The sequence below is a fragment of the Cryptomeria japonica genome, chromosome 11, assembly GCF_030272615.1.
Source record: "Cryptomeria japonica chromosome 11, Sugi_1.0, whole genome shotgun sequence".
In the NCBI taxonomy this organism is placed as follows: Eukaryota; Viridiplantae; Streptophyta; class Pinopsida; order Cupressales; family Cupressaceae; genus Cryptomeria; species Cryptomeria japonica.
The window spans coordinates 373,155,031-373,299,209 of NC_081415.1; positions in this window are offsets into that span (position 1 = coordinate 373,155,031).

The window sequence follows — 144,179 nt, forward strand, 5'->3', positions numbered from 1 at the left end:
GACAACATTTCGCACTCGTTATGGTCACTATGAGTTCACAGTAGTACCATTTGGGTTGACGAATGTGCCTTCAATTTTCATGAGCCTCATGAATGGGGTTTTTCGCACCTACCTTGATCATTTTGTCCTTGTGTTCTTAGATGACATATTAATTTATTCTAGAACTATGGAAGAACATGAAGGTCACTTACGACAGGTAATGCAGTGCTTGAGGGAAAACCAACTTTATGCTAATTTGGCAAAGTGTGATTTTTTTCAATCAGAGGTAAACTACCTTGGTCATATAGTTTCAGGGGAAGGTGTATTCGTGGATCCTTCAAAGATCCAAGCCATTGTTGATTGGCCAGTGCCAACCAGCGTTTCTAAAGTTTGGAGTTTTATGGGTTTGGTCGGATACTACCATCGATTTGTTCAAGGTTTTTCCTGGATAGGTCACCTGATTACTTCTCTACAATGGAAAGGGAAGAAGTTTGTTTGTTCAGAACAATGTGAGTCAACTTTTCATACCTTGAAGGAACTCCTTGTCAGTGCTCCAATTTTGGCAGTTCCTGATCCATCTAGAGATTTTATAGTATGCACAGATGCCTCTTTGGAAGGTATAGGTGCAGTGCTTATGCAAGATGGACGAGTGGTTGCTTATGAGTCTCGCAAACTCAAGAACCACGAGTTGAACTATCCAGTTCACTATTTGGAGTTGGCAGCTGTAGTTCATGCTTTGGTTAGATGGCGTCATTTTCTGTTAGGGCATCGTTTTGAATTGCATAGTGATCACCGTAGTCTACAGTATATTTTCACACAACCAAATTTGAATGCTCGACAACGGAGATGGATGGAATTTCTCTGCGAGTATGATTTTGATGTTCGATACATTTAGGAGAAAGAGAACGTGGTGGCAGATGCTTTGAGTCGTAGGTGGCATGAAGTTTCGGTATTGTCCCTTGGAATTGACTTGAGAGAAAGGATTCTCAGAGTTCTCCCTCAGGATACTTGGTATCAAGATGTTAGAACCATGATAGAGTCCGGAAGGCCTTTAGAGGGAAGATATTCTGGATATAATCTTGAGGCAGATGGACTTCTTCGTCACCATGGGCAGATCTATGTACCTTCTTTAGAGGGTCTTCGCGTCTTGATTATGACTGAGGCCCATCATGCACCTTATTCGGCACATCCAAGTGTCAAGAAGATGCACGCAGATCTTAGACAAATTTATCATTGGGAAGGTATGAAATGTGACATTGCTGATTTCGTGTCAAAGTGTTTAGAATGTCAGCGGGTGAAGGCAGAGCATCAACACTTGGTAGGGCTTCTTCAACCTAATTTGATACCGGATTGGAAATGGGATATCATTTCCATGGATTTCATTGTTGGATTGCCTATCTCTTCACGTCGACATGATGCCATCATGGTCATAGTTGATAGGTTGACTAAGATTGCTCATTTTGTTCCTATTCGAGCTTCCTATACAGCAGCGGTGGTGGCACGAGTCTTCTTGGAAGAAGTAGTGAAACTGCATGGGATTCCGAGGCAGATCATCTCTGATAGAGATCTTGTCTTTACTTCAGCTTTATGGACCTCACTTCAGCATGCTTTGGGGACTCAGTTGAACTTTAGTTCAGCCTATCACCCTGAGATGGATGGTCAGACAGAGAGAGTGAATCAGGTTTTGGAGGACATGCTTCGCATGTATGTTATGGACCAGCAGTCGCATTGGGAGGATTATATCTACCTTGTAGAGTTTGCGTATAACAATGGATATCATAACTCCATAGGTATGTCCCCCTTTCAGGAATTATATGGTCGTCCTTTCCGTACTCCTTTGAGTTGGGATTGGTTAGAGGATAGGGTGCTTATAGGTCCGGATATCCTTTAGGAGATGGAGCAACAAGTTGAGCGGATTCGAGAGCATTTGGTAGCTGCACAGGATAGGCAGAAGAAGTATGCAGATGCTCATAGGATAGGTCATCAATTTTCTGTTGGCGACCGTGTGTTTCTGAGAGTGCATCCACGGAAGAGTCCGATCCGTTATGGGAAGGGTTCTAAGTTGGCGCCTCGGTTTGTAGGCCCTTTTGAGATTCTTGAGAGGATAGGTCCTATTGCTTATCGCCTTGCCTTGCCACCGAGTCTATCCTGCATCCATGATGTTTTTCATGTTTCAGTTCTTCGACCTTATCACCCTGATGTGACACATATTCTTGATTGGAACTCTTTGCAAGTCGAGGACAGGCAGCTTTCCATGGAACCCGTGCACATTCTTCAGCGTCGGGATTTGATCCTCAGGGGTCGCACCATCGACCAGGTAAGGGTCCTATGGGACCCAAATGATGAGACCTCGGCAACTTGGGAAGATGCAGTGAAGATGAGAGAGTTACATTCATATTTGTTTTAGGCTTCCAGGAGTAAGCCTAGTCTTGGGGGGGAGAATGTAGTACCCTTACTCGTTTGAACTGATATTTTATTCTTATTATTCTCAGTGGATACATTATCATTGGTTATTTAGAATTGTATAACATTGTTCCATGTTTTATCTAATCATGAGACATATGATTTATTTGCAGTAATTATGTACTTATGTTTTATGGCATTATGTGGTTCATTGCTATGTACTGATGCTTTACTTCATCTATGCACTGTGTGTTGTGTATCTGCAAGTGTATGGGATGCATGGGGATGATTTTGCTTCACTCATCTCGGTGAGACAGGGAACGTCATGAAGCTCCTTCATTGGTGTGTATGTTGAAATTTCTATATATGTATATATGCATGTGTGGTCGGTGATGCAGGATGTTGCAGGTACAAGTACCGGGTAGGTACGGGGTATCGTCTCCACCTCGCTACACAGGTCTGAGCGTGCCTTATATTTTCCAATGGAAGTGAAGGAGATAGTAGTTGACCCTATTTTTAGTCAGTTACACTCGGGTGAGTGCCTTCAGTTAGTCGTTCTGTCAATTGGTTTGGTCTTCATATTTTATTGTTTGATCTTTATAAAAGTCGCATGATGCTTGCTCAGTTTGCGTCTCCAGTGTTCCCAATTTTTGTATGTCATTGGTAAATGTTACGTTTATTACGTCCATAAGAGTAGTTTTGATAATTGGAGGAAAAAGAATCAAGTGATCTAGTGACTTAATATTGTTTATAAAGGACGAGTTAATATCTTGGTATGAGTTGATATGAATTTTATCAGCTTGTTAGCTCGATAGTTGCAATTCGATCATTTGAATATATTTAAGGACATCATATACTCGGAAGGCAATAGTCACTTATAAGTAGTTATTGGAGTTAAGATAAGGTGATTGTATTATCCGTAGTTGATATCACCCATCGGGTTATTATGTTTTTGGTTTATGCATGTATAAGTTAGAATTACAGATATGTTATATTTAATGAGCTTTTCGAATGAGTTATATATATATATATATATAATTCGATTGTTTGAATATAAATTTACAAGCATTTGAAAACAAAGTATATATTTATACATTTAAACGTAAAATTTCTAGGAAGATTAATGTTTAAAATATTAAATGAAAGTTATAAATTAATTATTAAAGTATAATAATGAAATTATACTAAAGCAAATAAAATAGAATTCGACCTTATTAAAGGTGGCGGGGGTTAAAGTTGCAATTTGGTCAATGGTGGTCGATGGTAATATCGACCACCCCCCTTAATATAGGGAGGGATTGGTATTACCACCGACTACCCTCCTCCTTCATATACCATGTACTCCATCTACACTATAGTCAGCGATAAGATGTTTCCTCCCTTAAACTTTGCAGTCAGCGATGACATCTCTCGCTTCTCTCTCTGTTCAAAATGATAAACTATCACTTCTCCACATCCAAACTCTTCTACGAGCTGCGGTTCATTACATTTAACTGTAGATTGGCCGATTGAGGAGGGAAACAGACTGGCATGTAAGGTGGAGACTGAAACATAAACATTAGCGGACTCAAGACCTGGTAGATTGAACGCACAAGTCGCTGTTTGCAAACACATCAATGATTGAAGTAATGAATCGATCTCTCCACCCAGCCGATAGTTGTCATAGCCACAATCAAGGAGCGCAAAAGACTATAGTTAACCGAAGATGGACTCTTCACGTGGAGGAAGAAGAAGAATGAGAGGTAAAAGAGTTTTAGTTGATAACTATTACTAAGCCCCAGATTTAGGAGAGCGATGGATGACTTTTTTAGTATAAATAGGGGTGTGAGTAGAGAGGATAGGGAGAGAAGTCTTTTGTGACATCCAAGGAAGGATGAAGGATTGTAGAGAGAAGAATAGAGTTAGAGAGGATAGTGTTTTTTTAGTATCAAGAGAGAGTTGTTTAGAAAGGATAGTGTTTTTATAGTATCAAGTGAGAAATGTTTAGAAAGGATAGTGGTTGATAGTATCAAGAGAGTTGTTTGCCTATTTCTTGATAGAGCTAGAAGTATTGGTGGAAAGGATCGCAAGCAAGGCGCATTTATCGGCAAGAGGGCGTTAAGGTCTTGCTTATTGATCAACACTTCAAATAGGTCAGGAATTTCTTAGTTTACGTTCATTATTATTTACAATCTCTGTTATATGTCATGTTATTGTCTTGCTTACGAAATAGTTATGGTTATGTTTTATTTATCGTTAGGGATTGTTAAATAAAATCATATAATAGAAGTTGTGAATACGTGATGACTATAGAAGTGGAATAGTGTTTAAGTTCAAATTTCACACTTGTTATTATATGGAAGAAATGTATGGTTGCGTTCAAAACCTAGTTATTAAGATTTATTAGATGTTGCTCTAGGAGAGTCTGGGAAGTAATAGTTTACTATTGATACGTTACAGAGATGGTGTGAGTCAAACAAACAACTCACAAATCCATAGCAGGTTATGCTCACTACTTAAAAGTCAAGAAAGATTCGTTGACACCTGTCAAGCCTATTGTGGAGGACAACCCAGCTCCTGAAGAGAACCCAGCTCCAGAAGAGAGCAAAGAAATAGAAAAAGGTCCTATTCAGAGTTCATCTAAAGAAGTTACCATTGAGAAAGGAAAAGAACCCAAGCCAGAGTGCTCGCCTGAAAAGCCAATAGTTATAAGTTCTGACTTGTCGGAGGGGTATACCCCCTTAATTGATAATGAGTCTGTGGGGTACTTTCCCCGGAGTGAAAGCAAATCTGAAGGATATACTCCTTTAGATCATGTAGAGTCTGATGAGTGCACTTCTCCATATTTTCCGGAAGAATGATGTAACACTCTAGTGTAAAAATAAATAAATAAAAATAAAGACATTATTCTATGAAGAAATGTATTATGTCTTGTTGTAAGACTTCCTTGATGAAATAAATATATCTATTTTAATCTTTGTCTATTGTATAAATGGAAATTATTAAGGTGGCGTACATATAGTAGTTAACAAGAGTAATTGAAACTCTTAGACTTGTCAATAAGTGTAAAATTCTGTGTTATATCGACCATATTGTTCTTCAACATATATTCGTATTTCAAGTTAATTTTGTGATAGGTGTTGGTACGTAAGATTACCTTGTTTTATATGGTGGTCGCAACTAAGTACATTAAGTCATGTTGTCAGTATGTCTTGTGTGCTGTGTCTTGGCCAGTTATTTAGATGTTTAAACTTAAGGAAATGAGCCACTGTGAGTTGTTCGTAATGGTCAACCTTAGGTTAGTTAATTATGTATCTTTCATTCGAGGTAGGTCAAGATTGGGAATGGCTGTCTGTGTCGCCATAGAGTTTTGTAGATAGAACTAACCCGTAGTATCCTAAGAGAGAGAGTGGTTTTCGAGTGGGGGCCGTGCCCAAAGTGGTGACAGTATAACCCGTTGGAAGCTGGTTAAGAAAGTGAAAATCTAATAAATGACTAGGGAAGGGTAGAATAAAAGTTAAATAAAACAATGTGCCTTGCACATAGGTGAGTGCTAGTACAGGACTCATAATGTAGCGAGAAGGCCTGGAATGGAAAACTTACCACCTTGTCTTCGTGAGAGGATTGGTAAGGTCCGCATGAGTCTTATTTGGAATCGGAGGTTCGGGAGAGGTTACCAGGATAACCCAGGATGGGGGCTGGGACCTATGGAGGTTGTACCATGGTATCCACTGTAAGACATGCGATGACACTTTCTCCTTAGAGTCACTAGTATTTTGTGAGTTAGGTCACATGATTGTAAGTGGAGTCTTGTAGTCCTTTCGTTCTTGTTTCATTTTGCTTGCTTGAGGGTTATCTACTATCTCCAGCACGGTGGGGTGGTTCCCTTTTGGAATCAGATGGTCAGGTGGTAGTGTCACTTCCCATCGGATGTTCTGGAACGTATCTTCAGGCGAGGAAGGACTTCACTGATGTTCTTGGATCGTGATTCATGTACTGACTCTTGTTCCTATCCATCTTTCAGTTAAATACTAGAGGTTTTGAAAAGAAACTATATGTAACTTTCATTTTGTAACATTTTAGCTCATGATGTAATTTCTTTTTGAAAACATGTATTTTTGAATATTGAAAGCAAAGAAATATTGTAATATATGCTACTTCAATTACTTATTTCTGTTGTATTTAATATATGATTGCTTGAAGTATTTTAGATTCTTCCATTTTGGTAATTTTATCTTAATCTTTAATTTACGAAGTAATATTCGTTGGTAACCCTTAGGAAATTCAGATGTTAGACTTCCGCTATGTTATTAGATGTGCTAAGGTTTAAATTCATGCATTTAATTAAAAAATAAATAAAATTATTTCACCCTTAGTTGCATAGATTATGATGTTTTCCTTTAGGGTTCCTGACGGGGCATTACAGTTGTAGTTTATCAAATTTGTTTTGTGGTTAGGTTAGTAGATCCGATGAAAACTGATTCACCCCCCCCTCCTCTCTTGGTAAACCCGTTTTGACTAGTGTAATATTTATGAAAAAGTAAGCATCACATTTCAGAAGAAAGAATGCTAAGATTGATCTTCTGTAGGGTACTTCAAGCTATTTAGATTCTATTTTTTCAGTAGCAAGAATTCCATTTGTTTTTTCACCATTAGGCATTTTTCAGAAATTCATGAGACATTAGAAGGTTCATTTTTATGGGGTCTTTCTTTTCTAGGAAACATTGGTGGTTTTGTCACACACTAAAGATTACTTGCTATTATTTTTTTAATTTCCAATATTATAAATAAAGATTAAACAAAAAAAATTATTATGGTAAGAGACATTCGAGAAATGTGTTATTATATTAATAGGTGTTCTATAATGATAGCATTAGTGTGTTTTGGAGAAATATGTAAATAATTACATTTTTTAATAAATTTTAGAGTGTAAATTTTATGACTATTTTTTCATTTTAAATTTTAGAATGCATTTCTTATTGCAAATTAAATGGTTTTTTTAATTTAAATTTTATAATCTATTTTTATAATTAAATTTTCAATAATATTTGTAATTTTATCTTTATAAAAGTTTGGATAAATATGTAAATAATTATTTATTGTAAATTTTAGATTTCATTTGTTAATGTAAATTTTTAAATATAAATTTTAGGGTCTTTTTTTACTGTAAATTTTTTAATATCATTTTTTTTTTATTATGTGGAATAACACATTTTAAATATTTAAAAATTTACAATAAAAATGGACCCTAAAATTTATATTTAAATATTTATTATTAAAGTTTGAACAAAAATTGATATTATGTTACACTACAGTGGAATCATTGCACATTTTCTATCCGTAAATAAAAAATAAAACATAGTTGACACACACATAATTACATGTCTTTATTGTAAATTTAACACTTCATTTTTTATTGTAAATTTCTATCATTAATTTTAAGGTCCACTTTAATTGTAATTTTTTTTTATATTATTTTTAATTTTTATTAGTTTAAAAGTTTGGGCAAAAGTAATCTTAAGAATCATTACATGTTTTCTATCCATAAATAAAATAAAATAGTTTTTAAATAATTTCATCTTAAGGATAAATAAATGAAATGATTAAATAAAATTAAATGTGACATAACGTACACCTATTTATAAACATAGTAGTCCTGTAAGAATGTTGACTAAGGGGAGTTCTTCTAAGATTGGATCTTTCTCTTAAAGGTTGTTTGGGTTTGCTCCAGAAGTAATAAACGGCTACAAAGGGATTGAAGACCCTTAATGATAGTTAATTGTTAGTTGGTTCTTTGTTGATTTTTTGCTTTTTTCTTTTAAGTTGTAAGGACTTCTCATGTTTTCCTCATGATAATCATATAATCAAAATATTTCCTTTAAGATTTGTACCTTCAATATATCATTCAAAGTACATTTTACCATCGGTGTGACCATTGCAATTCCTTTTGGTGCAAGTGCTAGTGAAACAAAAATTGAAATAAAAATAGTACCAATTTCATACTAGAAAATAACATAAATTCATTTTCCTTCATTACATAGTACTATATTGTATTATTTTATGTGCATAGTTGGTCTTTAAATAGACATGTGAATTTCCTAGGTCATTTCACATTTCCAATAACATAATGGAATAGCACAAACAAGCCCTTTTCTTGGACATATTGGTAATTTTATAAGATACATTAGGTACTATTCTAACCACATTAGTATTCTATTACATGGCATTGAGGTGACATGGTAAGTTGAAAGGGTAAATAGAATTCTCTCACTTGAGTTTAAAAGAGGAAAAATTTGAGAAATGAATTTTTTGGAAAATTAAAAATTTGGAATATGGCAAACAATAGATATGAATTCTTTAATTTTGACAATTTCGATATCTTCAAGATAAATATAACTTTTAATTTAAGTATTGTTTGAAGATATTTAATATTTTTTGTTATGACGTATATATATGTGAGGAAAGGGTTTATCTTGTCTTTGATCAGGGTGTACCAAAATTATTATAAAATTTGAAAATGATATTAATCTATGACAACATAAAAACTAGTATATCATCATTTCAACTCTTTCTTAAGAGCTCACAAAAATGATTATAACGACTAGAATGAAATAAAATCAAGGAGAAGCTTCTCCACCAGCACTAGTAAAATTGCTACTTCAATTTTCATCCTTATTTCTTCCCTTATCACTATAAATATTACCCATTGGTCTCTTTCATTCATCAATTCCATCTTTACAAGCTATGACCAGTCATCGTTATATCAACCTCTTCCCATGTACACATTTTCCTTTACAAAATAACACGATTCATTTGACCAAGTTGTTCACCAAAATTTAAAATTATTTCAAAATATATTTTTTGTAGTGTGAGCTACAATTTCATGAAAGTAATTGGAAAAAGAAAGTAGTTTGGATGAAAAGTGAGATTTTTTGTTTTCATAATTCATTCTCCAATACTCAATTTGATTATTTTTTTATTTTTTTTATAAAAGTGGATATACCACTGAATTATATTAATATTTTTCTTTTTTTTACAGGGTGTCTGGTTCAATGAGCACTGAAGGGAAAGAACTAGTAAGAAAACCCTTTAGTATTGCTCAAAATTCATAAGCCTACCTACCCATTACAAAGGCCCCCTGGGAACATTCCACCAAAACCCTCCTCATATTACATAATCTTTTTATTAGATACAAAAGAAGCTGCCATAAGAGGCATACAAGCATAAACTTCCATTCAAATCATCACGAAGAACAACATCCACCAAAAAGCTGAAGATCAGCCAAAAAGTCAACCACGAACCACCCCTACCTATAAAGAACAATTCTCCAACCCAATGATTAATATGAGACCAAGAACAAGAAGAGAAACCACTACAAGTGAACCTGCCAAGACAAACATCGTAAGAAAACACAGAATAATCCAAATAAGAAGGAGGGGATGTTGTAGACCCGAAGAAAACAAAATGATGACAATCCAAAGAATAGCCCATAGAAGAATCCAAGATAGCAACAGAAAGATGAGAAACCATTACATATACCAGACCATCTGCAAATTCCAAGGCCCCAAAGACAACCACCATCTTCCAAGCCTTAGCAATAACTTTCAAATGAAACGGATCATCTTATCTTATGAGAAGAACTGCCAGAATAAAGAGAGAAAAAAATGGAAAGAGAAAGACCAGAACCCGTATATAAGCCAAACCAAGTGAGATATCATAATGAATGCAACAATGGCAAAGCACGATACCACACAGAAAGTGCAGGAACCAACATACCAAAACATAATAACCAAACCCACTTGCCAAGGGAGTGAATGAAGCACAACCAAACATCATTATTCAATCAAGCAAGCAGACGACAAGTTGCAATAAAGTTAGCTACCCAAAAATGATTAACCAAAACCACCTTACTCAAGCTCATCACAACATGATTACCAAATCAAAACAACCAATCTGTAAATCAAGCTAATGAAATTCCAGCTCATAACAGTGAACGAGCAAGGAAACAATGATTGACCCGATAAATCTCGAGCATCAAAACTATGATTAGCCAAATAACCTCAATCTGCCAGATATATATCATCACACAAATGAAGCTCAGGCACCCAACACATTCGAAAAAGAAGAAAACCAACCTAACAGACATGATACAAACCAAACGGATGCAGCTCCAAGACACTCCTTACTCATTGAGGAAAGGCTAGACAACAACCTCCCTAATGTAATACACCAAAGAAAATCCACAACCAACAAGGAGTGTGATGAAAGCCACAATCTGCAAATAATCAAACTTAATAAAAGACACTAATGCAAGAAGAGGGAATATCCTGAGGGGAGACTTCCAGATACTCAATACTTTCAACTACAACCTTGTTAGCAAGATAATCAGCAATACAATTTATTTCCCTATAACAGTGAGATATATTAAAGATAGTAAAACACTTCAATTGAGCAAGAATTCAATCTAACAAGTACTGTAAATGCCAGGAAACACATTTCTTATTAGAGACCGATTGAAAGACCAACATTGAATCCCCTTCAATGATAATATCCTTAATGCCCAAAGAGATGGCTAAATATAGTGATAGTTCTGATACTTAATGTTAAGTACAGATGCCAAGCTAATAAGATGAGGGGGGGGGGGTGAATCATACAAACTTAATCTTCCACAAAAACATCAGATTCAACCTCAATAATATATACTTTAGTATTATAACCAAAACTGCTAAACATGCAAACTCAAAAGCATATAAACATCATAACACTCATAACACCAGATTTAATGTGGAAACCCAAATAGGGAAAAACCACTGTGGGATTTCAGACCCACTAAGAAATATACTCTTCTAAAGTATTCTCGGTTAAAAGCAAATCCTATTAAAGATTACAAACACATTGCTAGATGTGACCCAGTTAAGGGATTTCCCTCAGATCTGTTAGGATCTTCACTTTGTTAGAAGTGACCTTGTTAAAGGATTTCAAACACTCAATCATAATGTCACCTTGCTAGAGGGTTTTACAAATAAGACTGTTAAGTCCACTCGGTTAAGAGATTTTCTATCACTTCACAAAATAATAGTAATAAAAATCTATCTGCAACTTCACATCTAAAATGCTAAAGCAGATTCTTATTTGCTCAATACAATATAGGACTTATCTTGTCCATCTGCTGGGCTCTATACTCTATTATTCAAATAGGTCTTCAAGCTTCTGTGCTCAGTAATCACTATGTAGCATCCCTGTGCATACACTTGCCCGCATACATTGTTTATCAATAGTTCCTTATTTATAAACAATTCACCAACTGCTTAATCTCCTTGATCACATTTCTCATGATCAATCATAGCCATCAAATCTTCAAACTTGACTAGGTTCAATGTATCCTTCGATCTGAAAATGTTTTACCCCACCTTGGAACTTGCATACATTTCTTGGAACTTGTTCTAGGGTATTGCAGTTCAATCTGTGCTGTAGATCTTCCTGCCAATTTTCCTTTGCCATAGATTCTTTAATTAACTTCATGCATGGCATACCAATCATTATATCAGTTCCAGCTCATCAGCTTCCTTCATTAAATAATTCTTATAATCATTTAATGCATTTTATTATTACCCGGTTACAACTCGGTAAATACTAAAATTCACTCAGTAGACATTCCGCCTTCATTAACCGATAGCGATAACCTTAGGGTTTACCGACTAGGTTCCTTAGGGTTTACCAACTAGGTTCTTTGCTCGGTAACATAGTATAGTATTAACCTTAAAATCAATAACATATGCATGACATCAAAACAATCTAAACATCATGATCTCATCATTGTCTAACTCGGTAATAGTTGCCCATTGAATAACTTTTTCCTCCCCTTATTCATCACATTCTTTCTATATCTTTTACTGACAACTTTATAGTCATCAAATCATACTTCTTAAGATATGGCAACATCATACTGAATTAGAAAATCAATTACTTGACATCAATGACAAAATAATAATGTTAAGATAGTAAACATCCTTAATCAATTATATCCATAATCATCAACAACCTTCTCAATATCCTTATTGAAATGCCAACAATCTCCCTTTGTCTGTTATAATGCCAACATATAGACCAAAAGATAATGCATGAAATTCAGCAGAATTGTTAGAACTGACACCAATAAATTTACACACAGATTTAACAATCTTAGAATTATGATCAAAGAGGACAACTCCAATCCCTGACTTTCTCAAATTGCCCTTAGCATCCCCATCAAAATTTAATTTAAATGAGAATTGCGGGGGAGGAGACCATTTAGCAAGCCTACGTTTGGTAAGAGAGGATAAGCCTGATGTTATAGCCCCATGGGATGCCATGACTCGAAGTGATTTCCATTTCCATGTTACCCAATTATCCCAATGAGAAAAGGAACACAAATGATCCAAGATTTTATAAATGTAAGAAAACACCACCTCAGAAATGGAGGATTGAATCATATCAAGAACATCCCATAATGGAGCTGATTTATGCTTAAAAATCCTAGAGTTCCTCTCAAGCCAGATGTTCCAAATGACAATAGAAGGAGCCACAACCCAAAGAGAAGAATAAAATGAAGATGAATACAACAAAGGCCAAATAAGAAATGAGACAGTAAATTAGGACCAATGACAGAAGACCATCCAAGCATACCAAACAAATATTACCAATAGTCCAAAGCAAATGGGCAATGCAGAAACACATGATCCATGGATTCCATAAAGAAACCACAAAACACACAAGGAAATACCGCAGTAATCCCAAGCCTATCTAATCTCATCCCAGTGAGAACTCTATCTTGAACTGCAAGCCAAGAAAAAGAACCAACTTTAGGAAGACAAGTCGAGTGCCAAAAGAGATGAGAAGACAAAGGGGAGGAAGAAGAGGACTGAGATAAGGTCTTATACCCCTCCTTTACAAATTAAGATCTTGAAGCACTTTTAGTCCAAACCAAAACACCATCCCAATCTTGAAACACAAGAAATATTTTATCAAGCTCCAATTCAAAAGAAACTCTGAGGTCTTTACTAATGGGCAGAAAATTAATAGATTTCCATCGAAACATAGGATAAAGACCCGAGGTATCAATGTCACAATAGTCAACAGCAAAAACACCCCAGAGACCAGAAAGGATATCAGACAAAGGATACCAATCCCGAATGGAAGATAAGGCAGCATGACCATTCCAAACTTCATCCCAAAACCGAGCCTTCTTCCTATTATGGACTACCCAAGAGAAATGAGGGAGGATAATCAATCTACAACTAACAATAAAATTCCAAAAAGTTGATCCTTTCATGAGAGATGAGGCTGTGAAAATTCGTTCTCTAGAAGCCCCCCTCAAATACTTAGCAAGCATAATGGAAGACCATTAACTAGAAGGATCCATTTATAGTCTAGACAAGTTTAGCCCCCAAGGCTTTATTCTAGGAAACTAAGTCTCTGATACCCAAACCTCCCAATTCCTTAGGAAGGTACACCCTATCCGAAGCTAAGAGAGGAAGCTTCTTTTTACCCCAATGTTATCATTCCAAAGAAAGGATCTTAAAGAAACCTTGAGATCATGAAAAACCTTGGGGGGAGTTTTCAAAATAGACATCAAATAAATAGGAATGGCATTAAGTACTGACTTAATCAAAAGAATCTTACCAACTAAAGTGAGCCATTTATGATTCCAAGAAGAGATTCTGGAAGATATCGCATGGACCAATTTATCCCAAAATATTGCCTTATCCAAACCAATGAAAAAAAGGAATGCCTAAGTACTTACAAGGGAAGGAACCCACTTGAAAACCCCAAAAATGAGTCAGTCATTTCTTAACCAGAGGGGAAACATTTAGAAAAAACACCTTTGATTTTAGACTATTAACTTTCTGCCCAGAAAAGGAAGAGTAGTCATAAATGATCTTTTTGATAACTCTGGCCTCTGCCAGAGAGGCTGAACCAAATAAAAGAGTATCATCCGCAAAAAATACAATGGGATTGCAAAGAAGGATACCCATCAATTTTAATACCATTCCCTGAAGATCTAGCATTAGAAATGACCCTACTTAAAGCATCAGCCAGAAGTATAAACAAAAAGGTGGAAAGAGGATCCCCTTGCCTAACCCCTCGAGAGGAAGAAAAAAAACTAGCAGGAGAACCATTAAGCAAAACTAAAAAATGAGCAAAAGAAATGCAGGAAAGGACCCATTTAACCCAACTATGAGCAAACCCAAAGTGATTCAAAATAAAGACTAAGGAATGCTAGTCAACCTAATCATACGCTTTAAGAATATCAAGTTTAAGAATCATATTCAGAATCTTCTAAAGTGAAATGGAATGGAGAATCTCATGTGCAACAATTGTACCCTCCGAAGTTTCCCTTCCAAGAATAAAACCACCCTTATCAATAGACACAATCCGAGAAATGAGCTTAGCCAACCTAACCAAAATTGCCTTAGTAATGATTTTATACAAAGTATTGCAAAGAGAAATAGGACAAAAATCAGAAAAAGAGATAGGATTATCCACCTTAGGAATAATGGCAATAAGAGTAGTGTTTAGTTCTTTCAAAATAGGTCTATTCCGTCTAGACTCTTCCAAGGCTAGTAAAACATCATTCCCCACAAAGTCCCAACATTTTTGAAAAAATAAAGTCGTAAACCCATCTGGACCCAGAGCCTTCTCCGGATGCATGGAAAAGACCACCTCTCTTAATTCATCAATAGTAAAAGGAGCCATAAGCATCATATTATCATCCTTATTAACAAGTGAAGGAACGAAATTAACAAAAGTATTATCTAAAGAGACTGACTCGGCTGATAGAAAAGACTTAAAAAATTTAACAGCCTCTAAAGCAATTTCACCATAATTAGATAGACAATTCCCATTGGAATAATGAATACAAGATATTCTATTACGCTGCCTCTTAAGTTTAGTTGAAGAGTGAAAAAACTTGGTATTCCTATCACCCTCTAATAACTAAAGATCTCTATATTTCTGCCTCCAATAAGACTCTTCAAGAGCCATAACTTCCTCAAATTGGGCTTCCAAGCATTTAAGCCCTTCATAGGATGAAGGATCCATACCTGAAACTAAAATAACCTCATTAATCTGCTCAATTTCTTCCTCAATCCTAGTGTTTTCCCCAAAAATATTCTTAAAATGTAAAGTATTCTAGTCTCTAATCTTACCTTTAAGAAAAGCCAATTTCTTAACTGTCTGAAACATCCTAGATCCATTGACATGTGGAGTAGACAACCACCACATTTTCAACAAAGGCAAAAAAGATTGGTCCCTAAACCACATCAATTCGAATTTGAAAGGAAGCTTCCTAGGAGCCCTATCCTCAAGAATAGAAAATAAGATAGGGAAATGATCCGAGCCAGTAAAAGACAGGATTGAGGAAAAAAAATCCTGACCAGAATTATACCAATTTTCAGACACCAAAAAATGGTCCAACCTTTCAACAATTTGACAAAACTCCTTTCTCATATTAGTCTAGGTGGAGGGGCCATTTTGAGTTTTGCAATAAACTAAGTTCAATTTTTTGATAAAGTGACAAAAATCATCAATGATATCCTTATTTGGAATGATACCCCCAACTTTCTCTTTAAGACATGAAATTGCATTGAAGTCACCCCCAAGAACCAAAAAATCACCCAACAAAGGAGAAGCAATCAAAACTAAATTCTCCCAAAGTTTCCTTTTCTCAGAAATGCTAATAGGACCGTAAATATTAAAAAGCCAGAATTTAGTATTATAAAGTCTACTATTTACTATCCCAAGCATCCAATTAGATGAAGAGGAAACCACAAAGAGATCCACACTAGAATCCTTCCAAAGAAAAGAAAGCCCTCCCAAAGCCCCTAGAGAGGAAGAAATGCAAAATTTCTAGAGCTTCCAAGAGGAAAACAACAACTCTGCAGAAGACAAATTTAACTTGGTTTCTCACACCATCACAATATCACACTTTATTAAGTCCAATTGGGACTTAATCAAGCATCTTTTGTTAGGGGCATTTACTCCCCAAGAATTCCAAGATAAGATCTTCATTGGCCTAGAGGAGAGGCAGCGGCTCCCCTCTTTTCACAATGAGAAATCTGAGAGACATTTCCCTAAGAAAAATCCTTCTAGAGACTCCTTTTAGAAGCTAAGGCTCTTGTAACCGGTAGACTAAAAGGCTTCTTTGTCCTTTTCTTCTTGGAAGAATCCAAAGGAGAAAGAAGAGTTGATTGGATACCTGCATCAATTTCCAACTGTGTCTTAACATGTTTAGGTTTATGACCCCTCTTTGCAGGAGTATTAAAAGGAGATACAGGAGAGAGTGGGGATAGGATCAAAGGCAATCCACCATTAGAACTTAAAAGTGTAGTTCCATCAGGGACCCTATCCTTATCTTGATCCAGAACCTCAAAACCATTAGAACCCAAAGGAACATCAGGAACCAAAGGATTCATATCCTTCTCCAGATTAAGCAATTCAAATGGATTATTTGTAGGAAAAGAAGATACATCTTTATCTAGCTTACCTAAATCAAATGCAATCGAGCTAATCACTTTGTCTTTCAACTCAAAATTAAGAGCAATGTTATTTATGTTAACAATGTTTTGCACTTGGGTAATGAGATGGTCATCTAGGGCAATAAGAGGACTGTCAAAACCTTGAAAAAGACTCTAATCTACCTTTCTCAAAAGATGGATTAACCAGATTAGCAGATTTAACAACTGTAGGAGGCAATGAATTAACCTTATGAATTGGTTTAACCTTGTCAAGACCCACAGATTTCGAAGATGGATTAACAACACCATTAGGCAATGAATTAACATTATCTGCACAAATTCCCTTATCAAGACCCAAGGACTTTATAGGAACAGAAAAATTGGTTATATCTGAAATGGTATCAACCCCAACCTAGACATTCTTATCCAAATGAGGAATAAAAGATGGGATATTAGAATCCTTCAACACAGACTGTATTTTATCCTAAGAAAGAGATTCAAGGTCTCCCTCAACAGAAGAATCAAGCATTCTAGAGGCAACTTTAATTTTTTTCATATAAAAAAATTAAATTGAGTCCATAGCTACCAAGGAGCAAGCAAAATCATCAAAATCCCTAACAATGTTTTCACACCAAATACCAGCGGAAGACCTAATGTTGCAGGTTCGAGGAGGGGAAACATTCAAAGCAACTAACACACAAATTTTAACGAAAAAAAAAACCATCCTCAAATACTGAATGAGAAAGTAAGAACTTGCCAAAAGAATCCCCAATTTTTTTTAAGATATCAGAATCAACAAATTCAGAAGGCAACTAAGGAAGTCTAAACCAGATAGGAGCCTATTTGGAGGAGACCCAAGAAGGCTCGAAGAGAGGTTTCCAAATCTCTACAAAATTCAAATTCTTTCCCAACTATAAAAATGGAACCTATAAAGCCTTATCCCTAGCTTAAGATGAATCAAACACAACAATGAAAGACCTTGCAGACAAAAAATGAAAATACAAGGTGCCATACCAGTGCAAATGAATCTTGCATTGTAACTTTGAAAGAGGAATAACATCACCTCAAACCTGGATGATAATTGCAAGCGCCTGGAGATCACAAGCTTTCTTTCCTACAGAATTAATAGAGACATCAATCGAGGGCACCGGAAGCCAAACAGACTGTGACTTTGAAGTATCCACCTCAAGATTAGCCAAAGGACAACCATTACCAACAGAACCAACTGATATTTCCTTTGGTGAAGAAGTATTAGGGCTTACCCTTGAGTGAACCTCGACCAGAGCCTGCTTCACGGAGGAAACCCTAGCCCCCTCATTTGACACACCATTTAAAATAGGCCTCACCTCAATGGTACCTTTGGAAGCCCTAAAATTTACAACACCTAAACCATACCGTTGAATACTCGGAGCCTTATTCCCAACCTTTTGACCATGCCCTCCCTTTTGCCAGAAAAAACTATGGAAATAACCAGAAACAGGGTGATAACAAAAAATCTATATGTTGATCAACCACCCGATGCAAACACTCACTACCATGTCGAGCACTAGAATGAAACCCATGTTGAATGGTCATGTCAACTCACTATCCTCCTTGGAAAACCCACTGAGGCACGTGGCCCATTTTCTACCCAAAAGGATCAGCAGGTGGCAGAGGATCTGCAATCGCCTCGTCCCCCCAGCCAAATTTCGGGATGCCCCCCTGCATAATTATAAACTATGATTTATTTATTTTATTGATGAAGAGAATTATTGTCATGAAAAATTCATATTCAATTTGATTATTATTAATATACTATATTATGATTGTATGTTGGAAATGTGGTCTTCCACCTACAAGAGCAAAAACACTTCAAACACAACAATGAAGCATTGCATTAGATGTTAAAAATCAAAACACATGAATAGTTTAAAAACTCTAAAATTGCCTCATTGTCCTCTATCTCTAAATATCTCCAAGATTCAAGGTGGTCCTCACTTGGAAGAGCACTTGATCCTCAAGATGACAACCTAGAGAACGAGTTATATGGAAAGTGCTACTAGAATCGAAATGGATGCAACTAGGATTCTAGTGAGTGCTAAGAGATGAAGATGAAGAGGAAGGATGCAAGCTAGGTGATTAGGAGGTAAAGTATATTCCAAATTGAAAGCTAAGTATGCTATGTGAGTTAACTAAACTAAGATGAGAATGCAAAACTTATAAAAGAAGTGAAATTAAGCTAGGGTGGAAGATTAAAATGCAACTAAATGAAGCTAAACTATGTGCTATGGATGCTTGAGGATGATGTTGATGCTTGGTGATGACAAAGAGAGCTCCTTAACCTACAATGTGACTATAATTTTGATGCACAAAAGACTTGATCAAGTGAATAAGGAATGGGCTCTATATATAGGGAAAATAGAGAAATGGATGATTGAGATTGAGTAATCTCAACAAGGGCTAGGATTGAAAGTTATCAATCCATGGGATAGATTCAATCCAATCCCAAGTTGACAAATGTCACCTTGAGAGGGTTTGAGGAGATGCTAAACAAGCATTAGATGTTAAGCAAGCAATCAGGGATAACCTCAAGGAGTGACATCATGGATAATGTCATTAACCAGGGAGGCATGTTATTACCCAAGAGGTAAACTATTGTGCAACATGGGAAAATGGTTGAAGAGACAACCAGCATGGCTAAGGGGTGTGGGTTTGTAAGAGGCATTAGATGCCTTAGAATTATTTTGGGGCTAATTTGTAAGTCTCTTACAAATTTGGGGAACTCAACAAGTTATCTTGTTGAATAAGGTAGAGTCTTCAACACATTTTGAAGACTTTCCCCAAATTTGGAGAAGTGACTCCCCCAATTTTAGGGATGGGACACAATTAGGAGAATAGGACATGATTAGGATAGGATTAGAAGGCTTCTAGAAGAATTATTAAGGGAATGTAGGATTTTGCAAGTGGGTGAGGGAAAATAGGTAATTTTGGTAAATTAAAATGATTTAATTTAGCCAAAATGGGGATGCAATTTGCATTTGTAGAATTTGCAAGTGGGGGGATTTTTAAATAAATTTTGATTTATTTAAATCCAAAAGGGATTTTAATTAAATGTGAATTTAATCAAAAAGGGGAAAAGGGGATTTTAATTAAATAAATAAGATTTATTAAATTAAATGACTAAGGGTACTTAATCAAACCTTAGTTTAATTACTGGATTAGGCTTTAGAAGAAAGGGGTTTAATCAAATTTTTAATTTGATTAATAGGCTAATTATAATAATAGGGATATAAATTAAATCTTAATTTAATTAATTGGGAGAATGAAGAATAATTAAATGAATAAAATTCACTTAATTCATTGTGCGACTTTTAGGTGTCTACAATGATTAATATGCATAATAAAAAGTGATTAACTAATTTTTTTTTTATAAATTGAAATAGAAACATTTTTTTTTAATATTAGTGTAGACACCTAAAAATGGTCAATGCTTGCGGAGTCATACTTTAACATTGGTGCATTGCCTTATTTTAGGTTTTTGCGTCGCATTAAAATTTGTTCTATGTTGCGTACTTGGTCTTTATCATTTGCGAGCATCGAGTCCTTCTTCTGCATTCCTCATTTTTATCGCTTTTCAATTAGGGTTTTGTCCTCTTATCAATCTTGTCATTTTGTGATTGATTTGTCATCGATCCTCATCCTTGTCAATCTCGTCAATTTTGCGATCGATTTGTCATCGATCCTTGTCCTCTTCAATCATGTCAATTGGCGCATATCAATTTGGTCTCTTTATCAATATTGGTCAATTTGTCAACCAATTTCAATTGTTTATCAATCAAATCATTTATCAAGTCAGAATCATGATTAAATTGACCCTACATCAATTATCTTTTGTCAGGACCTAATTGTCATTCTTGCATTTCTAATTCATCTTCTAGGGTTTTATGATTTATTCATTTAATCTTGTTTGTCATTTTCCCTCTAGGTTAAATAATTGATTTATTTATCCTAAGTCTTCTTGTCACAATTAAATATTTATTTAATTGGCTAATTAATTCCCTCTCTTTTTGTGAATTAATTAATGAATGAAAAATTGTTAATTAATTCACTTATTTTCCTAATTTCCCCATCATTTCTAATTTTCTAATTTCCTAATTTTCTAATTTTCCTAATTCCTAATTTCCACCTCATTTTCTAATTTGTCAAATTCAATTTCCACCTAATTAATTTCTCTCTAGTCTCTCCCTATTTTTGTGCTTCGGTGGAAGCATGAATTTCTCATGCATCATACTATTGGCATAGTAAGATGTCATAAGCTTTTAGTCCTCTAACCTTTGCATTGGGAATATGTCATAAATGACATAGAAGGTGTCATAACCCTCTTCTTTCCACTCAATTGTGCCAATTTTGAAATCAATTGCCTCTCAATATCAAAGTCATGCTAATCTTGTCTTTTCTCCAATTTATCTATAAATTGGATGAATTTCTTCAATCAAAGATCCCCAATTGATCACATTTTCGAACCCCCTGATCCCTGATCCCTAGTTGAATCAATCACGCTTCTAGTATTCTTGCGCTATTGTCTTGTCTACTTGCTTTCACATCATGCTCATGCACTAGTAGGTGAGATCCACAAACAAAGCTATTTGAAGGAGAAAGAAGGACAATGGAGCCACATGAAGGAGACATTCAAGTTTGCAATGGTTTGCGTTTGAATTGATGTCTTGTTTTCATGTCTTTATTGAGTGTAATTAGGATTGTTATTGTAGCGTCGTTAATTGTACGCACTTGCTAAAGCAGTACAATTTCACACCTAGTTTAGCACCCGCCTTGGTGCATTTTGCATTTTGCATTGCATTTCTCCTTTAACAGTTAATTAATCAAATTAATTAGGTCTAAGGTCCTATTTCATCATCCTCCACATCATAAAGTTGGGCCCTTTCATTAAAGTGTTCCCCTTTCATTTTATTCCTCCAATACATCATTTAATCAAAAACCCTAATTAGGCCCTATTCTGAGCTTGGGGGCTTGATTTTGGGGGTCAAAACATCTCAAAATCACCTATAACTTTGGGATTCGCTCTAAAATCATCATATCCGATGGCCCTGAAAATTTGGTGAAAAGTTGTTGGGACCGTGGTGCCCGGAGTGCACACGGTCCCGGACATTTTTCCCAAAATTTTGATCCAATCATAAAATAAAGCTGAACCCCAAGAAATTGGCAGGATATTCAATCTCTAGGTCGGCCAAAAGTTGGAATTAAGACCTAGGGTTTCATACATAAGAGCTCTCTTTCTTCATTTGAAAGGATCCGAATTTTGTTTCCAGGAACCTTATATGTAGCGAAAGAGAAGATCTTGGAAGACTTCAACAACATTCAACATCCATCCATCAAGCATCCATCAATTTCATTCATCCATTTAGGGCTTTGAAGGCATTGAAGAGCAATAAGGGATCACCGACTGAAGATTGGCTTGTACCCCCCCCCCCCCCTTGGGGTTGGGTATAATTTCATGTTGTTTTCATGTCTTTGCATAAGCTTCCTTACATCATTTGTATTCATGCTTTAGATCACTCTACATCTTGATTTGGAGCATTTACATTGTCATTTACAAGCAATTAGGGTTTACTTTCTAGGTTGCTCTAGTTTGCTTACTTGCATTTTAGATCTTGCACACACATAAGGTCTGCACACACACTACTTTTACAATACAACTTGGCTATTCATGGAGGTGGAAATCACCGAAGTGGGGGTTTGACTAAGGCAAAACCCTATATAGCCGCCCAAACACCTTTTCAAATATAAGTGCAGATTTTGGGATTCAGACGACGCCGCGAGTTGTAGATCCGAAAGAAGCAGACGGAGATTGAACCGTACACCAAGTTTCAGAGTAGAAGACCAGGATAGGGGCATGGGGCACCCTGGTCTTGCCAGGATAGGGGCGCTAGGCGCCCTGGTCCCTGGGACAGGGGCACTGGGAGCCCTGGTCCTCCTGACAGATAGCAATTTTTAGCATTTCCGACAGTTTTCCAGGTTGCAAAGTGGCAGTTTCAGGTGCAGTTTCAGGAACAGAATCAGGACAGTGGCACCCGCACCCCCGTCCCGAACATTTTCACTTAGATTTTGACTCCGGGTATGCATCTGCATTCTTGTCTTGTCCTTGTGTTTGCAGCTTTCCATTGTTTAACTTCAATTCTGCAATCTTATTAGTTCATACTTGCATTTTGGGGTTAGGTATTGAACTTGCATAATTTTACCTTTCAATTACAACAAAGGAATAGAAACCCTAATAGGTAGCCCGTGGCTCTCTCTTTCACCAAAAAGAAGTAGCCAATTGTGTGATACCTCTAGGCTCTTTCGTATTCCGTAATGTGTGTCAAAAGGTAGGATTAGGACATGTTAGCCTAGTCTCGCTTTTTCCCCTACACATTTTGGTGAACCCGACGTGAATCAAATCATTTCTTTCTCTCGCATTGCATTTATTAGATCTAGATCTAGATTTAGTGTGTTCCATTTAAGTTTCATTTTCAAAGAAAAAAGAAAAAAAGAAAAAAAAAGAGAGTGTGTTTCTTTGTTTGTTTGCATTGTGTGTCTAAGTTTTATGCAACTTTTATTTCAAAATGTCGGATTTTTATTTGCAAGATGTTCATATTTATGATGATGTATGCAATTATGCCGATTATGAGTATAGCCAAGATGAATTAGATGAAGCTTTAGATGAGTTTTTGAGTCCTAAAGAGGCCAAACCTTCATTTTACCAAAAACTCATAAACCTTGTTACTATGCCATTTCGTTGTGATGAGAAAGACAAGTTGAATGATTCCTCTCAAGGGTACATTCCTATCAACTCTTCCACTGAATCTAGTAACATGGTTGTTTTCAATAATCCCCTCTATGAAGATATGTCTCCTTTTGAATCAAAAGATAAACCTTTTGATAGATATGATCATGCTTTGTTGGATGATGCTCTTGATGACTTTGTGTCTTTATCGAAATCTCTAAGCAAGAACAAAACTTCTAAATTAGTTAATATGATAAACCTGAATGAGCATAATAAGCCTCTCTTTGAAGTCCAAGGTGCTTGTCCTTCTCCCACCTTTCAAGTTCCTAAATCACCTCTCCTTACTATCCAAGGAGGGTATGGTCATGATTCCTTTGTTACTCCAAATAAACCTATCATCACTGTGCAAGGAAGAAAGCCTATAAGTCCTTATAGTTATGCCAAGCAATTAACTAGAGAGAGTTATCATGTGGTTGCCCATACTTATCATACTAGAAATAATAGGCAGCCTAATCCTCCTCCTGTTACTCCAGTTTCTCTTCCTAATCCTCAACCAATTCTTCTGCAAGCTCCATGTATTTCACAAGTTCTTAGTAAGGAATATGATCTCATAGAACAACTTAAAGCTACCCCTACTAAGATATCCCTTTGGGATTTGATTCAAACTTCTTGTGCTCATCACGGAATGTTACAAGATGCTTTGAAAGATTTGAATGTTCCTCCACTGAATACATCTAGTAATATAGTGTCTTTGGTTAACTCTGTGATGAATCCTAAAGCTCATATTGTGTTTACTCAAGATGAGTTGCCTACTAGTGAAATTCAACATCAATATGATCCCTTGATGATTGTGGTTATCATAAATGATACTGCTATAAGATGAACACTAGTAGATAATGGCTCTGGTCTTAATGTGTGTAGCATTAATCTATGGCATAAGATGAATGTGGATACATCCCTAATTGAGCCTGACTCTCGTCCTATTTGAGGCTTTGATAATGTGGCTAAAACTTCATTAGGTATTATCACCTTACCCATCACAGTGGGGCCTGTTACTTTGCCTACTCCTATCCATGTTATGTTGAGAAATCTAACATACAAATTGCTATTAGGGAGACCTTGGATTCATAGTATGCAAGCTGTCCCCTCTACATTGCATAGACAAGTTAAATTTATTTACAACAATAAGACATATACCTTGATAGGTGATACTAACTTCCAAGCTTGTTTACAAACATCTACTTCCAAAGGGGGTTCTTCTAAGCCTTCCTCGTCTAGCGATGACTCTTTAAACAAGATACCTATCGATGAATCCTCGCTCTCTGATGATCAAAATTCTTTGGATGAGTCTGGAGCTCCTGAAGAAGATTCTTCTCGACTTGAATCTACACATAAGAAGGATTTTGATCCTGAGAAAGTTCTCACAGAAGATGATTGGGGATCTCTTGATTTTAATCCCACTTTTGTAGGTGAATATAAGGTTCCTTCTAGAGAGCTTAAAGTTGAAAAGAAGGAAGAAGCTAAAAATCAATCAATCTTACCTGAACCTATGAGCAATAATTTCGTGGCTGCTTCTCAAACTTCTTCCCCTCACACTTCTAATTCTGAAGAATTGGATTCTTTGTCTTATGAAAAACCACCTTCTCTTTCTGAAATGGCTGATCATTATGGTCATGGTTTTCGTATTCTAGCTAAGCATGGGTATAATGGAAATGGCTGTGGCACTCATGAACAAGGAATACAGGTTCCTCTAGAGAATAATCTTTATGATTATACCTTTGGACTTGGTTATAATCCCTACAAGCACACTAAAGCTTCTAAAAGACCATGCATTAGTGTTAATGTTATTTCTACATCTCTACCAATGAGACACCCTGAGCATATTGATCCTTCGTGTGCCTATGCTTTGGATGTTTTTCCTACCGATGATGCTTTAGCCGAGTTTTTAGGAGCATATGATACTCTTCCTCGTTATCATCACAATAGGGGATTCCCTTATTGTTTGAACACTGAAGCCTATTTTGGAAAAGAGACTGATAACGATGAGATTGTGAAAGAATTTCCTCAGTTAAAGGATACTCCTCAACAAAGTAATCTTCTTATAAGTGACACCATTGATGTTAAGATGGATCCTTGCAATGAAGAAAAAGCTATTAGAATTGGAAAATGTCTGGACGAAGAGGAACAAAAACAATATGAAGATTTATTGCGTGAATTCCCTAAGATCTTTGCTTGGACATATTCTGACATGCCTGGTATAGATCCTAAGATTGTCACTCATAATATTGTCTTAGTTCCTGATGCTAAGCCTGTGAAACAAAAGACTCAAAAAATGAATCCTAAGGTAGCTTTGCTTGTTAAGGCTGTGATTGAAAAATTATTGGAGGCTGGATTTATCCGCCCTATTGATTATTCCCCATGGATTTCAAATATTGTCACTGTGGCTAAATTAGATAATAAAATAAGAATGTGTATTGACTTTCGAGATTTAAATAAAGCTTCTTTGAAAGATGATTTTCCCCTTCCAAACATTGACATGATAGTTGATTCTACAACAGGACATGCTTTGTTATCCTTCATGGATGGTTTTTCAGGATACAATCAAATTTTCATTAATCCTCAAGATCAATTCAAAACTGCTTTCACCACTCCTTGGGGTACGTTTTGTTGGGTAATGATGCCTTTCAGACTTAAAAACGCCGGCGCAACTTATCAACGAGCGATGACCCTTATCTTTCATGATTACATGCATAAGATTTTAGAAGATTATGTTGATGATATTTTAGCCAAATCCATTCTCCGTATAGATCATATTAAGATCCTTCGTCAAATCTTCGAAAGAATTCGTAAATATCACATGCGCTTGAATCCCCAAAAGTGTGTCTTTGGTGTGGATAGTGGAAAACTATTAGGATTCATAGTTTCGCATCATGGGATTGAGGTGGATACTAAGAAAATAGATGCTATTGTCAACATGCCACCTCCTAGAAATGTATCTCAACTCAAAAGCTTACAAGGAAAGATTGAAGCTATTTGTAGGTTTGTATCTCAACTTGCGGATCATACTTTTCCTTTTACTCAACTTCTCAAAAAGAATATCACTTTTCAATGGAATGAAGATTGTCAGCAAGCATTTGAAGATTTAAAAGTGTATTTGGCTAATCCTCCTATCCTTCAACCCGCCGAACCTTCTAAACCCTTTCTTCTTTATATAGCTGCTTCCTCTCATGCTCTCGCAGCATTACTGGCACAACATGATAAAGATGGTAAGGAGTGTCCGGTTTATTATATAAGTCGTACCTTACTCGATTATGAGACCCGATATTCTGTGATAGAAAGACAATGCTTGGCCTTGGTGTTTGCGACTCAGAAATTGAGACATTATCTTTTAAATTCAGAAGTCCATGTCATGGTAAAGTTTGATCCTTTGAAGCATCTTTTCTCTAAAACTAATTTATCAGGGCACCTAGCTAAGTGGGTTATGATGTTAACTGAATCTGACCTTAAATTTGTTTCACAAAGAGCAATTAAAGGGCAAGCATTGACCGATCACTTAGTTGAGGCCCCTTCACCTTTCTCCTTCCCTAACCTTGAGTCTTTTCCTGACGACTTCATTCTTTGTATAGAGAAAGATGAAACTTGGGAGTTATACTTTGATGGCTCTAAGTGTCGTACGGGATCGGGGGCAGGTGTTGTTCTGATTTCTCCTACAAAGAAGTCCATTCCCTTATCTTATCGTCTCAATTTCCTATGTACCAATAACATTGCTGAGTATGAGGCTCTTATAGCAGGAATAAAAGCAGCCTTGGCTTTGAATATAAAACACATACATATTTTTGGAGATTCTCAATTAATTATAAGACAAGTAACAGGACTGTATCAAGCAAAACAAGACAAATTATCACAATATAAAGACCTTGCTATCTCTTTGTTACAAAAATTTGATTCTTACACCATGGAACCTATTCCTCGAAAAGATAATCGACATGCGGATGCAATGGCATGTGTGGCTTCTATTGTATCTTTAGAGGACCCCGTGGTTGGTCTTAAATTCGTTATTCACAACCTTATTTCTCCAGCTATTGTAGATGATTCTAGCTTGGTGACATGTTGTGACTTTATAGACTCAGATGAATGGTATTCACATATCATAAGATACTTGACCGATGGTACCTTTCCTGATTCCACCAATAGGAACACTAGGGCTAGAATTCGCAAGCTGTCCACTAGATATATTATTCTTTCTAATGTCCTTTACCGAAGGGGTTATAACGGTCTTCTCCTTCGTTGTCTTAACAAATCAGAAATCCCTATTGCTCTTGAAGAGGCGCATTCAGGTGCCTGTGGGGGGCATTTTGGAGGCAAATCCTTGGTTCAAAGGTTGCTTCGTATGGGATATTATTGGCAAACTATGCAGCAAGATTCTTTTTCATTTGTTAAGAAATGTCATCAATGTCAACAACACAATAATCTGACTCATGCTCCTGCCCAAGAACTTCATTCTCATGTAGCTTCTTGGCCTTTCTCTGCATGGGGGTTGGATCTTACCGGTAAAATCTCTCCTCCTTCATCTCAAGGACATACTTTCATTATAACCGCAACAGATTACTTTACAAAATGGGTAGAAGCTATTCCCCTTCGCTCTACTACTGCTGAACTGATTTGTCGATTTCTTCTAGAAAACATTATTTCTCGATTTGGGATACCTTCCACTATAATCTCAGATAATGGGACATCATTTAAGAACAAGGACGTGAAGAAATTCCTTGAGAAGTATCATATCAAACATCGATTTTCTACACCATACTATCCTCAATCAAATGGTCAAGCCGAATCATCCAATAAGATAATTGAACAAATTCTTCGTAAAACCGTGAATAAGCATGGTAAGGATTGGAGTACTCAGCTAATCTATGCTCTTTGGGCCTACCGAACGAGTGTACGAATTCTTACAGGAACCACCCCTTATAATCTTGTTTATGGTGCTGATGTTATTATGCCTTTAGAATTAGAGATTCCATCACTTAGAGTTTCTCTCAAAGGTATAGTAGATGATGATGCTTATAGAGAACAAAGACTTCAACAGCTTGAGATGCTTGATGAACAGCGTATAAATGCTCTTGAGCATATTCAAGCGTATCACAAAACTCTACAACGAAGCTATAATGATAAGGTTATTCAACGTTCCTTCTCAGTAGGTGACTTAGTTCTCTATGAGAATCAACGCAATGTGAATGCCTTACCTGAAGAAAAGGGAAAGTTTAGTCCTAATTGGCTTGGATCGTATATCATTATTGAAGATTATGGATCAGGTGCTTATAAAATAGCGGGTGTAGATGGTATGCCTCTTAAAGAACCTAAAAATGCTATGCACTTGCGTAGATACTATGCTTAATTCCTCATTCCTTATCTTTTATTTCATCTATTTCCTTTTCACTTCTTCAAAATTGGATAATATGTTAGCATATCTTTGTTAGAGAAATTAGAATTAAATGATGTTTTATTTAATCTATATTGCTTCGTTCCTGACAAGCGTGTTTCTTTATTCTATGATTTGTCTTGAATTCATCTATGTAAATTGCAAAAGATTTACATTTTCATTATGCTGGCATATTATACAATGTCTTTATGTGTTAAGTAGAGTTGTATCATGTTACTTATATGATTCTTAGGCTTAACACATATTTCTTCCCTATCATCAATGTAGTACTTGATCAAATATTTTAATTAAGTCACACATGTATCAATTTAATCATGGAGCATTGAGAAATCAATCACATGGGAATTAAATTTAGAATATACATGTACATCTACCAAATGTATTAACTTTAATCAAACTACACATTGTTTTAGGCATTAAAGATAACACGTTTGAGACAAAGAAGCATGTATATATATATATATATGTGGATCAATATACAAAGGTAGGTCACTATACATCCAAAATGTGACCTACCCTACATCATAAGATCATCTCCTATCCCTAGGGCTGGTGGCTGGAGAGTGACGACTAGATGCTCCCTCCTGATCTGGTCGTGCAGGTGGACCCATAGGCATATAGCGTGATATAGACCGTGAATGACTCCGAGAGGAACTCCTACGATCCCTATCCGTAAGGATCGCGCGATACGAGGTAGCCTCAACCTGAGCTGCTGCTAGATCGCGCTGTGCCCGTTGAAGGTCCTCTGATAGAGCTCTCTCTCTCTCCCTCCATATCTCCACCTATACTCGAAATGGGGAAAATAAATCATCATGCCGACCCACGTTCCCTTGAGGTCTATAGGAAACCTGTGAGGAACTAGGGATCTGTGCCATCATGGAAATATCTGTCACTGCTTGCTGGATCAGAGAACGCCACTCCTGCACATTAGCTGTAGCAGTAGAACAGATTGTGCATTAGTACCATTTTATATCATCAAAACATTAATCAATCAATATAAATCTACTATACCTGGATCTCCCTCACGCTAGTAGGGATCGTGATATGGTAGCATCTATGACTGGGAACTACTAGGCTCCCCACGTTTGAATGATCTGTGCGTGATGGGTACAGGTCTCCGTATCGCCTCGTGTTCCCCCTTTTGGGGAACAACGGGAGGATCTAAGGCTATGGTATCATCTCCTGAATGGTGAGGAGCTGCATCTGACTCCTCCTCGTCATCTCTAATCTCCTCCTCCTCGTCATCCTCATCCTCATCTGCATCCTCGTTCTCCTCATCATCATCTCTATCTGTGTCATCCTCCTCTCCTTCCTCCTCCTCCTCCTCGGCACTAGGCTGATCTCCTATGGGCGGATCAGGACCTCCTGCCTCCTCATGACCCTCTCCCTCCTCTAGCTCCTCCGATCTGGATCCCTGATCCTCATCTCGGTCTCCATGTCTCCATGGACCTGGATGGCCTGTCAGGTGATTTGGTGGAAAGATAGGCCCTGGGTATGTCCTCACAAACCAGGAAAGATATCTGCGCTATGCTCCGGGATCTGCGGCATAATCAGTGAGCACATCCTGGTTGGACCCCTCTATATCTGTGATCTCGATATCATCTATCATAGGTCTCGCTACTGCTCTAGGTCTGGGAAGGACTCGTGAGTGTCGAGTGTAGATGGGTACATCAGCTGGAACACACTGCTCTAGCCCAAACTGCCTCTGTAATCGGTCAAAATAGAATGGAACTATGATATGTGGATATCGCCCTCTCAGTAGGCAGTTCCTCTGTAAGCATGCTAACTGTCTCTCCATCCCATCCCATCTGTGCATCTGCAGATATGGTCTCCATACAGTCACCTCAGCTGTCAATCTATCAAATACAACTCTCCAATACAGTAGATCCCCAAATCTCCACTCGCTGGTAAGTGGATAAGCAAATACCCTAGGTCGCTCGCTAGCCGCACTCATTGGATAGCCGACAGGCCTGGTGCATGTAAAGTGCTCAAATAGCCACACCTACAGAAGTGTGCATGTCATCAAGCAGTTACCCTGTCCGAAAACATACTCCTCGAGGTCGTGATGGAGATGTGCAAGCATACTCCGACCCCAGGCATATACTCTCCTATGTCTCTCCATAGCCCTGATGCACCATGTGAGACCCCCATGCATGTGTGTACCTCGCCCATTAGGGCAGACGGCTAGTGCAATGATGGCAATCATAAGACATCTCATGAGGGGCACCTCTCCTGTAGGATGTAAGAGCCAGCTGACCATGATGCGACCTCTCGTCTCACTCGGCATGACTCTCCTGATGTAGTATACCTGCTCCCTCTGATGATCCTCTGCTGACCGATCAATCGCATATGTCATGGTAGCTCCTCTGATCGGTAGGTGAAGTATGCGGTACACATCCTCAAGTGTCACTGTCATCTCCCCTACTAGAAGCTGGAATGTGCATGTGTCAGGATCCCATCGCTCCATGAGTGCCATCAGCATCACAGGATGAAATCAAATGGCCGGCATAAGAATCATAGACCACAAACCTACTATATATAATGTGTCTCTCTCTGCCTGAGTCAGCCGGGGAATCTGATCTCGCAAACTACGAAGAATCTGCCCCGCCGTGTGCTCTCTGACGTATGGGAGACCCTGCAATACAAAAACATCAGTGTAATCAGTAATCAATCATCAAAATCATCTGTGCCAAATATGCAAACTGACGAACATCAAAAGTTGACCATTGCCAAGTCCTGATTGGGACCATGGCGCCTTGAGGGGACCATGGTGCCCTGAGAGGACCATGGTGCCCTTCAGGGACCATGGCGCCCCACAGGGACCATGGTGCCCTGAAAGGACCATGGCGCCCCATAGGGACCATGATGCCCTGATGGGACCATGGCACCCTGGGTGGGACCCAGGGTCAGATTTCAGGGCCCGCATTCGATCACAGAAAATCAGAGTCAACGAAAATGCAGAAAGTCAAAGTCAAAGTTTAGTCAACTCACCTCGTCCAGTGGCTCGTCGTCGATCATGGCCTGTCGCATGATCTCAATCCTTGTGGGATGCTCCGGTCATCGTGAAGGCATGATGATGGCTATGTGGGCTCCGCTGCAATGAACAATACTCAGAATCAACAAAGTGACAAATGTAATAGTCACTTTCAAGGTATATACTTTCATTTCTTTACCTTTACTTTCAAAACCCTAATTTTCCTCTATCACTCATTTCATCATAACTTGAATTTGGGAGATACGATTTTCGAACCATTTGTTGCGTAGGAATCATATTTTCGTTCCCTTACTCCCTTGATGTTCCAAAATGTGCTCTGATGAAGCCCTTTTAGTGAACATCTCTCATCAATAATCGCTCACACAATTTGTTGTAAGTAAACATGCTACCCTGTTTCACCTCCCTAATAAGCAAGCCGAAACAGGGGGGGCATATAGCTACTCACAAATTTTATCACTTTCCTTAGTAAGCATTAGGTGATTTTGTGATCTAACATGTGTTTTGGAGGGTGCGGTTCCTAACTGTGTACTGCAGATACCGCTGGGGGCTTCGTTCGATGAACTTATGGATATATACTTTTTCAACTAATGTTTACTTTCCTATACTTTAGCTTGCATATGCACGTAGTACTCATATGACCGCTAAAGTGGGGGCTAAATGTAGCATCGTAAATTGTACGCACTTGCTAAAGCAGTACAATTTCACACCTAGTTTAGCACCCGCCTTGGCGCAGTTTGCATTTTGCATTGCATTTCTCCTTTAACACTTAATTAATCAAATTAATTAGGTCTAAGGTCCTATTTCATCGTCCTCCACATCATAAAGTTGGGCCCTTTCATTAAAGTGTGCCCCTTTTATTTTATTCCTCCAATACATCATTTAATCAAAAACCCTAATTAGGCCCTATTCTGAGCTTGGGGGCTTGATTTCAGGGGTCAAAACATCTCGAAATCACCTATAACTTCGGGATTCGCTCTAAAATCATCATATCCGATGGCCCTAAAAATTTGGTGAAAAGTTGTCGGGACCGTGGCGCCCGGAGTGCACACAGTCCCGGACATTTTTCCTGAAATTTTAGGAGCGCGATCCAATCATAAAATAAAGCTTAACCCCAAGAAATTGGTGGGATATTCAATCTCTAGGTCGGCCAAAAGTTGGAATTAAGACCTAGGGTTTCATACATAAGAGCTCTCTTTCTTCATTTGAAAGGATCCAAATTTTGTTTTCAAGAACCTCATATGCAGCGAAAGAGAAGATCTTGGAAGACTTCAACAACATTCAACATCCATCCATCAAGCATCCATCAATTTCATTCATCCATTTAGGGCTTTGAAGGCATTGAAGAGCAATAAGGGATCACCGACTGAAGATTGGCTTGTACCCCCCCCCCTTGGGGTTGGGTATGATTTCATGTTTTTTTCATGTCTTTGCATAAGCTTCCTTACATCATTTGTATTCATGCTTTAGATCACTCTACATCTTGATTTGGATCATTTACATTGTCATTTACAAGCAATTAGGGTTTACTTTCTAGGTTGCTCTAGTTTGCTTACTTGCATTTTTGATCTTGCACACACACAAGGTCTGCACACACACTACTTTTACAATACAACTTGGCTATTTGTGGAAGTGGAAATCACCGAAGCGGGGGTTTGACTAAGGCAAAACCCTATATAGCCGCCCAAACACCTTTTCAGATATAAGTGCAGATTTCGGGATTCAGACGACGCCGCGAGTTGCAGATCTGAAAGAAGCGGACGGAGACTGAACCGTACACCAAGTTTCAGAGCAGAAGACTAGGACAGGGGCGTGGGGTACCTTGGTCCCTGGGACAAGGGTGCTGGGTGCCCTGGTCCTCCTGACAGACAGCAATTTTTAGCATTTCCGACAGTTTTCCAGGTTGCAAAGTGGCAGTTTCAGGTGCAGTTTCAGGAACAGAATCAGGACAGTGGCGCCCGCGCCCCCGTCTCGAACATTTTCACTCAGATTTTGAATCTGGGTATGCATCTGCATTCTTGTCTTGTCCTTGTGTTTGCAGCTTTCCATTGTTTAACTTCAATTCTGCAATCTTGTTATTAGTTCATACTTGCATTTTGGGGTTAGGAATTGAACTTGCATAATTTTACCTTTCAATTACAACAAAGGAATAGAAACCCTAATAGGTAGCCCGTGGCTCTCTCTTTCACCAAAAAGAAGTAGCCAATTGTGTGATACCTCTAGGCTCTTTCGTATTCCGTAATGTGTGTCAAAAGGTAGCCTAGTCTCGCTTTTTCCCTTACACAGTTATTATTGCATTTGAGTTTTTGTCATTGAACTAGGCTAATATTGATTTGCTTTGATGATTTCTAGATTCCTGTCTACATTAATTGGTGAACCCGGTGTGAACTAACCCCCTAACCATGCTTTTGAGTGCTTTTTAGATGATTTGCAGGTGAAAAACCCAAGAAATAGGGTAATGCAGGCCTTTCTGGGCACTTCTGTGCTTGTGTAGGAGCAATCTGCACCTGTGTCAAGCATTTTGCGCCTGTGTTAAAGACTTCTGGGCCTGTGTCAAAGGGATCTATGCCTATGTTGCATTATTCTACGCCTATGTCAAGACTTCTGCGCCTATGTAAGGCCAGAAACAGAGGTAAAAAAGCAATGTTTTTACTTGCAAATTGATTTGTTTTGCATTCTTTTTTTGCTTTTTGATTTTATGGTACTGATTCTTTGTGCAGCACCTTGGCATTATGCATGGAAAAGACAAAGATGAAACTACTAACGAATTTTATGCAGATTCAATAGTCAAAGATCACACATATCAAACTTCTAACTTGGTGGTTTTGCAGGTTGCCTTGGATTACAACTAAACTTTGTGTTTGTAATTCATATTTAGGCACCTAGTATGATTTCTAAATAGGATAGAATGAACATATGTTTTCTTTGATTGTTGATTTTGACATTGGAGTAGGAGAGTATTCTCTCATCCTTCTTAGGGTGATCAAAAATCCAGATCTTCGATATCATTCTCATGTTTTGATGGTGTGTTACCTTTAGAGGGCCTGCCTTCTTGACCATTTGCTTTTGCAAGCAAGTGACAATCATGAGAAGGGAATGACCCAAAGTGAGTACGGCTAGAATACCTTGGCATTCTAACTCACTATAAATAAATACCTGATGAGCGAAAGCTTTGAAGGAAGGGTTACGTGGGAATTGTAGTTACTTGGGAAGTGATGACCCTTGAACTCTTTCTCATATCAACATCTAAGTATGGTCTCATGGTCTAAATCATGCTTGCGCGACTACATTTGTTTGGTATCTTGGTGGGCCTATGTCTCAATCACGCTTGTGTGACACCAAGGAGTAACGCTTAACAGAAATCCTTATTAAACACCTTGTATTTAGAGGCCAAAATCCTTCTAGTTTCTTGAGAAGGAGGAGTTCGGATACTTGGAAGAGATACTAAGTTTTCCATGGGGAGATTTCCATGGGGACTGATGCTTGGCTGCCCTAAGAAGTGAGTGCCATGGAGGGGAGCCCGTGGGGTCAAGCATCTATGTATTCTCCTTGAATCTCATAACGAGTCTACCTCTCAAGTACCTACTGTCCTTACTTGCCATAAGAAATGTGTGAATGAGCATGATTGTCTTGAGTCTAAGTTGAAATATCTTGTCTTCTTTATTTGTCAAAAGTTGAGTTGTGTCTCATTTCCAAAACAAGACAAATTGATTCAAAACAAAGTTAAACACAAGAACATTTCATCCAACAAAGTTCAAAACATCTTCAAACATGGTTGTCAAACATTTTTCAAAATCTTGTCTCAACATTCATGTCACTTAGATGTAGGTTCATCCTAGGTTTGCATTTTTCAAATTCATTGTCAACTACTAAGGTTAGGTTTCACCTAGGTCATACTCCTTTGCATATCAATAAGGGTCATCCATTTGCATGTGTCCTCTTGCATTAGAGTAACACCATTTCATAATTCAACCTTAGGTTTTGTCTTAGGTTGACATTGTCATACATTTGCATTTGCATCTTTGTCCTCATAACATTAGGTCACATTTGCATACCCTAGGTCTCTTCATTAAGCTTAGGTCATTATCATATCATATTAGGGTCATTTGCATAGTAATTGTCCCTTTGCATATAGTGTCAAAACTAGGTTTTGTCATACTTGAGTAATTGCAAATCTTTGATAAACCCTAAGTTATTGTTAGGAAGTCTAGACCTTATCAAACCTTTGTCTTTTTGTCATCACTGTCATTTTGGTCAAACCTAGCTTAGTATCCAAGCATATAGGGGAGACATTGTCATTTTGTCCTTTTGTCACTTGGTCCTTTTGTCCTTCGAGGTCTAGACATCATTTGAATTTCCTAAGGGTCTCTTTTTTAGATTTGCATTCCAAAAAGTTTGTCCAAAATCTTGAAAAAAAGAACAAAAACATAGGTTGCATTCTTGCCATAGATTGCATTTCCATCTGTTTAGTTTGCATTTAGTTGCATATCATACATTATCCTTGAAAAAATTCCAAAATATTGCATTGCATAGTGACATGTTTGTTGAAATGAGATCTCAACCTTCTTACAAAGCCATGTAATCACAATTGAGCAATCAATCATGTCAATCCAATCTCTACATGTCTCAGAACTTGGATCAAACTTATCATGATGATGTAAATGTCCAAATACAAAAACTAGAGGAGAAACTAGCTCAAGAAAATGAGATTTTGGAACAAAGAGTGAAAAACATTGAGAAGAATAGATCACAAATGTCCAAAATGTTTCAAAAATTTCCAGGTCAAAATCCAAAGATTGAGCCAATTGATGTAAGATCTCTTCTTTAACGATCAGACATACCAGCTCTCCTCTCCCAAATAGAGATGATGAAACAATTTCAAGAAAAGAGACAACATCAATTTCAACATTATGTGCCTCCACAACAAGAACAAGAAGGTGTTTACTATCAATCAGATTTTCAACCAATACAACCAATGGTTCAACCAATTGTTCAACATATACAACCAATACAACTAATGGTCCAATTTCAACAATATGTCCAACCAACTATACAATGTCAACAAATAGTTCAACCAATGGTGGAATATCAACAAGTTCAATCAACATATCAATGCCAACAACCACAACCAAAAATTCACAAACAAAACTTGCAACATGCACCAAGCCAAATTTTGAACATGTCAAACCAATCTGATCAACATCTAGTTCGAAATCAAAACATGACATCAGACCAGAACCAACTCCTTTCCAAACAAGTTCAAATTCCAGATACAACTATGTCAAAACCTCGAAAGAAAGGTGGCTTTATTGCAATGATCTTAAGGAAATTACCAAGTGAGTTCTTTGAAGAAGATCGAGATAATACACTTATGTCAATGCCTCATCTCCCCACAAACAAATTGACTCTCCAGTGGCATCTATCCCTACACCTTTAGAAGTTTCACAAAAACCTTCTATATTGTCCTCATCAAACAATATACCCAAGGATGCAATTATCCAAGGGCTATCCATAATTGATTGCCAAGATAATCCAATTCATGATGCACATCCTTGTCTTTTATCAGAAATACAAGACCCAATGCCACCATGCACTTTATTGCCATTACCTATTTTAGAGGACCCCATTCAAAGTCCCTCTTCCTCATGTTCAAGCATTGATTCCTTGCCAGAATCCATCACAAATGTTCAAAGTGCATTTCCTTCATGTTTAAGCATTGATTCCTTGCCAAAATCCATCACAAATGTTCAAAGTGCATTTCCTTCATGCCAAAACATTGATTCCTTGCCAGAATCCCCCATGCATATCCAAAATCCAACCTCATGTCAAGAGGATAATTTAGAGCATGAAGAAACGTGTCTTAAAACATATCAAGATCAAGATCCCGAAACCTTATCATCCCATCCAATTGTTGACCAGGACCCCATGTTCCCAGACACTCATGATGATTCCCCTATTCTTGTCCATCCTATCCAAAGTCCTATTGACACTCCATTCCCTGAGAAAGATCAAGATATCCCAGTCCATCCAATCCCAAATGATCCCATTCCATTTCATGAAAAAATGTCCTTTTAAATCCCATTGACATTCCAGATATCCCTTACATCCTTTTCGATGATCCCATTGAAAGTTAAGAGCAAAGCACCTTTAAAAAGGATTCCAATGATCTTCCTCCTTGTCAAGATCAAATTATTCCTTTAAATCCTCCACAAGATCCTTTTGTTCCTCCATCTCCTTGTCTTAATGCTCCATATACACTCCAAGATCTCATTCCTTTTGATGATCCCATTATTTCTCCCATTCCATCTCTTGAAGAGCCTGTCATTGAACCATGTCCACTACACAATCCTAGTCCCTCTCATGATCCTAATCCCTCTCATGATTCTAACGTGTCAGTGTAAGATGTTCATGAACCCTCGACATGCACAATGGGTTCTTCCACTTTGGTGCAATCTAATCCACTTCAAGATCTCATTATTTCTCTCATATCATATCCACCTCATGATGGACTCACGTCTTCTTCTCAAAGAAAAGAGTATCCTACAAGTCAAGATATTCATAAAGGCAAAGGAGTAGCTCTCCATAAGAAAGAATCCCTTCATGTTAAAGAAAATATTAAGGGTCATGGCCTCAATGAAATTCCTCAAGACGTGGGTACCCCTACTAAATCCAACATCCCTTCAAAATCCAAGCATACACCTTCCCCATCATACTTTCAATCCATCTTAGGTCCTTATATTCCTTCATTCTCTATGCAAGGTCAGCAAAGGCATACATCCTTGAGTAAATTTCATCCATCCAAAAGAAGTCCATTTCATTCATATCCATCCATGCATTCCTTTCCCCCTCCAAGCAATTTGGATGCCAAGTATAAAAGTCATAAGTCTAGAAATCCACATGTATTCAAGGATCAACATGTCCAATATAGTCGACATGTCAAAACAAAGAACAATATGATCTATAAAGAAAAGAAATATCCAAAAGGCCACAAAGGCCCACTGAGAAAAATAAAGCAAAGTCAAAATCTATATGGGTTCCTAAATCCCTTGTGCAAGCAATGCACTCCAAGGAACCACAAAAGCATGAAAAATCAAAAACCATGTGGATCCCTAAGCAGCTCCTTGAAGCACAAAAGCCTAAAGAAACATCAAAATTGGCATCTACAATTGCTATTCCTCCATCCAACACTCTCAAATTTGTTCCTCCATCACCTTCTTCATCCATTTTGGGCCCTTATGTCCCAAAATCCATAGCCTTTCCTCCGTCAAAATCTCCGTACCCAAAACCCACTCTTCCTCCATCAGTTCATCACCCCTCAAGGTGTGTGCCAATGTTGATCTTGCCTTCATTTCCATCCACTCAAGCCTAATTCTTCCAATACCCTATCCATTATCCAATGCATATTTTTCATCCTTCGATCCCTCTGGTCCAATCCTTTGCATAAATCCTCGCCTTAGTTTCATCTCTTTTTCCATGTCCTTATCCTACCAACGTCTTTGAGCATAATTTTAAAGGTCATGGTCCATTTTTTTTCAAGGCTACTATCAAAACAAAAAGATGTTTGAGTCCTTCTTCCATCCCCTATCATATGTCCATCTTCTATTGAAAAAGTCAAAAATACAAAAAAAAAAAGTGAAAAAAAAAGAAAAAAAGTCATAAAAAGACAAAAGAAAAAAAGTAAAGCAGAAATAATTCATCCACTGGTGAAAACCTGGCAAACAGGTTCCTTGGGCAAGTACCGTGATGAAAACTTGGCAAACAGGTGTCATGCATAATTTTTGAACTTCTTGCATACCATACTTGGGGACAGGTTTTATCCTATCATATCCTTTTGTCCTTCATTGTTCCATTATCTTATCGAACCCATGTCCTATTACCCTTCCTTGTCCTATCATCCCTCATGTCCATTTTCCCTTTCCACCTTTGATCTTGACAAGGCTGAGGATCGTCATGAGCATCATGCATCTTGTTTGCAGCTTTTAGTCCATCATAGCTTTTGGTCTTTATCCATTTTCTTATTATAACCTTTCATCCATATTCCCTATCTTATTGCAACTTTATGCCACTATCCCTTATCCTACCCCGACCTTCAGTCCATGTCCCTTATCCATTCTTGGTCTTGCTTGTCCTATCCATAGCTTATCACTATCCATACACTCTTTTTCATTCCTTGATCTTGAGCTGACATAAGGACGCAAAATTTAAACATGGTTTCAAAAACCTCTTGACATGTCCCTCATGCCATGTCACTACTTTACATTGTCATATCCAGTCTCTTGTCCCATCATGCCATAGCCCTTGAAAATTGCATCTGTATTGTCTCCATAATAAAAGGCCTCTGTCTTCCTCTATCCACCAACATTTTAGCAAGCCTATTTATTCACCTATCATATTCCTTTCCTTGCTAGACACTGGGGGCAAAAATCATAAAAAATTGAAAAAATGTCCTAAAAAAAATCATAAAAATTGAAAAATGTCCTGAAATAATAATAAAAATTGAAAAAAATCCTAAAAACATTAAAAAATCTCTAAAAATCATATAATGTCCTGAAAAAAATCTCTAAAAATCAAATAATGTCCTGAAAAAATCCAAAAAAAATCAAATAATGTCCTGGAAAAATCCCTAAAAAACCAAATAATGTTCTGAAATAATCATAAAAATTGAAAAATGTCCTGAAATAAATAAAAAAATTTCAAAATATTAAAATCCAAAAACAGTTCCTTTGGCATTTTGCATTTTGTCAATAAATATCCCCTTTGTGCATAGACAGATCGCTGAGCATACATCCCTCTGACGACATACAATCACACACTACGCTTTACTGCAAATTACGCCTTAATAGATGAACTTTTCAATCAAACCAGGCATTCAAACTGATCAAAATTGTCATGTCAATCACTCAACATCAATATCATTTGTCCTTGTCACTATTATAATGGGTCTTATACAGGGTACCGCATTCCCTGGAACCAGACAGCATGATCATTCTTGTTTTCCACTTTTGACAATGATGATTAGAATGTTTGTTGACTTGTTTGAATTTGTGAGTCTTATCTTTTTATTGATTTATTTTTGGCTTCGACCATGTTCCTATGTTTCTCGATGATGTCACTAAGTGATTTAGAGTGGTCGGGATGGCTCATGGTCCTTTATTATTTTTTGTCTTCTATTTGTGGAGTGTTTCATAACATTTTGGGGCAAGTTTGTCTTAGGATTTTTGAACTCTTCCTTGTCTGTGAACATATCTGTCTTACGCAAAGGGATTGCATTATCACTCTGGCCTTCATTGCCATGTTGCGCCGCATCCATTTTGCCATATCAAATAAAGGTTCTCACCTACTTATGTGCATATGTGAAAGCAAGTTTTCCTTAATCTCTAACTATCCTCTATCTAATTTCTTCTTACTAACATTTCTTCCATCAATCTTGGCAGTCCGTTCGAACCTATTGTCTTCTGTCATTCTTATTGATCACTTGGCCTCTTTTCTGGATTTTTCCGGCCAATTCCTCGAGGGGGCATGCATATGTCATTATTATTGTCTGGGGCATTTTCATTATTGTTCTTTGAAACAACGCTTAAAATCGCATTGTCTCAAAGAGGGGCAAAATGTAGACACCTAAAAATGGTCAACGCTTGCGGAGTCATACTTTAACATTGGCGCATTGCCTTATTTTAGGTTTTTGCGTCGCATTAACATTTCTTCTATGTTGCGTACTTGGTCTTTATTATTTGCGAGCATCGAGTCCTTCTTCTGCATTCCTCATTTTTATCGCTTTTGAATTAGGGTTTTGTCCTCTTATCAATCTTGTTGTTTTGTGATCGATTTGTCATCGATCCTCGTCCTTGTCAATCTCATCAATTTTGCGATCGATTTGTCATCGATCCTTGTCCTCTTCAATCATGTCAATTGGTGCATATCAATTTGGTCTCTTTATCAATATTGGTCAATTTGTCAACCAATTTCAATTGTTTATCAATCAAATCATTTATCAAGTCAGAATCATGATTAAATCGACCCTACATCAATTATCTTTTGTCAGGACCTAATTGTCGTTCTTGCATTTCTAATTCATCTTCTAGGGTTTTATGATTTATTCATTTAATCTTGTTTGTCATTTTCCCTCTAAGTTAAATAATTTATTTATTTATCCTAAGTCTTCTTGTCACAATTAAATATTTATTTAATTGGCTAATTAATTCCCTCTCTTTTTGTGAATTAATTAATGAATGAAAAATTGTTAATTAATTCACTTATTTTCCTAATTTCCACATCATTTCTAATTTTCTAGTTTCCTAATTTTCTAATTTTCCTAATTCCTAATTTCCACCTCATTTTCTAATTTGTCAAATTCAATTTCCACCTAATTAATTTCTCTCTAGTCTCTCCCTATTTTTGTGCTTCGGTGGAAACATGAATTTCTCATGCGTCATACTATTGGCATAGTAAGATGTCATAAGCTTTTAGTCCTCTAACCTTTGCATTGGCAATATGTCATAATTCATGACATAGAAGGTGTCATAACCTTCTTCTTTCCACTCAATTGTGCCATTTTTGAAATCAATTGCCTCTAAATATCAAAGTCATGCTAATCTTGTCTTTTCTCCAATTTATCTATAAATTGGATGAATTTCTTCAATCAAAGATCCCCAATTGATCGCATTTTCGAACCCCCTGATCCTTGATCCTTGGTCGAATCAATCACGCTTCTAGTATTCTTGCGCTATCGTCTTGTCTACCTGCTTTCACATCATGCTCATGCACTAGTAGGTGAGATCCACAAACAAAGCTATTTGAAGGAGAAAGAAGGACAATGGAGCCACATGAAGGAGACATTCAAGTTTGCAATGGTTTGCATTTGAATTGATGTCTTGTTTTCATGTCTTTATTGAGTGTAATTAGGATTGTTATCATTGCATTTGAGTTTTTGTCATTGAACTAGGCTAATATTGATTTGCTTTGATGATTTCTAGATTCCTATCTACAATTAGAATATTATAATTAAGAAGAAAATAAAATAAAGTGATAATATGGAGATTTAAATTTAATTAAAATTATGATTAGTTTTGTGATTTTTCTTCATAAATTTTTTCAATTTGTACAATTGAATATAAAATAGGAATTTATTCATGAAAATAATTAGAAAATTATTAATTGATTATCTATATAATTGAATAATATGGTCATTATATCTATTTCAATAAATATAACAATATAGAAATTTAAAATTGCAAGTCTTTATTTAAAATTTAAAAGTGTGTGTGTATATATATATATATATATATATATATATATATATATATATATATAACAATTAGAAAAATAATATAAAATATTTATTTTCTTTATTTAAAAAATTAGAAAACTAATATTTAATTTCAAATATTTTAATTAAAGTATGTGGATAATGAAAAGAGATTAATCGATTATATTTTATACTGAATTGGAATAGAAATATTATTTTTACATATTTGATTTTTGTAGTGAGTTACATTAATCAAATTTCAATTTCAAAAGTTTAAAAAACATGTTTGCTTTAAAATCTATAAACTACTAATGGCACACATCACATGATTTAGTCTTAAAGATTATATCGCTCTGTGACAAAATATTTTGTTTAATTACAATACAGATAAAATGTTTCTTTTTGTCCAATCACAACATAAATAAAATGTTTATTTTTAAATATTTGATTTTTTGATACAAACAAATAAATCTAACCCTTGATTCTTATTTTGTCCATTAAATATATGAAGTTGATGAGGCTAGATCAAGAGAAGGAATAAATCATGATTCAAAATGGCCCAGTAGAATAAGAGATATTACTAATTACGGAAAAACCCTTTGACGACTAAATTTGAGTATAAAAAGAAAGACACTCATTGTAAAAAGGATTATGATTTTTTTTTTTTCTGAGAAGTGTAAAAAAGGTTTATTCTATTGTGGCTATATTAGAGGGGACTATAATAGAAGTAATTGCCATTGTGAGCATGAATAGAATGAAAGGAGATATTTTGAAAAGAGGATATTACTAAAAACTAAGTTAGAATAATTGTTATTATTATGCTAGAAAAAGTATGGGTATGGATGGAAGAGGAAATGTACACAAGCAAAGAAAGGAAAAAAATATATAATGAAAGTAGATATTAATGGAGTATATATAGGAGAAAAAGAATTTCATCTATTTAATAGACCTCTTTGAAATATTTATGAAGATGATACATGTTTCTATATCTAATTATTTTTCTCTTATTTCATACTGAAAATTCCACCAATATTAAATTAGTTTTTCTTAATTTTCCACTTTTGTTTGTCATCACTAATCTATTATTTTTTCTATTATTTAAAAACACATAAATTTATTATCATATAAGGTATTATATAAACATAAATATATAACTTCTTTTCTCTTCTACTTCTTATTCCATGGTAACACATGATGCAATAAATTGAATGTCAAGTCCATTTATGATGTTAGTATACTATCAAATTTTTGAAACTTCTCAATTTTGGGGTGAAGGTCAATGTATGCCTAAAATATAACTAATAGGATAACACATCCATGAATTATTCTTTATTATAGGAGAAGAACATTAACAATTTCTTCTAGTCTCTTAATGTATAATCGCTTAAAGACTATTATCAAGCTCAGAATTATATATATATATATATATATATATATATATATATATATATATATATATATATATATATATATATATATATATATATATATATATATATATATATATATATATATATATATATATATATATATATATATATATATATATATATATATATATATATATATATATATATTTGTGTGTGTGTGTATGTAGCTACTTATTTGTAGCCTAAAATATTACTATTTATACTAACTAAATTGACATGATTAGTTGAAGATTTAATGACTTGCATATCAAAATAAACATGGTAGGGTAGAGGAAGCCAAGTTAATAGTAGAGAAAGATCGCACTGAAGTCAATGACTAATGTTGTTGCTACCTAGTGTATTGTAACCAGTTTCAAGTGTTAAGTGAGGATAGTACAAGTGGTGAGAAACAATTATAGGCCACCTAGGCATCCCCAACACAAACAAACCAATGTGTCACTTTTCCTAGAAAGCAACACACCTCTACTTCAAAAGATATAAGACTGCAATGCTATATTATGTTGAAGAATGAAACGAGCCTTATTTGAATGCTTTCAAACAAATACTTGGAATAACAAGCTCAAACTGATGACTGATTAATGGCCAACAAATATATTATGTTGAAGAATGAAACAAGCCTTATTTGAATGCTTTCAAACAAATACTTGGAATAACAAGCTCAAACTAATGATAGATTAATGACCAACAAATAATATCCATAGTTTTTTGCCCATTTTATTTGTCAAGAAAGTATAAAAAATGTAGTTTGATAGTGGTGACCAGTAAATCATCAACAAAGGTTTGATCTATAGACAAAATTCAAGGCCCTAAGAGTGACCAACCTTGTTTGCAATAAACATGTCTTCCTCCATATAGAGTGTTAAAATAAATACCAGTTAGGACCAAATATAGAATAAAAACCTTTTCTTGTTGATGATGATGATGTTATACACAAAGATGACAACAAACAAAAATAAAGAAGATGACTATACCCCATAAATTTATGAATATGCACACCAAATTGAGCTAGGTAGAGGGTGATTTGATTGTATTTGCCACTTGTACATATCCACAATGTTTGACGATGTGTTGGAGGCCAAGCATTGCACAATGCAATACAAAGAAACCTGGAAGTTGTCCCCACTAGTGCTAATGAAGTAAAATATGATTACAAATGGGTCAATGTGGGATTTTTACAAAGGAAACACCAAGTCTTCTTGTATGCTTTGAAGTGTTTTTGACAAAGCACCTGGATCCATTAAAAAATGCTTTGAAACTAGTGAATACACTAATGATGGAGCATGCATAAAATATTAAAATAGGACATGATGATGGAGCCTAAAAATAGATCACAATGGCTCTAGATTCATCTAGTGAAAAGGAAGATGGTAGGCATGTTAATAATGAGGCAAAGTATCCAAATAAACCTATGAGGTAGCAGTCGATGATAGTTTCAACATAATTTTATTATCCTTTTCCATCTAAAAATGTAATATAGTTAGCATTTCTTAAGCTTGATAATTATAATCCTAGGAATGTATTCCTATAATAATAAAAAAATATGACCAGTGGGATGCAATGTATGGAAAGAATATTTTTTTGGTTCTTTAGATTGGAGAATAATAGATAATTGCTTCTCTCTTTCAACAAATGTTTCTAATAGTAACAAATCAACCATTATTTTACAAATTTGCAACACAACAAATTACGACTCAACTAAATTCATAGACAAAATGAAAGATAACTTAAGAATAATAAAAATTAATTGTGTGTAAGGCCTAGACTTACACCTGACTCTTGTAGCACCCTTTTCCTATTTGTAGACCTAAATTTTACCAACTAATCTAATTGTTTGATAAGCTTAGTGATGTTGATTTTGGTATTGTCTAGCTTTGATAGTCTCCCAAGTGAATATTGTGAATTACTAACAATCTAGTTTTGAAACTAATTGTGTGTCATTAAGAACTAAATATATTTTGATTGTCAATGTGATAATCCACTTCCTAATATAACTTTGGTCACACTTTTTATAATTTATAATGTTATTCTAATGATTATAAATCACGTGTCATATCTTTCAACTCTATAATTATAATATCTTATCAATTTTTTTAATGTGACTATTTAAGTTAGTTGCAATTGAATTTTTAGATTAAGAACTTGATTTAATTGATTTAGAGAATGGCATAAACCTAATAGTAGAAGTTAATTTTAATAAAGAGTGGAAAAAAGAATATACACTAATAATATTTTTAAGTGAATTGTTCATTAATGAAGAAATTGTCCATGGTAGTATTAGGACTAATATAATCCTTGTGAAGGGCTCGTTTAGGTTTAAACTATATAGACCTAAATGAATTGAAAGCAATAGTGACAATAACCTTATTAAAGGTAGGATATTGGTTGAAATTTAGGAAAATGGAGTCTAGCCTAAGAATGCAAACTAGGAACCATTTCTAAAATATTTAATTAGGGAACAACCAAAGGCTCAACTTCAATCTGATGGAAGAGTTGAGAATTGTGATTGATTGTTCCCTTTTTAATGTTGATCAGATATGATTAGATATGATTAAATTGAGGATGAAAAACTAGGTAAAATGCTAGTAAATTGACAATAATCAATATAAAGATAGATATAGAACTTAAAGTCAACTCAGAATTACAAAATTGTAAATGGTGTGCATAAAGGAACCTATCTCTAAAATTTGGGCCTAAACTAGTCAGACTATGGAGCTAGGTGCCATAGCCCAAATAAGTGTCTGAGTGCAAACAAGTGTCATATCTAGTCTTAGAAGCTTTCAAACTACTTTCCCTTCAAATTTCAAGTCAAAATGGTAGGACTATGGAGCTAGGAACCATAGTCTAGGACTTTTTTGTTGAATTCCTTTTGGTAATCTATGTCTCAGTCTGCTCTATTCTCTTGTACCTGCAAACTAGGTCTGGAATATGTATATGAACTTGGATATGCACAAAAGGGGAGTAAAATGATTGTGTTGTATAAGGGATTTCCTAAGCAAACCCAGGTAGGTGTTAAACTCCACTACAACTATGATTGATTAGAAATGAGAGCTTACCTATGGTAGGATAGAGGCTAAATCTAAAATGAAATGCTGAATTGACAAGATTATACCTTTAGATTGATAATCGTGTTGATGGAATTCTCTTTAGATAAATCGTGCAAGTGTTGATGTAATAACATTATAAATCATAACAAAATCAATCATGGAAACATGCTTGAAGATAACTTGCTATATCTTGTTGCTCCTTGTACTCAAATATAGTCTTGAAGGAATTGAGGAATGCTTGTGAATAAGATTACTAGATTATGAAAGATTATCAAATAAATTAGATATGATGCATTTATATAGAGATTTTTACATTTAGGATGACTTCTAACAGTCTTAAAAAAATCAAGACTAGATTCTGCAATGTCAAGGCCAACACATTAATTCCCCAAAATTTTAGGAAACTTTGCCCATTCTATCTAGTGGATCTCCATAGACCTGAGAAAATATGTCCCAATTTAGTAGGATGTGAAATATTAGTGCCTTGATATCTTGAAATGACATAAGTGAGGGCACACTAGAGTGGAGACCCAAAAATGAGCATGAAATTGTAAGGGGTTACAATTTATCATACTAAACTAGTAAGTTGATTTGGTAAGTCAAGAGTGCATGATACATTGTTAGTTGTAAATATTTTTACTTATTATTATCCTAATATCAATGGAATAATCACATGATTAGATGTAAATTTTAAATTTTAAATTATATGGTCGATGAATTGAGAATTTAATGGTTATTTTAGAATTCATAGAAGATGGTCAAGATGACTTAATCTTGATTGAAATCTGAATTTGATGCTAACAAATATGTAGAGGGTCTTTTTGGGACTCATTAAATTTGAGTCAAGTTTAGAGGCCCATTTCAAAAAAAATTCTCTCCATTTCCAAATGATCATAAAATGAGTCAGTTTGAATGGCCTAGTTAGAGAGGGTAAAATGGAGCCAGTTGACTTTCAAGGGGTAAGGCTTTGGAAACTTGTTGTACACCTTTCATTTGGCCTATGCAGTGTGTTGCAACTTTTAGTTTTCAGTTTGGATCAGTTTATCAGGTACCCATTTCAAGGGGTGAGCTAAAAGTGCATTTTATGTAAAAATGCAGATTTTACCAAGTAGCCTACTTTGAGTGCTTATATCTTTTACCCTATTGATAGTCATGGTGAAATTAAAAATGGATTGAAGTCTATGCATAAAAGTGTGCCTCCGTGCAAAATTTCAAGTCTTCATGAATTCATTTGCTTAGTTTTCAAAGCTCAATCTGTTTGCAGTTTGTGTTGTTTGACAAGTCCCTGTTTTAGCTGCTAGTCAAAGCCCTTTTTTGCATAAGTGTAAAAGTTGCCTCAGTGAGTTTCATGTCAGAATGTTTGTTCTGGGCTATTTTTGGTATAAATGACAAGCTATGCTTCAAATTTCAAGCTCCTACCAATCCGTTTGATCGGTTTTTAAAAGGGTTTCTTGAGCCATTTGTTTCAGTGATCCGTACTTTCATTGCTACATCAGTTAAAGTGGCTATTTTCATGAGCACACCATTTGCACCCAGTCATCCTTTTGGTCAAAATGAGCATTCAAAGATTTGATATGTACTTCAAGGTACCTATGCCTCAAATTTGAGGGTCTACAGAGATCATTTGATATTTTTAAGAAAGGCATCATGAGTTGCCTGAGCATTGACTTAATCAGGTCCGTAGTGTCGACAAAGCTAGTTGGTCATCTTTGACCATTAATATCTCTTCACTCAAGATTCATCTTGAAAAGTCTCTTGGTAGAGTTCATGTTTGTATATCAGAGTACACGCCTGTCGGTTTGCAAGGTCCAGAAAGGTGTTTTGACCGGTTTGAAAATTACGTCTTCGCGATTAAATGCGAAAATGTGGCGCAAGTGCCTGAAAGTTGCAAAACTTAGTTTGATGATCCAAAAATGGTGCCGATCGATTCTAGAGGTATCTTTAAGGTTTGTGAGGCATTTCTAAGGTCAGTTGCATGGAAAAAAAAAAAAAATTAGCCAGACCCACTTTTGGGCCTGACCTAGCTCATGCCTGTGCACTAATTTTATGGTGAAGTGGTTTTAAAATAACATGGTGCACTCAAAATAAAATAAATGGAATGGATTTCAATGCTTTTACAATGGGGATCTAAAAGTAATAGTTTCTCACAATCATTTACTTGGCGAATTTATCCTAAGTTGAATTGTGCATGTGCGGTATGAGGTGCCAGATGCAAGAGTTTTAAATAAATGGAATTTGTTAAAAGGGCATGGAAGTTTCCAAGCAAGTGTGATTGCTAGGTGTAAAGTAAATTCCATAATCATGGCCAAATCCTCCCACGTGAGTTGAAGACCATAGAAAGTCTCAAGCAAATTCAAGTGGTGGAGGGCGATGTTTTTAAATAACTTTTAGCAATTTGCAATTGGCATAATGAAATGTCTTTCCTTTTGTTGTCTGCATTGTGTTTGGGTTGAAGAGCCATTTGAAACTGAAGCAATACTTCAGCAAATAAAACTCCAATGCCAAATTCCCCCCTCTGCTGTGGAGTTTGGAGGCTATTTTAACTTTGAAGCAAACACATTTGGAAGTGTTGGAGAGGACAGAAGTTTGTGCAAATGCAAACAGAAGGTGTAGATCCTCCTCCCTCACATGGCAGATTGGGTGTTAAACAACAACAGTATAAACTCCAGCCAATGCAACAACATTATAATCCTTCAAGCAATGTAATGGGTAGGTTCCCAGTTAAGTTCCCCCTCACGTGCCTCACCATCCTAGGTAGTAGCCAACACAAAAAAATCAAGTTAAGCAAATGCAGATTGGCAATCCTCTCCTCTCTGACGTGAGCTTTTGTGAGGTGGGTAGGCTAGAGAAGGAAGTTTATTGGGCAATAAATTTTTCAGATTAATGCAATTAACAACCATTTTCCCCCTTCTGCGTGGAGTTTGGAGAGCTTATGAAACTCCAAACAAATGCTTTTGGCAAGCATAAAGCCCAGCCATTATCCTCCTTAGACCATGTTTTAGCAAGAAAGGTATTGAAATCTTGAAGAAAATGTCATTGGCAATAGTTTTTTATTAAGAAAAAATAGGTTTTAAGGGACCCAAAACCCACTTACAATATGAAAGATGAGCATGAAAGAAACAAGACAAAACAATTGCAAAAGACCAGCACAAAAACCAAAATCTAGGACAAAAAGACAGCAAGGAGCCAACAAGAAATTGGCATCCAAAACCCAGCATTACATATCAATTGAACACTTTTATAGACTCCTCAACATTCTGAACCAATAGCATCATCGCTTTGGCCACTTCCCTCAGATCATTGCTCTCCTGTTTCAGTTGGATGTCTTTTGTTTTGGTCTCCATCTCAGTGGTGTTCTACCTAGTCCTTCGCCTGGAAATTTGATAGGTGGAGCTAGAGGTCGGTGCATCTTCAATGATTACCAAGTTCTTATCCTGATTTTTCCTCTCTAAGTGATCCACCAAGGCATTCATATTCTGTGACGAAACTTATAGGAGCTCAAGACTGTGGTTCATGAAACTTTTTCAGAGCCTTCTCAGTACGAGCAACCCGGGTATTGATATTGTCTTTATCCTCCTCAGCCCATTCTTTCACAATTCTAATAACATCCTCCAGATGTTTCAAATCCCCTTTAATCATATCTTTTTCCAGCTAGTCCTCCATCTTGATTTCCTCCTCAGCTTCACTGGTTTCTGTCTCCTCATTCTTTTTCCCTGAATTTGTTTCCTTAATCAAATTGTTTATCCTATTTTCCAAAACCCTCTGTTTGCTCTAAAAGCTAGTAATGTTGTCAATAACCCATTTTTGGAAGTTGAAGGATTCCAAAGTACAGTTACGGGCAATATTCAAAATAGTATTCATTGAATCCCTACCCTGCTTAGTGCCCACAGAATTAGGGTTGTCATCCTGCCTAGAATTCAGGGTGACATTCCTGCTATCCGAGCCCATAGGGTTGGAGTAAGGGTTTTCAGAGTTACCCCCTTCTTCCTCTTCACCAACCTTCTCATCCTTCTCACTCTCCATTTTTGTCTCACTATCCTTTCCCTTTTCCTCTTCCAAATCACAGTGCACCTCCATTTCCACATTATCTGTTTCAGCTCTCCATTTTTTATGGGTAGGGGCATTGAGCTGATCCTCATCATAATTAGAATCTTTACAGCTCTCAAAAATATATGCATTAGTGACCAAGGGATCATCTTTGCTAGCCCTAGCTTTCTCCTTTAGGTATTCATAAATGAGCAATATGAGCCCCTGATGGGCTATAGGGTAAGAATTAGGCTTTTTAGCATGATCAACCAGACTCTCATTCAAAGAGGACGCTAAGTAATAAGGCAGGGAGATTTTAACCCCATGACGGAAGTGATTAAGGATTGCAAAATGATGTCATTGGCATCCATTAAAACTCAGAAAATCTTCAGAAAATGCAGTCCCAGGCAAAGGACATTTATCCCACATTTGTTGGGGAAGAGAAATATGCGATGTTTAAAAGTAAATCTCCACCCAAGTATAATGTCAAAGCTCAAAAGCTTTTGACAGATGGTGTCAGTTGGGCACCCAGGCGGACCCCACGTGCACGGGCGCGTTTCCTGAGCCAACCAAGAAGGCCAAGTGGCGACCAGGTGGACCCCATGCAGGCAGGGATCCTGAGCTAGGCGAGTTTTGCAGAGAACAAACAGGTTAAAGATCAAGCAGGTTCAGAAAACCAAGGTTAAAGATCGCGCATCTTGCAGAGGATCCGACGGCTAGCATGATTTCGTGATCGGAAGATGCACGCCCGTTAGCCATCACAAAATAGCGAAAGATGACATGGCATATAGGTGGCATGTCCAGGTGGAGGTCCAGCTCGTGGTAGTCCGGTGGTGGTGATGAGGAGGACAAGTGGTGGAAAGATGATGTGTCAGCCCAGGTGGCACCCAGTGGACCCCATCAACGAATCACAAGTTGCCGCGTGGCAGGGCGACAGGAGAAAAAAATTGGTAAAAATCAAAGTTAAATATATAGTTGAAACTATAGGAGAAATTCGAAAAAATTAAATGATGAAGGCATAAAAAGGATTAATTCGCCCAGAGGCTCAGTTTTGCCCAAAATATCAAGTATTATATATCACCGGAAAGCTCTCAGGATAAGGAATCAAATAATGCAGTTAATTTTAATAGATTTGGGATATTTTGAGAGAAGTTTCCATGGGAAAAAGAAAGGAAAATGAAATTCAGTTAGAAGAAAAGACACTTGGCAATTTCGGTTGCAGACCTAATCTTTTCCCTCTTCTTCTTTGTCTCTATTCTTCTCATTTTGAAGAGATCACAAGATTTTTGTAAGAAAACTCTGGCAAAATATATTTAGGGCCTTTTTTCTATTTTTGAAGGATCATTCTGAGTTATGTAAATATTTTGAAGAAGGATATCAATACATAGATCACAACATTTTGAGGCTAGATTCCTATTGTCTTCTTGTATGTATGATTAATTTACTAGTTCAGTTAGATAATCAAGGATTGTTTGATTGAATGAGTTGCAAGACAATTTTACAGAGATGTTTTAGGTTTTTCTCTCAAGGAGGGGGATTAAATATACTTAAGATCTTTCTGGTAGTAAATCAGTAATTCTGCTTGAATCTAATAACTGGGTTTAACATAAAGGTAAAATTTATATATGTCAAGCATATATAAATTTGGTGAAGTCAGAATGATGAAATGTATGTGGATTTCCTATTTAGAATTCTTATTTAGTCTTAGGTGACTCTGAAGCCCAGGATAAGGCACTAGTATAGTTTTCTAGGTTCTATAACCTTCTTAGAGATCAATAAAAATGATTACAAGCCTTTCTTTTATGTTCGGATTATGTTCTAGGTGATAAGGTTTGCCAAAGTTGACTCTGTTTTTCTGCAAGTCTTCAATCACAGTTGTGAAAAGTAATCACAAAGGGTAAACCCACCTAAGCTAATTGAAAGCTTGAAGTGTAGAATATTTTGGTATAAACCTTGTTATATGTTGTCTTTTGTTTCTGTTTCCTGTTGTTTCTCTCCATAAGCGACAAAGATTTAAGATTGGAGTAGGGAAAACAAAGCAATCAGAATTTGAGAACAACAAAAATGGCGACTCTGCTGGGGAGGTGTTGTAATAACTCATGTTGAATTGAATCCCAGAGTTGTGCCTATCCAATTTGAGGAAAGAGTCATAAAAGTTATAAATCTAAAACCATTTTCAGATCTGCAGTTATTTGCCTGGTAGTGTTGTGTGCCAATTGTTGAAAATCTGTTATCCTTTTAACTTTTTGTGAGTCCAGATATGTTCATGTTCTACAAATGATTTTATAAATTCTCATAGAAGTGAGTGGCAACTCTGAAACATCTTTGCACCGTGTGCATTATTGTAAAAAATTTAAAAGATTTGGTGAACTTTCATCAAAGATTTAGCAGCTGCTTGGGGTTTTATGATTATAGATCCCAAAGAATTTATTGAAGATATTTTCCTCCGTGAAGGAGGTGGCGACTCTGTATGAAGATCAATGCGTAATGTTAGAAGATCTCAGAAAGATCTTACCAAATATCAGAGTAGTAGCAGCAAAATTATTTTAGCAGGTATTCCTCATTGTTGAGGTAATTATTTGTTCCTTATTAGGTGAAAATGTCACCATAGAAAGGAAAAGAAATTCATACTTCACATATTTCCTATTTTGAAAACTTTCAGTTAAGGCACGCGTGAAGTATTTTGAGTAATAGGGAAGGCATACTCTAGTTGCAATAATTTCTATTGGTTGAAAATAGTGAATGTATTTAAGCAAGATTGCAGCTAGTAATGGATTGTTGTAGAATTTTCTCTATTAAAGGTTATGTGCCATTCTGTTTTGATGGCATACCTGGTTACCTGAATCAGATTCCAAGTGACATTAGGAAGCATTTACCATTGTTTAATGGGGACCAGTTACAATCAGCAAGAATGTATGTGCAAAACTTTGTTGATTTTATGAATGACTATGAAATCTGTCATGAGGATGTTTGCATGAAGTTGTTTGTGTAGAGCTTGAAAGGGGATGCCAGGATTTGGTTCTCATTTTTGTAGGAAGATTCTATTCCCTCATGGGAAGAATTAGTTGCCTCTTTTCTTGAGCAATTCGCTAAGAGAATAAATTTTAATGATGCAGTAAGGAAGTTGATGGAGATCAGAATTGAGGAAGGTGAGTTAGTGCCGACCTTCAATGTTAGATTTTTGAAAGCACTGGCCGAGATCCCACAAGGGTATAAACTAAATGATGAAATGTTTTTAGTGATTTATTTGGATGCCTTTGGAAGTAAGATGGGTTACAGGTTGAGGGATAAAGAGCCAAAGACATTACATTAGGCATTTGTGACAGCCATGGACATAGAGAAAAATTTAAAATATGGTATTCCTAAAAGACTTGTATCTGTCGATGTCCGCTGTCATAGTGTTTGTAATGCTACAAATAAGTGTGAAGTGAGAAGTAATGTTCAGAGTTTTGGTGTTCATACTTGTGCTGGCAACCATGATAATTTAGTTCCCTATGAAAATCAGAGTTGTTTGGTGCAAACAATGATTGATCCTCACTTAGATATTGATAATGTCAATTGTGTTGAAGATGGAGTAAGAGTAATTTCAGATTTCACTTCTTACAATCATGTGGATGATCTTTCTAATTCGAAAGTTGTGCACAAAGTTAATTCAAAAAATCTCAATGGTACACATGATTGCAATGAAAATATAGCACACATTGATGAATAATTTTTTAAAGAATGTCACATGGAACAACCAAGTGCAATGCAATTCCAGAAGATTGCAGAACCTAGAAAAGCTCTTGAAGTTGTGGATAAGAAAGTTCAAATGTTGGAGAGCCTTAGAGTTATTAATGAAGACCTTCAGCAATATGGTGAAGAGGATTCTTCAGAAAAGGATTGTGAACTAAATGCTTATACATTTGATGAACAATATGCTAATCTAATAGATGGTTTTATGATAGAAAATTTAAGTTAACATGATAGATATTCATCAGATAAAGTAAATGGTAGTGATATTCTTTTTTGTTCTTTGACTGATGATGAGTGTTCTATTGGTAAAAAAAATCAATTGTGGCAAGATAAGTATGACTATCTTGATTCTCAAAATGATGGTCATAGGATGAAATTTTGTGGTTGTGAAACATGGAACACTGAGGATAGTTCCAACCTAGTTTCAATTTCTTCTTTGTCTGATGAAGATGATTATGATGATAGGGCGGATGGTATCTTTAGCAATTTTTCTAATGTTTTATTCAATGTTGATATAGATATGGACCAACCACTTCATTGTCATAATGTTCATAAGGGGATTATTCATTTGGTTGCTAACCCTTTGTATGAAGAAATAATTGATCAGTTAGATGTTGTAAATGATGAACCAGTCCATGATGCTGATACCATTCCATGCAGTAGTGACATGTGTCAGGATGGATATTTTTGTAATGGGTTGCTTGCTAGTGTGTTTGAACCTCATCTTAAATGTTTTCATGCGAAGATGAGTGAATGTGCAAATCTTACTTCAGATTATATGCTTGAGTCAGAGGTATGTTCATTTTTTCAAGAGTGGGATGTTAAAGATGCTGATTTATTTCACTTAGTAGATGATGAAAAGAATGGATACGTTTCAGTGGTTGATCATGAAAGTAAGGTTCAAAATTGTGTTCATGATGAGTATGCATATAATGTTGATTGGAAAATCATGCTGAAAGATGTGTGCCATAATAGAAACATTTCTTTGATGATCAATGTTTGCTTCAGATTGTTTACATTATTAAGTGATGAGAACCAGATTTTTGATAAGGGAAAGAGTTGGTTTCAACTTTAATGGTTGGAAGCCATTTTATAAATAAGTTGTATTTTTGTACAGTTGCTTTGCTTCAGTTGTGTGGTTTTCAATAAAGTGCCCTATTGTTTGGGTAGAATAGGAGCCCTTTGTATTTGAGAAGAGAAGAGAAAAGAAGTGATCCGTTTTTATTTGGTCTGCTCTACCATAGATTTTGAATTCTTGTGTTGATCTTGCAATCAACCATCCCCAGTTAGAGCCACTGTTGGGACTCATTAAATTTGAGTCAAGTTTAGAGGCCCATTTCAAAAAAATTCTCTACATTTCCAAATGATCATAAAATGAGTCAGTTTGAATGGCCTAGTTAGAGAGAGGGTAAAATGGAGCCGGTTGATTTTCAAGGGGTAAGGCTTTGGAAACTTCTTGTACACCTTTTATTTGGCCTATGCAGTGTGTTGCAACTTTTAGTTTTCAGTTTGGATCAGTTTATCAAGTACCAATTTCAAGGGGTGAGCTGAAAGTGCATTTTAGGTGCAAATGCAGCTTTTACCAAGTAGCCTACTTTGAGTGCTTATATCTTTTGCCCTGTTGATAGTCATGGTGAAATTAAAAAGAGATTGAATTCTATGCTTAAAAGTGTGCCTCCGTACAAAATTTCAAGTCTTCATGAATTCATTTGCCCAGTTTTCAAAGCTCAATCAGTTTGCAGTTTGTGTTGTTTGACAAGTCCTTGTTTCAACTGCTAGTCGGAGCCCTTTTTTGCACAAGTGTAAATGTTGCCTCAGTGAGTGTCATGTCAGAATGTTTGTTCTGAGCTATTTTTTGTATAAATGACGAGCTATGTTTCAAATTTCAAGATCCTGCCAATCTATTTGATCGGTTTTCAAAAGGGTTTCTTGGGCCATCTGTTTCAGTGATCTGTACTTTCATTACTACATCAGTTAAAGTGTCTATTTTCATCAGCGCACCATTTGCACCCAGTCATCCTTTTGGTTGAACTGAGCATTCAAAGATTTGATATGTACTTCAAGGTACCTATGCCTCAAATTTGAGGGTCTACAGAGATCGTTTGATATTTTTAAGAAAGGCATCATGAGTTACCTGAACATTGATTTCATCAGGTCCGCAGTGTCGACAAAGCTAGTTGGTCATCTTTGACCATTAATATCTCTTCACTCAGGATTCATCTTGAAAAACTACTTGGTAGAGTTCATGTTTGTATATCAGAGTACACACCTATCAGTTTGCAAGGTCCAGAAAGGTGGTTTGACTGGTTTGAAAATTACGTCTTCGCGATTAAATGCGAAAATGTGGCGCAAGTGCCTAAAAGTTGCAAAACTCAGTTTGATGATCCAAAAATGGTGTCGATCGATTCCAGAGGTATGTTTAAGGTTTGTGAGGCATTTCTAAGGTCATTTGCATGAAAACAAATTTTTTTTTAGCTGGACCCACTTTTGGGCCCGACCTAGCTCATGCCCGTGCACTAATTTTATGGTGAAGTGGTTTTAAAATAACATGGTGGACTCATAACATAATAAATGGAATGGATTTCAATTATTTTACAATGGGGTTCTGAAAGTAATAGTTGCTCACAATCATTTACTTGACGAATTTATCCTAAGTTGAATTATGCTTGTGCGGTGTGAGGTTCCAGATGCAAGAGTTTTAAATAAATGGAATTTGTTAAAAGGGCATGGAAGTTTCCAAGCAAGTGTGATTGCCAAGTGTAAATTAAATTCCATAACCATGGTCAAATCCTCCCACGCGAGTTGAAGACCATAGAAAGTGTCAGGCAAATTCAAGTGGTGGAGGGCGATGTTTTTAAATAACTTTCAGCAATTTGCAATTGGCATAATGAAATGTCTTTCCTTTAGCAATACTTCAACAAATAAAAATCCAATGCCAAATTCCCCCCTCTACTGTGGAGTTTGGAGGCTATTTTAACTTTCAATAAAACACATTTGGAAGTGTTGGAGAGGACAGAAGGTGCAGATCCTCCTAGCTCACGTGACAGATTGGGCATTAAACAGTAGCAGTATAAACTCTAGCCAATGCAATAGCATTATAATCCTTCAAGCAATGTAATCGGCAAGTTCCCAGTCAAGTTCCACCTCACGTGCCTCCCCATCCCAAGTAGCAGCCAACATAGAAAAATCAAGTTAAGAAAATGCAGATTGGCAATCCTCTCCTCCCTGCCGTGAGCTTTTGTGAGGTGGGTAGGTTAGAGAAGGAAGTTTACTGGGCAATTAAATTTTCAGAGTAATGCAATTAACAGCCATTTTCCCCCATCCGCGTGTAGTTTGGAGAGCTTATGAAACTCCAAACAAATGCTTTTGTCAAGCATAAAGCCCAACCAGTATCCTCCTTAGACCACGTTTTAGCAAGAAAGGTATTGAAATCTTGAGGAAAATGTCATTGGCAGTTGTTGGCATCCATTAAAACTCATAAAATCTTTTGAAAATGAAGTCCCAGGCAAAGGACATTTATCCCACATTTGTTGGGGAAGAGAAATATGTGATGTTTAAAAGTAAATCTCCACCCAAGTATAATGTCAAAGCTCAAAGGCTTTTGACGGATGGTGCCGGTTGGGTACCCAAGCGGACCCCATGCGTGTGGGTGCATTTCCCGAGGTGACCAAGGAAGCCAAGTGGCAACCAGGTGGACTGCACACATGCATGGATCCCAAGGTAGGAGAGTTTTGCAGAGAATGAATGGGTTAAAGATCAAGCAGGTTCGAAGAAGATCTACGGTGCGCGTTGATTTGCGAGGTGAAGATGCTCAAGAGTTAAGCTTCGCGAAATGGCAAAAAGCACATGCAAAAAACCAAGGTTAAAGGTCGCGCATCTTGCAGAGGATCCGATGGCCGATGTGATTTCATGACCTGAAGATGTACGCCAGTTAGCCATCATTAAATGGCGAAAGATGACATGGAGTACAGGTGGTAGCTCCAGGTGGAGGTCCAGCTCGCAGGTCTCATCCAGTGGCAATGATGTGGCCGCTGAGGTGGAGATGACATGGTGACCAGTGGCAGTCTGGTGGTGGTGATGAGGAAGACAAGTGGTGGAAATATGATGTGTCATCCCAGGTGGTGCCCAGTGGACCCCATCAACGAATCACAAGCTACCACGTGGCAGGGCATCAAGAGCCAAAAATTGGTAAAAATCAAAGTTAAATATATAGTTGAAACTGTATACACCTAAAAATGGTTTGAAGATAATTAATTAAATAAGAAATTATTTAATTAATCCCCCTCCCAAATTTAATTGAATTCACTAAGCAATTTGATTAAATCTCTCTTTCATCTACTTATTAATAAATCTAAGGATTTATTAAATAGGTTCATTTCATTTCACCCCTTTAAATTAATTAATTCCCCCCATCAAATTCATTTCTTCTAAATCTCCTAATTAATTAAAACAAATCATTTATGATTTGTTGAGATTAATTATCCATTTTCCTAATATTTTAATTTCTAAATTCAAATTCTCCTAACTTCTACCACTCCTAAACCTAACCATTCCTAAAACTAACCCATTCTACCTACCACCAGGTCCCCTTTCATCCAACATCTTCTAGAACCTTTGTGACACTTGTCACTAAGTGTTCCCTTTCATTTTACCTGTTCTAGAAGCCTCTTGACACTTGTCACCATAGAGATGATAGATGTTCCCTCTAATCCAACTCTCTTTGCCAACCTTCTCCAATTTAACCATTGATATCTTTAGATCAATCTTGACCATTGATCCATGCCAACTCACCCCTAGCCTTGGAAAATCCTATAAATAGACCTCATTTTGGAGCTCAAAGGGTCCCAATTTCATATGATTTTTGCATATCATTTGATCCCATCTCATTCGTAGCTTAAGCATTGTTACTATAGGCATCTAGCTTCTAGTTTATCAGTTTTAGCAATGTTATCATGCTCATTTTAGTTTAATTGCATCTTCATTCTAGTTCATTTTCTAGATCAATCATGAATTCATATAGCTTAATCATGCTATTCTTGCTAGATCATGCATTTTCAACATTCAAATCCTCCATCTAAGTGTAGTCAAGTCACTGAATTTTGCATAATCTGATATGAGAGCATTTTTCATACTCGCATTTACTAGGAGGCAATAAGTCGATTAGCTATGGTTTTACATGTCTTTGATATAATCTACTAACCATTGCTTATAATGATTTATTGAGTGCATTGTGGTTGCAGGTACAAGTACAATTCATAGAGCACGACATTTTGGCACCCACCGTGGGGCCGAAATCATCATTTTTAGCCTCCCAAGCTTCCTCAAACTTCATCTCTGTCGGATCAGAATTAGATTGTCGTACGAGTTGTCTTTTTGGCTCGTACGAACTTCCTTTCAGTCTCAGATGACACCTCATCCTAACTCGTACGAGGTATAAATCTATGTCATACAAGTTTTTAGACTGTAAATTCTTTACTCATTTTAGCTCATTCCTATGTCGTATGAGTTAAATTTCACTGTCGTATGAGAGCTAATTCTATGTCGTACGAATTTTTGGCTTCAAAATATTATGTCGTAAAAGCTAGTTTTTATCTTTGTGTGAAATCTAAATATTTGTCGTTTTGTCTAATAAATCATTTCGTACGAGTTTCTGCATCTATGATTTTTTGAAAAAACTACAAATTAGAAATTTCAAATTTGTCTATACGTCGGTAATTTGCATTTTTGAAGGCTTTCTGGTCATTTTTAGCCCCTGAGAGTGGGCTAAAAGCCATGCCCTTTGAAAATTGCATCTATAACTCTTGGAGACCTTTCCAACGAGGTAAACGGCTTGTAATTTCGAGTCCCGAGTAGCAAGTTATGCCTATTTGAAGTTAGGCTAAAATTTCATATAATTTTTGTGAAAATTTCATAGTTTGGATCACTAATGCTAATCTTGTTATGTCTATGAGATGTTTGCAGCCTAACTCTTTTCTTGCAGATACACTTGTCAAAGATATGATTGTCAAAGACAAATTCAAAACACAATCATGACTACTAATGGATCTATTTTGTAGGTTGCCTAAGGATTCAATAAAAAATTTGTGTATTCTTTAAGATTTTTAGGCACATTTCAATTTGGGCTTAAAGAAATGAACTATCATGTCTTATGTGCTTGTGATGATAGGTGAGTATGCTCTCACCTTCCTTAGGTGATTAGAAAGCTAGACTCATCTTTTTGCTTTCAATATTGTATATCTTTAGCGGGCCTGTCATAGTGGGAAAAAGTAATCACCCTGTGAGAACGACCCAAGAGAGTATAGATAGACTTAAGCATTCCAACTCACTATAATAAATAGGTCTCGGATGATTAAAGTCTCAGAGGATGAGATTATTTGAGTCTTCTCTTTGAGATCTCTCATATTGGGCATTTTGTAGGGCCTCGCGGTCTCAATCACGTTTACGTGACTACAACTTGTTTCGATACCTTGTTGGGTTATAGGCCTCAATCATGCTTGTGTGACTTCAAGGGGTAATTTCAAATAGAATTCCTGACTACAAACTATAAAAATAGAAGCTACCCAATTCACCTCCGAAAGGGTGATAATCTTTGTGCAAGAGAGATAGTAACTCTCCCAAGACACTTGCCATATCGTGCCCACATTAGCATTTGGAGTTGCATAATACGGCGTTGAGAATCCATTGTGTGAGACTCAGCGGCCATATTTTGATTAGCTATTGGGTGTGTACCTAATTCAGCAAGCAAAGGTTTTCATTCTCAGCCAACTTCCTTAGGGTTTAGCTTGATTGAGAGTCATGTATCCCATCATGTGTTTTCTGTGTATTCATCCCTAAAATTGAAAAATCAGACACTTAAAACTGGAAGACCAAAGTAAAACATCAAAATTCAATGATCGAAACTCAAACAAACAAACACTTTTTATCACTGTTCAAATACATGTCATACGAGTCAAGATATTCTATCGTACTGCTTGATCTTCTGTCGTACGAGTCAAGGTTCTATGTCATACGAAAAACTATTGTTCACATGAAGTCACTAGTCTGTCCTTTTGTCTTGTATCTCTTGTCATCCTATGCTGCATAATTTGTCATACGAAAGTCTACATTTGTTACTCCAGAACTATGTCTTACATGCCTGGTTTCAGCTTTGTCATTTCTGCTTGATCAATTTGCAGTAAGCATAAACACCTATTATCTGTCAATCTGTGCTTGAATTGTCTGCTTGGTTTGCTTGGTCAAGTTATCACTCGTCAAAATCAGACTCTAGAACATAAACACCTCAAGATTTTCAAAGTGCTTACCCCCAACAAGTTCAAAATCTAAACATCTCAAAGTGCATTATCACCCTCTTTGATAAACTGATCACTCAAACATAGTTTCTCATTAGGATCAATCATTCTTTATCATGAAACTGAAACGTTTGGTCAAGATAACTTTGTCCCACATCATAGGATAGATCGTTCCTACTGGACTTGGTTCTTATCAAATCATCAACATTGCACTCCTAAACTGAAGATCGAAAAACTTGCAAACCTTTAAACACTTGAATCCTCTTTTAGTGTCATATCACTCTATGGCCTTGAAATTGACTATTGATCACTTACCAAAATAGCCTTTAAACAATCAAACCCTAGCACAATATCAAACACAATGCCCATTTTAACAAGAGAGCAGAGACATAAGATCGCTAAAACATTTGAAATAGCTGAAGCTCATATCGACATGACATACCAAAGCAAAACACAAGAAGAACACACAACAAACCAACATATCAGAGAAATCAAACAAGGTCAAAATCAAAATCCAACTATGTTAAAACCTCACAAGGATTCAAACACATATCCAAAGAAAGGTGGCTCTTTTATGCACCTCTTAAAGAGATTCCTAAAGGATTTAGCTAAAGAAGATCAAAATTGTGCACCCATGTCTAACAATGATCCATCCATCCATAAGCAATTTGACGCTCCAAAGGCATCTATTCCTACACCTCCTGAAAGCTTGCAAGAACCTTCCATAGCATCCTTGCCAAATAATGCATCCAAAGCTAAAGTTTCCCAAGCGATATCCATAATTGCCATCAAACCTATTTCAGAGGATCCTATTCAAAGCTCATCTCCTTCATATCCAAGCATTAATTCATTGCAAAATCCCCATAACACTTGCAAATTGAAGTCCTTATTCATAGAACGCTTGTTAAACGTGTCCTGATAGATGGGGGAGCTGGTTTGAATATTTTCTCTATGTCTCTTGTCCGTGCTCTAGGCTATTTAGAAGATGCAATTGATCCCCATAAAAAGATCAAAATCAAAGCACATAATGAAGAATCTAACATTCATCTAAAGGAATGGTGATATTACCCATCACAGTAGGACCCTTGCAAAAAGATACAACATGCCAAGTTCTAGATGTGGACCTACCCTACAACATACTCTTGGGGAGACCATGGATATAGGATATACAGGCTATTCCATCAACATATGATCAGTGCTTAAAATTTCCATACAATGGACAAGAAATCACAATATACACAGCATCAAATTCAATGCAGTGTTGTAGTAATCTGAAATCAGCTCAAGAGATCACAATTTCACATAACAAAGAGGTAGCATATTCAAGCACACAATCCAAAGAACAATCATTTGCATCAATCTTGTCAAACATTGAAGAACAAATGCAGCTAAAAGATCAAGGAGCCGGAGAATATTTTCTATCATGGAAAAACAAACAAGAGCAACTTCAAATTGAGAAGGATGAAGAAGTAGATATAGTAGACGATGTAGTTCACATGTATGCAAAACAAACGTTAGGAACTAGCCTACTTGAATCAGAATCACATGCGACTGACATGGAATTAACTGAGGATGATCATGATTTTCTTATATGAGGTCATTCTGACGAGAGTATCATTCTAGACATGGGAATACATATTGAAAGCTCTGTCATCTCTATCATGACCCCTAATATCTTTGACATGATTCAACACGAAGATCCTGTATCCTTAAGCTATCCTGAACCTATGGACTGGGAAAATGAAGGACATACTGCTATTGATACCTTACCTAATGACCATGCCATATCTTTATATCTTGATGAAATAAAACCCGCATCAACTTTCACCAGGGATTCCACTAGCGCATCTTCAAGTCAAATGGATGTCAAATCTCCTAGTTGCAACAGTGAAAATCAAGAAAACAATATCAGGTCTAATGCTGAAAACCATTTACTGGCAACATTAGACCGTGAAAAAGTAAAAATAAAGGATGCATCTAACGGTGAAAACCTGCTCGAGGCACCCGAAGATGGGAGATTTGACACCTTACCAGAATACTATCAAGAGAAGTTATCTATCATAATAGCACCAACAAAGGCAGTTATCATTAGCACAACTAATCTACATCCAACAACTTCTCTATCAGAACTAGCAAGGTAAAAATACTTGAAACCATTCAAAAGGTGGCAAGTCAACTTTACCTGGTCATATACAGACGTTCCAGGGTTTGATCCATATCTTACAATACATCACCTGAATATCAGTCTAGGAGAAAGCATCAATAATGGAGCACATCATGGATCAGGAGCAAGCATCCATAAAAGAACACAACATGGATCAAGAGCAAGCATCAATAAAGGAACACAACATAAATAAGAAGTAGGCATTCTATTCATCAAAATGGATGTAGAATGGAATATAACACAACTTCAAGTCTTTGGAGACTCTCAGCTTGTCATTAATCAAATCAATAATGACTATCAAACCAAAGATGACAAACTCATGCCTTACAAAAAGATGGTGGATGATTTCAAGAAGTACTTTGTAGAAATAAATTTTGAATAGATTCCAAGAAATGATAACAAAGCAGTAGACGCCATGGCTACACTTTCTTCTCTATTACAGACACAGGAAAATCAAGAGCGCTATGAATTCCTGGTTGAAGAGTTGTTTCATCCCGCCTATAATTGTCCTGATTCCCAAACCATCTGTCAACTTATTGGATACGATTCCTCCCGCTATGGCCAAACTTACACATACTTGAAAGATAATATCTTACCTCCTGACCTATCCAAGAACCAAAAGAGAAATTTTATTCGCCAATCCTCCCATTATACTCTCGTTGCGGATACCCTGTATAAATGAGGTCTAGACGGTACTCTCTTACGATGTCTTAAACAAGAAGAATCTGGGAAGGCCTTACATGAAGTCCATAATGGCATTTGTGGAACTCATTCAAGTGGTTTTACCCTTTCAAAGAAACTCATACACTTGGGCTATTATTGGCCAACTATGGAATGAGATTCTTTTAAGATAGCAAGAACATGCAAACAATGTCAAATCCATGGGAATTTGATCCATGCACCAGCACAAGAACTACATGCTTTAGCAACATCTTGGCCTTTTTGTCAATGGGGACTTGATCTAGTAGGAAAGATAAATCCTTCCTCATCTAATGGACACAAATTCATCCTAGTAGCTACTGAATATTTTACAAAATGGATTGAAGCGGCACCTCTCATCAATATCACAGGAAAACAAATTGCTGCATTTATCTTGAATTATATCATCTGTCACTATGGAATACCAATGACCATTATCACTGATAATGGGCGACCATTCAAGAATAAAGATGTACATGAGTTATGTGAGAAGTTCAAAATCTAGCACAGATTCTCCACACCATATTATCCACAGGGAAATGGGCAGGCATAAGCATCTAACAAAACTGTCCTGAAAATTCTTAAAAAGATAGTGAACGATGTTGGGAAAGATTGGCATATCCAACTAAATCCTGCTCTATGGGCCTATCACATCAGTATCCACACACCAATAGGTGCCACACCTTTTTCTCTTGTATATGGATCAGAAGCCATATTGCCAATCAAAGTAGAGATACCTTCTCTACGTGTATCACTAAAAGGTCTCATCCCAGATGAAGAACAAAGAATATCTATACTGCAAGAGTTAGAACTAATCCATGAACGCAGACACAATGCCTTTGATCATCTAAAGGTATATCAGCAAAGAATGTGCCAGAGCTATAATCATAAGGTCAAACCAAGAATCTTTCAAGTGGGAGAACTAGTGCTAAAGGAAAATCCATGCAACTAGGTAGATCGAGAAAAGAAAGGCAAATTTGAGCCAAATTGGTTAGGTCTGTTTGTGGTCACAATAGTATTTGGGTCAGGAGCATATCAGTTATCAACACAATACAAAGATCAGCTCGAAGAACCTATCAATAGCATGCACCTGAAAAAGTTCTATGTCTGAAAAATAAAATAAAATAAAAAACAGTGAAAAATCAGAAAAAAATCAAAAACAGTGAAAAATCAGAAAAATCCTAAAAAGTGAAAAAGCAGAAAATCCAAAAAAATCAAATATCAGAAAAAGTGCAATAAAAACAAGTGGTGAAAACCTGGCAAACAAGCGCTATCTGTCTGCTAGCTCTTCCATCTATTAATTCATGCATTTTTCCGCTTGCATTCATTTTCCATCAGCGTTGATCATCATAAAGCCTTTATACATACACAAGCATCCCAGGTGGCTTCTTACCATAGTTTGGATCACTGGATATATCATAACAACTTTGTTTCTAGGCTTGGGGCAAAATCCTACACCTAGCTGGGGGCAAACTTTTGACCATTTTGAGCTTAATCAAACAAGTAGAACAACAGTTAGACAAATCTTATCAAGTGAAAACTGAGACACATCCAACATTGAACACAAGATCAAACTATCAAATATCAAGCTATCACGAAGTCAATCTAAGCACATCACACACTTTTTAGTGGATAATATCTTTTTGAATGATTGATTGTAACATGATTGTTCAACTTTTCTATATTGCTTTTCACTATCATGATTTCTGAGTGACTCCAGGATGTCATTGACTAGAGGAACAAGGAAGAAACATGATATTTTTCTTGTCTGCTGTCTAAAAATTAATCATTAATATGTGCAAATTGGTCTTGGGACATGATCATTGAAGTATCATTGAAGACGTTTCCGATTTGCATATTGAAATGATTAATACTGCCTATTTTATGCAAACAACACTTAGGTCATCTCGGTTCAATTATACCTTGATGCTTATGTTAACTTGCTATATCAAAATCTAGGAAAATAGTGCTCAGTTCATCATGGTTTAATTATACCATCGATGTTTTCACTCACCTCCCACATTTCAAAAGCTCAATGATGACAAAAACACAAAATAATCCAATGACTAGTCCGGTCATAGCTTTGCATTCCATTGCATTTCATTTGCATTCTAGCTTGCATTTCATTCTTGCATGGATCCCAAAAGCTCCTTTTATCCAAGGTTAAATCTATCGTAGGAATCATCAAAGTATCATCACAGGTGTATATGGAATCAGAATAACTCATATCTCTCTAGATATTGTCAACTCAGCAAAAATCTTATGCTATCTCCCTCAAATGCATCAACATCAGCATATCCAAAAATTTCTGCAACTTGATATCAACAAACTATCAGTTCTTTATCTAATCAATCTTATCAAATGAAATCAATAAATCAAACCTAATCCATTCTATCACATCTTATATAGGATGAATCCTTCCTGAAACCAGATGATCTGATTCTGATTCATGTCTTATACAAAATGTATCCTTCCTAAAACCAGACGTGATCATCAATGTCTTATACAGGATGAATCCTTCCTAAAACCAGACGATCTGATTCTGATTCATGTCTTATACAGAATGTATCCTTCTTGAAACTAGACGTGATCATCAATGTCTTATACATGATGAATCCTTCCTAAAACCAGACATTATGATCATCCATGTCTTATATAGGATGAATCCTTCCTGAAACCAAACTGAATCTAATTAATCAAGATTTTTCAATCTTACCAATCTAGGCAATCAAGCTAATCAAAGAACTCGCAGTTTCATCAAACAATAGTTGCAAAAATCAAATCAAATCTATCAGGATATCAATCTCGCAAAAACTCCAAAGATCAATTATCTCAATTGATCTCCCGAGGGGGCATCATTATACCCGGATTTAGCAATCAAGAGCTGGGGCATCCTATCAAATCAAAATCATCATCAAAATGAGATTATTCTTTGAATCAATGCGTCATCACACCTCGCTTCAAAGAGGGGCAAAATGTATACACCTAAAAATGGTCTGAAGATAATTAATTAAATAAGCAATTATTTAATTAATCCCCCTCCCCAATTTAATTGAATTCACTAAGCAATTTGATTAAATCTCTCTTTCATCTACTTATTAATAAATCTAAGGATTTATTAAATAGGTTCATTTCATTTCACCCCTTCAAATTAATTAATTCCTCCCATCAAATTCATTTCTTCTAAATCTCCTAATTAATTAAAACAAATCATTTATGAGTTGTTGAGATTAATTATCCATTTTCCTAATATTTGAATTTCTAAATTCAAATTCTCCTAACTTCTACCACTCCTAAACCTAACCATTCCTAAAACTAACCCATTCTACCTACCACTAGGTCCCCTTTCATCCAACATCTTCTAGAACCTTTGTGACACTTGTCACTAAGTGTTCCCTTTCATCCTACCTCTTCTAGAAGCCTCTTGACACTTGTCACCATAGAGATGACAGATGTTCCCTTTAATCCAACTCCCTTTGCCAACCTTCTCCAATTTAACCATTGATATCTTCAGATCAATCTTGACCATTGATCCATGCCAACTCACCCCTAGCCTTGGAAAATCCTATAAATAGACCTCATTTTGGAGCTCAAAGGGTCCCAATTTCATATGATTTTTGCATATCATTTGATCCCATCTCATTCGTAGCTTAAGCATTGTTACTATAGGCATCTAGCTTCTAGTTTATCAGTTTTAGCAATGTTATCATGTTCATTTTAGTTTAATTGCATCTTCATTCTAGTTCATTTTCTAGATCAATCATGAATTCATATAGCTTAATCATGTTATTCTTGCTAGATCATGCATTTTCAGCATTCAAATCCTCCATCTAAGTGTAGTCAAGTCACTGAATTTCGCATAATCCGATCTGAGAGCATTTTTCATACTCGCATTTACTAGGAGGCAATAAGTCGATTAGCTATGGTTTTACATGTGTTTGATTTAATCTACTAACCATTGCTTATAATGATTTATTGAGTGCATTGTGGTTGCAGGTACAAGTACAATTCATAGAGCACGATAGAAACTATAGGAGAAATTCAAAAAATTTAAATGATGAAGGTATAAAAAGGATTAATTTGCCCAGAGGCTCATTTTTGCCCAAAATATCAAGTATTATTTATCACTAGAAAAGCTTTCGGGATAAGGAATCAAATCATGCAATTAATGTTAACATATTTGGGATATTTTGAGAGCAGTTTCCATGGGAAAGAGAAAGGAAAATGAAATTCAATTAGAAGAAAAGACACTTGGCAATTTCAGTTGTAGACCTAATCTTTTCCCTCTTCTTCTTAGTCTCTATTCTTCTCATTTTGAAGAGATCACAAGATTTTTGTAAGAAAACTTTGGCAAAATATATTTAGGGCCTTTTTCTGGTTTTGAGGGATCATTCTGAGTTATGTAAAGATTTTGAAGAAGGATATCAATACACAGATCACAACATTTTGAGGCTAGATTCTTGTTGTCTTCTTGTATGTATGATTGATTTACTAGTTCAGTTAGATAATCTAAGATTGTTTGATTGAATGAGTTGCAAGACAATTTTACAGAGATGTTTTAGGTTTTTCTCTCAAGGAGGGGGATTAAATATACTTAAGATCTTTCTGGTAGTAAATCAATAATTCTGCTTGAATTTGATAATTGGGTTTAGCATAAAGGTAAAATTTATATATGTCAGGCATATATAAATTTGGTGAAGTCAGAATGATGAAATGTATGTAGATTTCCTATTTAGAATTCTTATTTAGTCTTAGGTGACTCTGAAGCCCGGGATAAAGGCACTGATATAGTTTACTAGGTTCTATAACCTTCTTGGAGATCAATAAAAATGATTACAAGCCTTTCTTTTATGTTCATATTATGTTCAAGGTGATAAGGTTTGCAGAAGTTGACTCTGTTTTTCTACAAGTCTTCAATCACACTTGTGAAAAGTAATCACAAAGGGTAAACCCACCTAAGCTAAGTGAAAGCATGATGTCAGGCCCAAACTTTTGGGCACGAACGGGATAATTTTTTTTTTTAAAATAGAAACCTAATAACATTAAATTTGCTAAAACGAAATGCACTAACATGTTTTGTCTTAACTATATTCTGAGTTAACTCTAACCACTAACTCAAGTAAGTGAAAATAATTTAAAATTAAATTGCAGAATACTAAAATAATTATTTATTATCTCATCTATCTTAATCAATAAATTAACTTTGTCATAACTCACTAAAATTAATTGACGAAGAGAATATTAATCTCCAATAATCATTAATTGCTTTTAGGAACTAATTAAATTAGTCCTAGCACTTAGATGTATTAATGCCTAAATTTTATTTTAACAATAATTAAAATGTAGTTAACTAATTTGACTAAAGGGTCAATTAAATTCATAATGAAATTCATCCTATAAAGTTTAATCTCAAAACGCTATATCTAGGTGGACTAAAAATATTCCCTATAGTCAAATAACTTGCCAACAGAATAAATTTCCTAAATGATTAATTCCAATCTAATTTAAAATTTAAGACTTCATATTTAAATGTTTAGTTAACATATATAAAATATGAATGTTAAATAAACTAATTGAATTAAAGTCAAATTTATACATCCATAATTTTAAAATATATATATATATATATATTGTGTGTGTGTGTATATTTATAAATATATATATATGTGTGTGTGTGTGTGTGTGTATATATATATATATATATATAATATATATATATATATATAATATATAGTATATATATATATATATATATATATTAAACACCTATATATTTATATGTGAGGATATTCCCCCTCTTTTTTTTAAACATACATTATTTTCAAATTACCCATGAACCCTAATTTAAAATATTATAAATAGAACCCATTATCTTAACCTCCCTTTTATTTCTTTTAAAATATCAAGTTTACCCTAACCCCAACCGGGTTAGGGTTCCATGATTTTTTATTTTTTTGTGTTGCAAGGAGGAGGCCCGAAGGGAAGCAGCGGCCATGGAGGAGGATCGACAGAGGTTTTTTTGTTGCGGGAAGGGTTGCTAATAGCGGCGATGGTGGGTTCTCCCTGACCGCCACTGTGTGTACACACAGCGGCAGCGGTGCCGGGTACCGCCTACTGTGTGTCCACACAGTGGGTTCGGCCCCTCCGAAACCCCCTTTTTTTATATTTATTTATTTTTTTAAAAAATTGTTTTAAAAATAAATTAATATATATATATATGTTTATATATTTTAAATATAATTGTATATATATATTTTTTGTATATATATATATATATATATTTTAGATGCACAAGATTTCTAGGATGATTTTACCATGCCAATATATGTTATTATTTTAATCCTTTGAACAGATTAATTAAATTATTTAATTTTAGATCAATGTATTATTTTATTTTTTTCGATAACCTTGCTTCTTAAATCAGAGATAGACTAAATAATTTAGATTTATTTTCTGCAATAAATGATTGACAGAAATCTAATAAAATTAAACAACAACTATAGAATATGATATTATTTAAATTAACTAGACTATTTAACTCTCTAGATTTTATCTTTTGCAAATAAGTAAATGACATAATTCAATAAATTCAACAACAACTATATAAATGTGATATTATTTAAATTTATCCTTAGAGATATGCATAAGATCCAAGATAAACATATTTTTCTTTTTGCAACAAAATAATACTTTAACAAAATAAATGCATTTCTTTAGAGTACATTTAGAATACATTATAGTCATCAATACAAATGGGTGTGGTAACCGACTAGTCTCCCATTTCTATTAAATGAGGACTTTAATTAAAATAAATACATTTTCTTTTCAAAGTAATTACAACATATAGTTTCCCATTCACACTACTACAACTTAACATATAAAATATTCTATTTCCAATTCTTTTTCTGCAAACAAATAATTCCAGCAACTTCTACTTGTCCTTTTCTTTTCTTCCAACAACCTGCAAATAAATCATAGGCTATGACCATGGAGTGCTCACCTCCCAGCCTAAGCTTACTAGAAGCCACCCTCAAGCTTGGAGAACCAAGCCCTAGACAGGTTATAGACATGCAAACACAACAAGCAAGGGAAAAATCACATAACATTCACTTTCCCAACCAAGGCTACACTTCATCACAACATGTGATGATTTCACATGGGTGGTAGTGGACCAAGTACCCTGAGGAGACTACAAGCATAGTAGAACACAATGCCACCTCATGGCAAACAAAGTTATTTCATAAGATCATTAACCCCACATTCCTTATGCCCCCCAAGGCATTCATGCCATACATTCTCCCCTTATGACCTCCAAATGCACAAACTAGGCCATGCAGCAAGGGTCAAAAATACACCCCTTGAGTTCGCTCTCATAAAGAGAGTCTCTCAATCGAGGGCTGTCAAACTTCTACCACCTGCAAGACCATTCTACTCTCCCAAGAGTAGATGGCCTTGGTTACTCCCAAAACACAAAAATGCATACAAGACAATAAAAGATGTCACAAAATAATTTTCACAATAGAAAATACAAGAAAACCATTTTTACACACAAACTAACTTTCCATCATAAACATGCAACATGAAAGAAACACAAGGAGAAGATAATCCAACTTTAAATCTGCCCAATGGTATACTAGAACTAATTTGAGGATGAGCAGCCCAAATCCACAAATCTTCCTTCCACACTTAGCCAAAATCTTGAATCCAAAAAAAAAACCCAAACTTTTCAAAATGCATAGTCTCCAAAAAATGGAGAGTGGGTGATTACCCACAAAATCTCTCATTCTTGCCTAAGAAGACCTCAGTGAGATTTCTCATAGGTTTCTAAAATTGAAAAAGGAAAAACTAAGAAAAATATCAAAAAGGATCTCTCATCAATAGGGAAGGTTATCTAACCTAGATGGTACCTTCTAATTTTGAATTTTCGCACATCTTAGAGAATCCATTTTTTGGGATGACTAAACAGTCACATGGGAGTAGATACATGCCTAAAAACACTCCTAACCCATAGGTATACTTTATGGGCTTTAGGAGACACCTTTAAACTACCCCTAGGAGTCCATTTGACCCCTTATAAACCCATCTGAAGTTTATTTTCGGGTCAAACTTGAGTTGACCACTCTGAAGACTCTCTTCCCAAGGAAATTTTAGAGCCACATTCAAATGTTTGAAAAAGCTATAGTTAAACAACTCCCTTCAAGGGACAAGTCAAAATTCAAGACATAATCAATACATGTGTCAAGTGACACAATAAAATACATTACAAAATTACACATGGAAATTGTCTCTTGTTGGATTTAAATAAATCAATAATAAAATTTAACACACATGCATCATTCACTATTGCAAATAAAATACGATACATACAGGGTGTTGTCTCTCCAAATAGACAACTCCTGGCTTTATGAATGTACATAGGTCTAGGTTTGGTTCTCCATAATATTTCCATGGTCACATGGATAATTTCTTGCGCATCTCAATTACACATTAGTACTTCCAGATAACCTCATATAATATTTAAACACATGAATAAGAATACACGTCAAAAACTCTGCATATAATTGATATTAAACAAAATCAATATATCTTGTATCAAAATAAATCCACATAAGCAATTATCATAATCCTCATAATTTTGATCCATACATAAAACATGCATCCTATTTCTACCATCATAGTAAAGTCCTACAATTCCAATAATGACATACATCATCACAAAGTAATTCTATTCTAGAATCATATAGAGTTCTATATCTATAATGCATAGAAATGAAGAATCAATATATATCAATGTTATCCAAATCATGAAATCATATAAGTTCCAAATCCATAATGTATAAAAATAAAGCATCCATAATAGTCTCAACATGAAAAATATTGAAATGCTAGGATGAGTTGGGGAAGGGCTTCACACCCTCCCCCTCGAGGCATGAACTTCCTCCTGGAGTTCATAAAAAAGATGGGGGTACTGTGATCTCATACATGATGCATCCTCCCATGAAGCCATAACCTCATCATAGCAATCCCACTGGACCCTAACCTGGTCCATCTCTTGACCTCGAAGGGCCAGCGTTCGGCATGCCAAAATGCAAATGGGCTCTAAAGCTAGCTGTCATCCAACTCCACCTGCAAGGCATCCCAATCTAAAATATGAGACTCATCATAGATATACTTTCTCAAAACTGATACATGAAACACATCGTGGATGCATGACAAGCTAGGTGGCAATGCTAAATGATACGCAACTGGTCCTATCCTCTCAAGGATCTCAAATGGTCCTACAAAGCGAGGTGCAAGCTTAGAACCCTTTCCATAATGGATTGGACTCTTATGCAGTTGCACTCTCAAAAAGACTCTATCTCAAACCAAGTAGCTACGATCTATCCTCTTTGCATCTACATACTTCTTCTATCTATCCTGTGCCTCTCTAAGATGCTATTTAATCAAATCCACCTGCTGCTCCATATCTTGAACTATCTCAGGACCAATAGCAACTCTGTCCTCTATGCGGTCCCAACTCAACGGTGTCCTACAAGGCCTACCGTATAATGCCTGATAGGGTGGCATCCCCAACGAAGTGTGATGCCCATTGTTATAGGAAAACTCCACTAAGGTAAGGTACTCTTCCCATCTAGTCTAATGATCCATGATGTACATGCAAAGCATATCCTCTAACACCTGGTTAACCCTCTCTGTCTGACCATCTGTTTCTAGATGATAGGCTGTACTGAAGTTGAGCTTAGTGCCCATAGTTGCCTGTAATGCCTTCCAAAAGGAAGAAGTGAAGAGGAAATCCCTGTCAGAAATAATCTTGCATGGAATGCCATGAAGTCTGACAATGTCTTGCAAGAACATCTGTGCAACCGCTGGTGCTGTGAAGGTAGTCCGAACTAGTGAAAAGTGGGCCACTTTGGTCAACTTGTCAACTGTCACCAAGATGGCATCATGGCTTCGAGATGAAATAGAAGACCAATGATGAAATCCATGGATATAGTATCCCACTTTCACTCTGGTATAGCATGAGACTGGAGCAACCCACCTAGATGGAGGTGCTCCACCTTGACTCTCTGACACTCAAGGCATTGGGCTATTAACTCAGCAATGAGTTGCCGCATTCCTGGCCAATGATATAACTGTCTCAAGTCAGAATGCATCTTCTTCACTCTAGGATGTGCTGCATAAGGAGCTCTATGAACCTCCATGATAATGAACTCTCACAATCCCCTAGAAGAAGGTACATAAATGTGCCCTCTATGGCATAATAGTCCATCGGACTCTAAGGAATAATCCACATATTTCCCTTCTAGAGTTTCCTAAGATCGTATCACCTGACAAACCTCTAAATACCATCCATCCTCTGGCAACTGCTGCAATATCTGATCTCTCAAATCCGTGCCCATAGATATGGTGTATACCTCGTGATGTCTCCTACTCAAAGCATCTGCAACTATGTTTTCTTTCCCTTTGATGTAGTGAACGTCAAAATCATACTCGCACAAGAACTCCATCCATCTCCTCTGACGTGCATTAGGGTTCGGCTGAGTGAATATGTACTGAAGGCTTTGATGGTCTGTATGAAGCTCAAAATGATGACTCAAAAGGAAGTGTCTCCACCTCACAAGTGCATGCACTACTACTGCAAGCTCCAGGTCATGAGTAGGGTAGTTAAGCTCATGATTCTTAAGTTTCCTAGACTCAAAAGCTATAGCCCTACCATCCTGCATAAGGACTGCTCCTAAACCCTCTAGGGAAGCATCTGTGCAAACCATGAAGTCAGCTGAGGGATCTGGTACTATAAGGATAGGTGCGCTAGTAAGTGCCTTTTTGAGTTCCTGAAAGGCCCTCTCTCACTTCTCTGTCCACTCAAATTTCTTCCCTTTATGTTAAAGAGAAGTAATGGGATGTGCGACTCTAGAGAATCCCTCGACAAAGCGTTGGTAATAACCTGCTAAGCCCATGAATCTCCTGACCTCTGTCACACTAGTTGGCACTGGCCAATCCATAATAGCTCTAATCTTTGATGGGTCAACTGAGATCCCATCACTGAAAATAACGTGCCCAAGGTACTTGACTGCTGAACAAAAGAAAGCACACTTTGACAAACTGCCAAACAACTGATTGTCCCTCAAACACTGCAAAACCTGCCTCAGGTGCTCCTCATGCTCCTTCTCATTCTGAGAGTATATCAATATGTCATCGAGGAACACAATCACAAAATGGTCAAGAAATGTGTGGAATACCCCATTCATGAGGCTCATGAAAATAGCTGGAGCATTCGTAAGACCGAATGGAACCATAGTGAACTCATAGTGGCCATATCTAGTGCGAAATATGGTCTTGTGGATATCACTTTCCACTATTCTCAACTGATGGTATCCTGACTTTAGATCAATTTTGGAAAATACTTTGGCACCTTGAAGTTGGTCGAATAAATCATCGATCCTGGGTAAGGGATATCAGTTCTTGATGGTTACTTTGTTCAACTGACGATAATCCATGCATAACCGAAGAGATCCGTCCTTCTTCTTCACGAAGATGACTGGTGCACCCCACGGAGATACGCTAGGATGTATGTGACCCTTCTCTAGGAGTTCCTCAAGCTGCATCTTGAGCTCATTAAGCTCATTTGTGGTCATCCTATAAGGTGCTCTTGAAACTGGCTTAGCTCCTAGTACAAGGTCCATATGGAAGTCAATCTCTCTACAGGGTGGCATTCCAGGTAGCTCTGAAGGAAACATGTTTGAATATCCCTTAAGAATAAGATGGTCATCAATCGATGTTTCCTTTTCATCCTCTTCCCCTTTGTCATTGATGGTGATGACAAATAACTGACATCCCTTTTGCATGCTCCGCTTAAGCTGCATTGCGGAAATCATACAAAGAGACACGGGTCTCTGAATCCCTATGATTACTATGGGCAAACCTTGATCATCCTCACACTCGATCACTTTCAAGCGGCAATTTATCTTGGCTCTGTGGGCATAAAGCCAGTCCATGCCAAGTATGATGCCATATGATCCAAGTGGTGTAACTCTAAGGTCTACTAAGGTGGTGGTATTGCCAATCTGAAGTTGACATGCCCTAACCTTTGATTCCACTGACACTCTAGCCCCTGAAGCTAACTCCACTTCCCAATTGACACCCTATCTAGTTGCCACTAGCCCGTAATGCTCCACAACTAATGGAGATATAAAGGAGTTAGTAGCTCCTGAATCAAATAATATAGATACACTGTTACCTCTGATCATACCTGTAGCCTCAATGACTGTGGCCTGGTGCTCTGCCTAGCGGTTGTCAACCGCTGCGAAGACTCTGTGGGACCTGCCCATATCTCCAACTGTAGGCTGTGATGCTGCCATCCTCTGATTCCCTGCCATCTGACCCTAAGGAAACTCTCTGGCCATGTGCCCCATGGCTACACACGTGAACCAAGCACCACGTGCCTAAAACTGGATGCCCTGAGGCTTAGAAAAAGACTGTCCCCCTGTCCTACTAGAACCACTATACCCACCCCTGGAGGACTGTTGATTCCTCGCCAGAGGTGTGTAAGGAACCTGAGATCACTGATCTCACCTCTGACCCTAAGACTACCACTATTTGGGCTTTGTGCCCTACTGACTCTGCGGAGGCCTCTACCTCTAGTTCTGTTGGGACTGTTGCGGAGGAGGGGGTTTGGAGAACCCCAATGTGTGCCTGTTATTTCCCTTCCATTGGGGTTTCTAAAACCCATATGTCTAAGGTACATGGTTTCAGTTCTAGAACCGATCCCTTGTATCCTGTGGCTTGACCTGAATCTCCTCTGCTATCAAAGCCTTCTCCATGGCAACCTAAAGGCTCTCTAGAGCAGACATCCTCACTGGTCCTGCTATGCCGATATTCAACCCTTTGATAAAATGATTTATGAGAAGCTTCTCGTCTTTCAAGTAGTCCATGTATGGCAAGAGCTGAAAGAACTTGCTCTCATACTGGGTCACTAATAAACCCTTCTACTGGAGGTCATAGAACTCATCTATCCTACGCTGTCTGTAATGCTCTGACAAGTACCTCTCCCTGAACCTCTCTGTAAAAATCTCCCATGTGAGAGTATCAGCAACTAAACCACACTTGTATTCCTCTCGTCTCCACCATGTGGAGGTCGTTGCTCTCAATAGGTGGACTGCTACACATGCCTTTAGATTGCTCTCGTAAGAGCGCAATGCAAAGCACCTATCTAGGCTCAAAAGCCAAGCCTCAGCTTCTACCCTGTCGGTAGATAACCCAAAAGATGGTGGCTGGAGGCACATAACCTCTCTGATTAGATCCCCTCGATCCTGACGTGATCTCTCATAATACACTGGCTCTACCACTGGAGGTGGTCCTGGTAGGTGAACGGACTTGAGCTCATGCCCAACCTGACTCTCTACGAGATTAGGAGGTGGACTCCTACTTCGTTCCCTATCTGTCGATCTATGGCTCCCTGAGTTCTGATTTTCAACATGATGATCCTCTGCTGGAAGCCTTTCCTGGACTATCCCTATCAGGTTCTAGAGTGCTTCTAAGATGTCTCAGTTTGGGTCAACTGGCCATTCAGGAGGGGCCTCTAGGTTCCTTTCAAGAACTGATTCCTCCCTATCAACCTCTTCATGTGCCATACTTTCATGCCTAGGACCTCTACCACGTTTGCGAGCTTGTTGTGTAGTTGGAGACATCCTAATGAAAATAAAATAAAATAAATAAATAGTTTATGGAGAAATATTTAATTAGTTAAAATTAAATATCATAGAAAATTAATTTAATATAATAAATTAAATAATTAAAGCGAAACGTAATGGAGAAAGGTTCCTAGCATTGAAAATCTTGCTCTGATACCAAAATGTCATGCCCAAACTTTTGGGCACGACTGAGATAAGTTTTTTTTTAAAATAGCAACCTAATAACATTAAATTTGCTAAAACGAAACGCACTAACATGCTTTGTCTTAACTATAGTCTGAGTTAACTCTAACCACTAACTCAAGTAAGCGAAAATAATTTAAAATTAAATTGCGGAATACTAAAAGAATTATTTATTATCTCATCTATCTTAATCAATAAATTAACTTAGTCATAACTCACTAAAATTAATTGACGAAGAAAATATTAATCTCCAATAATCATTAATTGCTTTTAGGATCTAATTAAATTAGTCCTAGCACTTAGATGTATTAATGCCTAAATTTTATTTTAACAATAATTAAATTGTAGTTAACTAATTCAACTAAAGGGTCAATTAAATTCATAATGAAATTTGTCCTATAATATTTAATCTCAAAACCCTATATCTAGGTGGACTAAAAATATTCCCTATAGTCAAATAACTTGCCAACAGAATAAATTTCCTAAATGATTAATTCCAATCTAATTTAAAATTTAAGAATTCATATTTTAATGTTTATTTAACATATATAAAATATGAATGTTAAATAAACTAATTGAATTAAAGTCAAATTTATACATCCATAATTTTAAACTATATATATATAAACACCTATATATTTATATGTTAGGATATTCCCCCCCCCCCCCTTTTTTAAACATACATTTTTTTCAAATTACCCATGAACCCTAATTTAAAATATTATAAATAGAACCCATTATCTTAACCTCCCTTTTATTTCTTTTAAATTATCAAGTTTACCCTAACCCCAATCGGGTTAGGGTAACATGATTTTTTTTTGTGTTGCAGCGAGGAGGCCCGAAGGGAAGCGGTGGCCATGGAGGAGAATCGACAGAGGTTTTTTTGTTGGGGGAAGGGTTGCTAATGGTGGCAGCAGTGTCGAGCGCCGCCCACTGTGTGTCCACACAGTGGCGGGCCGCGGGCATCACCCACTGTGTTCCCACATAGTGGCAGGTTGCGGGCCACCCACTGTGTGTCCACACAGTGATGGGCCTTGGCACTGCCCACTGTGTATCCACACAGTGGGTTCGCCCCCCCCCGAAACCCCCTTTATATATATATATATATTTTAAATTTTCTTTAAAAATAAATTAATATATATTTATATATATTTATATGTTTATATATTTTAAATATAATTGTATATATATATATATTAGATACACAAGATTTCTTGGATGATTTTACCATGCCAATATATGTTATTATTTTAATCCTTTGAACAGATTAATTAAATTATTCAATTTTAGATCAATGTATTAGTTTATTTTTTTCGATAACCTTGCTGCTTAAATCAGAGATAGACTAAATAATTTAGATTTATTTTCTGCAATAAATGATTGACAGAAATCCAATAAAATTAAACAGCAACTATAGAATATGATATTATTTAAATTAACTAGACTATTTAACTCTCTAGATTTTATTTTCTGCAAATAGGTAAATGACAGAATTCAATAAATTCAACAACAACTATATAAATGTGATATTATTTAAATTTATCCTTAGAGATATGCATAAGGAAATAAACTGATCCTTTTATTTTCAGAAATAATATGCAAAATAAAATTTTCATTTCCAAAACTAACATGCATACTATAATTTCAATAATTATAGGGAACTTAATCCAAGATAAACATTTTTTTTTTTGCAACAAAATAATACTTTAACAAAATAAATGCATTTCTTTAGAGTACATTTAGAATACATTATAGCCATCAATACAAATGGGTGTGGTACCCGCCTAGTCTCTCATTTCTATTAAATGAGGACTTTAATTAAAATAAATACATTTTCTTTTCAAAGTAATTACAACATATAGTTTCTCATTCACACTGCTGCAACTTAACATATAAAATATTCTATTTCCAATTCTTTTCCTGCAAACAAATAATTCCAGCAACTTCTACTTGTCCTTTTCTTTTCTTCCAACAACCTAAAAATAAATCATAGGCTATGACCATGGAGTGCTCACCTCCTAGCCTAGGCTTACTAGAAGCCACCCCCAAGCTTGGAGAACCAAGCCCTAGACAGGTTACAAACATGCAAACACAACAAGCAAGGGAAAAATCACATAACATTCACTTTCCCAACCAAGGCTACACTTCATCACAACATGTGATGATTTCACATGGGTGGTATTGGACCAAGTACCCTGAGGAGACTGCAAGCATAGTAGAACACAATGCCACCTCATGGCAAACAAAGTTATTTCATAAGATCATTAACCCCACATTCCTTATGCCCCCTGAGGCATTCATGCCATACATTCTCCCCTTATGACCCCCAAATGCACAAACCAGGCCATCCAGCAAGGGTCACAATACACCCCTTGAGTTCACTCTCATAAAGAGAGTCTCTCACTCGAGGGCTGTCAAACTTCTACCACCTGCAAGACCATTCTACTCTCCCAAGAGTAGAAGGCCTTGGTTACTCCCAAAACACAGAAATGCATACAAGACAATAAAAGATGTCACAAAGTAATTTTCACAATAGAAAATACAAGAAAACCATTTTTACATACAAACTAACTTTCCATCATAAACATGCAACATGAAAGAAACACAAGGAGAAGATAAACCAACCTTAAATCTGCCCAATGGTATACTAGAACCAATTTGAGCATGAGCAGCCCAAATCCACAAATCTTCCTTCCACACTTAGCCAAAATCTCGAATAAAAAAAAAACTTAAACTTTTCAAAATGCAGTCTCCAAAAAATGGAGAGTGGCTGATTACCCACAAAATCTCTCATTCTTGCCTAAGAAGACCTCAGTGAGAGTTCTCATAGGTTTCTAAAATTGAAAAAGGAAAAAGTAAGAAAAAGATAAAAATGATCTCTCATCAACAAGGAAGGTTATCAAACCTAGATGGCACCTTCTAATTTTGAATTTTCGCACATCTTAGAAAATCCACTTTTTGGGATGACTAAACAGTCACATGGGAGTAGATACATGCCTAAAAACACTCCACTCCTAACCCATAAGTATACCTTATGGGCTTTAGGAAACACCTTTAAACTACCCCTAGGAGTCCATTTCACCCCTTATAAACCCATCTGAAGTTTATTTTTGGGTCAAACTTGAGTTGACCACTTCAAAGACTCTCTACTCAGGGAAATTTTAGAACCACATTCAAATGTTTGAAAAAGCTATAGTTAAACAACTCCCTTCAAGAGACAAGTCAAAATTCAAGACATAATCAATACATGTGTCAAGTGACACAATAAAATGCATTACAAAATTACACATGGAAATTGTCTCTTGTTGGATTTAAATAAATCAGTAATAAAATTTAACACACATGCATCATTCACTATTACAAATAAAATACTATACATACGGGGTGTTGTCTCTCCAAATAGACAACCCCTGGCTTTACGAACGTACATAGGTCTAGGTTTGGTTCTCCATAATATTTCCATGGTCACATGGATAATTTCCTGCGCATCTCAATTACACATTAGTACTTCCAGATAACCTCATATAATATTTAAACATATGAATAAGAATACACGTCAAAAACTCTGCATACAATTGATATTAAACAAAGTCAATATATCTTGTATCAAAATAAATCCACATAAGCAATTATCATAATCCTCATAATTTTGATCCATACATAAAACATGCATCCTATTTCTATCATCATAGTAAAGTCCTGCAATTCCAATAATGACATACATCATCACAAAGTAATCCTATTCTAGAATCATATAGAGTTCTATATCTATAATGCATAGAAATGAAGCATCAATATATATCAATGTTATCCAAATCATGAAATCATATAAGTTCCAAATCCATAATGTATAAAAATAAAGCATCCATAATAGTCTCAACATGAAAAATACTAAAATGCTAGGATGAGTTGGGGTAGGGCCTCACACTTGAAGTGTAGAAGGTTTTGGTCTAAACCTTGTTATATGTTGTCTTTTGTTTCTGTTTCCCGTTGTTTCTCTCCATAAGCGACGAAGATTTAAGATTCAAGTAGGGAATACAAAGCAATTAGAATTTGAGAACAACAAGTCTATTTTAATCATTATAATTAAAAAATATAAATTTTAATAATTTGTCTTCAATTATAAACACTATTGATATATTAATGTTTCAATTAGTGCAAGTGAAATTGCTAGTGGGAGAATGAGAGAATTATCAATAATCTATGTCTAACCTTTATCCTCTTCATTGTGTGAGTTTTGCGTCAATTGTAGAGGCTACACAATTCAAGGACGTGCTAGACAAATATATGACAATTTTGTTATTGTGAGGATCCGGTTATTACTGAGAGGGGGGGTGAATTAGTAATAACAATAATCTGAAATATTTTATCAATCTGAAAATACTTCTCAAAAACAGTTCATAACCAGTACCGGTAACTACTTAATCAATCACTTAAAGAAGATTTACCAAACTACTCATTCATTTGTTCATAGACATGTAAGCAATGTAATGATATCAAATCCAAGATAAACAAATCAACCACCATATGAACAATGAGATTTTTCACATGGTAACCCAAATGGGAAAAACCACAATGGGAATTCGTACCCACAAAATTTGCACTCTTTCAAAATGTGCCCTGTTAAAGGCCTAGTCTGCTTAGGAGCTTTACAATAATGGTTGGTTAAGAGAAGACCTTGTTAGGAGTCACTCGATGAAGGGATTTTAACCTTAGATTTGTTAGTAACTCTACACTATTAGGAGTAACCTTCCTAAAGGATTTAAAGTCAAGTTAATGAGCCACACAATGAAGGGATTTACAATATTAGGCCTATTAGTACCTACCCGGTTAAGGGATTTTAATACTATTGTAACTGTTAGGGAACAATATGTAAATGACCTGATCACAACACTCTCTACTTGCTAGTACAAATCCACTTTAGCTCCAATCTGATTCACACATGTACACATCTCAATTTGGTTCGGCACACTCTCCTTCTATGATCACCAACACAAAATCTCTTCTCAAAATTGACCTAAATGCATTTTTCAACTAGGTCAGTTACATAACCCTAACCAGATTCAATATACATTAAATTTACATCATAGATCATATCATATCATTACAAATCATTAAAGTTCATCATACAGATCATTACAACAAATTTTAAGACAATTACAATTGTTAAATGATCATAACACATCATCGTACATCGAACTGATAAGTTGTCAAACGCTTATCACATTCTACTAAGAACTTCATTGTTTCCCAAGAAATTAGCTCCATGATCATGCTCAAACAATATCTTATCCATTCACATGGATTCTGACATGTCACCACTAAGATAAGATCATGAAAAGATTCACCGCCAAACCATAAAACATCACCAGTTAAATCTCTTGTCACCGGTTCTCAAACCCTACACTGAAAAAACAACAACCAATTACAAACATGACTTTCGGTTCTCCAAACATGAAGTGGTCCCTTTCATAGACTCATTATAATGTCATAAGGATATATTCCAAACCACAACACCTAATTGAACACGGATCTCTACCGCAACCATCTCCTATTGTTCCTACTTACCGGATGACTGCAACTTAGCAGTTTTGTTGTCCAACTCAATTCATTACCGGTTAGGCTCTACTTAGATAACTTAGATGATATACCAAACATAAACAAACATGGCTGCCATCAATAACAACACAAATAACTAGTCATAAGACATCATATCATAATTATATCATCACTAATAGTCCATTAATATATCATAATCATCCTTTACCGGTACATCATCATCTCCATCAGGTATGCCAACATGCCAACATTCTCCCTCTTTGGAATTTATGGAAACAGTGAAAAAATTCAACACCAAAACAATCAACTGATGACAAATACCAGGAACTCAACATTCCATGTTGTACTGATTTGTGCTTCACTTGATCTTCTCCTCCCTTGCATTACTTCTCCCTTTCATTGTTCTTCTCCCCCTCTGACAACAATGCCAAAGGTGCAAAGGCATATTTTGTCTTCATTTTTGCTACTTTATCTCTGTTGCTCCCCCTGAGGAGTAGCCCACTACTCATCAATCCATAGTGAAATATGTTCAAGAAGCCCACTGGATTGATGTATCACTAGCATCCTAGTTGATCTTGTGTAGGGGTATAACCCCTAGCTTGCCTCTGAGATATTCAAAGGTTGCCTTAGGCAATGGTTTGTTGAATATATCTGCCAATTTCTCCTTACTTGACACATGCTCCAATCTCGCTTTCTTTTCCTACACTCTTTCTCTCAGAAAATGATATTTCAATTCAATATGTTTAGTCCTAGCATGCGGTACCGGGTTCTTAGAAATATTTATAGCACTTGTGTACAATTTATGGATACAACCACATACTCTGCTTCTGTTGTAGACTAAGAAATACAAGTATGTTTCTTACTAGTCCAAGATATCAGTCTACCACTCGGTGAACTCACAAAGCTAGTTCCCACTTTTTGGTACGACCTGATTTTTGCTGAAATCATACATTTTAAAAAAAATATAATGATTTAAGCTTCGAGAGGTCCCATTTGAAGTAATTAATTGAAGAGAGTTAAATCAAAGGCTCTTAGATCAAAATTTCTTGGATAGAACCTCTCTACTTCTAAATCATACTTGCAATGGAGTCTCCTTTGCATCTATCAAATGTTGATAAAAAACCAATTTTACATTAGCTTTTGGGGGGTCAAATTAATTCATTTAAAAGTTTTTTTTAAAAAGTATTTAGTCCTTATTATAAGCTTTCCAAATAGTATAACTTTTAATATATTTAATTTCATTAATATATTTTCATTTTATTTCTCATGAATGTAGGTTTTTCACCGAGCATGAACTTCTTTGTTCAATGCATTGGGAAAAATAGTAAACTAATTCAAAAAAATTCTAAAAAATATCTATGCACTAGGTATTGGTGTTTTCTTTCTAACAAATAAAACAAAATTAAATTTTGATATATATAGAACAAGTTATGTGTTCAAACGTACACCTATATCCAAATTATAATTAGTCGAACTTCAAAACTTAATAAAATAAAAAATATTCAACATATCACTATCAAACAAAGTGCATGCCCTGGGTATTGATGTTACAAACCAAAATTCAAAACAATTAAGTTTTTATCATTTATAGAAAAAAAAATTATGTGTTTCAGGATACACATCACTCTTTAAAAATGTTGTTTGCTGTAAACAACTAATTTTTGAGGGAGATGGAAAAATCAATAAAATTTTATTCAAACAAATTTGCAAAAAATATATTTAGAATCTACAAACAAGATGTTAAAAATCACTAGTTTATATCATCTTCAAATTCTTAATGGTTTAAAAGTTATAGGTGTTAGAAAGTGAAGGTTTTTTTCAAAATATTCATCTAAGTGTCAAAGTTGGTCAAAAAGTGGGAACCAGTATTGTGAGTTCACCCCACCTAGAAAGAATGCTCCACCTATTGTGCTCTTCTGGTCATCCACATTTCCTACCCAATCTGCATCAATGAATACCTGCAAAGAAAAATTTCCTCTATATGGATACCATAATCCATAGTCAATTGTCCATCTAATATATCAGAATATTCTCTTCACTGTTGTCATATATGTCTTCTTTTGAAATCTTGCTACTAAACCAATGGCATGGGCAATATCCAATCTACTATGAACAACATAATGAAGTTTCCCAATCATAGATCTATATTCCTTCTCATCCACCAAGGGTGAATCATCTTATTTTGATAATTTGAAACCTGTAACCATAGGTGTTCCAACTGGTTTATAGGCTTCCATTCTAAAGGTGTTTAACACTTCCTTCACATACTTAGATTGACTGATAAAAATTCCACCTTCCAGTTGTTGGACCTGCAAACCAACATTTTTTTTTATCTCACCTATCAGAGACATCTCAAACTCTTCCTTCATCTCATCTGCAAAAGTCATACACATCATCATTTCCTCCAAATATGATGTCATCAACAAATATTTCTGCAATCAACATCTTGTCTCTTTAGTCTTCAAATAAATATTTTTGTCCTCATTGGTTCTCTGAAATCCTATCTTTATCAGATGTGCATGGATTCTTTCATACCATGCCCTAAGTGCTTGCTTTAACCCATATAATGCTTTATGCATTTTTCATACCATATCCTTATCTTCTGACAATGCAAACCCACCTGGTTGTTCAATATACACCTCTTCTTCAAGAACACCATTAAGAAATGTTGGCTTTACATCCATTTGGTAAACTTCAAAACCTTTAAATGTTGCAAATGCAAGTAGCATCCTAATTCCTTCAAGACTAGCAACCGGTGCAAAGGTCTCTCTATAATCTTCACCTTCTTCTTGTTCATACCCTTTGCAAGCTAGTCTTGCCTTGTTTCTAACAACTTCTCCTTCTTCATTCAACTTGTTTCTATATACCTACTTTGTACCAATCACATTTTTATCATCAAGTCTAGGAACAAGTGACAAAGTCTTGTTCTTCTCAATTTGATCAAGCTCTTCCTCCATAGCCTTTATCCATTCATCATCCTTGAGATCTTCTCTTATTGTCTTCGGTTTAACTATGGAAATTAGACAAGCACTTTCTCTAATTTTTCTCCTTGTCTGTACTCCAGCATTCTTGTCTCCAATTATCTAATTTGTAGAGTGATTCAACTTCACATATCTAGGTATAATCGGTTATGGTATATAATTTTCTTCTTGTTCATCATCTTCATCTTCTTCATCTACCGGTTGAGAAGTATCCACCACACTATTCTGCTCAGCATCAATCTCAATCTCTTGTTCAATAATCATTAACTTCTATTCCTCAACTGCATTAGACTTGATGGTATCATCATATTTCTTTGCAAGTAGGGTTTCTGGTCTGAATGCTCTTCCACAATCTTCACAATCCACTATCAACTTCACCAACGTAGCAATTAAAAGCTCATCTATGTTCCTATAGCTATCCAGATGTGCTCTCAAAAATGTTAAGTGAAACATGAGACTACAAAACATCTTTTATTTACTTTTTACTAAACCGGTTGAACATACCCTAATCACTATTCAACTCTAAAACTTGTTACCGACACACATATCACATTCAATTTACCAGTTTGAGATGTAACCAATTGAAAAATTACTTCATAACATCATATTGGGATTCTCCACACTAGGTGAAGAATTGGAGTCCTCTGATGGTTTCTCCTCACTTTTCTTCTTCCATATCTTATTCATCTTATTTCAGGTTTCTTCCACATCTACTTTCTTCTCTCCTTTCTAATCAACAGACTGATTAACTGGTTTCTTTAATCTAGCTCTGCAAAATTTTGCAATGTGTCTTGTTTTATGACAATGGAAACATGTCATTATAGATGTGCTCTAGGGTCCAGCATTGCCTCTACCAGTTTTTCTCCAACAATTCATAGCATCATGTCCATAGTTGTGATAGGTTGAACATGTCACATTCCATCTATTCTTCATTTCATAAGGACCAGACTGGTTCACATAAGGTCTTTGCCAAGTAGGGTTACTCCAATCATTGAAAGATCTCTGCCAAGTAGGGTTCCTTCAATCATTGTAAGATCTCTGATTGTTCACTCTTGACCTGTACTCAATAGCTCTATGCCCATACTTGTTAAAAATTGAAGCAATATCCATTAAAAGTTCTAGGCTTATATCCTGCATATGCATTAGATCTATATCCATCAAGAGTACTGGATCTATGTCTACAACCATTAATAGTATGACCTACCTTATGATAGTTAAAGCATATTGGTTTGTAGATTCTCTTATCGATGTTCTTCTTTTTGGTCTTTGGTGTAGATTTGCCTTCATGCACGGCGTCCTTGGTACTAGATGGCTCTCCTTGTTCAAAGGTTGTGAATCCCAAGCCATGTGTATCTCCATTCTGCCACTGTGAGTGAATCTTCTCATCAAGCATAGCATTGCTCTTATTGAATTTAGCTAGTATCTCATTAGCATCAGCGAACTCTTTGGTAAGTTCCTCATTATTCTTTGTAAGACTTTCTCTAAGAGACATAGCCATGTCTAGATCAGCTTGTATTTCCTCTTTCTCCTCTATTTCCTCATGAAGTTCTACATGCAAGGTACTAATCTCCCAGTTCATCTTTAATATCTCATGATCCTTATCTCTTATTGTCTCTTCAGCTGTCCTTCTGGCTTCCAACTCTTGGCTCATCCTAATGGCAAAGGCTTCTATCTCTCTCCTTAGATTTGTCTTATCATCATTTAGTTTTTCCACCTCATTAACCAAGGCATCAATGTTTTCTTCCTTAGATGAACTATTTCCACTAAGTTCCATCAATTTCTCAACCAAATTTCTTCTCTTAGCCAGTGAATCTTTGTACTTGACCTTTAGTTTATCATATGCTTCTTCAGATTCCGCCAGCCTGTTTGAAAGCTCTTGTTTACTCATTGAACCTTCCCCCATGTTATCCTTAAGGATCTTTAGCTCAAGTAGTTAAGCTTCTACACAAAGAGGACCAAGTTCTCTGATACCAATTATTATTATCAGGACCTGATTATTATTGAGAGGGGGGGTGAATCAGTAATAACAATAAACTGAAATATTTTATCAATCTAAAAATACTTCTCAAAAATAGTTCATAACTAGTACTAGTAACTACTCAATCAATCACTTAAAGTAGATTTACCAAACTACTCATTCATGTGTTCATCAAAATGTAAGCATTGTAATGATATCAAATCCACACATAAACAAATCAACCATAATATGAACATTGATATTTTTTACGTGGAAACCCAAAAGGGAAAAACCATGGTTGGAATTGGTACCCACAAAATTTGCACTCTTTCAGAATGCGCCCTATTAAAGGCCTAGCCCAGTTAGGATCTTTACAATAATGCTCGGTTAAGAGTAGACCCTATTAGGAGTCACTCAATGAAGGGATTTTAACCTCGGCTCTATTAGGGGTAACCTTGCTAAAGGATTTAAACTCAAGTTAACCAGCCACCCGGTGAAGGGATTTACAATATCAGGCCTGTTAGGACCTACACGGTTAAGGGATTTCAATACTGTTGTAATTGTTAGGGAACAACAGGTAAATGACCTGATCACAACACTCTCTGATTGCTAATACAAATCCACTCCATCTCCAATCTACTTCAAACATGCAGACATCTCAATCTGGTTTGGCACACTCTCCTTATCTGATAACCGACACAAAATCTCTTCTCAAACTCAACCTAAATACATTTTTCAACTAGGTCAGTTACATAACCCTAACCAAATTCAAAATACATTGAATTTACATCATAGATCATATTATATCATTATAAATCATTACAGTTTATCATATAGATCATTACAACAAATTTCAAGACAATTACAGATGTTGAATGATCATAACACATCACCACACATCGATCTGATAAGTTGTCAAACCCTTATCACATTCTGCTAAGCACTTCATTGTTTCCCAAGAAATTTGCTCCTTGATCATGCATAAATAACATCTTATCCTTTCATACATATTCTGACAAGTCACCACTAAGATAAGATCATGAAAATATTCACCACCAAACCATAAAATATCACCAGCTAAAGATCTTGTCATTGGTTCTCAAACCCTATACTAAATAAATAACAGTCAATTACAAACATGACTTCTGGTTCTCCAAACATGTTGCAGTTCCTGCCATAGACTCATTATAATCTCATAAGCATATATTCTAAACCGCAACACCTAACCCAACACAGATCTCTACCACAACCATCTCCTATTGTTCTTTCTTACCGAATGACTGCAACTTAGAAATTTTGCTATCCAACTCAATTCATTACCGGTTAAGCTATACTTAGATAACTTAGATGATATACCAAACATAAACAAACATGTTTGCCATCGATGACAACACAAATAACTGATCATAAGGGATCATATCATAATTATATCATCACCAATAGTCCATCAATATATCATCATCATCCTTTACCATTACATCATCATCTCCATCAGTTATGCCAACATGCCAACAAGTTTCATGTCATAAAATCAATGCTACCAAATCAAATTTTTTTATATTTAACACAAAGGAGGTATCAAGAAACATTCTGGGATTTTGAAAAGCATATTTGCTGTGTAAATATCTAGGAATACCTTTTTACAAAGGCCCAACAAAACCTATCTACTAGACCAAAGTAATTGAAATATTATAATCAGCTATTCTCACATGGAATGCCAAGTGGTTATCATTATCAGGTAGGATTCTTCTCATTAAATCAGGGTTATCAACCATTCCCAACTATTTCTTAGTAGATTTAAAAGCTCCCAATTCAGTAATTTCAGAAATGGAGAAAATAATAAGAGGGTTTTTATCAAAAGGCAACATTGACAATATAAAAAAGAGCCCCTGATTTCTTTAAAAAATATGTCATTGACAAAATTACAAGGTGGGGTTGGCATTCATAATATCTCAATATGCAATAAGGCTTTTGGAGCCAAGCTAGTATGGCAACTATATGCCAAACCCGATTCTAAATGGTGCAAGATTTTATGAGATAAATATCTAGACAACCCTTCCCTTACAAGGATCCTCACCATTTCAAATCCATCTAGAGTCTCGATAATGTGGAATTTTATAGTCTCTTGTAGAAGTCTTATTGCATCCTATGCAACTTGGGATATCCATAATGTAGAAAGTGTGTTGTTTTGGAAAGACTCATGGTGTGGTTTTCCTCTATTACAATCTAATCCAACCCTACAAGAAGTGATGCAAGTCTTATCTCTGGAGTGGGGTATAAACTTCTTGAACCATGTACAGACAAAGGAGGATCCAATGGGAAAGGTGGTGTGGAGAAAATATGTGGGCACTTCACTATCTCAACAACAATGTCAGACATTACAAAACCTTCTATTTGAAAGAATTGTTTTCTTATCAGATCAACTAGATAGGGCAATTTGGGCCCCTTCAAACAATGGGGCATATTATGTAAAGCAGGGATACAAAGATTTATCTATCCAAAGGGAACATGTAGAATTTCTTATAGAGCATTTTCATTTTGTTGGAATGAAAAAAATCTTCCTAAAGCAAGCAGTTTTACACGGTTAATGCTAAGGAAAAGGATTTTAACAAGTGACAAAATCACAAGGTTAAGGATAGAAAATCCCTTCAAATGCTTCCTCTTCTTAAAAGACATGGAGGATGTAGATCACTTGTTTCTTCAATGCAAATTATCAAAAAGGTGGTGGGATTTCATTCTAAACAAACTAGACCTAAAGATGACTCTACCTAATACATTATGGGATCTTTTCCAGAGTTGGCCAATTTTTTTAAATCATCATTCTTTGCTTCTATCTGGACAATTATTCCTTCATTAGTTGTCTAGAATATCTGGTGGGAACGAAATTTAAGAATTTTCAAGCAAATTTCTTCTCCTCATGAAGTTTTTTTTTATTAAATTGGAGAAAGAAATTTTAGAAGCGGTTAATGTGTATGTTAACAAGCTTAAGCATACTGGCCTACTCTTTACTTGGTGGGATATGACAATCCTAAAAATTGGAAGAATATTTTATAACCTTTCAAAGGAAGTTTACACAAGGGACCAGATTTAAAAATTGATAGGAGTAAAGTCAAATGGCAGCCTCCACTTTCAAACTTTATCAAACTAAACGTCGATGGAGCATCTAAGGGAAATCCAAGCATTTCAGGTGCAGGGATATGTTTCAAAGATTTAGTTTGATCAGTGGTTGCTTTGAAATCTTCTTGTTTATCGATAGCTTCAAATAATTTGGCCAAGGCACATGCACTTTGTTGGTTTAGAACTTGGCCTATAGTTGGGAATTTCAAAAATTCATATTGGAGGAGATTCTCTGATCATTGTGAATGCATGCAAAGAAAGGAAAATTCATAATTGGCATCTAAGAAATATCATGTAAACAATCCGGAACATTATCAATAATTTTGAAGATTTCTCAATCACACATACATATCGAGAGGATAATAAGTTAGCAGATTGCTTAGCTAATATGGGATGTGAACTTGTTGAGGTGGAGATAAGGAATAAGTGTGATCAGATTGAAAATTTTCTCGCACTGATTTCAATTACAAATTGTGATAAGGAAGGACAAAGCTTTGACTAAAGCTATCTTAATTTTGATCTTCATGTGGACCTTGGAAAACTGTGACTGCATCACTATCAGGTCCCCACTAGGATCTTCATATCTCCTATGTGGATGTCTCCTTGCAGCTAGACAAATTTTTTTATGTTAATGTCATAGACATGTGCCTCAATCTTACTCGCCTGAACCTCCTGAAAGAAAAATATGAGTGAGACCCCTACGATATATTTTTGATAGACAATTAGGCTCTAAAGGCTCAAAGTGATCAGATCGGTCTCACCGATGTACATCTGGAGGAAACCATCTGTGTGACATTGACCATTGATGAAAGATTTCAAATTCTAATTGTTGCTATAAGTCTAGGCGATGAGTTCTATTGGGGAGACTCTGGCCAACCTAAGTAATTGTCATGAAGTTCCTTGATTTGCTTTGGACAGGTTTTGGTATTCTGTGACAACCTTGGGGTTCGCTCTCTATTGTTTTGTTCGCCACCCCCATCCTTTATTGTTTTTCCCACCCTATGGTGTTTGGCTTCGTTAGGCTTTCTTGGCCTTGGGTGGCTTCCAACTAACTTTTGCCCACCCTCACACTTGTTCTTCTATCACATTCCCAGTCATGGCTTCATCCTCACCACCATCTCTACGGGATGCTTGAGTCCTCTGCTCTTGATCATTTTTGGCCCTTTGGCCGTGCACTTCTTCTTTGATCGCTCTTGGCTTGCACTTCACTCATGCCCTATGCCCAACACTTCCACCACCTGTCAGTCATTTCCCTTCATCATTGTCAAGTGATTTCCTTCACCGCCACTTCGAGGTGATGATCAATTATGGAGTAACATTGGGTTCACTCGGGTTTTCAGTATGAGTCTCATAGAAAATGCATGGTCTTGCCGATGACGGGATAGATTAACTTCATCAACATAAATCTTGCTAACAGGTCATGCTTGGAACAATGTTAGGGTGACATAGGTCTTCAGTCTGACTTGTGGATCTCTCAATGACACCTGATATCTGGTCAATGGGTTAAATCATTGTGACTTATGCTGACAATTTTTGGTCAAGATCCTAGCACTAATGTGTTCCATGGGGCTCACCTTTCTTTTTTGTTGAGACCTCGAGATTCGGTAAGACCAAGTTTGGTCTTTTTCATCCGAAGGCATCACAATGATGTGCGCCTTTTTTGGTGGGACTTCTGGTGTCCTACTGACACCGGCCTGCATTTCGGTGTCACATGGCACTTCACCATGACTCAAATAGCCCTTTGCATACCTCTCAAGCTATAGTGATAGAACTTCATTTCTCTATGACATGTGCCAAGTCTTAGCGATATTCTTCCAAGTGCTAACATTGGCCGAATGACATGTTTTAGAGTCTTATCGGTGGGATTTTAGTTGGATCGTGATCAGATTTGATTTGATTTGTTTTAACTTGCTGAGTTTTCTAATGTTCATTGGAGGGTTGTGTTAAAATGGTGATGACTGTTCTTTTGACCTGGTATGGTCATAAGGGCCTTCTTGATGTTGGGTTTAATTTTTAAAATGCTATGTATGACCATGAGGGCCTGGTTTTGATTATGTGATAGGGGTAGTTGTAATTTTGTGAAAGGTCTCTTTTGGTTAAGACATTGTATAATCATGATTTGAGCCCATCTTTTGGGATGTTTTTGTAAGAATAGTTTGTAACTTCTTGAGCTACAATCAAAGGTTTTCTTCCTAGTTCTTTCCTATCGATATGCTTGCCTGAACTAGGTTTTTGTAATGTTATATTTCTATATATTTAAGTTATGGTGGATTTGCCACTTTTACCACACAAAAAATATATCATGAATACAATGTTTACTAAAACCCTAAATGTGTGAACTATGTTAGTTTGATATATTAAATATTAATTTTCAAACTCGTGTTCAATGTGTTGGTGGTAGGTTTAATCCATTGGGTCTACATGTGTGAGGTTATGTGCAAACCCATATGGAAAATTAGAGGTTACTTTTCATAATAAATAATTATTATTTTGGATGTGGAAATGACATTTTCAAGACCCCAAGTTACACATGAGTAGGGTACGTGAGGAGTGTGGGGTATGTTCTGGAGTTTGGAAAGGTAATTTTGAATGCTTTTAAAAAGAACTCTCATGTGTGAAGCCTTCAATACTTCACTTAAGAAACCAAATTAGCCATTTTGTTTTTGATTAGGGATAGTTGGGAAGATAACACATGTGAACTCTCAAGAATGAAAGCACCCATGTGGGGTGAGGCCCATGTAAATTCTAAGTGTGTAGTCATGTCATCTTGTATGTGTACACCTCTATCATAATGCATAACATATGTACGAGCACATGGGATTAAAGTGACCTTTCTAAAGTTTGTGCAATAGGGTACTTGTGGTTGAGTTAGAGGCAATATGTTGGCATCTCATTTAGTGTGGATAAGTGACTTGGAACCCCTTGTTTATAATCTCACTCTTAAGCTTGAGAGGAGTCTTTCTAGTTCTTTCTTTCTAACATTTTACTTTTTTTGTGGAGTTTCTTACATGAGGAGATTACTTTTGAAAAAGAGAGTGGATATTTAAAGTGTGAAGTCCATGGAAGCAAGTTTAGGAATGAAGGATGGATTCTTCTTACCATTTCTTCTTAATGGAAGAGCTTAGTCTTCCTCTTTTAAGATTTTTTATGTGTTAGAAGAGATGTGAGATTGTTTAATTGTGTTCATATTTGTTGTGAATTTGTGTGTTGAGGGCAAGGTGTCGTTGTTTTTATTTATGGGTTGAAATGAAACATATCTCATGTGGTAGGGTTCCAGGTGTTTTGAGTATTCATTGGTTCTTTTATACATCCCTCTCAAGATTGTGTTTTTAAGTCATGAAATGAGTTATTCATGGTTTTCTTAGCTTGACAAATAGATAGGGTCTTATACAAATCAATGGTGCTCTACAATTGAGCTGAGAAATTTTCTCCTTCCATTGGCTTGATCTTGATGCAAAGTATCTTGTTTAGTGTCAAGTATTTTGAGGAGGAAAAGTGGAATGCAAGATTGATATTTGATCAATACATCTTTTGAAATGTATTTAAAATGAGATAGGAGTGTGTACACAATTAAGCTTTATATAAATGTTAATGTGAGAAAATGGTAAGTTTTCCCAGAGTTGTACATACAACTCTTTAAAGGTAGAAACTTAGCTAGTATATATGTGTTTTTATTAATTTTTTAGTTGGCTTCGGTATATGGTCCATGTAATGATATCTAATTAAAACTAATATTACTCAAGGATACACCCACAATAGTGTTTCTAGTTGCCACTCAAATTGGTTATGTTGTTTCTATTTGAGTCTCTTCTTGTATTACCCTTTATTGATATTAATTTATGACTAATATAAAACAACTATATGCTGGACCTTTATGATTATGTTCCCTTGGTCGAGTTGCATTGAATTTTATTAATTCCAATTTTGGACTTAAATGTAGTGGGTAGCATTAGACCTATTAAGACGGCATGATTATACTTGCAAGATGATGTCAAACTCTTAGAATTATTGTTTATTGATACCGTTTTTATCTTGATCCCATTCAAGATTATGTTTTGTGAGTGATTTTCATTCTACCTTGCACTAAAGATCAAAGATCAATAATGATTAGTCAAATTTGATTTGTTATTTAGACTAGTTAATGGGAGTATTTCAACTATTTCTTTTACTTTGGATAGGTTCACATTGATGCCTTTGCAAGAAACAATGTATCCCAACAATTCACCTAAACTCACCCCAAAAACATACTTCTTTGCATTTAGCCTCACTTGATATTTTTATTTCCTATGAAAAATTAGTTCAAGCACATTCAAGTGACCTTCTCTTGTGATGTACTTCCCTAAAAGTTCATCTACATTGTCTCCCATGATGTTGTGAAATAGGTCATGAAATATAAATTTGTCATTTCTCTTTGGTATGTGGCTTTGATAATTTTAGACCAAAAGTTATTACTTTCTTATAGTTTGTTTCCAAGAGCATGTGTAGGTTAATTTGTATTGATATTTCGGGGTGGTGTATTTGGTTATATCATGAAAAATATGCATTAAGGAGAATATTTCATGACTAGTACTTAAGTTCACAATGATGTCTACATTGGGTAATGGGAAGTTATCTTTTGGATATGGTTTTTATCAAATACCTAAAGTCAATACATATATAATTTCCAATAGAGGCTATTTGACTTGGAATAAAACAACTCCATGATCCAGAGTTCACAAGAGGGGCCTAAAGGAGCCCATGAATTCAATTGAATCTACTGGTATAGTACATTAAAATTTTACAAGTAGTCATATACAAGTACAACATAGGCTGGAAAGTGGATACTACTCGTTGGAGCCCCTATTGGAATAAAATACCATAGACAAAGTGAACAGATAGAGATTAGGTTGTAGTGCCCCTCTCTGATTCATCTTTTGATTTATGCACTGATAGACTTATCTAGACTCTTATGTGATATTTTGATTGATACTTATGACTTTATCTATATCTCAGATACCTATTGATGATGCTAGACATTTCATATGGACATTTGATATATAATGACTTTTGTGGATGATGGAATATTTTTAGTTATTATGATGGATGGAATTACATTTGATGATTTATATGCACTCATTATTCACAGATGGATTATATTGCTTATGAGGTTAAGATGGCATATTTATTATGCTAACCCTATTTCATGATTATATTGGATGAGATGATGCTACGTTGATTCTGACTGTCTTACTACTATATTCATGATAGAGACAATGCCAAACCACTCATTATGAGCATGATATGATGTTGTGATTCTCTCCCACTTTCCTAATCATTTATGTTATATGTTATTGTATATGTTATATCATGGTTATTGGTGGTTGTAGGATTGCAAGTACTAGACATCAACTCCACCTAGTCTCATGCAAGCCTAAGCGTGTCTTTATCCCAATGGAAAGTTGATTAGAGATGGCATGAGTTCCCTCTATACACTCTAGACTTAAGTTGTCTTCCTTGTCAATTTGAGTGTCTTGGCGTGAGTCGTTGTGTTGGTATTTTGTGAGGTGATGTTCAACCCTATGTTGGGTTTCCTTGTGATGTTGTGAGTATTTGATCATTTAATTAATTAACAATTGATTTATATAGTTTAATTGAATTAAATTAATGTATAGCTTTGATATTTTATTTAGGTGATTTATTATTATTTGATTAATGTTTTATTGGTTTAATGGTTTATATTTATTTAATTGATTTAATGATTTATTGTTTAATTGGTTATTTAATATTTATTTATCATTTAATTATTTATCATTTAATTATTTATAATTTAAGGTTGGTTATGACCTTATATTTATTTGTGGCCTTATATTTAATTGTGGTATTTATTTATTATTGCCCTTGATTTATTTATTATTGAGCTTTGATTTATTTTATTGGGCCTTGATTTATTATTTAATTGTTACTGGTTAGTTGTATTATTATTAGCCCCTTTATTACTCTTGGGTAATTAAATATTATAAATCTTACGTACCCTATATTTCTATTGGTTGAAATTTGGGGGTGAGTAAATAATATTATATTTTATAATATTTTCCCTTGACCGACATGTTCTATAGTGTTGGTATGAGGTTTATTTATTGAGCATTTTGTCGGGTTAGCCTTTCTGGAATTATTTTTTTGTGCATTGGAGATTTTTGTTGCTTGGTATGGATTTGGTTGAAACTTGTTGGATTTGGATTTGGCTCTTCATCAAATTTGCTTACCATCACTCCTATTTTTTCAGGTTGGTGGGGTTTTCTCCTTTTCAATTTTTGTTTCCGAGAAAAAGATTGTTTGCTCTATGAGTGGATGAAATTGTCTATGGGGAAATATAAATCTGAATATGGTCTATAAAGTTGTAACATAAGGTTTTGGGGAGAATCTATAAATATATGTATGTGTTTCTATGAATTTATTTATGGGTATTTTGTCATGAACAACTTTGTGACTATTTTGAGTTTGCTATTGTTTCCTGTGAAGCTGTATTGGTTTGAGTGAGGATGGAAGGGAATTACCTATTAGTTTACACACTTGGTTTTGTGTGAGCCTTAGAGCCTTATCTATTGAGGTTGTATGTCGACTCCTTGTGCATTGTCAGAAGTTGTTTCTATGTTTGGAAGATGTATTTCTTTATGTTGTTTTTTCCTATTGGTATTACTGAAGTCTCTTGTGAGATACCTTGTAATGTGTCCATTTGTAATGGATTTTTTATGATATTTATACCTTATTGAAGTTTTGAACTTGTCATATTTTTTGTGTTTCCGTGTCTGAAGCCAAGTGTGTCGAATTGAGTAACGTATGTGCTAAAAAAATTCAAGCCTTGTTTGTATTATCATATGTGCTAATCTTTTTTATGAAAGTGCTACTTTTCTAAATGTATGCGCTACCTAATTATTCATAAGCACTATTGTAAACCATGAAGGCGCTAATAGTTTGAAAACATGTGCCAATGTGATTGTCAAAATCATTGTTCTACCTGATATAGGTGCTAGAGCATTAGACAAAGGCACTAATCCATCCGTCAAATGCATCATTTTGTTCCACAGATGCATAATTCTACTTTGACAATTATTTTTTGATGTTTTTTGTTCTTCTAGGTCGGCTTTTCCAGTTTTGTCTTTGTACCAAAGGCTTTAATTGATATCCTTGTATTTCTCAAAGTTGATTTTGGACCAGTTTTGGTTGTTTTGATGTTGTTGAATGCTTTGACAAATTGATATGCCTCATTTTTGAGGATTTTATTTTGATCATGGCTAAGTAAGAAGGATTTATTCCTTACTCTTTTTTATTGTTGTGTTGATCATTTTTTAGGCTCTTGTTTATGTATTGTTATCTTGGCATTTGGTCATTGTTCTTATTGCTTATGTTATTTGGACTATCTCTTGATGTTGTTATTGAGCCTCTTTGTTATCTTGATGTTGTTGTTTATGTTTACTCTAAGGTCTTGGAACATGGCTACGAGGAGTGGGATTTCATGCACCAGGGTTTGTGAGAGATAGGCTGCTAAGAGGTTCCTAGTAAAGAAGCTTAGAGTCTAGACCACTAGGGCACATTGGAAGTTTTCTTTATTTAAATAAGTGATAAGGTTAATAATTAATTAGATGAGTTGGGTAATTAGGATTCATCTAATAAGATAATAATTTGATTGGAGCCCCAATGCTTAGTCCAAGGGAGGATATTTTAGGATAAGCTTAGGAAGGTCACAGAGATGGAAAACCGAACTCCCTTGATCTCTCATAGGTTGAGATGGTTCCACATGTCTATTAGGGTCCGTATTATCCCTTCTATGTGAGGATAGAATGTGATGACACTCTTTCCCTACATGTGTCCTTCTTCCTTATGCCATGGTTGTTGATGCACCTTTGGGAGTTTCTATGTTCTAACTTTAGAGTCATGATGAGTTTTGGCTTATTGATTCTTGTGAGTTTCTTCTTGTTATGGTTCTTGAGTTGTTGAGTTTTGTTTGGTTGATAGGTGTTAGCCTAGGTCTAGAGTGTGTGTGGGACCTTGTGTCATCTTCTAGCACAGGGGTGGTTCCTTTGGTGCCACATGGCTGGGTGGATTGATGCCTTCTTCCATTGGGATGTTCTTTGTTGGATGCTCTTATGCATGGATGTGGATTCTTATCTCTTCAACTTATGGATGGATATTGTAGCAAATTGACATATATGATTCATATGACATATGTAATTGTATAATTTATGAGATAGTTGTATCGATGGTTGAGAGATATGTTCCTTGATGTAAATGGATTATGTATATGTAATGATAGATGATGTATTAGGATATGGTTGCGTCTCTCGTAAGAGAACACATTGTTGTATCATGTTGTATAATAGATATTGTTGGAATAATGGAATTAGGATTATTGATGTACTTTTAGTGTTATGAAAATATTAAATGTGTTAAGAATAAAGATTAGTAATACGGTAGTTAAATGGGAATGGATTAAAGGTGTTACGATAATGATTAGGAACAAGAAGTAGTAACATTTGGTTTAGTGCTCTTAAAATTAATCTTAAGGGGTAAATAATGTTTGCATTGTTAATGAATATATTCATGATAGATGGGTTAGTAAATGATCTTGTATTTATATATGAGCAAGGAAGAATAAATTGTTAGATGTGTTATAATTGCACTAGATCATGATGTTAAGCATGGTGATATGTTCTTGTTGATGTTATAAGTAATGACGTTGAGATACACTAGGGAAAGATAGATGATGAGTTGTATTTATTTTCACTTGTGCAATGAGTTCATATGGTTGTGCTTCTTGATTATGTTCATGATGATTATGTGTATATCTTGTAAATGGATGTTTAGTGTATTTTATTACTTGGATACATGTGTTGTATTAGATGATATTTAAAAAAAAACTATCTCCATTTGCATATTAGATGGTTAGTTTATCTAGGGTATTTTGGCGGGAATTACATAGGTGGTGCTCACTCCCCCAACACAACACTAGCACACCTTTTCTCTTACCCCGAAGGTTCGAACACCTTGTACCAAAAAAAAATTGTCTCACAATGAAGGGTACATGAGGGGTATCTATGAGGTATGATCCACACTCCCTGAACCAACAAGTAAGGGATTTGGGCTTATAATCACAAATTTTCTTAGTAATTCTTCAAGGAACAATGCCACATATAGATTCATTGGGAAATCCACTAAAAGATCTTACAACCCTTATTGGGCCTTGATTTTTGAAGGCTTCATAATTCATATTGCACCCATGTCATATGCACCCTATTGGACAAGTTTTCTCTTGTTAACCATTTATATAGAAGCTAGAAGATAAAACCACTATGGCCGTTTATCCTTGGATTCATCACTTCTCCAAAAAGGAAGGCCTTCTAAGAAAAGAAAAGATGGGCATCATTATGTTTTTTTCTTACACCCAAGATCCTAAAGGCAAAGGGAGAAGATACTTAGTGCAACTATAGGTCCACCCTAGAAAAAAGCACAAGTGTGATTCCACCAATTTGAGCACAATGGTAGAGTGATTCCATCAATTTGAGCACAATGGTAGAGTGATACCACCGATTCAAGCGAGTGCAGTAATTCGAGCAACTAGAGGAGTATGGAGATATAGTAAGTAATCCCTCACTTTGCATGTGCTATAAATTTATTGCATCATAAATAGGGTAGAAATTCTAGACAACCAAAAATGCAATAGAATAGGAAAATGCTAAAAGTGTGTTTATGTTAGGTAAAACTGCTTTTATGGCAAGATAACATGTTTATGCTAGGTCTTAGCATGTCTATGGTCTTTAGTGCATATACACAATGTAAAACTATGTATATGACCTACTAATGTGTATAGGGTTTTCTAGTGCATATGTAGTCAATTGCAACACATTTATGGTTGATGTCATGTATATGCAAGATAAAAGTTTGTTTATAGATTCTTAACATGTATATGATAAATATCAGTGTTGGATTTGTTAGGTCTTACTTGGAAGGCTAATGTACTGAGAGGGGAGGGCTGAATCAGTGCTTTAAAACTTTTCCTTAAAAACAATTTTATTGATAAACACAAACTATGTAATGCTGATCTCAAAGATATAAAATACTGAAACATAATCATAAAGATAACATGCATCAAAATGTCACTCCATAACACAATGATTTTTGGTCATGCAAAAACTCTTGGTTAGAGAGAAAAACTATGGTGGGGATGGCACCCACAACTTCACTACTACAGTAATCAAGATTGCTCGGTTAGAGCTACATGTTTAGCCATTTCTGATAGCTTACCCTGTTAGGAGTATAAATATCTTTAGATCTACCTTGCTAAAGGATTTTACAAACACTTCTACAAAATGTTGTACCTAGTTAAAGGCTTTAAAATTTATAGACTTTATTAGAGTCTTTTACCCTATTAGAGGTTTCTATTACAACTTAATATTTCAATCAAAATCTTTACAAAATATCTGCAACTTCACATTTGAAATGTTATAGCAGACACTATGTGCTCAATATAAAATTACCTTGCTCATAGCATTCCTCGGTAATTGATATATCAACTCGATAACCACTTTTGTATTCTCTGTTCCTTAAACTATTCTCTAAAACCTTCTTGGTAACCTGTGATTATCTCTTTCAATCTTATTCCTTCATTCTTGACTTAATCATTCCTTCATCTCTCTTCTCTTGATTGACCTTACATGTCACCTCTTTTCATGTACTCAAATCATTCTATTTATATAGATCTCTGAGATGATGATCTATTCATGCTTCGATCATACAAACATGTTTTATTGAATGAATAAACATAGAAATTATTTCATTGGATATTCTTCCTCAAAATCATACAAAATCTTTAAATGCAATTTCCTATGTATTGACGGTTTTATCTTCTCAAATTATGTAACATGTCTCACATGTGTGTCCGGGTTCATTGAATCTGGTAACATGTTTTCACTCGGTTTAGATTAACTCGGTATACCTTCTTTACTTCTCGGTAAACATATAAACCTTACTTGGTAGACAGTCTGCATATGTCTCGGTTCATAGCTCGATGTGTATCAACTCGGTAACTTGTCTTTCTTCTATAACCGACACCGGTGACCTTGGTGTTTACCGACTGGACTTTTCGGTAGTATTAACCGACTAGAGTATATAGAATGACTTTGGGCATAAAACTAATGACAACTTAGTAAATAGAAACAATCTCCCCATTTGACATTAGTTTGGTATGTTTGACAAAACTCCTTTCAAAGTCATACTACAAAATCTATATACTTGCAAAATAAACTCAAATGTCAGTATATAATGTTCGAATACATACTCAAATACATACTCCCCTTATCAATCTTCTGTACATATCTTGATTTCCTATTCTGTATTCCCATGCTCTTGATGTTCCATGCTCCCACTGACAATTTCAATTGTACACTCAGATATTCATGCTCGGTCATTTGTTCAGTACACTCCCCCTTTTTGACAAACATCAAAGATAGTTACCATTTGGTGGGGGCAACCGATCAAAAATAGAATTATACTTTGTACGAGCTTCAATAAGAGTGTTCTTAAGTGCATCCTTGACACTTTCCAGTATTGTAATCTGAACTATAATATCAGCTGATAGTGTGATCAAACCATCCAATGTGCTTCCCTCTGCTTGAGTTGATAATTGGGTAGCTCGATTGATCTGCTCTTGAACTAATGACAAATGGGGAATAAATAATGTTTTAAGAGTCATGATATACATCCTTATTTTATGCTCTTCATTCCAAAGTTCTAACTATTGAGCCATAAGTGTTTGTAGCCTTGAATAAAATTTTTGAAGAGAATTTGGCTCGATAGTCAATTTATTTGAGAGATCGGTGATCTCCTTTTCAATGACTTCAATCTTACGCTTGATATCTTTGATAAAGAATGAGAATGCACATAGCTTCTGGAATAAATAAATAATATGTTTGAGTTGAGAGGACAACTTAGCAATGAATTCAATAAGCTTTATTTTACCTATAGCAATTGCTTTCTGCACTTCTTCAATCATCTTGGCAGTTAGCTCTTTTTCCTTCAATTTGCTAAGGTATTTGGTTGCTTCTACTCTTGATTTCTCCAATTGAGTGAGTAGTTCATCCAATTTCACATGGATGACAACATCTTTATTGATGGTAGCTTCAGGTATCATATCTGTCAATAATGTTTTGACCTTCTGAAGTACTCGGTTCTTCTATTGAATAGATATATGTCTTTCCTGCTCTGCTTTGGCTTTACAAAGCACACCGAATTCTATCAATGCTTGCCCTTTCAATTTTGTTAGGTCAACATTCGGTAGCACAATAGGCTTTGACAGATCTACCTTAAAACTGTGTCGTTTTGCTTTCTTCTCCTTTGATGATGCCTTTGCCGATTGAATGGGTATAATGTATTTGGAGACTTGACCTTCCTCGGTATGTTGCTTGCTAGAGGTAACACTTTTGTCAGTTACTGTAGCCTCTATTTTATCCTTCAGTGTTTCCTTGCTTGGAATTTCAGTGGCAATTGTCTCGGTGCTTGAAGTTATTTGTGAAGTTTGCTCATCGGTGGCCTGAGAGGTAGGTTCATCTTTTTTAACCTTTGGAGCCTCTATGCCTTCATATGTGTCCTGAGGTTTCTCGGCTAAGACTTGTTGAGTGAGAGGAGGATATGACTTGACCTATTCCAGAACTGATTCACTTGACACAAGTTTGGCATAGGCATTTCCTTCTATCGTTTCTCCGTCCTGTGCTTCAGTGTCTACGACATCCTCATATAATTGAATAGTGGAAGCAGGATCTTGCTCAATGATGTCAACTATTTCATCTTCACCTTTTGACTCTTCAGCCTAAACCTAAATATCTTCTTCCATTTCTCTTTGGTTTTATTTTCAACTTCTAGATATAGTCCATTCATCATTTTTAAGGCTTTATGTTTTACTTGAAAATTTGTTTGGTAGTTTTTCAAGTGATCTCTTATTTCATCTACTGACATATCTGGAAAGAGATGTACCAAAACTCTTTCTCTTATTTGCTTCTCTAATTCCATAGCATACTTCCATCTATTATCAATATGTGAGTATAATGCTTCTAGAAGAAAACTAGTCACTTCCAATGGAACTACTCAGAATTTGAGAAGTGTACTAACTACAGTATCTTCTATTTTCATCTTCTCTTCATCTGTTCTAGTATCATATTTTACATATCTAAATGACCCAAATCCACCATGTTCCTTCAATTTTGCACAAAATTGTTGACACTATGTACATTTTCCTTTGTGCTTTTTACAATCTAAAATTTATTTACATCTTCTGACTCTGTGTCACTCTCCAAAATCAGTTTTCTGTTCTTCTTTATATAAGTTTTTGTAACCTTAGGTATTTATACATTCTTTTGCTTCTTACCAGGTGACACAACAGATGATCTAGTGTTTGGTCGCTTCACTAATGGGGTTGGTGATACCTTGGTTGCATCCTGTTTCTTTCTTTTCAAAATTTTGCCCTTTGGCAACTCGATGCTTAGTGTAATTGTTGCTTCTTGAGCTTTAGACTCTTCTTCGATTAAAATTTGATCACTCTTAGTAGGAGTGGAGGTAGAACCTTCTCCAAAATTTTCAGTTAAGTCCTTGATCATTCTTGTGGCTTTCTTGGAAGCCTTTGGTACAGCTATGCTCATTTTTACTTTTTCTTTCACCTCTTCATAGGTGCCACATCTTTTCTCAGAAGCATGCCTTGGAAGTGCTAAGAAGGCATTTATCTACTGTTGAGCAATGTTGAAATCTATTTCATAACCCATAGGCGGTAGTGATTGAGTCCTGGGTTCTACTGCATTGACATAACAGTAGTCTGTATCCAACTCAAAACATATGGTATCCTTGTATTTTTCCACTAGCTGAGGTGGAATCCTGTACCTGCTATACATCTTTTCCTAGAATTTGTTGAAGTAGTCACCCATTATCATATTGAAATTATCACCTAGCTGATTGATGAAATCATTTATTTGATGGGTGATAGGTCGGTGTAATTCCCAAACAACGTTATCGACTGATGAAAAGAATTTCTGAAAATAGAAGAACATACACACTAGGAGTGACCCAAACTTTAGTGTGTTAGCAGTATTATTCTTCTTCAGTTTCCTTAATGTATTTAGATTTTCAAAAAGATTCTTCAATAATATTTCACATAAATCAATTTGCATACCCTTTTTAACAATTTTGTAGGCCAAATCTACAGCTGCACATGGTACACTGTTTTCTCTTGCCGAATGGAAGAAATAATAACCAATAACTCTAATAACAAAATTAAGTTATGCATCTGTCACATTGTTCAACTTAGGACCTCTGCTATTAGACTCAAATCCTGTTAATGTTATCAATTCCTTTTGTGAAATCATCTTCTGTTCTTGGGCATGGTCAAATATAGGGTATCCGGTTATTATGTGAATAATCTACTTGGTGATCTTGAAGGGTTGTTCCTCTAGCCACATAAAATTGTCATGTACTCGGCTCAAGACAAATTTGACCCATTAGGGTTTGAAGACTCGAGGATAGGTTAGGGCTTCAGTTAATCCCTTGACTTTGATATGCTCAAACTTGCTATCTAGATTTCCATCGGTGCACAATTTATCATACATATCCTTAATCTCAGTGTGACCTACCTCATCAACTCTACACTTGGTATAAAATCTAACATCTTCTATCAACAAAACCCTATCCAGAATAAGAGAAAATGCAGTTTTCTCATCGAGTTTGAAAGCCACTTTGGGAGGTAAGGTATATTTCAGTGTAGGCTTCTCAATGGTCTCTACTACAACAGGTTTCTGAACTTTGAGGGCCATTACAAACTGAAATTCTACTTACGGAATAGCTTAGGGTTTTAAATAACCAAAAAACGCTTTCAACTTAGTAAATACTTTGCAAATATTCACAACTTGACTTGATCGGTTAACTGCTGAAAATGTGGTTTTAGATTTGATAAATACCTTGAATTCACTTTGGAAATGTTTGATCGCCTTTAGATTCGCTCTGCTCTACACTTTGAAAACCGGTAAGTGAAAAATGACCGCGCTCAATACTTTTAATACCTCCTTTTGACCTTATCAGGATTCATGCGGTTAGGTATAATAGGCATTAAATGCACTTGGTTTCCCTTTACCGACTAACTCTCTTATTATCTTTTTACCAACTAGACATGCTTACTAGTTTTACCGACTTCCCTGGTAAATCAAAAGACTAGATAATTTTTTGAATTGCTATTGCATTTTAGCTATGTAGATTTTGAGTTTAAGTGCATGAATACATAGGAACTATTAAGATCTAACCTTTGAGAATACAGTCCCTCCATACCTTTATGGACTAATTCAAAGTTGATGCACCTAACTTGGTAGGTAAGGTCCTTCATTAGTTGACACATTTTCCTTCTTTTTCCCAAATTTCTATAATTTTCTTCTTATCTCCTTAGTATCTCCTCTCGGTTGGTCTCTGCAGTCTTTAGCTATGTGTCTAACTTTGTGACAATGAAATCATGCCATTCCTGGACTTCTCCATGATCTCCGGTTGTTCATTCCAAACCTTATCATATAGTTTGCACTTATATGTCCATATCTTCCACATCATTCACACCAAATTCTTGTATTGTAATCCCATGGTACTGAAGTATATTGTCGATTGAGATTTGTGTCAGTTCGGTAGCTTCTAGTGTTTGCTTGGTGTGGAGTCCACATATAGTTTTTCTACTTAAACCAACATTTATTGGTGTTGTGTCCATATCTATTGTATTTTTTGCAAAACCCCTTGTATTTTGCCTTCTCATAATTGTTGACAGACTTTGTTCTACATTTCTTAGATGTGTGACCATACTTATTGCAATTGTAACAATAACCATAAAACCTAGTAACATCCGGTTGCTTACCTTTTCTGATCCAACAAACGTTGGCAGTATGTCCTTGTTTTCCACAGTAGTTGCAAGTAGGCTTCTTGTCCTTGATGTTCTCTTTATTTCCAGCTTTCTTGGATGATTCTCCTTTCTCGATAGAGTTGTTTCCTTTGTTACTGAGTCCTACATTTTTTTTGCGTTTTCTCATATTCAGTTGCCCATCCAACATTTTTTATGCTTCATGGCTTTTCCTGAATGTTTCTTTTGACTTCTTTTCTACTTCTATTTCATTGGTCAATCTTGATGTTTCAAGTTTTAATGCTTGGTTCTCATTTTCCTTTTGAGTAGCTTCATGATGTGCATAGTCAAATTGATCAGATAGATTATGTTGAACTACAATCATCCTTGATATTTCATCATTCTTTGTAGACACCATTGCTTCTGGTTGTTGTTTTTCTCCTTCTATAATTCATTTATTATCCTCAGCTATTCTCAATGCATCAAGATTTTCAGTCATCTGTGTGCTAAAATACTCATGTTCCCTTCTCATTGCTTTTAGCTATTCACTAAGTGCTTTGTTCTTTTCTTTCAGTTCTACAATCATTTCTTCAGATTCTTCTGATATGTTGTTCTCAGATGATGTCTCAATTTGTTCCACCAACTCTTGTGAGTCCTGTAAATCATCAGACAACCTTCTTCTGACTTTCCGTGATCTCTATATTTGCCTCTGCATATCTGCAATCATTTGATTAGCATGATCCAATTCTTCTTGAAGATTCACAATCCCGCGAGATTGTTTATAGCCTTCCATTGATAGGATCTTTCTCTTTAGGTTGTTAGACCCTTTACCAAGAATATAGCTTTGATACCAATTGTTAGGTCTTACTTGGAAGGCTAATGTACTGAGAGGGGAGGGGTGAATCAGTACTTTAAAACTTTTCTTTAAAAACAATTTTACTGATAAACACAAACTATGTAATGCTGATCTAAAATATATAAAATACTAAAACATAATCATAAAAATAGCATGCATCAAAATGCCACTCCATAACACAATGATTTTTGGTCACGCAGAAACTCTTGGTTAGAGAGAAAAACTGTGGTGGGGATGACACCCACAACTTCACTACTGCAGTAATCAAGATTGCTCGGTTAGAGCTACATGTTTAGTCATTTTTGATAGCTTACCCTGTTAGGAGTATAAATATCTTTAGATCTACCTTGCTAAAGGATTTTACAAACACTTCTACAAAATGTTGTACCTGGTTAAAGGCTTTACAATTTATAGACTTTATTAGAGTCTTTTACCCTGTTAGAGATTTCTATTACAACTTAATATTTCAATCAAAATCTTTACAAAATATTTGCAACTTCACATCTGAAATGTTATAGGAGACTCTATGTGCTCAATATAAAATTACCTTGCTCATAGCATTCCTTGGTAATTGATAAATCAACTCAGTAACCACTTCTGTATTCTCTATTCCTTAAACTGTTCTTTGAAACCTTCTCGGTAACCTGTGATTATCTTTGTCAATCTTATTCCTTCATACCTGACTTAATCATTCCTTCATCTCTCTTCTCTTGATTGACCTTACATGTCACCTCTTTTCATGTACTCAAATCATTCTGTTTATATAGATCTCTGAGATGATGATCTATTCATGCTTCAATCATACAAACATGTTTTATTGAATGAATAAACATAAAAATTATTTCATTGGATATTCTTCCTCAAAATCATACAAAATCTTTAAATGCAATTTCCTATGTAGTAACGGTTTCATCTTCTCGAATTATGTAACACGTTTCACATGTGTGTCTAGGTTCATTGAATATGGTAACACGTTTTCACTTGGTTCAAATTAAATCAATATACCTTCTTTGCTACTTGGTAAACATATAAACCTTACTTGGTAGATAGTTTGCATATGTCTCGGTTCATAGCTCGATGTGTATCAACTCGGTGACCTGTCTTTCTTCTATAACTAAAACCGGTGACCTTGGTGTTTACCGACTAGAATTTTCGATAGTATTAACCAACTAGAGTATATAGAATGACTTTGGGCATAAAACTAATGACAACTTAGTAAATAGCAACAGGATTGGTTGAATGGATCGGAATACTAAGAGGGAGGGAATTAGTATTCCCACAAATGGTGTAGGAGAACCTAACACAAAGGCACAAAAGGAGTCTATAAGAGGATAAAAATCATTTCATAAGTATATTCAATTACATTTTCATTTGTAAACATATAAACCTTACTTGGTAGACAGTTTGCATATGTCTTGGTTCACAGCTTGGTGTGTATCAACTCGGTGACTTGTCTTTCTTCTATAACTAAAACCGGTGACCTTGGTGTTTACCGACTAGACTTTTCGGTAGTATTAACCGACTAGAGTATATAGAATTACTTTGGGCATAAAACTAATGACAACTTAGTAAATAGCAACAGGATTGGTTGAATGGATCGAAATACTAAGAGGGAGGGAATCAGTATTCCCACAAATGGTGTAGGAGAACCTAACACAAAGGCACAAAAGGAGTCTGTAAGAGGATAAAAATCATTTCATAAGTATATTCAATTACATTTTCATTTGTAATTTCATTTTGAGTCAATATGAATCAATATGTAAGGCTAAAAGAGCCCATTGCAATGAGTTGTCCAAGTTGTCCTAATAAGGTCTTGAATTAGTCATTTGGTAAAATTTGTATAAAATAGACTTGGAGGGGTAAAATGGTGACAAAAATACATTATTATTCCATCCTAATATGTTTTGAAGGTTCTTTTTAAGGTTTAAAATCATTTGAATCAAAAGTTGTAAAAGTTGTAAAATGCAACTTTTCAGAAGTTGTAAAAAGACCAAAATGGGAAGTTGTATGGTCATAAGAGGAAGTTGGGTAGTTGTAACTTCCACGTGAAGATGAAAATACTATAAAACCTCTCTAATGGTCATTCATAAGGGTATGTAAAAATTGGAAAAGGAATTGGAAAGCATTGGAAATATTTTGGTATCATATTTTCATTGTTTTCAATCTCTTGTTTTGTGGTCTTGAAAGTTTTCCTCTTGTTTCCAAGCCTTGTATAGCCATGTACAGCCTGGAAACAAGTGTATTTCTATAATTATAGTGTATTATATTGAATCATATTTAAATTTCTTTTGGTTTGAGTTTATTTCATGCATTTTTGAGAAAGTTATGAGAATTTTGGTGAAAACTGTTTGGAACTACCCAAAGCCTGATTCATAGCGACCAGTTTTGGGGTAATCATCATAACATTGGATTTAACCAATGGATATTTCTATAACTTGGAGAAAAGTTCTATAACTAGAATTTATATAATCTTACTAGAGTGATTGTCCTGGTGATTAATATTTTAAGAGTTATTAATTACTGTAATTTCATGACCAAAATAGAGTAAATTTCATAGGTTGGGAAAATTCTTGGTTTTCATTTGAAAGAAATGAATAGATGAAGGGTTTAAATGATTCATATTTAATGCATAATATATGTATCTACAATCATTAAATATTTATATCTATGGAGAATATTTGATAATGGTTATTTGATTGATGATTTTGTTGGGAAATATATGACAGTGCCTCTAACATGTTGGAAGATTTGTGTTGATAATTGAACTTCACGAATGATTTGAGGTTCTTGGTTGGATTTCCATGATGCTCTACATCAACAAAATCTAAAACATTCTTCCAATTTTTGAACCTTTTGCTGGTATATTAATTAAGCTCATTAACATGAAATAACAAATGTATAATAAATAAGAAACACAACCACAAAAGGAACACCAGACTTTATACATGGAAAACCCAAATGGGAAAAACCATAGAGAGTATTGGCTCTCAAGACAATATAACTAGTTATATGGTGTTTATAAAATGGGGTGGCGCACTGCCAAAATACAAAAGCGTCTTACTATCAGAATTCTCACTGCAATAGATATAAATGAATTGAGGAAATTTATATCTTCAAATGTATGAAATTAGTTCCAGGTCAAGCTCAAATCACAACTCATAAATCTTACAGTAGATCTAGTAAAAGATATATGTACCTCTATCCACAAACACCTACAGTAGATCCAGTGAAGGATTACTGCATTGCTCAACCCAACCAATCACTTGTAGCAGATCCAGTAAAGGATTATTGCACTGTTGTCTAAACTCTGAATCTACTCCAATTGCTTCATTGTCCACAACTCACACTACACACATTTCACCCTTCCATCTACCACTTCTCATCATACATATCACACTCTACTACTCTTCTTCATATATACTGGAAAGCTTATACACCAGGATAATATGTTAGCCAAGCACAAGCAATATGCTGCTTGAAACAATACGTTATCCAATAAAGCCTTAACCAAAAACATGGTAACAAAGTTAGCCTCCACAAGGTCTCCACATGCTTCCTTCACACATTTTTTTTACTAATGCATACACCTTAATTACCAGAATAGAACAGGGGTCAACTAGACCCATAAATACGAACCCATCCGCACAACAACTCCAAACTCCAAGATACAGACACCACACATACCACAGATGTTGGAACACAAAATATGATAGATACAACTAATATAACTAACATGGCAAATGTGAGAACACACAACTAATATCAAGACAAAATATAAACCAAAATTAGCATAACTCAAGATTCTGGAGATGGGGATCTTTAGAAAATTTCTCTAGTAGATCATATCTCATACCTTTCTTCCAACAATACCAAAATAACAACACCAATATCATACACCATTTGGTCCAAATCGGATAACCAGATTTGACATCAATGACAACAATGATAGTATTCACACAAGTCTAACAATCTACCCCTTTTTCATTAATGGAAAAAAATCTCAAAAAGAAACTTATCTACATATGAATCCCCCTAACTCATATATCTCCTTATTTCTCCTATACAAATACCTTACTCCATTTTCCTTTCTCCTCCTTTGACATCAAGGACAAAGGATACCTTTGATGAAAGTGAAAAGAAAGAATGAAAATGAATCTACAAAAAGAATGTCAAAATTGAGTACCAACCCAAAAGAATTTTCAATTGCTCTTCTTCTAAAATATTAGTTTGTACTTTTCCTTAAGTTCTGGAAGAACTTCCTTGGAATGAAAAACCAATTTAATGCTCACTAATAAAATTATGCATTCTATCAACAAATCGACATCATGAGAAAAGTTGTCTAGAGTAGACGGATTTTGCTCATGCTCAACTACACTATCAAGCAATACTAAGAAATGCTCCAATTTTGCCTCAACTATCTCTTTCACTTTCCGGAAAACAGTCACAAAATCTTCTCTTTATCTTTGCAAAATAAATAATTCAGCCTAAAGAGAATTTATCTTTTTCCTCTACTCTCCATCCTTGTCACTCATAAAATCAAATGACTTTCCCAAGGAGCTCAATTAATCTTCGATAGCATCAATATTTGCCTTATGATTTACTGTAGTTGTTGACCATGAAATACAATGCATGTAAACTCTACTAACACTACTGGTACATTCTCTTATTTGATATATACATACAAACAACACTCTTTGTGCATCATTTCACTTCTTCAAAAAACTCTGCATATCATCACCTTTTTCTTCTAGATCTTCAACATCAATGGGTTGATCAATCAATTTTTCTTTAACACTCTCAAATAGGGATTCTAGAAGCACATTACTAACATCTTCAATCTTGATATTGTTCAGAACCAAATGATTTATTAGAACATTCTCAATTCCATTTGACTCAATAGAAGTCAGCCACATCTTTCCAATCTTCCTTATTCCATCTGCACTGCCAATGATCTCCAACAAATTGGTCTCATCATCAAATTCTTTTGCTTCCTATTTTGCAACAACCATCTCTCCCTTAGCCATAGGAGATTCCAAATCTTCAATTATCACAATGTCTTTTTCTTTATGATCCTTCTTACTCTTCTTAGATTCTGAGGTATAGGAAGGCACATAATCTCTCCTTTTTCTCTTTCTATAGGATGAACCTTCTCTAGCAGAACCGGTAGCAGGGGATATCGGACCAACACTCCACATATCTAGAAAATATTTGAAATAAACATTGCATGCATCCTCTTTCTTTTTCAATCCATTCAAATATCTAAATATTTTCCTCACAACCGGAATACCAGATTCTCATATCATATTCTCCTTAGCCACAAGGGATCCCAGACAATACATAGCTAAGAAAACAACCATTGATCCAAACCAGGAGGGGTAACCTTTCTCTTTTGACATCTTGATATTTTCTAACATTAAATCCCTTAGAAATTCACACAATTTGAACACAAAATCCTCCATAACAAGCATGTGTGCCATGTATACATCAATAGCCAAAGTGGAACCTTCCCTATTTCAGAAATAAATCTTGTAAGAAATGCAATATGCAACATACCTCACCATGAGATTGTTAATTTTGTCGATAATCAATAATCACTGATCACTCCTCACACCAATTAGGGTTTCAACTTGTTTATTCTTTATTTATTTCTTGACTGGAATGGATCCACTATCACATAAATCAATAACAACTAAAATAATCTCCTTTGTGATTGGATAGGAATTATCCAACATGATGCAATCATCCTGCACGTGGCTAAGAATTACTCTGATCACCTCCTCATCATCAAACCAAGGAAATTCAGTCCATAGATTCAGTCCTTTATACTCTAACTCCTTGACCTTCTACAAATTTGCATCACTATCAGGGTTAAATTCATCTAAAAATACCTTCTCCACAATCTAAAAGTCTCTGCAACTCAATTCTCCAACGACTATCTTGGCCTCCATTTTTATTTGATCTACTCTTTCTGCTCTAATGCTCTTTAACTATTCACAAGATCCTCAAACATGATAAAGAAAAAATATTTCAAACATCAATACTTATCTTGCCAAAAATCTCCTTTAGGGTTTTGTCACCAAAAAGTGTCTTGTCGATGATTTGAGCACAAAAAACCTCTAATTACTAGATAGCCTCTCTAACACAGTCATTCTAAACGAATGACATGATCCACTCAAAATGGAGGGAAACAAAGGATTTTCCTCCAAGAACTCTCCCTGAGCTGAAGCAATATGCTCAGTTATCGGAGGAAGAGATGGCTGCAGTGGATTTCGATACACCAAGATCGCTTCCATTATTCACTTCCTTCTTTCTCCAAACCAAGATTTCCTTTTTCTTTGATCCATTAGCCTTCATTTCACTCTTCTCAACAATCTTCTCCATATTTTCATTTCTACATTGATTAGCATAATGTTTGTTTTTCTTGCACTTATAACAATTGATGTTCTTTTGCATTGAATTTACTGAATGTGTTCTAGATCTACACTAATTATCTTTGTGACCATAACCATTGCATGTATGACAATATCCATGAAAGTTATTATTCACTTTATTTTCTCCAACTAGATTATGATTATGACAATAGTTAACTTTATGACCAAACCTCTTGATATTGTAACATTGAATGTTTCTACAGTTTGCAGTCTTATGACCAAATTTATTGCATTGAAAACAATAGCCATTAAATGATGGGTACCTTTGTGCATTTAGTTTATGAACCGACAACCTCCTTACATTAGTACTTTAATTCTAGGTCTTGCTTGCATCTTCTAATTTATTCTCAGCTTCTACCTTAGCTTCTTTTCTTTTCTCTTTGGCATCTTGATTTGAACTTTCACTAGGCTGAAATCCAAGTCCAGTCTTGTCTAAATGAGCTTTCTGCATGCTGATCAATTCTTCCAAGAGCTTACTATCAAGAATTTTATTCTCTACCTTCAACTTCTTCACTTTTTGTTCTAGCTTCTCACATTCTTCAGTGTTCAACTTGATTGATTCCTTCAGGGTTTCCTTTGTCTTTTTCTTCTCCTCAATTTTCTACATTAGATCTTTAATAGTCTCATTTGCCTTCTTCAACTGATTGTTAAATTCCTTATGCCTCAATTTGAATTTCTAGATTTTCTACCTCAGCTTCTACACACATTCATTTGCTACCTTCACATTCTCTTTCAATTCCTCATTCTCAGATTCAACACTTTCCAGATCTTCAAGGGTGGTCTGTAATTACTCATCCAATTGAAATTCTCTAGTCATACTCATATGTGCTATGATTGAACCAATAAGGATCTTCCTCAAGTTGTTAATCTTTCAAGCAAGGGACCAAAGCTCTAATATTTATTATTGGATTGGTTGAATGGAACAAAATACTGAGAGGGGGTGAATTAGCATTCCCACATATTCTAAAACAAGAAAAACAGCCACAAAGGGAACACCAAACTTTATACGTGGAAAGCCCAAATGGGAAAAACCATAGAGAGTGTTATCTCTCAAGATAATATAACTAGTTATAAAGTGTTTACAAAATGGAGTGGTTCACTGCCGGATGACTCGCTATTAAAAAACAAAAGCAACTTATGTCGGAATGCTCACTACAATAGATATAAATGAATGGAGGAAAGTTGCATCTACAAACACATAAAATCATTTCCAGGTCAACCTCAGATCACAAATCACAAATGTTATAGTAGATCTAGTAAAGGATATTGGTACCTCTATCCATAAACACCTACAATAGATCTAGTGAAAGATTATTGCACCGCTCTACCGAACCAATCACTTGTAGCAAATTCAATAAAGGATTACTGAACTCTTATCCACACTTTGACTCTACTCCAACTGCTTCATTGTGCACAACTTGCACTACACACATTGGACCCTTTCATCTACCACTTCTCATCATACATCTCACACTCTATTACTCTTCTTCATATATACCAGAAAGCTTATACACCGGGATAATATGTCAGCCAAGCACAAGCAATATGCTGCTTGGAGCAACACGTTATCCAATAAATCCTTAACAAAAAACATGATAATAAAGTCGACCTCTGCAAAATCTCCACATGATTCCTTCACACATTTAATTTATTGATGCATACACCTTAATTATTGGAACAAAACAAGGGCCACCCAGACCAATAGATACAGACCCATAAGCACAACAACTCCAAACTCCAAGATATAGATACCACGCATACCACAAATGTCAGAACAAAAAGTATGATAGATACAATTGATATATTTGACATGATAGATTCCAGAATACATAATTTATATCGGGATAGAATATAAACCAAAATAAGCATAACTCAAGATTTTGGAGATGAGGATCTTCTAGAAATGACTCTAGTAGATCATATCTCATACCTTTCTTCCAATAATACCAAAACTGCAACACCAACATCATACAACATCTGGTCCAAACCTGATAACCAAATTTGACATCAATAAAAATAATGATAGTATTCAGACAAGTCTAACAATCGACACATATATGGTCAAAGTGCAAGCTAGGGGCTAGGGACATTGTAGATGTGATAAACAACTGTAGTAGGTAGGATGACCAATCAAATTGATAGAATCTAGCTATTTACCCAATAAGATAAAAAAAGTAGCAATTGATGAAGTGGATAAAGTTGATAAAGCTATTAGATATGATATATGAAAGTTGATAAATCTTGATAGGATATAAGCAAGCTGATAAAGTTGATACTGATATGATTGCATTTTGTGATTGCAAGTTGATTTAGTATTGTTGGATTTATGGGAGAGATTGCAACCATAGTTAATCAAGGATGACCATGTGCTAATAGGATCAGTGGGAAAATAGTACATAAAGTGTATGCCTGAGATTAGGGAAAATCTAGGATTGTTGTCTGCATTGGTTGAGCAATTATAGAATAAGACTAGTTCTTTCAACCTGTTGACAAGAGAGATGTTCATCACCCTAGAGGATGTCTACCATATTTTACACCTTCCTATCCATGGTGAGATAGTTGTTTATGATATACACCATGGAGATGTGGATGCTCTACATCAAGTGATTGACAATAACATCCTAGAGATCAAAGGGAACCATGTTAGCTGGGAAGAGATGGTTGACTATGGAGTAGTACTACTAGTAATTTTGGGAGGAGTGATCAATGGGTACAATTACCCAAACATGATGACACATGGGATGTTATTTGGGTGGGCACGAGCTTTAGATATGATGGTGATAGAGGGGACTCAATTTGTATGGGGACATTACCTATTGGCTCATTTATATAATGATTTGCATCAATTTTTATATTTAGGTGTGTGTTAACCTTATTTTGGGTTTATCTATGGGCAACATTTTCTATATTTTAGTGATCCTACCCTTTTTGTTTTGCCAGCTTTCCCTCTCTCATACATCAAGCGAGATATATGTTTGCTCGGCGGGGGTTCTGATCGCTCGCCTTTCCTGTTTCAGTTTTGCATTAGCATCGAGCTACCATGTGGCATGGGTTTTCATGACACGACATTTCTCTCGGTTTGCCCATCATTTTTTGATCATGATTCTCTTGTTGTGTGGTTGCAAAGGTTAGCAGAGCATCATGGGACTAACAACTTCAAGGGTAGTTTGTTGGGTATGGCCTGGAGGTATGCCACGCCATATGTAATGGAAGGCGGTGGAATCGACAAGTTTGTTAGCGAGCCTGAGGCTCTATTTATGTTAGTTTTTTCCTTTTTGTAAGGGTTCAGAACTTTTAAGAAAAATGATTAAGTTTCTTAGTAGGAATTTCGGCCTTTTAAGTTTTTATTGTTATCTGAAAGAGATCAATCAAACTGTGCCTACGACCTTTGTGATCTCTCTTTTTGATATGCTCTGATGGTTCTTTTATGTGCTTTTTATTAGGATCCCAATAACTTTGGGAATATATATCTAAGATTATATTGATTAAACTATGTTTTGCACTTGTTATCTGGTAGATGCATGATGGATATTTCTTTATGTTACAAGGAAATTTGATTGTATCTTAGTTGTGTTTCTGATTCAGACTTGTAGATTATTGAATGGGCTCAAAAACCATATGTATTTGGGTTTTTGTATACTCATGTCTTCTTAGAAAATGCTCTGGCATATCACCTCAGTAGTTCAGTTTTATTATTTTTTGAGTGTTTTATTCTTCTCCCTTTTCTCAAAAACATAAGGAAGAGCCAACTTCTCAATCCTAGAGGTCATTCAATGAACCCTACGCAATTGGTCCCCCATCACTGAAATTCCCATAAGACTGTTTGTTTTCCAAGGTAAAATTTAGAGTCAACAGTTCTTTTTCTAGCACACCCAGTGGGACCATTACTTCTCAATAAATTCAAGCCAGTATATGAGCCATAGACCCATTACTAGGAGCTAGACAACTTTGAATCCCAATTTGCTCATTCCACCCCTGGTTAGCATTTATTAATTTGTTATCTCCTCTTCCCAGAACCTTCCTAGTTCTTCTGCGACCATTCCTAGTGTAGTAATGGCTCAGTTTACACCTAGATATTTTGTGACATGGGATAATGGAAGTCCTCTCATTCCTCCAGTCTTTCCCATCATATGGGCCCAAATCCCCTCTATTGCACTGAAAGTGGTTCGTAAGTTTACTGGAGAATGTTCTAAAACTCCTAGAGAACACTTGCAAGATATAGCCAATGTCTACACAGTCCATAGTATAACCGAACAGAATGTAGCTTTGAGATTTCTTGTGACATCTTTTAAAGGAAGAGCTCTAGATTGCTACAGATCACTCGCTCTGAATTCTATAGGCGACTGGGATCAGCTGGGCGACCATTTTTTCTAGAGATCCTCTGACAAAGTGGATAGGTCATCTTTGATGCATCAGTTGATTACGATAAAGAAAGTGCCACAAGAAGCATTAACAGAGTTCAATTTATGTTTTCAAAGGACTTGGGAGCGGATACCCCTATCCGCCCATCCTCCCACTGACATGGCATTTGTTTACTATCTAAAGGCTTTCAACTCCTACATATCGGTGATGATTCAATATTTAGGCGGTAATACTCTCCCTCAAGCTTTCGACTTAGCTGTCTCCATAGAAAATAACCTGATTGATGTAGGGAAGCTATCGCCATGACCGCTTATGCCTGTCTTTCCAGATCTATCCAATCAGCCAAATGGCCTAAGTGTCCCAGAACCAGTTGTTGCAAGTTCATCCACTCCCCAATCTATGTACACCTACCCTGGACCCTAGCAAGAACATCCACCTCCTCCCTCATCTATAGCTACAGAGGTCAATGATATGAAAAATTTGCTGAGATCCTTTTCAAATGAAATAGTCAATCCAAAAAGATCTCAAATTTCACCAGCTAGACCCCCTTTCCAACAAAATTACCAATCTAATAGACATGCTTATTAAAAAAACCAGTTTGCAAACAATCAAGTTGCTCTGAATCAATCAACTAGTCAGATAGTTCCCGTTCCCAATCCATTGCAAGCGGTCTACCCTAACACTGGTAAAGAGTTGACAATGGGACAAAATAACCTGGCAGATGATACCAACTCTTGGTGTTTTCCATGTAACAATGCACACACCCCAAGAAATTGTTTGAGAGGTAATCTACAATAAAAGCATGCAGAGCAGTGCTGCCAAGGTATGGCGATTGAAGACTCAGCCTATGTGGCCCCCGACATGGATAATGCATCTTTCATTGCATAGATGCAAGACATGTCGATGGAGCAGGAAGCAAAAATAGCCCCAGATCATGCACTTTTCTCTTGGATGGAAGAAGAGGATGTTGTGATGACTAATGGTGCAGCCCCATCAAGCTCAGGGGCTCCTCAAGTGCAATCAAATTATAATCTTAGATCAAAGAGGTGCTTAATAGGAGAAAATGTAAACATGCAAGGGAAGTTCCCCACTGACAAAGTTCCCGAGCAGCCCATAGCTACTGTTACTTATCCAAGGAAAAAATTTATTCCCTATAAGCCCAGAGAAACAAAGGTGTTAGTGTCGTCAGTGTTGGACATGGTGGAGCAGTTGAGGAAAGCCTCGAATAACATATCTTTATGGGATCTCCTCTTTATCCCAGAGAAAAGGAGTCGTTTGAAGGAAGCCTTGTCTGAGGAGGTTAAACCCCCTAGTGGGAAAGCTGCTACTTCTTTGTTGGTCATCAAACAAACTTCTTAGCCTCCTACAGATAGATCATACTCGCTAGCGACATTGACAAATGAATCCATTCTGCCAAAATCTCAATCAGAAGGTAGGCCTAAGCCCAAGCCTTTCTATTTGACCCTCATAGTAGTGGATAAGCTTCTGCATAATTCTATGATAGACTCTAGTGCCAGCACTACCGTCATGCCTAAGCAAATCATTGAGGTGTTAAATATTAAGTATGAGACTTTAAATCGTGGTGTTATGCAGTTAGATGGAAATAAAGTACAGATCGTGGGCCTCATTAAAAATCTTCCGCTAAAATTGTTCGCATGTCCTAGCGTCACAGTGTCTCAAGAAGTAGTGATTATCGACATTCCTCTTATTTTTGGCCTCTGTCTCTCTAGATACTTCACTGCCAAGGTAGAAAATTACCTATCTTTAGATTGGTCTCACCTTATCCTCTGTACTCAGTGGGGCACCAAGCTCAAAATCCTCTCGGAACCCCTCCATGCTGAACATGTGGTAGATCAAGCTATGCTCAATTTTGAGCCCACTCACACTTCAATCTCTGGCAAAGAAAGAAAGATGGTGGAATTTATTGAGGATGAAGAAATAACAGGAGATACCTCTTGAGGACAGGATGTTTTTCTCAAAGAATTCATTGGCTTTGACCTATATTCAAATTATCATGCCACTGGTCTTGGTACTTACTGCATTTTTTATGAAGGTTGGGTTATCCCAAAACTAGTTCAAGATCACTTTACCCAAAAAGATTTATCTTCTATACTCTAGACCCTACATTTTGATGGTGCAAGGTGCAAAGTAGGCTCAAGTGCTGGGATTTTTTTTACTTCACCTTCGGGTGAACAAATTCAAAAGTCTTTTTGCTTACAATTTGCATGTTCCAACAATGAAGTAGAATATGAAGGACTGATTCAGGGCCTAATGTTAGCAGAAAATATGGGTATAAAGAAATTAAAGGTTTTGGGTGACTTCGAACTTGTTGTTAATCAGATTTGGGGAATCTCCAGCACAAAACATGTTTGTATAAGATCTTACCACCACAGAGCATGGGATTTGATTGAAAGCTTTGATGCTTTCAACATCCAAAGGATTCCCTATAAGACAAACACATCCGTTGACCGGATGGCCACTATTGGATCGCATTTTGACCCCACTATGGATTTGCTAGTCAACCCCCAAGCAATTGGCATCATCATTCAACCCACTATCCCTGATAATGATACCCATTGGCAAGTTTTTGAGAGTGACGAGCAAATCGCCCTGTTCATCCAGAACTCAGGGGAATTTGTAGAGAAACTACAACCAAAATTTAAAGAAGCTTATGGGGATCAAATCATACAGTTAAAGTCAAATAAGCTCCCTAATGGGTTAATCACCTTAGAAAATCTTTTTGACCATAATGATGCCAAAAATGATAAGCGAAAGCTTACGGCTAACAAAGGAGACTATATTGAAATGTCGGTAGGTTGCAATAGGATCCTCAAAGTCGAAAAAGAGATTTCCCCCCAAGACCAAAAGAGGTTGGCCCGATGCTGTGATGAATATGCGGGTGTGATAGCATGGTCTTATGAGGATTTGAAAGGATACAATCCTAATATCATTCAACATACTATCGAACTCATAGATGGAGCCAAACCGGTCCAACAGAAGTAGAGACATGTTAATCCAAAAATCAAGTTACTCATGGCCCAAGAGTTAAGGAAGTTGATAGAATCAAGAATCATCTATCCCATCAAGCATAGTACGTGGGTATCCAATCCGGTGCTCATGAGGAAAAAGAATGGAGATATCCGGCTATGCATGGATTTTAGGGACCTAAACCAAGCATCCCTAAAAGATCACTACCCATTGACATCAATGGAACAGTTGTTAAGCAGAGTGGTAGGATCAGAAATGTTCTCAATGTTGGATGGTTTTTCGGGTTACAATCAGGTTCTGGTAAAAGGGGAAGATCAACATAAGACAAACTTTACAACCAAATGGGGAACATTCACCTATCAAAAAATGCCATTTGGGTTGTCGAATGTCAGCGCAACTTTTCAAAGGGCCATGGACCTGGCCTTCAAGGAGCTTATTAACAAAATCACCCTTATATATCTGGATGACCTGATTGTGTTTTCAAAAAACAAGGAAGACCATTTTGATCATCTAGAGTTGGTCTTCCAAAAGTGTTAAGAGTTTGGAATCTCTTTGAGCCTAAAGAAGTGTATTTTTGGTGTCTCACAAGGCAAATTGCTAGGGCATGTTGTATCCAAGGAAGGGTTCTCCATCGATCCTGATTGGGTCAAGGTGATAAAGAAGCTTCCCCTTCCTGTCAATAAGAAGGGAGTTCAACCTTTCCTAGGAAAGGTTAACTTTGTTAGCCATTTTATTTCGGATTTTGCAAGAATGTTGAGGCCTATCACCCTGATGCTTAAAAAAGAAATACTTTTCAAATGGACTTTTGATGGGAAGGATACTTTCAAGAAAATCAAAGAAGCTATTTTCTCAGCTCCTATGCTATCCAATCTTGATATGACTAAAGACTTCATTATGTATGTTTTCTCTAGCCCCTATAACATTGTTGTGGTCCTAACCCAGAAAGAGGTGGAGTCAGGGGGCGAGCACCCTATAGCTTTCCACTCCAAGACTCTAAAGGAATATGAGGTGAGGTATAACTTCATCAAAAAACAAGCTCTGGTTGTGGTTAACGGCCTTAAAAGGTTTAGGCATTTCATCACCTGTAACAAGACTACGGTGTGTGTCACTCATCCTTTAGTCAGAGAGTATATCATGGAGGGCGACATCACTGAGAAGAGGGAAAATTGGATCACCAAAATATTGGATTATGATTTTGATGTCAGGCCTACCAAGATAGTCCACAACAAAGGTTTATGTGAGTACTTAGCACAGGATTTTGGACCTGAAGACTCTGAGATAGCCACAAACGAATCTGTACTTCAGAACCAGCAGAAGTATGCTGGTTGGAGGAGTGAAAACATTTTATGAAGATAGGAATTTTTCCTAAGGGCCTCCCTTAGGGAAAAAGGAGGTTCTATAGGTTGTAGAATAGCGACTTCCGATTGATAGCCGACGTACTTTTTAAAAGGAATTTTGATGGAGTCCTACTTCATTGTGTGAATCAAAGCCAAGTTGATAGGATTTTACACCAATTTCATTATGGTTTATCAGGAGGTTACTTCTTGGCACCGACTATCATCATCAAAATCACACATGCCAGATATTTCTAGCCATCTATGTTTAAGGAGGTGCACACCATGGTAAGAACATGCAAGGAATGCCAGTATTATACTGGAAGATGCAGAAAAGCGGCTATACCACTTCAACCCATAGTGGTGGAAGAACCCTTTTCTCAATGGGGACTCGACTTCATAGGGATGATCAAGCCCCCAAGCTCAGCTAGACACAAGTGGATCTTAACTGCCATGGATTATTTCACTCGATTGTCCGAGGCCATCCCTTTAAAAAATTCATCTATGTCCAAAATCTTAGCTTTCCTAGAGGATCTAGTATGTCGTTATGGTCCCCCAAAGACCATAATTTTAGACAATGCACCAGCATTCATAGGCTCACGACTCACCCAGTTGGCCCTCAGCAAAGGTATTTATCTAAAAACCTTCTCAAACTATTATCCGCAAGGAAACGAACTCGCTGAGTCCACCAACAAGAATCTTGTCAGACTCATCAAATGGATAGGCTCTGAACACAAAAGGGAATGGCATCACCATTTGAGGAGTGCATTATGGGTGGACCAGGTAACACCGAAGCAGGTTTTAAAGAACTCCCTGTATAAACTGGTCTATGGGAAGGATGCTTTGTTTCCAATATCTCTGGAAATCCCAGCCTTGCAATTACTTAAGTCTTTCAAAGTGGCAGAGAATGGCCCCATGAATGTGAGGTTAGCTTAAATCATGGAATTGGAGGAAGCAAGAGAAGCAACATTCGTGTCTCTCCAGACCCGTTAGCAAACCATCAAAAAGTGGTTTGACAATAAAAAAAGTTCTAGTCTGCAATTCCAGTAGGGCGACCTGGTTTTAAATTTTAATGAAAGGGCCGCCAAACCCGGCCAACATGCTAAATTCGACGGGTTATGGGAGGGTCCTTTCTATGTAGTGGGTTACAAAGGTTACAATTCTTTCAATCTCGAGGATATGCAAGGAGACCTTCTTACGATCCCAGTCAACAGGTTCCACCTAAAACCTATTTATTAGCTTTGTGTCTCTGATGTACATAATGTAAATAGTGCTCTTGTGTGCTTTTATTTGTTTAATGCTTTCTCCCCCTAGTAAAGTTGCCAATTCAAATATGTCATTATTAAGGAAAAGAGAGAGAAATTCAAATTCACCATTTTTTAAAGAAAGGAGAGATTATCATATTTCGAATAGGTTTACAGAGATTTACAAAATGTAACAGTGCCTCTGGCTATATTTGTCAAAATTAAACAAGAGAAGAGAAGTGGAGGCTATCACTAATAAGAAACATCTTCATCCTTTTGCTCCCCTAGGAGAAAATTAGAGTCTTCAATATGATCCGCTACATGTTCTCCTTCTGACCACTCATAATCCGAAGTGCTTCCAGACTCTTTAGCCATGACCACGAGGACTATGTCAGGAGGAATGTCTGGCATCAAAACGCGTGGGAATATGTAGTCCCTAAAGTTGGTGTACCATTCAGTACCATCTGGAACATGGATGATTAGGTAGATTTGAAGGAGGAACTCCGTAGCGAGCTCTGTCCGAAATCGATGAGAAGATAGCGACATAGTCCATAGTCTATAGATGAGTGGATGCCAGGTCACCTCTTCTCCAGACGTGATGAATCTCTATAGTTGTGATGCTAGAGGTAAGCCCCTAAAAGGGATGTAGTATGCTATGACATCCTCCAAACCTCCAAGATAATCTCCTAAGAAGAGAGCTCTCATAAGCTCTTTGGCCTCATACCCACCAATTCTAGACTCCAGCAGGGAAGCTACAAAGCGTGAGCAAATATTCGTATTTACTCAGTAGCGATCTGCATTCTCTATAAAGTCCTCACCAAGCACCCATTTAATGGTAGAAATGATCAAAGGATTCTTCCTCCTCGTCATCCTATGTAGCCTCTGGTTGGAAATATTGCCAAGGAAAGCTACCTGCACCTTGTTGCTAACAAGCCTAACGGGGGTATCCATCTTTGAGAAGCCCCATTGATGAAGTTGATGATGTAAAAAACAATGTCTAAAAAGACATATTTATAAAAATTCTCAGCTCCAGATGACGATTGATAACAATGCCAGTACTCCCAATTTCCAACGTGCCCACCATTCTGCATCAATTTGCACAAGTGAAATGATTCCCATTGGCAAGTTTTTAAAGATGGTGAGCTTCGCAGTCGGTACCTTGATTAAAGTGGTCATATCCATGAATGCAATGCATTTTGTAAAGGTACATCACCTTTAAATAGAAATTCCCGCAGGACTGCCTCCCCTCGTGCCAGCCTGGTTGGTGCGAGATTTTCTTAATTAAGGAAGAAATCCTTCGTACAAGCAAATTGTGTCAAGTGGTTCTAACTAACGGTGGACAGCGCAAGTGTTCTCTTGGGAATCATAAATAGCAGTGCTCGTCCTCCTCGGAGTTAATTTTGACCCTAAAATATTAGTTGGCATACATGCGGTGGGTTTTCATCTTTAAGTATGTTCCTTTGCGGCGATCTAGGCATGCCATGCATTAAAGAAGGAAGAATGTCTGATTGTTTTTATTTTACTGACCTTCCCTAGCCAGAGCCAAGCGAAGAATTGAGAGACAAATTTTCTTAGTAATAGATGGAAGCAGAAGCAACCTCTTTGGTCCCTACTCAGGGAGGATTATGGGTTGATGTCTTTGGTGAACTTTAATATGCCTCTCATGCTTTTCCGCCTAAGGAAAAATATCCGAGGAGCAAGGTCAAACCTAAGACTATTATTCACAATACCATAACAATGATAGATCCTTTCAAAGATATCATGGAACCAAAACTCTGCAAGTAGCCTAAGAACTTGAGGGAGGCTACATGCAATAGAATGATTCAACATAGAGTAGAGCCATCTTCTATGACAGTCCACTTTTGGCACAGTGGCGCTCCCCAACTCATAGTCCCAATGGTCCCGCACTGTCCAGAGCTCATGGTGGTGATCGCTAATGGTTTCAACCCCATTTCTTGTTCTATCATCGGCTCTTGCTTAAGAATGGTCATATCACCAGATGCCATAAGAGACATGATGTGTTGTCTTGTTTTCGAAGGTACGGAGGTCTTCTCCAATGCGATCATGGAAGATTACTGGAACTCGAGAAGAGATGTCAATTTCTATAACAGTGCCTTGAATCGAAACTAGTCAACTGGTCTGCCCAAGCTACCCTTATCCTATAGTTATTTAAGGCATGAGGACCTTAAGGACATTTCATCCATTCTCACCTGGTTGTGTGGTCATGAAAATGACTGGGCGATTATGACTGCTATGATGGGTTTTCTATTTAAATGCAGAAAATGGAAAGAGGCTTTCCATTTTGACTTCTCTATCCTAATAGCTAGAGAAATGATAAAGTAGTTGTCTGAGTTCCACTAGTTTTGGTGTTTTAAGTTCTCCTCAGTTTTGGTTCACCTGGTCCTGCATTAGAACGAAGTCTTCTTCAGCCAATTTATGAAATTAGCCAGTTGTGATGAATCAGGAAATAGAACGTCGATTTCAGCCTGGACGCCCATTCTTTTGTCCTCCTATGATGCCAACCAATTTTCTGACTGCTTCCTAACTCTCACGTTGAAGGACTTTGGCGCCATTCCCAACAAACCACTTTCCCACTTTTCACAGATCCAGATGAACTAGATGTATAATGAGCGGCCCCCTTGTGACTGGTTCATAAGTAGGAATTTCTCATTTGTTCAAGTGCATGGTTTCTCTGAGGAGCCTTTTCATTTGCCCACTTATATTATAGAGAGGACTCTTTCTCTTGAGATTGCTCGACAACTAATAAGGGTGGAGAGAGCTATAGGGTTCAGAAAGCATGACACCTCAATCATCGAAGACAACAAGGCTATCGGTCCCATCACTCTAGTTCGGCGAAATATTGCGGAGAACATTCTGCCATCGAAGCTGGTGTAGATTGGGCTGTTGGTGATTGACGACTTATGGAGTTATGACCTAGATGGGTGCCTATCTCGCAGGAAAAATGCAGTTAAACACAAGCCATGAAGCACAATTGAAGGGTGTGCTAATCCACAGGTGCATGACCCAAGCTTGTATGTGGGTCTCAATGATTTTTCCATGCTCAAACGCCCCCCTGGTTAAACTTTTACTCTGTTTTACAAAGGTACAACCCCGCGAAGCCCATTCCTCAGGCCATGCACGAGACCATGGCAGCAAATGCTTGGCCGTAGAGAAAGCAGAAGGATTTCTAGATTTATTGACAGGAAGTAAGTCGGCCTAGAGAGAATATTGGAAATGCTCCTTTAGATGAGCATTTTGATATTGAATGGCGCCAGTACAATGAATTTGACGAGGAGACAGGCGATAGTTCACCATGTGGGTATTCATCTCCCGAGGTTGCCCAACAATGGGATATTGAGATTATAAGTATTGAAGAGAAGGACAACAAACCTCATACTTTCCTCCCTCTCGATGGTTCTTCTCGCAGGCCCCGCTCTCAGGGGGTTAAAAGACAAGCTGAGAAGAAAGTTTGGGAAGGCCCTCTTCGCAAAAAGCAATTTATGAGCTCTAAAATGAGGAGTTCATCCTCTCAAGTCCCAGATAATCCCTCAGATCCTTCGCGGCCAATGAGTTGCATAGTTTAGGTACGCTCTTCCTTACCGTTTTCCTCTTCTCAAATTGATATTTCTTCTGCTACCTATTTCGCAAAAATGCATACTCAGATTCCCACTACCCTTACCCTAGCACTAGTCAGGATGCCAGTTGGCCCACATGATGCATTTCCACAAGTTTAAATCTCACTCCCAACCCCAAACTTTGTGCCCACAACCTTTTCCACCCAGATATCTGAAGCGGCCACCGTCTCACGCAGGCTTAGTTTTAGAGAGTCCACTCATCCCCCAAATGTCGGAGCAGTGTCCGCTGATCCATTTTTCTCAGAAGCCTCTCCCTTTGTCCCATTATTTTCTCTCACCACGCTATCGCGCCCTATACAGACTGCTTTTGGTGGTCCCATTTCCCAGTTTCCCTTTGCAATTCCCCTTGGCGCCGCATTTGCAGGTCAAGCTATTGCCAACCCGAATGAATATTATTAACAAGTTACATATTCCAAGACTGCTCGTATTGGAAAAGCTGGTAAAAGAAAGGAAAAGGAAGGCGTTAGGCCAACCCATCCACACCTGCAAATCCATTTTAGTGAGGAGAAGAATAGTCTTTTCTTTGCAACTATGTTCCCCAAGGTCAATAAGCCAAAGTCTCAAATGAGGCCCAATGATTATGCTTTGCATGCTATCAGTGTTAACCTCTTGAATGTTATGGTGTCAGATAAGGTGGAAATGATGGAAGAAACTTCAAAAGCTGTCTCTTCAGATTTCATCAAAAAGAGTCATTTCTTGGAGAAAACGCAAGCGGAGAATGTTAAACTCTGATAATCTCAGACCCAACAAAGAATAGAAGACAAATCTCGAAGTGTCGAGATCAATCATTTGTAGGGATTGCTGACATAGGCCAACGCTAAAAAAGGGAAGTTGCAGTCTACCCTCAATAATGTGAGTTCACAATTGAAAGGTCGGGAGGCAACCAGAAATGTGGCCTTAAAAGAATTGCAGGAGAGAGAACAAGAAATTCTATAGCTAAAATTAGCTTCTAGAGATGCCACGCAAATGCAGGCACAGTTGCGTGAGGAGATCCGCCTAAAGGAGGAATATGCTTGATAATTGAGTGATGCCCAGGTCACGCTTTTGGAGGATAAATCAAAGTTTGAAGTAGAGTTGCATGAAAAAGGGATTAGCCTAGAGCTAGCCGAGAAGAAATTGCAAGATATGAAGGTTTTTTTGCATCAAGAGCAGGATTGTGTCGCGCAACTCTAACAAATGGCGCAAGATGGGAATGCAAGAATCCTCATGCTGGAAAGCCAAGTGGTCACCGAACAAAATAAGTGCAGAGAGTTACAAGGTGAAGTGGTGACAAAGGATGAGGAGGTCTTGTGATTGCTAAATATTCCTCCCCCCGTGGAGATTTCTCAAGACTTTTCCCCTATTTTAACGGAGTTATATGTTTCTCATTGGGAAAAGGTAAAATAGTACTGCCCTTTGCTACAGCCTATGCTAAGATTCCTTAGTGAGGAACAATCCCTCTGTGCCAAGGCCAATTCCCTCATTAACAGTTCTATGCTTGTCATCAGTCCTAAACTCCTCGTAGCCCAGGATCTTATCTAGTTGTATTTTGCTCAAGATGTAGAATTAAGGGAAAAAGGGATTGCGGATCATCGACAATTAATAAAAAAGATGAATTTTTTCATCAACCGACATAGGGTAATCATGCAGGTTTCAGAAACTCTTGCACCCATATAGTTTTTAGTTCCAGACATCAAACGACATATAGAGAGGTTTGTTTCATTGGGCCTACCTTCTCCTTTTCCTATTGATGGTACTGTGTGAGTAATTGAGCAAATATTAAGCCAGGTTGAGCATTTACAACAAGATAAAACTTTCCTGCAGTACCTAGGCAATCCTATTTTGGCAGACGAGGTCGAATGTCTTTTACACCCTCTGGCCCAACTCTTTGCTTTCCTAAAACTAGTTCAGGACGAACCTACACCCTTACCTTTTGATGAAGTGATTTGTCTGGATCAACATTTCCAGAATTTAGAGGTGCAGGTTTTACCCCTCGAGGATGAATGGCCACCATTAAAGCAGGCCTTCGATCTGCTCCGTCCTATTTTAACATGAGGCCTAGTCTGCAAAACCAAAGATTTTGGGTCCTAGCTTCTGCAGGCAGAATTCCCCTTTTTAGTCACCAAGAAATGTTAATATTATTTAAGGTTTATCTACAGGCGACATTTTCTATATTTTAGTGGTCCTGCCCCTTTTGTTTTGCAAACTTTCCCTCTCTCATACATCAAGCGAGATAGATGTCGGCTCGATAGGGGTTCTAATCGCTCGTCTCTCCTATTTCAATTTTGTATTAGCATCGAGCTACCACGTGGTGTGGGTTTTCATGACACGACATTTCCCTCAGTCCGCCCACCATTCTTTTATCATGATTCTCTTGTTGTGTGGTTGCAAAGGTTAGTAGGGCATCATGGGACTAACAACTTCAGGAGCAGTTTGTCGAGTATGGCCTGGAGGCATGCCACGACATATGTAATGGAAGGTGGTGGAATCCGCAAGTTTGTTAGTGAGCCTGAGGCTCTATTTATGTTTTTTTTTTTCCTTTTTGTAAGGGTTCGAAACTTTTGAGAAAAATGATTAAGTTTTCTTAATAGGAATTTTCACCTTTTAAGCTATTACTATCATCTGAAAGAGATCAATCAAACTGTGCCTACGGCCTTTGTGATCTCTCTTTTTGATATGCTCTGATGGTTCTTTTATGTGCTTTTTATTAGGATTCCAATAACTTTGGGAATATATATCTAAGATTCTGCCAATTAAACTATGTTTTGCACTTGTTATCTGGTAGATGCATGATGGATATTTCTTTATGTTGCAAGGAAATTTGATTGTATCTTAGTTGTGTTTTTGATTCGGACTTGTAGATTGTTGAATGGGCTCAAAAACCATATGTATTTGGGTTTTTGTATACTCATGTCTTCTTAGAAAATGCTCTGGCATATCACCTCAGTAGTTTAGTTTTATTATTTTTGAGTGTTTTCTTCTTCTCCCTTTGTTCAAAAACATAAGGAAGAGCCAACTCCTCAATCCCGGAGGTCATTCATTGAACCCTACGCATTGATCCCCCATCACCGAATTTCCCATAAGGTTGCTTGTTTTCCAAGGTAAAATTTAGAGTCAACAGTGTGTAAAGGTGGAAAATTGAGGTTAGGGTTAAATTAAGATTATTAAACCACTAAGTGTCCTAATTAACCAATTGCATTAAGGAGGAGAGGAATCCAATAGATCTAGCCTTGCAAAACCAAGATTTTGAGTAGATTCCAGGATCCTTGGATAGGGCTCCCTCCTCCTTGAATTGAGTTGATTTGGATTGTTGAAGTTTATGATAGATCTGATACTTAATGTTAAGTACAAATCTCAAACTAATAAGATGAGAGGGTAGGTGAATCATACAAACTTAATCTTCCATAAAAACATCAGATTCAACCTCGGTAACCTATACTTCAGTAATATAACCAAAACTGCTAAACATGCAAACTCAAAAGCATATAAATATTATAACACTCATAACACCAGATTTAACGTGGAAACCCAAATAGGGAAAAACCACTGTGGGATTTCGGACCCACTAAGAAATATACTCTTCTAGAGTATGCTCGGTTAAAAGCAAATCCTGTTAAAGATTACAAACACATTGCTAGATGTGACCCAGTTAAGGGATTTCCCTCAGATCGATTAGGATCTTCACCTTGTTAGAAGTGACCTTGTTAAAGGATTTCAAACACTCAATCAGAATGTCACCTTGCTAGAGGGTTTTACAAATAAGACTGTTAAGTCCACTTTGTTAAGAGATTTTCTGTCATTTTACAAAATAACAGTAATAAAAATCTATCTGCAACTTCACATCTAAAATGCTAAAGTAGATTCTTATTTGCTCAATACAATATAGACATAGAACTAATCTTGTCCTTCTGCTGGGCTCTATACTCTATTATTCAAACAGGTCTTCAAGCTTCTATGCTCGATAGCCACTATGTAGCATCCTTGTGCATATTCACTTGCCCGCATACATTGTTTATCAACAATTCCTTATTTATAAACAATTTGCCAACCACTTAATCTCCTTGATCACATTTCCCATGATCAATCATAGCCATCAGATCTTCAAACTTTGACCAGGTTCAATGTATCCTTCGATCTAAAAATATTTTACCCCGCCTTGGAACTTGCATACATTTCTTGGAACTTGTGCTAGGGTATTGTGGTTCAATCTGAGCTGTAGATCTTCTTCTCGATTTTCCTTTGCCATAGATTCTTTAACAAACTTCATTCACGATATACCAATCATTTAATTATAGCTATCTCATCAGCTTCCTTCATTAAATAATGCTTTTATTTATTCAATGCATTCTATTATTGCTTGGTTGCAACTCGGTAAATACTAAACTTCACTCAATAGAAATTCTGCCTTCATTAACCGATAGCGATAACCTTAGGGTTTACCGACTAGGTTCCTTAGGGTTTACTGACTAGGTTCTTTGCTCGGTAAAATAGTATAGTATTAACCTTACAATCAATAACATATGTATGATGTCAAAAAAATCTAAACATCATGATCTCATCATTGTCTAACTCGATAATAGTTGCCCATTGAATAACTTATTTCTCCCCTTATTCATCATATTCTTTCTGTGTCTTTTACTTGCATCTTTATACTCATCAAATCATACTTCTTAAGATATGGCAACATCATACTGAATTAGAAAATCAATTTCTTGACATGAATGACAAAATTTAATAATATTAAGATAGTAAAACTGTTAAGGTTCCCACAGATACTAAGAGGGGGGGGTGAATCAGTATCTGACCGGTAATGAAATTTTCTTAAAACTAAATATGCAGAATATAAAGTAACAGTATACCGGTATGCAAGAATTAATGCAAATAACATAATCAAAAGCATCCACATGAAAATAACACCATAACACAAGATGTTTAATGAGGAAACCCAATGTGGGAAAAACCTTGGTGGGATTTGTGACCCACAATATTCACTTACTGGCCAATAAGAGAATATTACTTACAATAGGGGCCTGCACATGCAAGAAGGCCAACTGCCTAGAGCTCACTGCTCAATAAGAAGTCACACTAACTTACAATGAGGATTTACACAAATCCAATATTCTGTACTGCTTTACAATAGCATCTTCAATGCCAGATTCATTACCGGTTCTTGCTCTGTTCTTTACATATACCCTTGACCTACAATTCGCACATTAGGTCTGCCTTATAATTTATTTATTGCTTTCTATCCATATCCTACAAATGCCTACAATGATCTCTTTTATATACAAGAGTCATTTTACAATTTGCCAAGTTGGCTTACAATGATAAACAAAATATTACGTATCAAAAATCTTGTCGGCCTCTGTGCCGGTATACATATTTCCTTTTGTGTCGGTGTACATCTTCTATGTCGGTGCCGGTGTAGATTGATTTTGTTGATGCCGGTGCACTGTTTTGTTTGAGTAATGCTTTGCCGGTATAATGTCTTGCCGATGCCATAGGATTGCAAGGTTTCCTGTGTAATGCTTTGTCATTATAATGTCTTGCCAGTGCCATATGATTGCAAGGTTGCCATCAATGACAAAACGTTCAATCACACACAATGTCTCATTGGAGTGTCCATATGCCAACAATCTCCCCCTTTGGCATTGATGGCAACACTCATGAGAAATTTCAAAAAGATATCCAAAAATGTGTAGACCAAAAAAATGTTACCAAAAATGTGAGAGCTCCCCCTGAGCATGTGATCCCTGTGTTTTGAAGAGCTCCCCCTGAGCATGTGATCCCTGTGTTTTGAATTTTCTCATCTACTACTCCCTCTTTGGCATCAATAACAAAGGTTAGTAGATTTTGTAGTTGTACTAATTCATAACCTCAACCTTGTAGTTGGGTAGTTATTATCTGAAGAATATCTCCCAAAATTAAGTTTATGCCATCCATAAACTTCTTGCTCTCCTTTATTGCTATCTCAGTTCTGTATACTGTACCGGTGAGATGCTGCAAGTGCTCTGCCGATGTTTTGCTACCCTATGTTAGTGCCTCTGAGATTTCCTTACACAGAGATGCTAAATAGTCCAATCTTGGACTTAGTTTAGATCTCAAAATTTTTGCCTTGTTTATTATTTTCTCTTTTTCTCTTTCTAATTTGAGCAATTCTTCCTCAAAATTTGTTATCTTTTCCTCAAAAAATGATAATGTATCAGGTGAGTTAACAAAATTATCAGCAAGTTTATTGATCTCTTCCTGTACCTTGCTCATCTTTTTGTCTACATCCATGGTCAAAAAGTTTATCTTACAGGTGTCTTTGTACAAAGTTTTGTACTCTTTCAATAAATTGCACAGTTCCGGTAGAAGTGTGTCAAATTCCCTGTTACACTTCTTTATTCCTTCCTCAAAGAATTTTTGTTTCTCTTTTTCTACACTTTCCTTTATAGTTTCTACCTTTGTTTGCTCAAAATTTCCAGAAATATATTTACAAAGTGTATCCAACTAGCCTAAAGAATCTTTGTTGGCTATATTACAATTGGGAGCTATTGATTTCAAAACTGGAATTGAATCATCTGTCGCTTTATAGTCTTGTGAGCTATAATCAGTTATTTTCTTGATAGATTCGAGCAATACCTCTATTACATTTTATGGTGACCCAATAAACTGAGTGTCGGTGGAAGTGACCATGCTGGTATCGACCTCTGGTAGGTCTGTTTGTGTCTCCATCTCTTTAAGCATAGTTTTTCCTGCATCATTTCTTACCGGTGGCATCTGTTCTGGAGCCTTTAGCTTTGTTGGTTGCTTTGTTTGTGTTCTAGATTCCATCTTTTTCTCTGAATCTGTTGCCGGTTTCTCTTTGTTTCTTGTTGCTAGTTTCTCTTTGTTTCCTATTGCCAGTTGCTCTTTGTTATCAGATTTATCTGTGGTATCCTTATCTACCACTATGTTGATTTTTTGAGTATCAACATTCATAGTATATAGGACTTTAGGATTAGGATTATTATCCTCTGTGTCCATGCTCTCAGCTGCCAGTTGATCTTCTACAGTTGTTGTTTTTACCGATGGAGTATTTAAAGGAGGTGGGGGTAAGTTGTCTCTAATCTTGATACTTAGTGGTCCACCAACTTTACCTTTCCCTTTGTCCTTTTTATATACCAGAATGGGCTTGGGATTCCTATATTCTTCTTGTTTTTCTTTTTCAACCAAGAATATGTCCCAACCATTTTCTGTTTCCTCTGAAACCTTAGTAACTCTACCTGCCATTAGTGATATTTGCCGGTGTGCAGTGGAAAAAACTGTCCAATTGGCTTGAGCTATCAAATCATCAATTTCCTTAGGTGAGTTGGCCAAGTATACTATAAGTAATTTTTCTATTTTAATTTTCTTATCCAACTCAACTATTCCTTGCCTTCTGGCCTCAAGTCTTTTATATAATTCATCAGGAATTTCATTTAGGACTTGCATCAAAAACTTTTTATACATGTCCATGTGTAATATAACACTTTCCTCAACTTGTCCTTTCTCATCATCTGATAGGGTGTCATAGATTTTCCCTATGTTTTTCAATTTACCTTCCTCTATGATCTCATTCAGTAATATGTCAGAAGAGGCCAAGTCAGTGTTTGTCTTCTTCTTCTTTTTGGGGGTCAGCTTTTTCTTAGGTGTGGCTTTCTAAACTGGAGACCTCACAGCTTGTTGCTTCTGTCTTGTCCTTCTAGGTGAAGGAGTGGATACCGATGAGGAGTCTCTTTTCCTAATAACTCTTTTGAAAGTTGCTGGCATATCTCCTTCTGAGGAGGTATCTACCGATGATAGATGAGTTTCAGGCTGTTTGGCTGCCAACTCTTCTTCTATTATGCCGGTTTTCTTTAATACATCATCTTTTATGGCTTTTGCTTGCCTGGTCCCTTTCCTCACAAATGCCTCAACTTTCTTTACTCTCTTTTTAGATTGAATTTGACTTTCGATGGTCTCAGCACTACCAAATACTTCTTCCTTTGGTTCATTGGGGGCTTCCAGAAGTGCTTTGGCATAAATTTCCACTATGTGGTCATCTGTTTCATACCCCATCTCTGTAACCCAGATTGTTCTTGGGATGACTGCTTCCATCCATATCTCATCCTTTTTTATTACAAAGCATATATCATCCTTGTATTTGTTGACAATTTCTTGTGATAGTCAGATTCTTTTGTTCATTCTGACCTTTAGTGCTTGAAAATACTCATTGATATTCTTTTCTCTGTTTTCACCCATGTTGTTGAATAAGTCAGACAATTGTTTTCCTACTGGTATGTCGAATCCAAAATTATTATAGCCTATACCGGGAGCTTGTTTGGTTATATGTAACATTAAGCATACAAGCAAATTTCCAAATCTAAAGGTTCCTTTCTTATCCTTCTTGATTTTTGCCAAATTGTCAATTAACTCATCTTTTAACCATTCACAGATATCAATTTTTACATTGTCCTTAACCATGTCATTAGCACTTTTTATGCATAAATTGGAATCAGAGTTAAGCCTATTTGCATGATTTGCTTTGTAACCTATAATCATGCTAATGAATCTCACATTTGTATCGGTCACATCATTAACCCTCAATGATCTTTTGTCAGATTTTGCACCAGTTAATTTCATTACTAGGTCATTGGAGACCTTCTTGGTTTTGTCGGGTCTGGTACTGGTGGAAGGTAACCCTGTTACTGCTTTCACAACTACCTTTGTAATTTTATGCACTGATTCAAGCCAAAAGAATGAGCTATGTACCCTGCTAAGAACTATCCTAACCACTTCCTTGGGAAATTCAGGAATGCAGAGGACTTCAGTGAATCCTAGGGTTTCAACAATTTTATGTTCAGGTTTCACATTTCCGGCATTGTCACATATAACAGATTTATACATTTTTTTGATTTCTTCATCACCTAATTCCTCTATGTTGCAATGAATATACATTCTAGGGTCTTCTGCATAAACAACACCCTTTGGAATTTGGGAAAAAGCACCTGTGTTGTCATCTTTCTTAGCTACCTCGGGAACTAGCTGAAACTCGGGCCTAGGTCATTTTATAACCTCGACTACTGTAGGGTTTGCTATGAATTCAGGTGTAGAGGAGGATGCCATGATGATAAATACCTTTTTCTGCCTTTGGATGGATTGATTGCTGAAGTGCTTTGCCTCTTTGCTCGGAATGCCTTAGCTCGGAAATCTTCGCGCTCTCTGAAAGTTTGAATTCACGGTGAAATGAAATGGAGCCAAAAACCTTATTTTATAAAGTCTTTTCTGCTACCTACCACATTAATTGTTTTCCGGCAATGTATTAACTCAACTTTATTTGCCAGTAATGAAGGATTTTCAACTTCTTTTCTCTAACCGAGGGAATAATAGCACACGTGTGATTAAATTGCCAAACCCTCAAGATAATTTTCTTCAATTTGATGAAGAACATCCTGCCGGTGGAGCATCATATTGTCCTACTGGTGAAGCATTTGTTGGTTCTACCGGTGGAGGAGTAACCCCAATAATTAGATCACCTTTTCTAATCCATTGCTTTGAAAATTCTTGCTTAAGCTCTTCAACCTTTTCTTTACCTTTCAAGCTAGTACTTTTGTTATCTACCGGTGTACCTTTACTTCTATAGAATTTAGCAATATGACCAATCTTGTTACATGCATAACAAGTTACATTATTTTTCTGAATAGCTTTCCCATAACCTATGCCGGTTTGTGTTCTGCATTTATTTGATAAATGACCAAATCTTCCACAAACATAACATCTTACATTCATTCTGCAATTTTCAGAGTTATGACCAATTTTGTTGCATTTGGTGCATTGACCGGTGGGAGGATTGATGTTCTGATAATTCCTAGATCTACATTCATTTTCCCTATGACCATATTTATTACAGTTAAAGCATTTTCCATTGAATTTGTAAGTATTAGAGGGTCTTACTGGTTTGCTTTGATCCTGGGTATTTGCAGTACTGTCCAGCTTTCTCCAACTTCAAATCCAACTCCAGAAGTGTCACCTTTGGGTTTTTGATTCTTCAATAAGGTACCAAGTTCTTCTGAGCTTTTCTTGAATTTTTCTTTGTGTTGATTTGTAGTTTCCAAGATCTCTTTTTGTCTCATTAGTTCATTCAAGTCATTTTGAGTATGCATCAGATCTGTGTTCAACATGTCATTTTCATAGCTAAGTCTTGTGTTCTCATTTGCTGCATCACTTAGTATTCTAGTCAATTCTTCTTCATTCTTCTTTAAGTCCTCAATCTTTTTGCAGAATCTCATAGTCATATCCTGCATTTCATTTTTTTTTGTCATGATCTCTTGTTTCAATTTGCTTATCATATCATTTAGTGATTCCTTTTCATCATTTTCATTTTGCAATTTTTCACAAAGTTCTCTTCTCTTGTTTCTTGTAACAATAAGATTTTCTTGAAGTGCCTGAATAATGTCCTGAGCTACTTTTAAATCATCTTCTAATTTGATATTTTTCAACTTCTCTACATCATAGTCAGTAAGAGCTCCTTCAAGTTGCTTCATCAGATTTTCCATCTTTACCGGTGTCAAGATCTTCCTCAAGTTGTTAGGCTTCTAAAAATAGACGACCAAGCTCTGATACCAATTGTTAGGGTTCCCACAGATATTGAGAGGGGGGGGTGAATCAGTAGCTGACCGGTAATGAAATTTTCTTAAAACTGAATATGTAGAATATAAAGTAATAGTATACCAGTATGCAAAAATTAATGCAAATAATAGAATCAAAAGAATCCACATGAAAAGAACACCATAACACAAGATGTTTAACGAGGAAACCCAGTGTGGGAAAAACCTCAGTGGGATTTGTGACCCACAATATTCACTTACTAGCCAATAAGAGAATATTACTTACAATAGGGGCCTAGACATGCAGGAAGGCCAACTGCCTAGAGCTCACTGCTCAATAAGAAGTCACACTGACTTACAATGAGGATTTACACAAATCCAATATTCTGTACTGCTTTGCAATAGCATCTTCAATGCCAAATTCAGTACTGGTTCTTGCTTTGTTCTTTACATATACCCTTGACCTACAATTCGCACATTAGGTCTGCCTTATAATTTATTCATTGCTTTCTATCCATATCCTACAAATGCCTACAATGATCTCTTTTATATACAAGAGTCATTTTTCAATTTGCCAAGTCGGCTTACAATGATAAACAAAATATTACATATCAAAAATCCTGTCGGCCTCTGTGTCGGTATACATATTTCCTTCTGTGTTGGTGCCGGTGTAGATTGATTTTGTTGATGTCAGTGCACTATTTTGTTTGAGTAATGCTTTGTCGGTATAATGTCTTGCCGGTGCCATATGATTGCAAGGTTTCCATCAATGACAAAACCTTCAATCACACACAATGTCTCATTGGAGTGTCCATATGCCAACAAAAATATCCTTAATCAGTTATATCCTTAATCATCAACAACCTTCTCAATATCCTTATTGAAATGCCAACAATCTCTCCTTGTCTGTTATAATGCCAACAATCTCCCCCTTTGGCATTGATGGCAAAACCAATTGATTTGACTTAATTGATTTGGATTACTGTGAGATTCAGAAATGCTGAAATGCTCTTCCCCTATCATACGAATTCTCCCCCATACATTAGTTTTCTCTTCTTCTTCAGTCTTCTCCCGCTTTGACAACAATGCCAAAAAGTAAAGAACATAATTTCATCTCGTATGAAGTGATTTCCTATTGTTGTGTGTCAATTTAGTCTTGGTCAGAGCATTTATGTCTCCAATTCCTATTCCCTATATTGTTTCCTGTATTGTTTCCTACACACCTTTAGAAAACATCCTAAAGTGTGTAAATCAGCATCAACTCCTAAAAGATATTCTGTAGAGTCATCGAATTGATGCTTTCATTGAACTCGATCAGTGAGTAGTGTGTGTGTGAAAAAGTGAACCTAGTAGCTGCAAGCACAACACTTCAATTAAGTCATTATATGCATGGTTAGTAATCAATAATCAATAAACCATAGAAAAGCGACTAATTGCCTTCTAAAAGATGTGAGTATAAGATTGCTCTTAGATTTTTATAAGCAATACTAGTGACTAGACTACACCAAGACGAAGGATTTAATCTATATGATATTAAGCTATATGGATGCAAGATGGATGAATAATTCAAGCAACAATGGATGCAAGCAATAATGGATGTAAAATGGATGCAAATAATCTAAAAAGCACAATAATTTTCAATGACTCCAGAGCGAAATTAGCGTGATAATAATCTCCAAGGGTGTTCTCAACAATCTCTGGGGTGAATTGGATTGAGAGTTGAAGACTGAATTTATAGAGAATCACAAGAGAAAAAGCTCAAATTAGGATTAATTGAAATAATTGAGAAATCATTTTTAGTTAACCTTGAGATAGATTCCAATTATAGTTTAATTGAAATGCATTCAAATTAGAAGTCCAAGTTGCATTGGAAAATAATAATAAATTAATTTGATGCATATAGGATAAAAATAGATAATTCTTTAATTTATTCAAGAAAAGGGTCTTTTCAATGCAACTGAACTTCTTTTTCTGAAAAGCTTTGAGTTCCAATTTTAGAGAATAATTCAATAATTCAATTAAATTGCTTTTCTGATTTCAAGTTCTAAATTTACAAAAAGAAATAATATCTCAAGTTTGATTTCTCTCTCAATCCAATTCTTTTTTTGTTTTATTTTCAATTCAACTCTTTGTAATAAATTAATTCATCTTTTGTAATAAATTAATTCTTTTTACATGATTGAATGGCAAATTTATTAATTAATTAAATATGCAAGGATATTTAATAAATTAAAATGGGATAATTGATCAAAATGATATTCTTGGAAATGATTTGATTAATTAAATAAATATTTAATTAATATTGAGTAATTGATTTGCCATGTGATTTTTGATAATTAAAGAATTAATAATGTGCCCAAGATTGATTTAATTGCCTTTGGTTAGGACCTTGGTGATGTTGTCGAGATTAGGGGCCCATGGTTTAGATGACCAATTTTAGGGTATTACATTTTCCCCTCTTTGAATTAATGTGCGAGCAACACGTTGGTTCAAAGAATGTGTGATGTCTAGGAGATGCCAGTTCTAAACTTGATTGATCATGAACTAGATAAAAAGCAAGGTGTTTAGCTTAACTCAAAGTGACAAAACTGAATGAAGTCTAATTAAAGTGATACCGATCCCAAACTTGATTGAACTGAGGAACGATAGAAAATAAAGATATCGAACTTGAACTTGATTGATCTTAGATACAATGAGTGATGATAAAAATCAATCTTGAACTTGATTGATCTAGACACGATGAGCAAAGAATGAACCATCCAGCTTGATCAAGAAATGAATACTGAACACCTGCTTAGATTGAGTGTGATCAAAGATACTCTTGAAACTTTTGATTGAGCTTTAAACGAATAATCAGTTTGATTTGAAGCGATGAAACTGATTAATGTTAAGAGATTAATTCAGATGAAAGAGAAATATCAGCTTGATTTGAAGCGATGAAACTGATATTCCCCTAGCGATTGATTTGATTAAGATGATCGAGAGATCTCAACTTGATGTGAAGCAATGAAGTTGAGATGCCACTTAGCAATAAGGATTGATTTTCTTTAATTGAAAAGATTTTGCTCAACTTTTGATGAAGATTTGAAAAAAATTCTCGACTATGAGGATGTGAGGTCATAAGGTCATGAGTATGCCCCCTCAGGAGAGAAATCGAAAGATAGCGAGGGATTGATTATAGGCAATTGTTTGGAGAAAATAAGTTATTTGAGCACAAATTGATTTTGAGGAATTTTTAAAAAAAAAAATTCGGCGTTGATTGATGAGAAATTGAGCGTAGAGTTGATTGAAATGTTGATGTGTAGAATGAAATTGAATTAAGATCCAGCGTTGAAATGGAGCTTAATTTGAAGAAAGAATGAGCATTTGATGAAAAAGCACTAAGTGGTCAAAATTGTGAAATTGACTAGCAAAATGATCTCGAATTTTGATTTTGATCCCGAAAATGGAATCAAAGCAGGTAAATTAGCTAAGGGTACAATTTTCATAATCATCAGAGCAAGTTGAAAAATTAGGTTTTAAGCTATATATAGGACGAAAGTGTCATTTTCAAATCATTTTAACCCTCCAAGTTTGAAAATTCAAAAATCCTTCTGCGAAGAAAAATGGTGGTCTCTACTCGTCAGCATCGATTTGAGCACCAGAGACGTCACAATCGACCCCGAAACTATGAGCCAACGGCAAGTGATTGATATTTAGCCTCTTTATGTTTC